This window comes from Puma concolor, chromosome C2 (genome assembly GCF_028749965.1).
Source record: "Puma concolor isolate L17-30 chromosome C2, mPumCon1.1.hap2, whole genome shotgun sequence".
Taxonomy (NCBI): domain Eukaryota; kingdom Metazoa; phylum Chordata; class Mammalia; order Carnivora; family Felidae; genus Puma; species Puma concolor.
In genome coordinates this window covers 57,375,828-57,520,006 of record NC_141675.1, presented here as the reverse complement: position 1 = coordinate 57,520,006, position 144,179 = coordinate 57,375,828, and positions in this window count along the sequence as shown.

Below are 144,179 nucleotides of genomic sequence, written 5' to 3'. Positions count from 1 at the left end.
TCTTAATTTACCATTTACTGTGTTCTAGAAACTTTTTAGACACTTTTTAATTTTCAATAAAATGATTATACATGTTTTTTTCTCAATGATGTGTTATTTTATGGTGAACAGCATTCTATCAATAGTAGTTAAGATTTATGATCCCCATATCAAAACTGCCATTATGCTTCTAAATACACAGAATTACTGACATGTTTGAAAAGAATTTTAAAGTTTTTCTTTAATGATTTCACCCTGAGCAAACAGTTTTGAGACTTAGTATTAACTATATAATCTTCATAGTGCCCATGCTAACTTCACAGCAAAGTCTATGTCCTTTAATAAATACAGCTAAACTTGGATCCTGCTTATCAGATGAAGCACAAATACTTCAATTCTGTTCTTTCCCTTTCATTCATTTCTTTTTAAACCCAAACTTTAAGTCTTCCCCCAGCTTTTTTTACCAAATAGAGATGGCCCCTCTATATCTAATAGAACAAAGATTTATTTCAGTTCAGGAAAAGTAGTTAATCTAACATGCTAGTCCCATAGAATATGTTGTCTATAAAAGCTGAGATTCTGTTAAATAGACTCACAAATTAATGCACCAGTTTTTTAGATCTCTTCAGTATGGTTCATGCAGTACAGTTCTTAATTGTTCTCTATTGTTCAGAGACACTGGGCATTGATGAGAAATAATATCCATTCTGCACAAAATTTCTTGCTCACCAAGATATAGCAGATATTTTTACACATAAGTCATATTTACAAAATTTCTATATCTTACTAAATTTATTTCGGTGGTTTAATAAGTGCATGGATATTTGTAGAATTTTAACATCTGTATAAGTTGCTTGCAAAATATGGTTCTGTAAACATTTTATATTAAAATATAAATAATAGATGATATATTTAATAAAAATTAAAATAATATCTTTAATAGTATTATGAATTTGATATTTTTGTGTTCAACTGGCTTTATTATGTCTTGAGATTACTTTCTATAAAAAATATATTGTATTTATTTAAGTTGCTTTTGATATCTCTGCCTTTGACAGCTCTGCTGTTGATGTTTCCTACATTTGGTCTCTAAAAAACACCCTTTTATTTTAATTCCCAATGCTTCTAATTTTAATATTACTACCATAATTTCATAACTAGAATAGTTTCCACATTTCCAATTTACTGTGTCCAATGGACTAGACTCATTTATGGGTACCTATGCCATTATCAGCTTCTTTTGAAAATTCTAAGAGGCTCTGAATAATTTTAAGATTAAAATTGAAGCTCCTTCCAGTAATATTTTTAAATAAATATCCTTCCCAATTTTGTCTATCCTTTTCCCCTATCAAACAAAAGAAGAAGAAGAAGAAGAAGAAGAAGAAGAAGAAGAAGAAGAGAAAGAGGAGGAGGAGGAAGAGGAGGAGGAGAAAAGAAGAAAGAGGAAAAGGAGAAAAAGGAAGAAGGCAGAAGGAAAGAAAGGAGAAAGAAAGGAAGGAAACAAGGAGAAAGAAACACGAAAGAAAGAAAGAAAGAAAGAAAGAAAGAAAGAAAGAAAGAAAGAAAGAAAGAAAGAAAGAAAGAAGAAAGAAATGGAGGAAAGGAAAGAAAAGGAAGGAAAAGAAAGTTATTTCACTTGAAGTATATACCAATAACCAAGCCCATTATTTCCTGACGTCAGCTTAGTGCCAGTTTTGTGTTTCTCTATATCACTCTTTCTTGGGATATGTATTCTCATACCTTTCGAAACCAATGACAACCCATTTTATACTTCAAGGTGAAGTTATACCATGTCCTCTATTAAATTCAATTTTCTTTCTTCTAAAAACCAGATTATTTTCTACTACTATTCCCCTCATCATTTATAACCTACTGAATAAAAGCCTCTATAATACTTATTGCCTAATAAAGTTTAAATTCCTTCAATTGCAGACAAAGTTTTCTCTATGTACCTATTAAGACTATATTATAAATATACTCATTCATAGATATTTAGCACAAATTGATTTGATTCAACTATAAATCACTGTGTAGCTATTACTTAAATATGTATTTACTGAGATCCTGAAATCTTGTTCTTTCAAATGACTGAGCTACACACTGACGGTATAACTTATAAGGACTCCTTAAAGTCTTAACCAGAGAGGCATCTTGACTCTATGGTTTTTAAATTAAATTTTATTTTTTCAATTTTTGTTAAGTTTATTTATTTTGAGAGAGAGAGACAGAGCGAAAGAGAGCACGCACACATAAGAGTGGCAGAGAGACAGGAAGTGGCAGAGATACAGGAAGAGAGAGAATCCCAAGCAGGTTCCATGCTGTCAGCTCAGAGTCCAACATGGGGCTTAATCTCAGTAACCATGAGATCATGACCTGAGCCAAAATCAAAAGTCGGATGCTTAGCTGACAAAGCCACTCAGGCACCTCCATTCCATTTTAAATGAAATCTGAGTCTGATACATTTCTATTTTGTGATAAAGCTTTTTTATTTTTAGTCTAAAGGGACTCCCAGAAACCACATTTTTGTTTCCTTGTCATCATTGAAAGTTAGGTTAATATTTTAGGAAGTTCCTTCTTACAATTACTGCTATAGAATCCCCATCCTGAACTATATTCTATAACTTTATTCCTGAATATAGTAAACCTTTATATACAACAATTTGTATTAAACATAATTTGCAAATCCTTACAAACTCATGAATCAGATACTGGAAGCAGAGGGAATAGGAGGTATGCTTAGCAGATATTCTTTTTCAAAAACAGCCCATTAATCTCCTACATTAACTTTATGAGGAGAAATACTATTCTCTGGAGGTTCTGTGTTTCTGTTTTGTTAAAACACCTATACACCTTTAAGTTTCTTCTCTGAAATCCCATGCTACCCAGAAAGGATGCTGACCTTTTAAGTGATTTTTATTTTTTGACTGACTTAATAGAGGGTTAGATATTTTATCTAATGTTGATACCCATGATTGCTAATAATGCCAGACCACCTTTCAGAATCTTTTTTCACAAAGCGGCGTTGCCACAGAGATTGGAGACCTTAGAATGTCTTCCACCCTACCTCGATTTTCCCTTTTTGCCACCAGTACTAACAAACAGCTGTTGAAGTGATTACGTCTACCTGTTATATACATATTCTTGCACATTAGTACTCCAATTATTTCATGTCATTTAATTATATCCATACCTATATGGCAATGGCCATCATGATAGCTCCTAACTATGCTCTTGGTCAATGTGACCTTGTCCCTCATCCATCAGAAGGGAGAGTTACATTAAATTAGACCATAAAATTAGAAAGGGAAAAAAAAAAAACACAGTTTGAACAACAAAAATACTAAATAAGCAAAATTTGTGCACGCAACAAAAAATGTGAAAAGTAGAGCAAGGTAAAGAAGTACAGAGTGCCAGGCTAGGACCTGATGCAACTTTTAAATAGTAAGTTAGGAAAGTCTTCACTGAGTGAATGGCATTCAAATAAATCTTGAAGGAACCAAGGGAGCAGGCATATGGATATTTGGAGAGGGAGCCATGTGTTCTGTGAAATTTTATTAATTTTGTTTTTTCATTAAATAAATGTCACTTTCTTTTCTTTAATTAATGTTTGGTTTTTCCCTTGCTTTTCTGGTACTTTTTAAAAGTTACTCTGTTTTTGATATGCATAATTTTTTATGGTAACATTTATACATTGTATATACAAAAATAAAGTATTATATATAAAATATATGTTCAATAAATATTTTATTTTTTCCATTAATCAATTCATTAGGAATACTGTAAATTTAGCTATTTTGTATAGATCTGAATTCCAGAAAGGAAACATTAGAATTATCAAAAACTATTAAATCAGCTATAAAATGTGCTTGCTCACTTGCTCTTTCCCATTTGATTCATGCCTTCAGATTTATTCTTTGAAATATTAGGGAATAAACTCTGATTTTATAAAAGTACTGAAGATAATCAGGCTTCTTTTTTCCTTTTTCAAATATCCTGGGCAAATCCCATATATTTACAACTTTTTTTTAATTTATTGGTTTTGCAAAAGAAGATACGGTCTTACTAAACATTTGTAATGAAAGGAAAATCATTGTTTAAAGAGCAGTTTGCAAAAAAAAAACTAAAAAACAAAAACATGTTTGGTTCTTTTATAATCTCATTAAAAGAACATCTGGCAAATTAACAAGGAAAAACTGCAGAGGGCCTGAGTGAAGCATGTTTCCAATGTTTAGGCAACTGCAGTGGGATCTGGGTCACTAGAGTAGAATCAGGAGAGATGAGAGCCAAAAGATGAGATCAGGAGGTAACAAAAGGGTTGTAATGCAGGTCCCTACAGTTCACTGTCAGGAATCTGCCTGTATAGTGAGAGCAGTTGAGAGCCGTGGAGGAGTATGAGCCTTAGAATGACATGATATGGCCCACCTTTTAAGAGGATCATTATGACTTTTGTCTCAAGAACAGAATACGTGCGGGGAGAGCTAAAGATTACTGCAATAATACAGGCAATACTGTGATAATACAGGCAAGAGAAGTGGTGTTTGCATCCAGAAGATTAGCACTTGAGTACTGAGATACAGATTCCAAATGGACACTAAAAATAGAGACAACAGACGTGAGACAAAAAGGAGGCAGAGAGGACTGCAAGGATTTTCTTGAAAAACTGGAATGACTGGGGCTGTCATCAAATAGTGAAATGAAATACAAACAGTGCAGGAAATAATGTTATATAACAACATACATTAATAATGAAATTACTGGGGCGCCTGGGTGGCGCAGTCGGTTAACCGTCCGACTTCAGCCAGGTCACGATCTCGCGGTCCGTGAGTTCGAGCCCCGCGTCAGGCTCTGGGCTGATGGCTTGGAGCCTGGAGCCTGTTTCTGATTCTGTGTCTCCCTCTCTCTCTGCCCCTCCCCCGTTCATGCTCTGTCTCTCTCTGTCCCAAAAATAAATAAATGTTGAAAAAAAAAAATTAAAAAAAAAATAATGAAATTACTGTCTGCTATAGTAATATCAAAGACACCATCATCTTCCTCTGCTAAATGGGTTCATAAAAGCTAATAAACCTTTGATACAAAAACTAATAGAAAAACCTTACAAATAAAAAGATGTCATTTGTATAGGTTAAGCTATTCTCCCTGCATAAATCTCCAGTTTCTATGTGGACTTTTTATCCATACTGTTAAATTAACTAATTAATCTATCCATTCATTTGTTAACTTAACCAGTAATAATGAACACGTATTATAGGCTAGTATCCTGTGATCTAGCAGTAAAAATGCCTACCTAAATTCTAGTGAAAATATTAAGCAGATAACTTTAAGCAGATATTAATATAGTAATTTTTTTATGCTTTAAAAGGGTTAAATTTTTAATGTTCATTCATTTTCTGAGAGGGAGAGACAGAATGCAAGTGGGGCAGGAGAAGAGAGAGAGTGAGACACAGAATCTGAAGCAGGCTCCAGGCTCTGAACTGTCAGCATAGAGCCCCCGATGCGGGGCTCGAACTCGCGAATCGTGAGATCACGACCTGAGCTGAGGTTAGAGGCACAACCGACTAAGTCACCCAGGCGCCCCTGCAATTTTTCATACTTTAATTCTTGGAGTGTTGTCTTTAATGATGTTAAATATAACATATAAATATGACAATGAGATTTTATATTGATTATTGATAGAACCTCAGCATTAACTGGATATCTAGGATGAAACAAGAGAGAGAGGATACTAATTTTAATAGCATTTGAAGAAATATCATGTTCCAGAAAATGATTTGATAATGAAAGCAGGGTGGGGGAGAGAATTGAACATGTATAAATAGGAAACATAAATGGGTAAAATTATATTTAGAAATCATTTCACCTAATAGTATAAAATACGGAGTGGTAGGAAGTGTAGCAAGATAAAAGAGCTCTGCTTAAAAGGCTACTGCAACAAAAAGAAAATAGATTGTTGAAGCAAAGCAGACAATATATTTTGGAGATCTGTACTGTCTTTTGGTGATTCAGTAGTTTTGGAGAGTACCAAAACAAAATGGAGGCTCACTGGACCTATATAATTAAAAAAGCACTTCTTAAGCAAAACATTGGGCATTTGGCATTGTGATGAATTCCTATTATTTGACATAACTGACATTCTCCAGATAAGACTTAAGGAAAGAGAAACAGAGTTTTGGAGAGATTGGAAGGTAGATAACCTTTTTCCTACCTCCTTTCCTTCTGTCCACATACTAAAATCTACCTGATAGTCACAAATCATATGGAGCTTGAAAAATATCTGTATAACTGGTCTAAAGTACAGGCTCTAGTACCTGCTTATTTGGGAGGAAGACTAAAACGAGAGAATGACCTTGAATTTGAATATTGACTCTTTCAAATGAAAAGATTTCACAGCAGCTCTTTTTCAACAGGTTCTAAATATATCTGCACATAAAGGAATCCACAGTCAGGGTTCTAATGCTGGCCCTTCCAGCATGCAGCTGATGAAAGTACTCACTGATTTTTAGAAAGCTTGAAAATAGGAGAGCTAAATTAAATTGTATGTGATATCAAAGCCCATGTTTGCTCCTGTGACCACTCAGATTATAGCTACAGTGTGTTTGGAGGAAAATGAAAAGAATCTTCAGACTATATTTACATATGTAGATGATACATGAATAATGGTTTCAACAAATACTTTTAAACCACTTTTAAATCCTTTGAATGAGAATGAAGAATTGATCTTAAGATGGTTGAATTTTTAATGATAAAACACTAAATCATATATATTTAAAATTTTGTTTCGGATTATATAATTCAGCTAAGGCTTTTAAAATATTGCTGCATGAAAATGAATGAAAAATACACATATGTACTGTCGCGTAATCCCTGATTTTCATCACAGGAATTTAGCTGTTGGTATTTTTTCTTTGTAGCATTAAATTGTTTTGTTTAAAAAGCTTTGCATAATTTGTGTTTTTAATTTTGTAAACACCATCTATGTTGTAATGAGAAGTACTTGGAAAAATCATTAAAAAGTTGTTTATTAACTTGCCTTGCCTTTTTGAAAATGCCTCAATATTCTGCACGTTAAGTGTGCTCAGAGCTAATGGCAAGCTGCAAGCATTCTGTTAGATATTAGAAGACCAGTCTTGACTATCTTAAAGGAAACCTAATTAATTTAATCTTGATTTTTATTTTCTGTTGAGAAGAGTTGTGCTTTACCAAAGCTTATAATTGTGCATATTTTTGCTTCCCAATTTTGGTATACGTTTGTAATTATACAGTACCTGATACACCTTGAAATAGGAACAAAAACACAATGATCACCGTTCATTAACTTAACTGTTTTGATTTGGGTAGTTTTCAGGTGAGCAACACCTGAAAACTCAGACATTAAAAAACTCACAAATAAATGCAAAATCTCCACCGGGGTAAATGCTCTAAAATATAAGCATACGGTATCTTGAAACCTCATTTTAGGAGATAGGACTTAAAGAATCTCTGAAAGGACTCCCTAAGGAAATAGAAACTGACCTTAGAAAAGTAAAAAGAGCAAAGAAGAGGGGGGGAAAAGATCTTCAAACAGAAGATGTAGCATTTGCAAAACTCGGGCAAAAGAGAGCACACACCTGTCCTGAAAGAAGGTCAGTATGTCTTGAGTTCATACAGTGGGGGGATTGAGGGGAAATGTGGCACAAGATGAAATAAGGAGAAGCAGGGGGCACTCAGAACATTAACATTTTTGAAGGTAATGATTTTTTTTAATCTTTGAGAAGATAATACTTGCCTTATTACCACAGAAAAATACAGCATAAGAAATTTTACAAGCTCTGAAATGTATGTAAGAAAAATGAATTAAAAAATGTTTCCTATTTCATCAGTTTCAGCCATTATAAAATGTAGCAGTGCTCTTAATATTTAAGTATATTTACCACCGTGAGCATATTAAGGTACCTTAAAATGATCCAATCATTATTTTGATAATAATCTTAAGTGTTGAAAAAAGAGAAACCAAAGAGATATAATGCTTCTAATTTAGGAAATTAGTGAAGAGATAAATTTATTATTTCATAGAAAGTCAGAGAGAGGTGTGCTTCTGTTTCAACAAGATAGAGGTTGACTTTGGGAAACTGGAATACCTAAATTTTCAACAAAAATGATGGCGTGATATAGAATGGATAACTGTCCGTTGTTTTAAATTAAGCTGGAGCATATGGGAACAGGGTGAGGAAAGCTATGATTTCTGCAGTGATGGGTCTGTGGTAGCCATGGCTGAATGGAAGAGTGAGATTTCATTCTTCGGTGTAAAGATGCCCATAGTCAGGATGGTGACACTGGAGAGACTCCTTCCAGAAAGTGAAGAAAGAAACTATCTGAAAACCATAAGAATGATCTTTGTATAGAGTAAATTTATCCAATGGGCCTAAAAAAGAGGAAGTACTATTGTGTCAGGGAAGCAATATCACAGAAGAAAAGCAGTGATATCACTAATAAGTATCTATTGCAATTTAGGGATCATTTGCTCATACGTTATTTTAGTTGGCTCTCAAAACACGCATATAAGAAGACTTATGTGGTTTCTATCAATTAACTTAATGTTACTTGGAACCTTTATAATATGCATTCTGGCAATAAATGAATTACCTTTGTCAAGATAACTCCTACCATATACAGTGCTGTGCTATTTGAGAATAGAACAACAAGGAAGAATATCAGATTGCTGTTTCTGGGGGAAAGACTTATTTTCCCTAGATAAGTTGTTAATGTAAGAATCACCCTGATGTCTGGAAATCCATTTCTTATTAAAAATAAAGCTAGTTTTCAAAAATTTTCCCAATAACTTATCGACTTTTTAAAGAATTTAAGATAGTTTTAAAAATATTTCCTTTCTTGGAGACACATAATAACTGTATATATGTATTGTTATCATTTTATATGTATTTTTAAAATAATTTATTTTTTAATTACTTGGATCATTAAGTGCATTTCATTTACAAATTTTGGAGTTATTATCAAATCTAAATTCTTTATCTTTTCACCATCAACCAGAATGACTTATTTTCCAATGCTACTACCACTTTTTCAGTGATGCTGTACCATCAATCATCTCTATTCTTCCAATCAGTATAAATTCTTTCTTTTTGATTTCTTCCCCTTAGCAAATGAGCAAAGTTAAAATCAATATATGTTAAAATATCTTCTCTGTCTTCTAATTTTGTGATTATCTTTTAAATCTTGTCAGGTTATGTTTCTTCTAACTTCCCTCATCTATGCCACATTGGCCAAATGGCTAGTCTCCATATGTATCCTAAAATCATTTTCTGCCCTTGGAATGTTTTTGTTCATTCCTTGGGGCACATGCTTCCTCTTCTTCCTCCCCATCTTGGCTCACTATAAATTCATTTATTCATAAAATCCCTATTAAAATCACACATCATCAATTTACTACACATTCTCAACTAGAGTATCTCAAATTCTCTAATTTCATCATTTTGTTTCTCTACCAGGTAACCTGATCCTCACTTTCTGTTTAGGGTTACTGCCATTTATGTTTGATACACTAAGGGGCATGGATTCTGTCTTGTTCATATTTATGTGGGCTTCCCTGCCAAGTAAGAACCTTCCTCAAAATTACTGCTGAGCAAGAACCTGCCCTATGGAATCATATCACTCTCATTCCACCTTTGACAGTTAACATTCAAGGATGATTCTTGGTGTGCTTTTGTATCCAGTAGCCAATTGTCCTTGGGTTCTGGTTTTGAGCCAAATTTTAAATGAAACAAAGAGTCTTGTTCTCAACCTGAGAAATAAAAACACTAAGGCCTTCCACTATTAAGTGTTTTGCTAAGTCAAATATTTTAATATCTGCACAAACCAGTTAATTCGGCAGTTAATCAATACTTACAATTTTCTATCTAGAGAGTCATTGCTACTTAGATACATGTTCTCAAATAAAATTACCTCGTGTGACACCTCAATTATGAATTTCAATGTTATTTTTATACTTGTGCTTCACATGGTTGATTTTTTAATGTCTCTGACCATTTACGTGGGATATCTAAAATAACTTTATATGAAATTCTTTGTAAATATCTAGGTCACATTTGTAAAAACTGTGATGAGGTATTTTTCTGGACTTAAAAAAACTTATGCATCATCTTTATGTTTCAAGAATATTTGAAGTCCCTACTTGTTCATTCTTTATATGGATTTGTTATGTTTTCTCCCACTATTTCTCTTAATTGTTTTTGAACACTTGATTTATGTGGTTTTAAGATAATTTACTTTGAATTTTAGTTTTATTCAAAATGTAAAATATGAGTAATTTATGATCTCATATTCATAAATTCAAGCAAACAACATGTGTCAAAATATCCTAATTTGAACAGAACACTTTGTTTTTAATTGTACAAGTTGTTTTTCTTAAGTAACGAATAGAGAAAATTTGACATGGCAGATGGTAGGTGGGTGGACACGCTGTAGGCAAAAACTATCTTGGAAAACTAGAAGCTATGGAGAGTGACTCTGGATAAATTGGCAATTAATTGGATGATCTATAGACAAAGAGACTGATGCGGCATCAGGAATTTGAATCCAATATTGATGGGAATCAAGTACTGTTTATTAGTACTGGGTTACTGTTTTAAGCATAAAGACCAAACCACATTCTTTCTTATATATTGATATCTTTTTATGATTTATAGCTTTAGAGAAAGATGTCTATTATCCACATTTCTTACATACTCTGTTAACAAGAGAAGCTTTGTAAAAGACAGTGATTGCACATATATTTATTTAATGCAGGAAAATGTTTCAGTATTTCAAATGTTTAAATATGTTAGAAAAATGCAGAGTTGTCAAAGTATATACAAAGGGAATATATATATTATGTGCAAGATATTATATATGCCTATATATGTATGTATGTATGTGTGTGTGTGTGTGTGTGTGTATACACACACACACACACACACACACACACACACACACACAAATACATGCAAGAGTTTAAGGTAAAGTAATCCATATACACTGTTAAAATTTTGGTCTTCAGTGAGATTCATCTGGTACCATTTTTTTCTTCTTGATATTTTCCAGTTTCTTACTGAAGAAAAATATTACTTATATAGCATAAGGCAAGTATGTATATTAAATGAGATAATATATGTAAAGTTCTTGGTTAGTGCTTTCATATAATCCATGCTAAGCAAGTATTATTAATTATTAATAACACTAAAAGACTAAATAAGTGTTATATTTAGGTTTCTCTAAACAGATGAATATGAATTTAAATGTTAATTCTGAATGTTTATATTTATATTAAATGTTACCATAGCATAATGTATGTAAGTACATTTCCAGGTATTAAAACTTCTTCACCCCTACTAGGAACAAAAATGTCTGATTGCTTTGAGTATTGGCTTTGAGCCATATGATCTTGTTTCAGATTCCTGATTTACTACTTAATAACCTTATAGAATTATACATATTACTTACTCTTTCCAAGTCTCAGTTTCCCATCTGTGACATGATGACATCAGTGTCTATTTCATAGAGTTGTGAGGATTACATATGCAAATATATGTAAAACATGGCCTGCCAAATAATCATGCAATACATGCTAGTTATAATATTTAAAAAAATTTTAATGTTTATTTATTTTTGATAAAGAGACCGAGTGCAAACGGGAGAGGGGCAGCGAGAGAGGGAGACACAGAATCTGAAGCAGGCTCCAGGCTCTGAGCTGTAAGCACAGAGTCCAATGTGGGGCTCGAACTCACAAACTGTGAAATCATGACCTGAGCCAAAGTCAGATGCTTAACCAACTGAGCCACCCAGGTGCCCCAGTGTTAGTTATAATTTTAATTGATATTTTGTTTTAAAACTTTGCCTAAATATACATGAAGATTCTATATCCCTTTTCCATGTTATATAAGATCTGAATATTCAATATTTAAGAATATGTTTGCAAATTGATGCACTAAAAATTAGATTATTTGGCATTTAGAAAACTTGCCCTGGGAAGTTTTTGACACCAATTTACTGAGAAAATTTTAAAATGACAGAAATCAAAAACCAAAATTCATGGAAATTATTCTATTAGTATTTGGGTAGAATAATTCCATTTCTAAGTCACTTAGTAAAGAGCAAAACAAAACAAAACAAAAAAACCACAGCAATTTCAAATATAAGATACCAAGTAAATATTATAAAGTATAAAAGATATGCATCCAGGGGTGTCTGGGTGGCTCAGTTGGTTGAACTTCCAACTTCGGCTCAGGTCATGATCTCACAGTCTGTGAGTTCAAGCCCTGCGTCAGGCTCTGTTCTGACAGCTCAGAGCCTGGAGCCTGCTTCAGATTCTGTGTCTACCTCTCTCTCTGCCCCTTCCCTGTTCATGCTCTATCTCTCTCTGTCTCAAAAATAAATAAATATTAAAAAAAATTTAAAGATATGCATCGAGAATATGATAGATTTCTAATATAAGAACACAAAGATTACATTTCTGGAAATAAAACAGGAGAGATTAATTTATTGAAGGTATTTAAAATTTCTTCAAGGCAATGCAAGGAAGCCAGGAGTTCTAAGACAATAAAACAATCACATGTTGAAATTTGTTGAATATCAGTTACATCTAATTTCTGTGTCTTGATAACCTAAGTACTAATTTTAAAAAGTAAAATAGTAAGTGGTATCATATATCATGACTCCAAATGAAAAAGAAATCACAAGGAAAAGAATTAGGGAGGAATGTGGCTAATTAAAGAGATAAATGCCTCAAACTGAAAAAGAAGTGAAAGAAAGAAAAAAAATGTTAGGCTACTTTATTTTGAGGAAATTTGTCCACTGCATTGTCTCTATAAACCTTTACAACAATCCATGAGATAGATATTAGAATTATCATTCACGTGTTATAAGACCTTACATATACAAAACTCAAATAACTTACCAAAAGTCACACAGATACTTCACATCAAGATGCAATTGCTCCCAAACGCTGTATGACTGCTATGTTACCAAAATAAGTAGAAAAAGATCATACTTGTGGAAATATTTAGCTATGAAGGTATAACCTAAGGAAGAAACTGATCAGTTCCTTGAGTGTCTACCAATAATTCTTAACTAGTAACAGAAATAGTATAGTATCTTAAAAGCCAATAGCATATCTATTTCTGTGTTACATTAATTATCTCCTTCCTCACTACAAAAGACAATATTATTTGGAATACAAGGCAGAGTATTTTTTTTTAATGTTTAAGTAAAGTATTATTAAGGAAACAACAAAAAAAGAGAAAGTACATATCCAATCATTATTGAACCCTAGCATATGTCCAGCACCTTGGATATATGAAGGAGAAGCCACGACAACCTGATTGGGTCAGTGTCTCCTTTCTACACTAATAAGCAGAAGTTTAGTGAGTCTGGAAATTCCATAAAAACATGCAAAAAAATGAAGGAGGCAGATTTAAATTTCAGAGATATTTAATTTTATAGTCTGTGGACTTTTCAATGATTCTTACCCATAAAATATTCAGTTTCTCCAAAGCAGTGCATTATAATACAATTGCTCTACAAACAAGAACCATACTAGTACAAGGCCTATACTTTCAATCTCAAGTACTGATTGGTGTCATTAGAATAAGAAATTATGGGGCACCTGGGTGGCTCTATTGGTTAAGCATATGACTCTTAATATCAGCTCAGGTCATGATCTCGCAGTCAAGCTCCTCATAGGGCCTGAGCTGAGTGTGGACCCTGCTTGGGATTCTCTTTCTCACTCTCTCTCTCCCCCTCTTCAACTTGCACGTGCTCTCTTTATCTCTCTCTCAAAATAAATAAATAAACAAAAAAGAAGAAATTATTATAGTATATGTTATTGTATCAGAGTGGAAATAGTTCTATAGGATTAGCTTAGCATAAATAAACCAGCAAAAAATGATTCTGTGGGTGAAAGATGAAGTAAGGAAACAAAGATTATGAGGACAGGTAATGAAAACAAAATTCATATATTCAGCAGATTTGAACTAGAGGACGTGGGACACAGGAGAAGTTGAATATGTATTTGTATTCAGTGTAGAAATCACTGCTTATCTGAAGCATGAAACTTCATGACTAGATCTTAGTTTCTAGAACTCCAAAGTTATTAATGATTAGGATATTACCCTTCCTTGAATTTCAGCCACAACATTTAACTCCATAACCCACAAATGTCAGTTAAGTGTAAAGAAATGCTTCCCTCTACATAATCCATCAAAGTAAAGGAATGCTCCTTTATTTTGCATTATTACCCATAGTGATTACCAATTAATTTTATTATAATAATATAAATTATTATAATATAATATATATATTTTAATATAATTATTATAATAAAATTATAATGACATAATGACTATTATAATAGTCATAATGTTTAATGCTTTCCTATAAGATCTTCCTCAGGCTTCACCCTCTTAATTTTGTGCTTTTTATTGCACTTAAATTCAGTTGACCTGTTCATATGACTATTTCAATTTTCTTTTAATAAAATATTGACTTGGTTTCAAAAACTAATGCTGGTTGATTTTTCCATCAACCTAAATTAGAGGTAGTATGTGTCTCTGTTTTAAGCTTTACTGAAGTTCCAGTTACTTAACATTTAGTGTTATATTAGCTTCAAGTGTACAATATAGTAACTGAACACTTCCATACAATACCTGGTGCTCATCACAACAAATGTCAACTCCTTAATCTCCATCACCTATTTCACCCATCCCTCCACCACCTGCCCTCTGATAACCATCAATTTTTTCTCTCTAGTTAAGAGACTGTTTCTTGGTTTGCCTCTGTCTCTCTCTCTCTCTTTTCCCTTCACTCATTTGTTTTGCTTCTTAAAGTCTACACATGAGTGAAATCATATGGTATTTGTCTTTTTTGACTGATCTATTTCACTTAGCATAATGCTCTTTACCTCTACCATGTCATTGCAAATGGCAAAATTTCATTACTTTTATGGCTGAGCAATATCTGTTGTACATAAATATACCACATCTTCTTTATCCATTCATCAGTTGATGGACACTTGTGCCATTTCTGTAATTTGGCTATTGTAGATAATGCTGCAGTAAACATGGGGGTGTATGTATCCTTTTGAATTAGTATTTTTGTGCTATTTTTTTTATTATGGGTAGATGCCTACTAGTGCAATTGCTGGATAATAGGGTAGTTCTACTTTTCACCTTTTGAGGAAGCTCTGTAATGTTGTCCAGCATGGCTGCACCAGCAGTGCAAGAGGAAGATAAGGCCATGGCCAGAGATATAAGTGAAACAGATAGAAGATACATATATGATGGAGAATATAAAACAATTACCATAAGGATATTCACTAGACTTGATGAAAGAACAGAAGATATCAGTGAGAACCTTACTACAGAGACAAAAAGAGTTGAAGAAGAATTAATCAGATATGAAGAATACAATGAACAAGGTTGGAAACAGACTTGATGGAATGAACAGCAGGGTGGCAGGAGCAGAGGAATGAGTTAGTGACCTAGAAGACAAAATAATGGAAAATAATGAAGCTGAATAAAAGAGAGAAAGAAGAATTATGCAACATGAGAATAGAATTAGGGAACTCAGTGACTCCATCAAATGCAATAACAATCACCCTTTCAGGACTCCCAGAAAAAGAGAGAGAAAAGGGGGCAGAAGGTTTGTTTGAGGAAATAATAGCTGAAAACTTCCTTAATCTGGGGAAGGAAGCAGACATCCAGATCCAGGAGGGACAGAGGACTTCTAACAAAATCAACAAAAGCAAACCAACACAAAGACATATTGTAAATAATTTTGCAAAATATAGTAATAAAGAAACAATCTTAAAAGTAACAAGACCCCCCTCCAAAAAAAAAAAAACAACCCCTTACCTTAGAAGGGAAAAAACATAATACTAGCTGTAGATTTCTACACAGAAACTTGGCAAGCCAGAATGGAGTGGAATGACATATTCAAAGCACTGAATGGGGAAAATCTGCAGCCAAGAATATTCTATCTAGCAAAGCTATCATTCAGAAAAGGAGAGATAAAGAGTTTCCCAGACAAACAAAAACTAAAGGAGTTTATGACCACTAAACCAGCCCTGCAAGAAATATTAAAGGAGACTCTTTGAGTGCAAAGGAGAGACCAAAAGGGACAAAGACAAGACAAGAAAGGATCAGAGAAAATCTCTAGAAACAACAAGTAATAAAATCACAACAAATTCACATCTGTCAATAATTACTTTGAATGTAAATGGACTGAACATTCCAATCAAAGGACAGAGCATACCAGAATGGATTAAAAACCAAAAAGCCAAGACTCATCTATATGCTTCCTAAAAGAGATGCATTTTAGACCTAAAGATACCTATAGATGGATAGTGAGGGGTAGAGAAACATTTATCATGCAAATGGTGCCAAAAGAAAGCTGTAGTAGCAAATTTATACTGGACACTAGACTTTAAAACTAATACATAAAAAAAGACAAGAAGGACATTATATAATCATAAGGGAACAATCCAACAAGAAGATATAACAACTGTAAATATATATGCATCTACCATGGGAATATCCAAATATATAAAACAAGTAAAACAAACATAAAGGAAATATTTGAGAGGTGCCTGGGTGGCTCAATAGGTTAAGCAGCGAACTTCAGCTCAGGTCATGGTCCCACAGTTTTTTAAGTTCAAGCCCCATGTCAGACTCTGTGCTGACAGCTCAGAGCCTGGAGCCTGCTTCAGATTCAGTGTCTCCCTTTCTCTCTGCCCCTCCCCCATTTGCACTCCCTCTCTCAAAATATGAATGTTAATTTTTTTTTATAAAATAAAAAAAGGAAATAACTGATAACACAGTAAGAGTTGGGTACTTTAACACTCCACTTATGCCAATGGATAGATCATTCAAACAGAAAATAAACAAACAAAAACATGATGCCTTCAAGTGACACACTGGACCATATGGACTTAAAATGTATATTCAGAACATTCCATTCTAAAACAGCAGGATACGCATTCTTTTCAAATGCACATGGAACACTCTCCAAAACAGATCATACATTATGTCACAAAACAGACCTCAACAACACAAAAAGATTAAAATCATACCATGCACCTTCTCTGACCACAATTTTATGAAACTAGAAGTCAATCACAAGAAAAAATATGCAAAGACCTCAAATACAGGGAGGATAAACAATATACTATGAAACAATGAATGGGTCAAATTGAAAAAATACATGAAAACAAATGAAAATGAAAATGAAAATACAATCGTCCAAAAGTTTTGGGATGCAGCAAAAGCAGTCCTAAGAGGAAAGTATATAATACAGGCTACCTCAAGAAGCAAGAAAAATTTCAAATACACAACCTAACATTAAACCTGACGAAGCTAGAGAAAGAATGAGAAATGAACCCTAAAGCTAGCATAAGGATGGAAGTAATAATGATTAGAGGAGAAATAAATGATATAGAAACTCAAAAACAATAGATCAATGAAAAACGAGCTGGTTCTTTGAAAAAATTAGTAAGATGGATAAACCTCTAGCCAGATTTATCAGAAAGAGAGAAAGAGAGAGGGAGAGAGAGAGAGAGAGAGAGAGAGAGAAAGGACCCAAGTAAAAATCACAAATGAAAAAGGAGAGAGCAAAACCAACACCACATAAACACAAACAATTACAAGAGAATATGATGAAAACCTAATGGCATCAAATTATACAATCTGGAAGAAATGGGTAAATTCCTATAAATATACAAACTACCAACATTGAAATAGGAAGAAATAGAAAACTTTAAAAGACTGATAACTAGCAAAGAAACCAAATCAGTAACCAAAAAACTCCCAATAAAGTCGAGAGCCAGATAGCTTCACAGGTGAATTCCACCAAAAATTTAAAGCAGAGTTGATACTTATTCTTTTCAAACTGTTCCCAAAAATAGAAAACGAAGAAAAATATCCAAATTCATGTATGAAGCCAACATTACCCTGATCCCCAAACCAGATAAAAACTCCCCTAAAAAAGAGAACTATAGGCCAATATCCCTGATGTACATGGATGCAAAAGTTCTCAATAAAATACTAGCAAACCAAATCCAACAATACATTAAAAAAAATCATTCACCACAATCAAGTAGGATATATTCCTGGGCCTCAAGCATGGTTCATTATTCACAAATCAAACATTATGATACATCACATTAATAAAAGAAGGGCAAGAACCATATGATCATTTCAATAGATGCATAGAAAACATTTGACAAAGTACAACATTCATTCATGATAAAAACCAACAAAGTAGGGTTAAGGGAACATATCTGAATGTAATAATAAAGATCATATATGAAAAATATCAGCCAATTATCATCCACAATAGGGAAAAAACAGAGCTTTTCCTCTACGGTCAGGTATAAGACAGGGATGTCTACTCTCACCACTAATATTTAACATAGTACTTAAAGTCCTAGCCACAGCAATCAGACAACAAAAAGAAATAAATGCATCCAAATTGGCAAGGAAGACGTCAAACTTTCACTATTTGCAGATCACATGATACTCTATACAGAAAACCAGAAATACTCCACCAAAAAACTGCTAGAACTGATAAATTCAGTAGAGTCACAGGATACAAATTCAATGTACAAAAATCTGTTACATTTCCTTTTTTGAGAGACAGAGACAGAGCAAGCATGAGTCGGGGAGGGGCAGAGAGAGAGAGAGAGAGAGAGAGAGAGAGAGAGAGCGAGCGTGAATATCTCAAGTAAGCTCCATGCTGTCAGTACAGAGCCTGATGCAGGGCTGGATCTCATGAACAGGGAGATCATCAGTTGAGCCAAAAACAAGAGTCAAACACTTAACCCACTGAGCCACACAGGTGCTCCACATTTCTATACATCAATAAAGAAGCAGGAGAATGAGAAATTAACAAATCAATCTCACAACTGCATCAAAAACAATAAGAACTAGGAATAAACCTATCCATAGTGATGAAAGAATTGTACTATGAAAACAATAAAACTCTGATGAAAGAAATTGAAGAGGACACCAAAAAATGGAAAAATAGTCTATACTTATGGATTGGAAGAACAAAGACATCAAAAGTCTATACTACCCAAAGCAAAATACACATTTAATGCAATCCTTATGAAAACATCACCATCATTTTTTGTAGAGCTAAAACATACAATCCTAAAATGTGTATGGAGCCACAAAAGACCCTGAATAGCCAAAGCAATTCTGAAAAAGAAAAGCAAAGCGGCAGGCATTGCAATTCTGAACTTCAAGTTATACAAGAAAGTTGTAGTAATCAAAACACTATGGTACTTGTATAGAAATAGACACACAGATCAATGAAACAGAATAAGACCCACAACTCTATGGTCAGTTAATCTTCAACAAAGCAGGAAAAGAATATCCAGTGCGAGAAAGACAATCTCTTCAACAAACTGTGTTGGAAAATCTGGAGGGCAACAGGCAAAAGAATGAAACCAGACCACTTTCTTACCACATACACAAGAACCAAATCAAAATGGATGAAAGACCTAAATGTGAGACAGGAAACCAACAAAATCCTAGATGTGAATACAGACAGCAACCTCTTTGACCTTGGCCGTAGCAACTTCTTACTCAACACGTCTCCGGCGGCAAGGGAAACAAAAGCAAAAATAAACTATTGGGACTTCATAAAAATAAAAAGCTTCTGCACTGCAAAGGAAACAATCAACAAAACTAAAAGGCAACCTTTGGAATGTGAGAAGGTATTTGCAAAAGACATACCTGATAAAGGTTAGTACCCAAAATCTATTAAAAACCTCAAACTTAGCATGAAAAAAAAATACTCCAATTAAGAAATGGGCAGGAGGGGCGCCTGGGTGGCGCAGTCGGTTAAGCGTCCGACTTTAGCCAGGTCACGATCTCGCGGTCCGTGAGTTCGAGCCCCGCGTCAGGCTCTGGGTTGATGGCTCGGAGCCTGGAGCCTGTTTCCGATGCTGTGTCTCCCTCTCTCTCTGCCCCTCCCCCGTTCATGCTGTTTCTCTCTGTCCCAAAAATAAATAAAAAACGTTGAAAAAAAAATTAAAAAAAAAAAAAAAAAGAAATGGGCAGGAGACATGAGTAAACATTTGTTTTTAATTTTTTTAATGTTTATTTATATTTGAGAGAGACACAGAGTGTGAGCAGGAGAGGGTCAGAGAGAGAGGGAGACACAGAATCTGAAACAGGCCCCAGGTTCTGAGCTATCAGAACAGAGCCTGACGTGGGGCTCAAACCCATGGACCATGAGATCATGGCCTGAGCCAAAGTCGGGCGCCCAACTGACTGAGTCACTCAGGCACCCCAACATTTTTTTTCCAAAGAAGAAATCCAGATGGCTAACAAACACATGAAAAGATGGTCAACATCACTCACCGTCAGGGAAATACAAATCAAAACTGCAATGAGATTCCACCTCATTCTTGTCAAAATGGCTAAAATTAAAAACTCAGAAAACAACACATGTTGGTGAAAATGTGGAGATGGGGAACCGTCTTACACTGTTGCTGAGAATGCAAACTGGTGCAGCCACTCTGGAAACGAGATAAAGTTTCCTCAAAAAGTTAAAACTGGAAGTACCCTAGGACCCAGCAATTGCACTACTAGGTATTTACCCAAAGGAGTCAAAAATACTGATTGGAAGGGCCACATATACCCCGATGTTTATAGCAGCATTATCAATAATAGCCAAATTATGGGAAGTGCCCAATGTCCACTGACTGATGGATGGATAAAGAAGATGTAGTAAATATATTTATAACAGAATGTTACTCAGCTATCAAAAAGAATGATATTCTGCCATTTGCAATGATGTGGATGGAGCTAAAGTGTATTATGCTATGCGAATTGAGTCAGTCAGAGAAAGACATATACCATATGATTTCACTCATATGTGGAATTTAAGAGACAAAATAGATGAGCATAAGGCAAAGGGGAAAAAAAAGAGAGGGGAGAATATCATAAGAGACTTTTTACCAAAGAGAACAAACTGAGGGTTGAATTAGGGGAGGTGGGCAGGGGGTGGGCTAAATGGGTTATGCATATTAAGGAGGGCACTTGTTGTATTGAGTACTGAGTGTTTTATATAAGTGATGAATCACTAAAATCTACCACTGAAACCAATATTACACTATATGTTAACTAACTAGAATTGAAATAAATATTTGAACAAACAAACAAATAGATGCATTTCCTGAGCCAAAGGAAACAAAGCAAAAATCAAGTTTTGGGACTTCATCAGAATAAAAATCTGCAGAGCAAAGGAAACAATCAACAAAACAAAAAGCAACCTAAGGTATGGGAGAAAATATTTGCAAATGACATATCTGATAAAGGTTTAGTATCCAAAATATATAAAAACTTATAAGACAACACCCAAAATATGAATAATCCAATTAAAAAATGGGCAGAATATATGAATAGACATTTTTCCAAAGAAGGGATACAGATGACCATCTCACAGGCCATCTCACACAAATGAAAAGATGCTCACTACAATGATAATCAGGGAAATACAAATCAAAACTACAATGAGATATCACCTCACATCTGTCAGAATGGCTTAAGTTCACAACACAAATAATAGATATTGGTGAGGACATGGATAAAGGGTAGTTATTTTTAATTTTATTTTTATTTAATTTTATTTTTATTTTTAATTTTGAGTTATTTTTAATGTATGGTAAAGCACAGAATTTGATCAAAATTACTATAACATGCTCCAATGAACCCTAATCAGATTAAATAAATTTAAAATGTTGATATATTTTATATATGAAAAATCTTATACTTGTATCTAAAGCCATATGAAATCTATTTCTTATTAAGTCCCAGATCCATGATTATAAATGACAAGGCTAGATCATGTTGGAACTTGTAAGCTTTTTAAAGGAAAGTTTAGTTTTAAACCAAAATAAGATGAGAAACAATTATGACAGTTTTGTGCTGAGCAGTGGTTTGATCTGATATGCCTCAGTGAAACCAATATGTCCTTATATTTAGAAAACAATAAAGTGAAAAAGAGAGGGAGAAGATTGACCAATTAGGTGGTTTATTGTAATATTCTAGGGAGACAATGTTGTTAAAACAGAATAGTTTTGGAAACAGGAGTAATCAAATTGAATACAGGGATTATCTTATTGATTGATCTGATTGGTGAAATCTGTGATGTTAAAGTAGAGATTTAAGGAGATGATACAATTACAATTTTAGATTTTTGTGTTTTTTTGTCATTTCATTTTTGCTTTGGTCTTCTGAATCTGGAAGGATGTTGTCTTCATTTACTGTTAAAATGTTTTACTGTTACTTAAAAATGTTTTAAGTTATTTTTCTTTGTCTTTTGGGATCTTTAGTTTCTATAAAATGTTGCTAAGTGAGCGTTATTCTTATGTTTCCTATCCTAAACTATGTATTAAGAGAAATCTGTAGGGTAGAGCCAATGCAAAACATAATCCCAGATTATGAATAAAGAGTGCTTGAACACAGCTGCATTCCTTGTAGAATGCGTATATTTATAAAGCTACACAAATCATATAAGTACTAAGATCTTTATATTTTCCTAATAGATTTCTTTAAGGAAAAAATCAATTTCTTTAGCTTTATAAAAAAAAATGTTAAATCATGTCTTATACTCAGATTATTTTGTTCTAAACAATTCAAACAGATTAAACAAATAAAGCCTCAGGAAGGAAAGAATATGCTCCATTCAAAAAAATATATCTGCATAATCCTAACTACGAATGAGTATGGAATTTTGTTGTTGTTTTGGTTTGGTTTGGTTTTGGTTTTAGTTTTTCCATTTCTCTTTTCTTGATCTTCTTACACACTTATTTTACCTACCATCCCACACAACTGAATTCCAGGCATCTTCTACCGTATGAAAGTATACATTATGACAGCTCGACATAAAGATCTCACTCTGTGAGTCTACATGAACTTTTTTTTTTAATTTTTTTAAATGTTTATTTATTTTTGAGACAGACAGAGAGTGCAAGCAGGGAGGGCAGAGAGAGAGGGAGACACAGAATCTGAAGCAGGCTCCAGGCTCTGAGCTGTCAGCACAGAGCTCCAAGTAGGGCTCGAACTCATGAACCATGAGATCATGACGTGAACCGAAGTCAGACGCTTAACCAACTAAACCAACCAGGTGCCCCTACATGAACTTTTGAGCTTGGATCTCTGCAGACAAAATTCACATTCTGGGGAATGAAACCTAATAAGCTCAGAGTGTCTGATAGAAGTCTCTAGTGGCAAAGGCAATAGGGTATTTGGGTACTTAAGGAGGGTGACAAGGGGCTCTAAGAAGGAGCTATATAAGTGAGGAGTATGTTATTTTGTATTTCTTCTGTAAATTATAAGCAAAAATGATTTTATAATAAAAATAAGCATAAAAATAACAATGATTAGCATGTAAATTTCTTATTTGTAATACTACTTTCAGAGGTAGTACTGGTTATTAATGATTAACCTTTTTCTTTATTTATGAATAAACTCTCAGATATATAACCCAGGATAGTGCTTACCAAAGACATAAAAATGCCATTCTGGAGACATGAATATTAGAATTGGTACTGCAAAAGGTTAATTTTTCAGGTTTTGCTAAAAAATGTGAGGTAAATTTCTTCTGCCATTTTTGAGTTAAATCAACTGTAAAATAATTATAAGTTTCTCCAAGTTTCTATAGGAGTTTTACTTTGAAACAACTTAAAGTACAAAAGGTCTAAAATTGCAGAAATCTCACACACTTAATCCTCTCTAAGCAATTGCGCAAATTTAGAGCAAAGGCTACAGCAATGTTGAGTCAAATGCTGATTTCACACATGTATTCATTGCAAAAGACTAGTTTAAAAATAGTATTTTAGTATTTGCAGAATACTGTCATGAAAATTATGATGTGTAATAATCTCTTATCTTACTGTTATAAGCATTCAATTAGTTGTTTTTTGTTAAATTAATACTTCAAAAGTTATAATAAAATGTGGGAATATAATAATATTAGCTTTCATTATTATTGCTTGAAATTTCATTAGGCCATTAACAAATAATAACAAATTATTAATTTATAATAATAACAAAGTTTAAAAGTTGCTTAAAATGGTAAAGATAATGTTGACATATAGCTTAATATTTATATTAATTTATTTTTATCATAGGTTTCAATTTATGTATATTGTATTTGCATAACATATATCACATAATTACTGTTACCGTTATAGTCAGTTTCATATATATTATACAGAGAACAGTTATTCTTGAACTTTTCTGCATCCTTATAGGCTCTTTTTGTATTGGATTTTTCTCTTTCTTCTTTCTACTATTTACTATTCTCAAAATAATACAACAAAATACAAAAATAAAATAATTTAATCTAGTTGACAATTCTATATATCAAACATTCTTATTCTTTAGTTGACAAATATCTTAAAAGTGGTTTCCTTAACTTCTCATAATCTGAGTTTCATACCATTCTAGATATATATTACTTAATTCAGATTCAGATTTAATTCATTTTTTCATTCAGGTTCAAGTAACATTATTGGGCACTTACTTTAAGCCTTCATATGTCTAATATTGTCTTTAATTCTTATAAGAGGGCTTAATTATCCATGTACCTATTAAATAGAAGAGTAAATATCTTCAGATATTTGAAAACATTTGGCCGTGAGGGAAGTTTTGTATTTGATTTAGGTTTTGATATACATCAGTCAGAATCAATCATAAGAGAGATCACACACTGTAATTTAAATAGGGAAAGTTTAATATAAAGAATGGTTACCCTAATAAAAGATTAAAGTGATAAGTAATTGTCTACTAAGAAGTAAAGAGAACTCTACAATTTTAGAAATAGCATATATAAAGAGCAAGCATTATCCCTACAGCTAAGATAGAGCACCCAAAACAGAGACTCCCTGGACTAAGAGGCAGACCTTGTTAGAGATGGAATTTGTGTCTCACTGAATAGCAGAAAAGTCACTGTGGTGCCACAAGAGTAGATCTTGCTGAAAAGCCTAACTTCTGGAGTTTGCTGGAAATCTGCTCTCTATGATACTCTGAAAAGATGTTCATGGAGTACTGCATGAAGACTGTCCAAGGGGAAAGAATGCTAATGACTACTGGACGCTGCTATAATCCATGCATTGCAGGAGGTGGGTTCTGGAGAAGCTGTCAGTGCTGCAGAAAGGAGCATGTGGCTAAATGAGCTGTGAGCCCTGTATTAGCTAGAGGCACTCTTTCACAAACATGGTAGATGTTACAGGGAAGCTGCTGGCCACCAGGCCCTATGAGTTAAACAGTAGAGAGGCTGAGAGCATTCAAAGAGGTGCATGCTGCAGGCACTTACAAGCGAGCATACCCCAAACAGCAAGTAAAATGCTTTCCTCCTGCAATGTCTCTTTAGCATCCTTCACTGGCAAAGCTTCAAGGCCAGTTAGTAAAGGAAAAATATTTAAGAGATCAAGATTAATTTTTACAAAGCAGGCTAAATGAGGAAAATTTAGAGCTGGGAAGCAATAAGTCAATGATTGGCATTATTGTACAAACCCACAATCTTTATTTTTAGGTTATATATAATTTTAACTTTTCATCTGCCATTTCAGATTTATGTATATGGAAAGTTCTTCCCACCATAACACTCGATTCTACCTTGTGATAATGTTGATCAAATATAGAAAAACCCACATTAGTCCCCAAGGATCCATAATTATTGAGGAAATTAACATGCTCAGGATCAATAATGGATGTATAGGTCACCTAGTTCTCTTTTTATTTTAAGATCAATACAAAAGTATCTATCAGGGAAATGACACTTGGGCTATGGAAGTTCAAATCGCATATTCAAAGAAGCACGAGCTTCTCCTCTCATGTGAAATCAGAGGCTGATATTTATCATAATAAGATATGGCAGAAGTGGCTCCAGACATATTCAGCCACCATAGCTTTTTTCTCCAAGAAGCCTCACTCCCTCTCTGGCATCACTAGGGGGTTGGAATCTAGCCTCAGTACTGAGCTGTTCATCATGACGGGACCTGTGGCCTGAGTGGGTGCCTTAGCAATTTACAAGTGATTGTTTTAAGCATTATCTGTAGCCATTAACCATGGAGATTTTCAGGAGACCAAACTGCAAGCAATAAACCCTGGACAGGTAAACCCTTACCTCTCACAGACTGGAGGAATTCTATTCACAGTGGCTGATACAACTTCAATGTCCTTAGTTACATATTTCAGCCAAGATTTGCAGTTTTCCTTGTGACCATCTTTTCTTCTCCATGCCAATTATCAAAACTTTTGTATAGTTTTCATCACATTAAAGTTCTACTATTTCTGTAGACTCTAAATAGGTATTTATTACCCATTGCACTGGATTTTTAGTTATTGGATTCAGTTGAAATAATGTTTATTTTTAGTAAAATTGAAAGCTTAGGAAATCCTGCTTATGGGACTTATTCTGTAACCTGCATATCATATTACTCCAAATAATTAATTTTCTGTTTCTAGATTTTAGTTTCCTCTTCTCAAAATGAGCATCAAAGTCAGTATCTAAGGTAGATCCAAATTTCTAAGTAGAGGGGTAGAAAATCAATAGATAATGTGGAATGTATTATTACTGTTCTTTAATATTTCTGGTTCTCTTTCCCATCTGAACACACCAGAGGACAGAAGTTTCTAGTCGTGTGAAAGTTAGACATAATCACATGACTTTTGACTAACAGATTGTTATATGAAATATGAATGCTATTTCTAGGTGACAGTAGTTAAGATAATTCTTGTCATGGCACCGTGATCTCACAAGTAAGCATTCATATGGTGATGCCTCAGATCAAAGCAGCCTGAAATAATAAACCAGTATCAGGAACAAGTGCTATAGAGTGCTGCCCTAACCACAATGGATATTACGTAAATAAGAAACTTCTGTTGTTTTAAGTTAAATGGCTCATTTGATACCACTGCATAACATAAAAAATGTTAAAACCATTAAGTAGCTAGTTAGGTAAGAAGCTAGATGTATCTTTATATAGGCAGAACAATAGAAGGTAATTTATTTAGAACTTACAATAATGCCAGGTACTACTCTAGGAATTTTACTTATTATCTCATACATATTTACCCCAACCACTTAAAAAGATAAATTTATGATTCCTATTTTATAAGAAACCACTGAGAACCAGAAAGTTTAAGTAATTTCCTCAAGTTCACAGATTCCAAAATGAAATGACAAGATGCTTTTGCTGAAAACATAGCTATTTTTGTCTTTCTTAGCCACTGAGGATAGCTAAATGGATAGGGACTTCTCTAAAAACAATTTCAAGTAACATATTTGAGTGGTACATCAAAAGAATGTGTTTTTTAAGAGGAAAAGTTCCTCACTTGTAACATGGCATGGGTTTGGTCAAAAACGTTATAGTGAGTGAATCATCAATATATTGTTACATATTATTCAATTTTCAACATCTCATACATTTCATGGCTAAACAACATAAAATATAATAATTTTCTAAGAGTAAAGTAATAATTGAGTAAGATAAATAATTTAATACATATTGAATAATGTCCTTGATTGAATGATGTTTTGATTTGTCCTCCAACAATTCTCCCTCAATACTCATTAAAATACTTTCAGTTGACTTAATGAACTTAACAAATCTACTAGCCTGAAATAACCAGACCAAGAGCAATTCAACTGAAATCCACAACTGGGTGATAACCATGATGTTTATAATTGTCTACTTAGAAAATTAGTCATCATTTTTAAATTAAAACAATGTCTGGTTTTGGCCTAGAAAATCTAAATCTTTCTAAGCATTTACAGTGACATACAATATTCTGTCACCTGAACTGAAATTGTGCTACTTGAATTCAGTTATAATATTATTCAACAATCAGAGATCATAGTGGAATATACTTCTACCAAATTAAACAGGCAAACACAAATCTATGCTTTTAGGTAAGTTATCTTATGTTTCTATATAAGATGGGTATGAAGCCCAATGAAACTTTAAAAAAAGAAAGGGAAGAAAAAAGATTGGCAAATTTCATTGCGAGTATTTAGAGCTATTTTGAAATTTTATGTATACAAAATAAATTTGAAAATATATCATTTTTTGGCTATATCCATAAGATCAAATGTAAAAACTGAAGTACACCAGGGGATTAAAGGTGGCAGCAGTGACAGGAGAAGTAGAATGATAAAAACTAACCAATAATTACCAAAGACATTGGTAAAGAAACTATTCTGATGACAGTCTTTGAGATAACAATTTCACAGTTCAGTTTTCTGATGGGTTGATAGTTTAGATCAGTTACACTCTAGATTAGAGTTGGATAGACTACAAAGATACCTCATGATTGAATGCACTCCTGCAACCTCCATTTCCCTGATTAATAGAACTTCTGCAAAACACACACACACACACACACACACACACACACACACACACACACACACACAAACACTACACTATGCTAAATAAACAGGCTTCTAAAATACATTGATAGAATACTGATTTTTTAAATCATCTAAATATACACACATGATCATCGTGCAAAACACTATTGGCTTCTGAGGTTACTTCTTTATATTTTTAAAAAATGAAGAATATTCCAAGAATTCAGTCTGATCTATGTCATAAAACATAATCTGTAAACAGGAGTATTAATACAGAAAAGGCTATATTATTTCTCTGTAGTATAAAATTAAAAGTACAGAGAAAAACAAATGTTAAATGAAAAATCCACAGTTTTCAAAGGAGTATCTCTGAATAACTGAGAATGATGAAGATATTTTCATCAGGGAAAATTATGGACATGGGTATTTGAGATTTCTCATCACTGCTTCTTATGTAAAACACTATGGAGCAGATGTAGAGACAAAATAGAAGAGAAAATAAATCAAAATAGAGACAGAAGCATGGACATGATTGGTAAATTCAATTACATTATTTAAAAGTAGTTTATTTAGCACATATTTTCTTCTCTCAAAATATATTTGGAAATAATAATTTTAAAAAAATCTTAGCATCACTGGGACATAGGATATGGTGGTGTCTTCAATGACCAGAATCTTGAGGAATTTCTGGAAGACATGAAGCAGATGGGCACAGATGGAGGACAAAACGAATCAGTGCAGAATAGCTTTTGATTCAAAGCAGGCAAAAGGAGAAAACCTGGAGGAATAAGGGAGCAGATTTTCTAAACTGAACCCTGAAAACAATCAAAGCTCAGAACAGAAGGGACTGGAAACAAGGCGAGCTGGGTAATAAGGCAAAAACTAAAGGGATTTAGATTCTGAGCTAGCTATTCCCATACAAAGTGGCTGGTACATTCTCAGTTGCCAGGGACTGTTTAAAAATGAACTGAGGGATATGGCACTGAAATCTGTCAGTGTGGGCAGCAGAGACAAAGAGAAGAAATTTACCACAGGAAACATTTGGGTGCCATTAATAAAAACTGGAAGAAAAAAGTGATTTATCATATTTGAAAAATATCCTGAATTATCTGGTATTCTCTTTCCTATTGGACACTTGGAACAAACACTCTAGCTGGACACAAACAACCCTAATATCTCACAGAGTTTGGAAGACTGGGTAGCATACGAAAGAGACAGGGAGACCAAATACAGGACATTTGGGATCTCCTCCAGTGACCAATACAATGAACAGCTAACTATAAGCTATACACTTAACCTTCACTTGGTGTGAAAAGCAACTTAAAAGATACTGTACAATTTAAAGAACTCCATAGCCAATGTCCTGATTGAAGAAGTTCACCATCTGCTGGAAGGCTTCCAAACAGACTCAAACTCTCATGTCAAGCATCCCAATTATCCAACACACACGTAAAAATGTCCATTGAACAAAGTCCTTGATGAGTCATTAGTTGGGGACTGGATAAACAGGATGCATAGGAAAGTAATATTTTTTATAACCTCTCATTTGGATGGATGATAAAATAGGCCAAACATCTAGTTTATTCATTTTGGTTTTCTGAAAAGTTGTTAATATCATTCAAAAGGGAATATTTAAAAGCTTTGCACATGGTATAACCCAATAATATTAATTTCTATTTTATGACATAGCATAAGGCAGCCAGATAATAATTTAGCTCTGCATAAATTAACAGATACTAAAACTTATTAAGCATATAAGAAAGCACTTCATCAGAAGAAAAATATTGGGACAATGACCATTAAGGATGGGATTGGCTTATTGAACATTCTGCTTATTTTAATGACATTCTTTACAGTTAGTGTGTCATTTTTGCTTTCTGGGAACAAACATATTTAAGAGACACAAAATAATGTCAGAATATGTGGTCCAGAATATTCAATTAACCTTCTAATTGTTGATGGCCTCAATTGTCCCAGAGAAAAATGCCAGAAAAATGAGAGCATCCTGCCTTAGGAATATGGGTGTGATTTCAGCACATTAGATGTTTACCACAATGGCTTTGCTCACTTTGTCACCAACAATTAATACAGACTTAATCATAGTTATTAACTGCCTTATGTTAAACATATGCTATTTATTTTCCTCTGAATGGATTTGGAGAGCTAGAAATAAGATTCCTTTCTCTTTTTTTCAGCTTACACAGGGGACAAATGAAATAAAAAATGTATTCCTACCCTGCAGAATGCTGAACAGTGACATGATTCTTGAAGGATACTAAACAAGTCATCAGTACACATCAATCTAGACTTTCTTTTCCAAAATGGGACATATCTAAAATAATAATAATTGGGCATATGAGGAGGAATGAGAGATTTTCAAAAAAGGTTTGTAATAAGTGATTTAATTAGAACAATTATCTATTAATAAAAAAGCTGAATGAAGAAAACAAGAAAGGACTTTTAATAAAAACACCTCTACCTAAGTACTTTTCTCAAGGAGCAACCAATAAATAAGCTTGGAAAAAAAGTATTTCCGGGAAAGGAGCCAAAATGGCAGAACAACATGGAAGTTTTTTGTGTCTTTCGTCCATGAAATATAGCCATACCAACACCAAACCATCCTACACACCTAGAAAACTGATTGGAGGATTAACACAACAATCTGCACAACCTGAACCACAGAACTCAGCAGGTACACAGCAGGAGAGTTGAACTTGGGGAGCGAGAAGCCACGGGAAGGGAGGTGTTTTTGCAGTGGAGAGGACAGAGACGGGGGGGGGGGGGGGGGGGGGAGGCGGGTATGGGAAAAGCACCCCTCCCCAAAAGCAGCTGGAGAGAAAGTGGAAGATTGGAAACAGCTGCAGGGACTAAACTAAAAAGGGAGAAAGGAGAAAGGAGAGGGTTTAAATTCCATTAAGACTGTAAACAAGGGGAGCACAGAGGCTGCAACTCTGCAGCTCGATACCTGGTGGTGCTCTGGTGGGAAGGGCGAATCCCCAGGAGCAGAGTGGGGTCCGGGAGGTTCTCGGGCCACACGGGGAAAAGCAGTTCCACTGCTGGAAGGACATTTGGTAGAGACTATTGAAGCAAACTGAGTCCAGCAGACCCCAGTAAACAGCCACATTCACTGGTGTTGAAACAAGGTCGTTAAGGGTGAAGCCTGGTGCCAGATGTGTGTTGTGATTTTCCATAATCCCTGAAACACTGCTGCCACACTATCTCGACAACTTTTTCTGGGGTGGGCTGGCACCTGGCCGCAATCCTGGGGCACTGGCAGCAGCAGGATACAGCAAGCGTTCCTGGGTGCAGTTGACATTTGGCTGTTGCTCATTTGTCCACTGCTCAGTGAGACCCTTCCGCAGAAGGGCAGAACAGGTCAAAGCTGCAGTCCTTTAGAATAAGGGGCCAGGGAAAACAGCGGCATCTAAGACAAAACTCAAGAGAGAGGTACTGCCTGGGGCCTGATCACAGACAGTGAAAAAGCAGGGAGTGGACGAAAGCTGAAGACAGAGGACGGGTGCGCTATTACTGATCAGGGTGAATAGAGTTCTGATATTAGAGACTGGGTAGCTGGGTGACGCCATTTTCACCACTCCCACACATGCGCAAATGCACCTATAAGTGCTGCAACAATCCACCCCAGTAGGCTAGCAGCGCCATCTAGTGGAGAACAGGGCCATTACACTGAGCCCTGCCTAACTGGGCCAACAAGAACACAATTCTCACTGCCTACTTAGTTTATGGACTATAAAGTGCTTCAAAGTCTGACTTCTACGGGAAAACAAAGTAATTTCAGTCCTATTTCAATCTGTTAGCAAGTCCATCTATGCAATTTTCTTTTTCTTTTTTTTGTTTCTTTTGTTTTTCTTGAATACAGAAAGAGAAAAAATTCATTTTTATTGTTAATTTTTATTAAAAATATTTTTTCAAGTTTTTTCTAGTATATTCTTTACTTTTGTGTAACTTTTTTTCAAATTCTATTTTATATCCATCATTTTATTTTAATCTATTTCAGTGTATTCACTTTTCCAAATTTTCAAATGATTTCCTTATTCTTTTCTGTTTCTTTTCTTTTTCTTGAATGCAGAAAGAGAAACACTTCATTTTTACTTTCACTATTAAAAATATTTTTATTTTTTTTTACTATATTTTTGCTTTTAGGTAATTTTTTTTTTCAAATTCTATCTTACTTCCATCATTTTATTTTAGTCTACTACAGTGTATTTCTTTTTCAAATTTTCAAATGACTTCCTTTTTTTTCTCTTTTTTGTTTTTCTTTTTCTTGAATACAGAAAGAGAAAAAATTCAATTTATTTTTTATTTTTATTAAATTTTTCTTTTTTATTACATTTTTAAATTTTTTCTACTATATTCTTTACTTTTGTGTAATTTTTTTCAAATTCTATTTTACTTCCATCAACTCATTTTAGACTACTTTAGTGTATTCATTTTTTCAAATTCTCAAATGATTTCCTTTTTTTTTTCTTCCCTCCCCTTTTTTATTAATCTCTAATCTTTCACACCACTTTTCAACACCCAGACCAAAGCACACCTAGGATATGGCATCATTTATTCAATTTTTTGTGTGTGTATGTATTTTTTTTTTAATTTTAATTTTAATTTTTTTTAATTTTAATTTTTCTGCCTCATTAATTCCTTTTCTCCCTTCAAAATGACAAAACGAAGGAATTCACCCAAAACAACATGAAGAAACAACAGCCAGGGATTTAACCAACACAGATACAAGCAAGATTTCTGAATCATAATTTAGAATCACAATAATAATAATACTAGCTAGAGTTGAAAGTAGATTAGTTCCCTTTCTGCGGAGATACAAGAAGTAAAACCTAGTCAGAATGAAATTAAAAATGCTGTAACTGAGCAGCAATCACGGATGGATGCAGCGGCGTCAAGGATGGACGAGGCAGAACAGAGAATCAGCGATATAGAGGACAAACTTATAGAGAATAATGAAGCAGAAACAAAGAGGGAGATGAAGGCAAAAGAGCATGATTTAAGAATTAGAGAAATCAAAACTCATTAAAAAGGAACAACATCAGAATCATAGGGGTCCCAGAAGAGGAAGAGAGAGAAATAGGGGTAGAAGGGTTTTGTGAGCAAATCATAGCAGAAAACTTTCCTAACCTGGGGAAAGACACAACATGAAAATCCAGGAAGCACAGAGGATCCCCATTAGATTGAACAAAAACCGACCATCAACAAGGCATATCATAGTCAAATTCACAAAAGACTCAGGCAAGGAGAGAATCATGAAAGCAGTAAGAGATAGAAAAAGTCCTTAACCTACAAGGGAAGTCACATCAGGTTTGCAGCAGACCTATCCACAGAAACTTGGCAGGCCAGAAAGCAGTGGCGGGATATACTCAGTGTGCTGAATCAGAAAAATATACAGCCAAGAATTCTTTATCCAGCAAGGCTGTCATTCAAAATAGAAGGAGAGATAAAAAGTTTCCCAGACAAACAAAAATTAAAGGAGTTTGTGACCACTAAACCAGCCCTGCAAGAAATTTTAAGGGGGACTATCTGAGGGGAGAAGGGATGAAAAAATATATATACAGATAGATATAGATACAGATATAGATATAGATATATAGATATATAGAAATAAATAAATAAATACCAAAAGCAACAAAGATTAGAAAGTACAAGAGAACACCACCAGAAACTCCAACTTTACAAGAATCATAATGGCAATAAATTCATATCTTTCAGGACTCACTCCAAACGTCAATGGACTCAATGCCCCAATCAAAAGACACAGGGTAACAGAATGGATAAGAAAACAATATCCATCTATATGCTGTTTACAAGAGACCCACTTTAGACCTAAAGACACATTCAGATTGAAAATAAGGGGATGGAGGACCATCTATCATGCTAATGGTCAACAAAATAAAGCCATACTTATATGAGTAGCCATACTTATAACAGACAATCTAGAGTTTAAAATAAAGACTGTAGGGGTGCCTGGGTGGCTCAGTCAGTTGAGCATCTGACTTCGGCTCAAGTCATGATCTCACAGTTTGTGGGTTCAAGCCCTGTGTCGGGCTCTGTGCTGACAGCATAGACCCTGAAGCCTGCTTCGAATTCTGTGTCTCCCTCTCTCCCTGCTCCTCCTCCGCTCATGCTCTGTCTCTCTCTCTCTCCTTCAAATATAAATTAAAAAAAATATATTAAAAAAATTAAAAAAAAAAATAAAGACTATCAAGAGATACAGAAGGGCATTATGTCATAATCAAGGGGTCTATCAACCAAGAAGATCTAACAATTGTAAACATTTATGTGCCAAATGTGAAAACACCCAAATATATAAATCAATTAATCACAAACATAAAGAAACTCATCAATAGTAACACCATAATAGTAGGAGACTTCAACACCCCACTCACAGCAATGGACAGATCATCTAATCAATAAATCAACAAGGAAACAACGGCATTGAATGACACACTGGACCAGATGGACTTAACAGATACATTCAGAACATTCATCCTAAAGCAGCAGAATATACATTCTTCTCCAGTGCACATGGAACGTTCTCCAGAAGAGACCATATACTGGGGCACAAATCAGCCCTAAATAAGTACAAAAAGATCGAGATCATACCATACATATTTTCAGACCACAACACTATGAAACTCAAAAGCAACCACAAAAAAAAAAAAATAATAATAATAATAAGTTGGAAAGGTAACAAACACTTGGAGACTGAAGAACATCCTACTAAATAATGAATGGGCTAACCAAGAACTTAAAGAGGAAATTAAAAAGTATATGGAGGTCAATAAAAATGATAACACCACAAACCAAAACCTCTGGGATGCAGCAAAGGCAGTCATAAGAGGAAAGTATACAGCAATCCAGGCCTTCCTCAAAAAGGAAAAAAGATCTCAGATACACAAACTAACCTTATGCCTTAAGGAACTGGAAAAAGAACAGCAAATAAAACCCCAAACCTGCAGAAGGCAGGAAATAATAAAGATTAGAGCAGAAATTAATGCTACTGAAACCAAAAACAAACAAACAAACAAAAAAACAAAACAGTCAAACAGATCAATGAAACCAGAAGCTTGTTCTTTGAAAGAATTAACAAAATTGATAAACCACTAGCCAGGCTGATCAAAAAGAAAAAGGAAAGGACCCAAATAAATAAAACCAAGAATGAGAGATCACAACCAACATAGCAGAAATAAAAACAAAAATAAGAGAATATTATGAGCAATTATATGCCAATAAAATGGGCAATCTGGAAGAAATGGACAAATACCTAGAAATATATACACTACCAAAACTGAAAAAGGAAGATATAGAAAACTTGAACAGATCTATAACCAGTAAGGAAATCAAATTAGTAATTAAAAATCTCCCAAAAAAACAAGAGTCCAGGGCCAGGTGGATTGCCAGGGGAATTCTACCAAACATTTAAGGAACATTAACACCCATTCTCTTGAAGCTGTTCCAAAAAATAGAAATGGAAGGAAAACTTCCAAACTCTTTCTACAAAGCCAACATTACCTTGATTCCAAAACCAGAGACCCCACTAAAAAGGAGAACTATGGACCAAGTTCCCTGATGAACATGGATGCAAAAATCCTCAACAAGATATTAGCCAGCTGGCTCCAACAATACATTAAAAAAATTATTCACCACGACCAAGTGGGATTTATACCTGGGATGCAGGGCTGGTTCAATATCCACAAAACAACTGACGTGATTCATCACATCAATAAAGGAAAGGACAAGAGCCATATGATCCTCTCAATAGATGTAGAGACAGCATTTGACAAAATACAGCATTCTTTCTTGGTAGAAACCCTCAAGAAAGTAGGGATAGAAGAAACATACCTCCAGATCATAAAAGCCATATATGAATGACCCAACGCCAATATCATCCTCAATGGGGAAAAACTGAGAGCTTTCCCCCTAAGGTCAGGAACAAGACAGGGATATCCACTCTCACCGCTGTTGTTTAACATAGTGTTGGAAGTTCTAGCATCAGCAATCAGACAACAAAAGGAAATCAAAGGCATCAAAATTGTCAAAGATAAGGCAAGCTTTCACTTTTTGCAAATGACATGGTATTACTCTATATGGAAAATCCTAAAGATTCCACCAAAAAGCTGCTAGAACTGATTCATGAATTCAGCAAAGTTGCAGGACATAAAATCAACGCACAGAAATTGGTTGCATTCCTATACAACAACAATGAAGTGACAGAAAGAGAAATCAAGGAATCGATCCCATTTACAGTTGCACCAAAAACCATAAAATACCTAGGAATAAATCTAACCAAAGAGGTGAAAAATGTATACACTGGAAACTATAGAAAGCTTATGAAAGAAATTTTAAAAAGACACAAAAAAAATGGAAAAAGATTCCATGCTCCTGGATAGGAAGAACAAATATTGTTAAAATGTCGATACTACCAAAAGCAATCTACATATTCAATGCAATCCCTATCAAAATAACACCAGCATTCTTCACAGAGCTAGAACAAATATCCTAAAATTTGTATGGAACCAGAAAAGACCCCGAATAGCCAAAGCAATCTTGAAAAAGAAAACCAAAGCAGGAGGCATCACAATTCCGGACTTCAAGCTATATTACAAAACTGTAATCATTAAGACAGTATGGTACTGGCACAAGAACAGACACTCAGATCAATGGAACAGAACAGAGAACCCAGAAATTGACCCACAAACATATGGCCAACTCATCTTTGACAAAGCAGGAAAGAATATCCAATGGAATAAAGATAGTCTCTTCAGCAAATGGTACTGGGAAAACTGAACAATGACATGCAGAAGAATGAATCTCAACCACTTTCTTACACCATACACAGAAATAAACTCAAAATGGATGAAAGACCTAAATGTAAGACAGGAAGCCATCAAAATCCTCGAGGAGAAAGCAGGCAAAAACCTCTTTGATCTTGGCCACAGCAACTTCTTACTCAACACATCTCTGGAGGCAAGGGAAACAAAAGCAAAAATGAACTACTGGGACCTCATCAAAATAAAAAGCTACTGCAGAGTGAAGGAAATAATCAGCAAAACTAAAAGGCAACCGACAGAATGGAAGAAGATATTTGCAAATGACATATCAGATAAAGGGTTAGTATCCAAAATCTATAAAGAACTTATCAATCTCAACACCCAAAAAACAAATAATCCAGTGAAGAAATGGGCAAAAGGCATGCCCAAAAGACACTTCTCCAGAGAAGACATCCAGATGGCCAACCGAAACATGAAAAAATGCTCCAAATCACTCATCATCAGGGAAATACAAATCAAAACCACAATGAGATACCACCTTACACCTGTCAGAATGGCTGACATTAACAATTTAGGCAACAACAGATGTTGGTGAGAATGTGGAGAAAGAGGATCTCTTTTGCATTGTTGGTGGGAATGCAACCTGGTGCAGCCACTCTGGAAAACAATATGGAGGTTCCTCAAAAAACTAAAAATAGAACTACCCTACAACCCAGCAATTGCACTATTAGGCATTTATCCACGGGATACAGGTGTGCTGTTTCCAAGGGACACATGCATCCCCATGTTTATAGCAGCACTATCAACAATAGCAAAAGTATGGAAAGAGCCCAAATGTACATCGATAGACAAACAGAAAAAGAAGATGTGGTATATATATATATATATATATATATATATATATATATATATATATACAGGTGTATATATATATATATATATATATACACACACACACACAATGCAGCATTACTCGGCAATCAAAAAGAATGAAGTCTTGCCATTTGCAACTATGTGGATGGAACTGGAGGCTATTATGCTAAGTGAAATTAGTCAGAGAAAGACAAAAATCATATGACTTCACCCATATGAAGACTTTAAGAGACAAAACAGATGAACATATGGAAAGGGAAACATAAAATAATATAAAAATAGGGAGGGAAACAAAACAGAAGAGACCCATAAATATAGAGAACAAACAGGGTTAATGGAGGGGTTGTGGGAGGGAGGATGGGCTAAAGGAGTAAGGGGCACTAAGGAATCTACTCCTGAAATCATTGTTGCACTATATGCTAACTAATTTGGATGTAAATTTAAAAAAAAATAAAAAATAAAATTTAAAAAAATGGTATTTTATCAACTTAAAAAATAAATTGTAAACTCTGAATGGAAGTTGAATTTAATCAAGTGTCTTTTCAGCATGGAAGACCATGATTTTTCTCTTCACATCATGACCAATGTGGTTCAATGTAATTAAACCTTTTAAGAGTACAAAAAAAAGTATTTTTGTAAGTAAAATGCATGGTGGTCAAAATAATGGGAAAAAACTCAATAAAGGAACTGAATGAGTAATACTGAATAGTGACTGTGACTCTGAAGATCAGCTTTAGACATTATACTAGAAGACAAAACACACAAAGAAGATATTATTAAGTGCAAAAAGCATGACACATGGGATCTAGAACATGCAAATCAATGTAATAATCCAGGGTTACAAAATGGAGAGGATAAGGAAGTATAAAATAATCAAATTAATGATGAAAATTTAAATAAAGAATTAACTTTTTAATACCAAAAAGACCACTGAATAATGAATATTAGGACTGAAAACAAAGCAATACATTACTCAGTGATAGTCAAACATTCTAAAAAATTAAAAGGAACCCTATAAGCTTCTTGACTGGGGGAGATGGTTCCAAAGGAAAGAGAATAAGCTTAGCATTAGAAATCTCCTCCAGAATATTAAACTCTGGAAGACTATGTAAAGGAAAAATTATACAGAAATTCATTGTGACTTTAAGATTCCATAATGGTGCAAATGGGACAGAATGTAGAAAAAAATCTTTTCATATATGCAAAGAGTAAAATACAAGTTATCTGTAAGTACATTTTTTGCCATGGTCTATCCTGTAACTTGCTATGTTCTGTCTTGTAACTTTCCTCTTCAAGGAGGAAAGCTACTCTATTCCACTTCAGCCATAGCTGTGTTGGGGAATATCATCTCATTACCTGTCCAAAAAGTTTCTCAGTTAACATTAAGCAGGTACAATTACATCACCCAATTTACCTGGGCAGATAAAATGTTGTAGTGATAAGCATGGACTCAAGCTGAGCTAATTTTATGTCCTGCAAGTAGTTTTCTCATTGGATTTGATAGAATTTTTTTTTTTAATTTTAAATTTTTTCCCACAATATAATATTGCCATGAATAGGGATTGTCAGTAATGATGGTTCTAAATTTGCAGTGAACCTTAGTTTAAAATAATATATTCCACAAATGAAGAGAAGTAGGAAACAAAGAAACACACATATTGTTGGTAGATGATAGATAATAGATACATAGACTAAATAATTTCTGTGAAAAGCTATCTGATATTTCAAATAACAAGGAGACTACTTAAATCCTTTTTTGGTTATCTCACTTTATGGTGAATTCTCCACCCCTTGCAACTGAAATATTCTTGACGTATCCAAAAATATACTTGAAAAATAAATTTGGGAAAACCAAAAATACAAATAATAATAAAATACAAATCAAGAAGTGGAAAAAACGGCATAAAGGAAAAAAATGGGAAAAACTAAACCAACAAAAATAATATGTAGGGCTCTAGTTGGTAATATAGTTATTTTACATTTAATGAAAAATTTCAAGTAAAATTATTTTTTTATTGAGATGTATTTGACACATCTTAAGTTAAAAGTTTATACTGATTAGTGAATATGAATAAAGATTCTATGTGATTTTTGCAATGCAATTATTATTTAATGATTATTAAATTATGATCAAATATAATTGATAAAATATTTCTGAGTAACTGATGTTAGAGAAAATATAATAAGATAAAATATTCAAAGCAATAGAAACAATGAACTAAAACATTTGATTAATAAACATTAAATAAAAGGGAAACTACAAAAAATGAAAAAGATTACAAGAATAAAGCTGAACTTATTTATAAATGAATTATTCACAAGTGAATAAAATCCACAAGTTAAATGAGAAACGCACAAATTGTATAAGCAAACCAAAATGCACAGAAATTAATCATGAGTTATGAGTTAATATTAAATACCACAGTTGAAAATAATGGAATACAAAACAAATAAATGCAAGCAAGCAAAAAGCAGAAAGAGAAATATTAACATTATGCAAACCTTATTTCAAGATAAAAATGGTTATACTGGGAAGATAAAAACACTGTATTGAAAAAATGCATGATAACCAAAAGATAAATATATATATATATATATATATATATATATATATATATATATATCTACCTATATATATATATATATATATATATCACTGCATGAAATTAATTTTAAGGCAGAAATATGAAGATTTTGACAAAACTAAAATCATCATGAAAAACTCACTCTTCCTTAACATATCAAGACATGAAGTTCATATTGTCTTTATCCATTCATCAGTGTATGGACACTTGGGCTGTTTCCATAATTTGGTTATTGTAGATAATATTGCTATAAATGTCGAGATGCACATAAGTACCCTTTTGAATTTGTATTTTTGTATTCTTTGAGTAAATACCTAGTCGTGTGATTGTTGGATTACAGAATAGTTCCATTTTTTACATTTATTTATTTTGAGAGAGAGAAAGTGGGGGAACGGTAGAGAAAAAGACAAAGAGAGAGGGATAGAGAAGATCTCAAGCAGGCTCCAGACTGTCAGCAGTGAGGCCATTGCAGTGCTCAATCTCACAAATGGCGAGGTTACGCCATTTGAGCCGATATCAAGAGTCGGACACTTAACCAACTGAGTCACCCAGGCATCCCATAGAGTAGCTCCATTTTCAACTTTTGAGAAACTTCCATAGTGTTTCCAGGTGATTGCACCAGTTTGCATTCCCACCAACAGTACAAGGTTTCCCTTTCTCCATATCCTCCACCAGCACCTGATTTTAGCCATTCTGATAGGTGTGAGGTGATATCTCGTTGTAGTCTTGATTTACATTTCCCTGATGATAAGTGTTGTTGAGCACTACTTGGTATTTACCCCAAAATATGAAAATAATAATTTAAAGGGATACATCCACCCTGATGCTTATAGCATGATCTACAATGGCCAAATTATGGAAATCGTATTAGTGCCCATCAATTGATGAATGGATAAAGAAGTGGTATAAATATAATGGAATATAACTTAGCCATAAAAAGGAATGAAACCTTGCCATTTGCAACAATATGGGTGGAGCGAGAGAGTTTTATGCTAAGTGAAATAAGTCAGAGAAAGATACAGTACAATTTTACTCATATGTGGAATTTAAGAAACAAAACAGATGAGCAAAGGAAAAAAAAAAAAAAAAAAAGAGGGAGAGGCCAACCAAGAAACAGACTCTTAACTATAGAGAGGAAATTGATGGTTACCAGAGGTAGGATGAAAGGATGGGTGAAATAGGTGATGTAGATTAAGGAGTGCATCTGTTGTGATGTGGACCAGGTGTTGTATGGAAGTGTTAAATCACAAATATTGTACACCTGAAACTAATATTACACTATATGTTAACTAACTGAAATTTAAATAAAAGCTTTACATCTTTTTAATTTTAAAAAATATATATGAATTTCATAGGACTTGTGAAAAGTAGTCTATAGCAAAATGAACAAATAAATGATAAACAGACCCAATAAATAAAAAAGACTCAAATCTAAATGACTTGATGAAAAGACAATTTAAGTATTGCTTATGCTATATTTACTACATGGTCCACTATGCTGCCTGTCAATTCTTCATTATTCAGGATTCAAAACTGAGAAAGATTCAGTCTTAACATGACTTTCCGCTATTGAGACAGAAAGGGGAAAATGGCTAATAATGTACCCAAAACCCACACTTAAGCAATGAACTTCACTTCTATTAACATTTTATTATATAAAATCAATTTCCACGGCCACAGCTAATTCCAGAGAGGGCAGGAAATTTTTTTTGTCCTGAAGGCAGAAAGCCAAAAATAATTCATGAACACTAATGACTAACATACTCCATCATTTTGGGCATCAAAAAGATGTCTCACTCTCCATTTTGAAGAGAAAATACACTCAACTCTTCCTGAGAAATACAACCCCAAAAGTCCATCCAAACATAGTATCAAGCTCAAAGCTCAGCTCCTCTTAGCAACAGCTTCTTCATTGGGAATGATACATTGTAGTCTACAAATCAGTTCCAAAGATGGTTTCTCTTGACCCAGAAACCTACAAACTAACAAGTATTCTACAACTTAGGTATTCCAAATAAGATGCAACAGAGATAGTCTAACTGCAGAAAAGTATCCCGAATGGTACAGGAGAAAAATAGGACACACATATGTCACTCTTATAATTATTCTCAAATCTCATTTGATTCTCAAAGCCTATTTGATAGGCTCCCTAAACAGGGGATGACCGACCAAGCTCCTTCTACAACTTTCGCATTTTTCTCCATGACCAGTGGCTTCACTTTCTGGGTGAACCTTACTTTCCAATTCTGGAGTTGCCCATACAAATTGGTATCTGGAAATATACCCTGGGAATGAGTAGTTTTGTCAGCCCACTTTCTCTGTGGGAGAACTAGAGTATTTTGTCATTTAGTACAAGATGGTGCTGCTAATGATGGTACAAATATCCTTAAACCAATCAGATTCTTATCTGTTTGAATTAAGTCAATTCCATGTGTTAATAGCCATAAGTATAAGACTATAACACACAGTCTTTTTCTCAACATGATTCTCGTATTTGCTGTATTTCTTTGTTGTTGTTGTTTTTTTGTTCCCAGACCCTGATCTCTTTGCTCCTCTCTCTTCATCTAATGTAGGTGAGAGAGCTATTCACCCTTGGCCTCTTTTCCATAAGCTATTTTTAATTTAATTGATAGAATTTAATGTTATAACTTTAATTCATTTTTTATAGTTTAATAATGAATTCCTTTGTTTTGATCTCTTAACTAATTCTGAGTTTTCATTGACCTTTGAAGTTTAAAGGCCTTTCCTCTGGGGTTTGAGAGAACTCCTGCAAGTCCTTGCATTGCTAGCTTTTCTGTTTTCCGTTTTTATTCTCCTTCAAATTTTCTATATATTTCATCCTACAGTCATCTTTTTTTATAATAGTATTTAATATGTTGAAACCATTGGTAATCTGTACAGCCTAACACCTTCTCCTATATAAAAGCTCAGGAGTATATTACTATATTCCTCAGGGACAGGTTTGTCAAATGTTCTGTCACTATATAATATTTATCATTCTCCTTCTAGACTCTAGCATTAATATCATCTAACACTTTAAACCAATTGAATCAAAGCATGTTTACGGTTTTCATGTGTTTTGTTTTTGCCACAGTAGCACCTACTTGAAGCATCCTTTTTTTTTTTTATATCAATTTTGCTACAGTAACAGATAAGTCTATATACCTCAAGGCATAATACAGCAAATATTTCATTCTTGGTCATACTTCCTGTCATGGGGGCTCTGCTCACGTAAGTTGTTTAGTTAGAAGGAGGGCTTCTCTTCTACTTTGGCACATGCACCCAAAATCTCCACAGAAAGAAAAGGCATTACGGTTCTCAAAGCTTTTAAGAGACAAACATCACATATGCTCTCATTCCATCGACTTGAAGAAGCCTTACGATTTGACCAGTATTATTGAAAGGTCATAGAGAAGTACAATTCTAGTATGTGACAGACGCTATGCCTGCATTAGAGTTAAGGCAGTAAAACAAACAGAAAAAGTTCTCAATATCTTTGAAATTTTATCTTTTATATCAATTAAGGCAAAGTGAGTTTGCTTTTAATTTTTTAATAAGATAATTTTATGTTATTTTTTAAAATTTCTTATGTTTTGATTCTTTTATTTAAAGCCTCTGGTTTTGTAACAAATTTCTTTTAGGCTCAATATGTCGTAATCAGCGAATGCAGTGGGTCATTACCTAATTTTAAATGTGTTATGAAGCTATTGGTTTTCTACTGCTACATAACAAATTACCACAAGTTTTGCAGCTGAAAACCACACACAATTATCTCACAATTTCTGTGGGTCAGGAGTCTGGGATCCTCAGGGTCTTAAAAGGCTGCCATCAGATATATGCTAAGTTGCAGTGTCATCAAATGATTGAAGGGGAAAAATGTCTGCTTCCAAACTTGAATAGTTTGGCAGAACTGATCTTCCTGCTGCTATAGAAATTAGAACTGTTCTCTTGCTAGCTATCACCAGCTGCTGCTCTCAGTTCCTACATGACCAGTGGTTTCAGGCCACATGGCCTTTACCATAGGCCCTTGGAGAAAATGGTGTTTCAGTTCTTCAAAGCCAACAACTCTCTTCTCCAAGAGGGTCCAGCTCCTCCTCTAACATTTTCAATTGATTAAGTCAGGTCCAACTATAATCATTTTGATTAACATAAAATCAACTGATGTGGGATCTTAATTTCATCTTTAAAACCCTGGCATCTTTCCCATATTCTCTTAGGGAGAAGAAAGTCACAGGTCCTGTTCACACTCAAAGGGAGGGGATTATACAGAGTGTGAACACCAAGAAGGGAGGATCATGGAGGTCGACTTAGACTGTGCTCACTACAGGAAAATGTTCTTTTGTTTCTAACCATGTTCTTTTATTTCTGACTAAAGAATCAAATTTGATCACATTGGTGAAACAATGTTATGTTAGGTAACCCTTATATTTTCCCAATCATTCCTTATTTCCCTTCTTTAAAATGTTAAGTTTCCTAATAAATGCATTTCTTAATTTGGGGAAAGTTCAGAAATAACAAAAATAATACCAATGAAATCAATGAATAAACAATTAGTAAAAGTTTATTGTGCACACACCAAAAAAGACACTTTGCAAACTGGGAGCCCTTAAACCAAAACTTGGAATGAAACTCAGGGGGATATTGTTATAAAGCAGCTTGTATAATGAGATGGCAATGGCTGTGTATTCTTCATGGTAATTTGTTATAATATTACAATTTTCTTAAATTATAGAGAATTCATATCATGTCAACCTTAGGAAACAGTTCAAGTTTTACTTAGGATTTCCAGAGGCATAAGCAAGAAATGGCTCAGGCCAAGTTAGTCTTGCAAAATAAGCTAAATTAAGCTTTATTTGTATGTTTAAACTGGTTTCGTCTGCTCAGGGAATTTTCAAAGCTGGTCTCCATTTGTTTCTGATTCTAATAATCTCTTATTTCTATTTATCTTTCATATACCACTTACTGTTTTGTATAATAAAATTATTTAATTGTACTATTATTTTTTTAAGTTCATTTATTTTGAGAGAGAGAGAATGTGAGCAGGGGAGGGACAGAAAGGGAGAGAGAGAATCCTAATGAGGCTCCCTACTGTCAGCTTGGGGCCTGACAGGCGCTCAATCTCCAAACCATGAAATTAGGACCTGAGCCGAACTCAAGTTGGATGCCTAACCAACTGAGCCACACTGGTGCCCCCTAATTTTATTATTTTAATTCTCAGTTCATGAGTTACAATTTTCCATTAGGCACTCTGTTAAGCACCTAACCTCATTAAGTAATTATACTATCTTCAATTTACATGTAACAATAAGAGTTTCCTAAAAACAAATAATTTGCAACTGATAGGTTGGCCAATTTTTGTCTATTTATTTATAAAGGAAATTATTGCATGTTACATATATTTGATCCATTAACAATGGCTTCAATCTCAGTTAAAATGTATTTATAAAAAGTGACCTTAATTTACTCACATAAAGGTTTTCTGAGATAACTGTACTTAAAAAAAATTTTTTTATTATGTTTATTTATTTTTGAGAGGCAGAGAAAGAGCGCAAGAGGGGCAGAGTGAGAAGGAGACACAGATTCCGAAGTAGGCTCCAGGCTCTGAGCTGTCAACACAGAGCCCAATGTGGGGCTCAAACTCACCAACCGCGAGATCATGACTTGAGCTGAAGTGGGACGTTCAACCAACAGAGCCACCCAGGCGCCCCATGAGATAACGGTACTTTAATAACTATCTTCTCTTTTGCATTTCCTATAGTAGCTTTATAAATTAACTTTTCCTTTAAATTTTATGTCCTATTTTGAAAATTTTATATAAATGTATTTTATAGCCTAACTTAATCTGAGTATATTTATTTCAAAAAGCAAGTTTATACTATTTAAACTATTATTATTTCTTTTTAATGTAGTTTAAGTGCTGAAATTGACTTTTTTTCCCATGCTACCATTCTGTTTCCCCAACATGCTTCCTTCTATTATGAGAATTATGCTTTCTGATTACTTTTACCTAGATGTGATAAATTCATGTAGTATATTTCCAATTTTGCTACTAGTTCTGCTTTTTTACTTCAGATTTATTTGGGAATATGTTTTTTAAAATTTTTTAATGTTTATTTATTTGAGAAAGAGAGAGAGACAGACCATGAGTGGGGGAGGGAGACATAGAAATCGAATCAGGCTCCAGGCTCTGAGCTGTCAGCACAGAGCCTGACATGGGGCTCGAACCCATGAACTGTGAGATCGTGACCTGAGCTGAAGTCGAATACTTAACCAGCTGAGCCACCCAGGCACCCCGGAAATATGTTTTTTAATAATGAGAGACAAGTTAAAGGTCATTTTTATATAATGCACTTTAAAGATTTTAAAAATCCTGATATACTGGTATTCACACCCATGTGTGATCCTCTCCTCTTGTGTGTTGGTTCTATCTAATGATGTGCTTATAAAAAACAGGATGAGTAAAAAAGTAATAGGATGAGACTAGGTTACAAAAGATGATGGCTTCCATTGATGACACTATTTCTGGTTTTCACTTGCAAATTCTGATGAAGCCAGCAGCCATGTGGTGAGCTGTCTCATGGAATGGCACAAGAGTCCCACATAACTAAGGCACTGGTCAAAACCCAGTGAGGAACTGAGGCTCTCTTTTCAAGAGTTCCTCCGTCCATGAACCCACGAAGCACTGAATTATTCCAACAAGCACATGAATACACTTAGAAGTGAATGGTCTCTCAGGTGAAACTCAGCAGGCACTTTGCCTGCAGCCTTGTGAGAGACCATAGATGGAGGATTCAGCTTAGTCACATGGAAATTTCTGACCCATAGAAACAGAATGAAAGTAAATATTTGTTGTACCAATCCTTTAAATTCTGGGGTATTTTATTACACAGTGATAGACAGCTAATACAATATTTTGCATGATCATTTTTCTACAAACATGTGCCAAACATAGATTTCCCTGTATTAGTTATCTCCAAGAGTCATATCTTGGTCTGTCTATGGAGCGATCTCAAAGATAGGTAGATGAGTAGACAAACTAATGTCTTAAATGCTTCACTGAACAAGCATCACACTTTTCAACAGTGAAAGCATGTAAATGAATCATTAAATTTAAATAATTATACACAATTTGGGGAACTGCTTTAATTTTAATATTTTAATAAATAAAATTATATATATGTTATCCATGAAATACTTTTTATTTATGAATCAAATTATAATAAAATTGATTTAGAAACATGAAATGCTTAAAATATAAAAAATAAAATTAACCTGAATTATGTAACTAAATTTGGTTTCTTAAAACTAAGAGTATTTAAAATAAGTTACATTGTTCTAATAAGCCAAGTAGACATATAGGGAATACTCAATATGTAATAACAAGAAAATATTCTTTAACCTGATGTGATTAAAACCAATGTTTACTTACAGAGTAGAAGTATGTACTCATTTTTACCCAAGACTCACTCACTGAAACTGGTTTACTATATCAGGAATTCCCTCAGCCCTGGGTAGGTTTATTTCAAGCTATTAAACACTTGTGCTGATTTCATCTGACATTTAGTAGTGTGCAAGCTCTAATAGCTCAGTAACTCACACGAAAAGTGCAATTGCAAACATCCAAGGAGTGGAATTCGCCATGATTCATAAGAGCAAATATCATATGCCACTAAAAATATAGGAACATAGCCAAAACAATACAGCCGATGACTACTCTTTATTTCCCATTTCCTATAAACTGCCTACTATAGGGATTACTGGCAACCCTCATATTTTTATTCTCCTGCTGAGTAACATTGTGTAAAATTCAAGAACTAGTAACCATAGAGAAATAAGAAAGATTCAACCTGGCATAAATACTTCAAGTACCTCCTGTGACATTAGAGGGAAGATTTTGTATATGATGACATCGATAAGGAAAAACTATAGGAAACTACACTGTACTTAACATTGATCCATGTTGAAAACACTATTTGCCATATTTACATAAATATTTCATATTTTTATTTGGCAATATATAAAATAAAGCTATATATAATACAAACATATATTTGTACCTTTTGAGGGTTTCTTAAAATCCATGTGTATGCATGTTGGGAGATTTTTGATTACTGATCCAATTTCTTTGCTCGTTATGGATCTGTTCAAATTTTCTGTTTCTTCCTGTCTAAGTATGAATAATGTTTTGTAAGTAAATAAAATATTTATTTAACATAGTCATAAGTATCTGATATACAACCTGATGATATAACCCGATGATAGTTATATGTTATCTTTATTTATTTAAATATTTATTATTTTTCATATGCTGTGTAACAATATATTATACATTCATAAAATCATACTGATACTCATTACTTCCTTTATTTCTTATACATTATTTTTGCTCAAGATGGTGATTTTAGAAAATAATATAGGAATAAATTCTACTATACTTTCTTCCAAAATGTTTACTATAATTTAAGTTAAAAATGTATCTTTGGGGGTGACTGGGTGGCTCAGTTGGTTAAGCGTCCAACTCTTGATTTTGGCTCAGGTTATGATTTCAAGGTTCATGAGATCAAGCCCTGCATCAGGCCTGCAGAGCCTGCTTGGGATTCTCTCTCCCGCTCTCTCTGCCCCTCCCTGACTTGTTCGTTCTCTCTCTCTCTCTCTCTCTCTCTCAAAATGAATAACGTTAAAAAATATGTATCTTGGCAAAATAGGGATTTGTAAATTCTCATGAGAAAATATATAATGCTTCATTTTCAGGTTATACAATACCAATGTTACAAATATATCTAAATGAGGCATAAGTATTGATCCTTTATTCTGTGACAGCATAATACATGATTACATAAGGATGAGTTGCAAGATGATTAGAGATGAGGGCAAAAGTATGTAATTATGTAAATGGACAAAAATTGAAAATCTAATAGAGAAACATATCATGTTCATGAAATATATACATCAAATTTTACATTATAAATTGAAGTTTGCATATCATTACATTTCTTTTTCTACCATTTCTTCTAAATCTGCATGTTCAGAAAAATGTTTTTGCCTCAGAGTCCTTGCAATAATTTTCATTCTTCCCCTACTTTATGTACATGCCTAAAATTAGAAGTTAAAGCATTTTTGAGGGTCAATATAGATCTGAGATTCTTCCAACAGGAGGAAAATGTTATTAAAACAGATCATAGTCATGAATCATTAAAACTGCAGGATTTTACTGAAATTTCCTCAATTAATCTCAGTGCACCAGAGCATTCATATTTGACCTAATATTTTTGAACTAATTACCTATTAAGATAGTATTTTTTATAGCTAGACTCTATGTAGGGTACATGAATTATAAATATTATTGATGCATAATCTCAAATTAATTTCTGAGCTCCAGATTGCACTGAGTACATGTCAGTCATTGTTTTGGGGGAATGGTAATGTATATAGGTCCTAATATTTTTCTTCCATAAAGTCATTTTTTTAAGCACTTGCTCATTTCCTGGGAATTGGCACATTTGTTGAAAAGAAGAAAAATAAAAAAGCCAGGGATTTGGCTTTTACTATTACAACATAAAGTCAGAACTTTTCTCTTTTCTTCCTAGAAATCATGCAAAAGCAATAAACAAAAAAAGAAGAAAAGAAAAAAAGGAGAACAAGAAACATAAACACAAATCTATTTAAGCAAAAGTAGGAAACAGTGAATGTTCAAACCTCAATGTAAGTGAAAAAAAGTCCTAAAGTATAGAGGGAGCCAAAGTATTCATAAAAAGAAGCCAAGAGAGGATCAACCAGGAGCCAAAGACCTAGAAGTCTGTATGGGGAAGAAAACTGTTCCTCATGTAAAAATACAAAGTGCTACATAACATGCAATTTTCCTTGTATAGCTTGACTAAAAGAAGCTTGGAACAATTACATGTGGCCATAAAAAGAAAAGCTCTAGGGCACCTGGGTGGCTCAGTCGGTTTAGCATCCGAGTCTTGATTTAGGTTCAGGTAATGATCTCATAGTTCATGTCCTCTCTCTCTGCCCTTTCCCCTGCTCATGCTCTTTCTCTCTCTCAAAATAGGTAAGCAAACATGAAAGAAAGAAAGAAAGAAAGAAAGAAAGAAAGAAAGAAAGAAAGAAAGAAAGAAAGAAAGAAAGAAAGAAAGAGAAGGAAGGAAGGAAGGAAGGAAGGAAGGAAGGAAGGAAGGAAGGAAGGAAAGAAAGAAAGAAAGAAAGAAAGAAAGAAAGAAAGAAAGAAAGAAAGAAAGAAAGAAAGAAAGAAAGAAGGGGAGGGGAGGGGAGGGGAGGGGAGGGGAGGGGAGGGGAGGGGAGGGGAGGGGAGAGGAGAAAAGTTCCAAGTTACATTACTGCTGATTCACACCAAATGTTCAGTGTGGATGGACTTCCATTAGAAGTAGGTACAAATATTTACACTGTGTTTAAAGCCTTGGCTTTGGGGCGCCTGGGTGGTGCAGTCGGTTAAGCGCCGGACTTCAGCCAGGTCACGATCTCGCGGTCCGTGAGTTCAAGCCCCGCGTCGGGCTCTGGGCTGATGGCTCAGAGCCTGGAGCCTGTTTCCGATTCTGTGTCTCCCTCTCTCTCTGCCCCTCCCCCGTTCGTGCTCTGTCTCTCTCTGTCCCAAAAATAAATAAACGTTGAAAAAAAAAAAAATTAAAAAAAAAAAAAAAAAAGCCTTGACTTTGCACTAGTTGTGAGAGTGTCTGTTTAAGGGAGATGGAAAAAGAAACGTTTAAAACAAAATTTTTTTAACATTTATTTATTTTTGAGAGACAGAGAGAGAGAGAGAGAGAGAGAGCGTGAGCAGGAGAGGGACAGAGTGAGAGGGAGACACAGAATCCAAAGCAGGCTCCAGGCTCTGAGCTGTCAGCACAGAGCCCAATACGGGGCTCAAACTCAATGACTGTGAGATCATGACCTGAGCTGACGTCAGATGCTTAACCGACTGAACCACCCAGGTGCCCCAAGAAACATGTTTTAAAGGAGAGATGGGAATGAAGCTACGACTCCTTCATAATTCTGATAAATATTAGGACATGGACCCCATTTATATGTTGCTTATAAAGGACATGTGTAAAACCTAAGAAACAAAAAGATTAAAATTAAAGAGATGCAAAAAATCAGCCCACCAAAATAGATATAAAGAAAATGTACTGATGTATTAGTTGTGGTGAAAGGTAAGCTGCCAAAACAAACACAAACATTACTTTAAATAAGTTAGTTTTTTTTTTTTTCTATCCTATAATATTCCAGGATATAAGGCAGTCTGTGCTTTATAAAGTAATTCAGGCTAGCTGACAGTCTGCCCATCCTCTGTCCTCCATATGATTTTATAAGAATGCCTTAAGTATTTTTATATCTTATCAGTTGAAAGAAAGAAGGAGAAAATATAGCAATCAGTGTTCTAGAAGATGACCTGAAATTTGCACATACCGCACCATTCACATCCCACTTGTGACCTTAAATGCATGACCAAACACACCAGAGAGACTGAAAATGTGTTCCATAGACCATTAGACAAAGCATTGTGATGGCAGAACACATACATTCTGACATGAATAGCTATATTAGCACTCAAAAAAATCAATTGTAAGACAAAAAAAATTACTATTAAGTGATCCAATACATCAGGAATATAAATGATTACAAATTACTCTGTACCTAACAAATGAAGCAACTATAAAGATGAAAAAAATAAATAAATAAAGCAGTGACTGACATTCTACAACCATAATGCAGACTGCAAATACCAACATGATTTATTGGTAAGTGAGTCAAACTTGAAAAAAAAATACTTTACACATAAATAGAGATCATTTGAACAGTCAAAGTAACAAGGTTGATATTTAAGGAATATATAGGATCCTGAATGAGAGTACAGAAGTATTACCTTCAAAAAAAGAAAAAGAAAGATTTTTTTTTAATTTTTTTTAACGTTTATTTATTTTTGAGACAGAGAGAGACAGAGCATGAACGGGGGAGGGGCAGAGAGAGAGGGAGACACAGAATTGGAAGCAGGCTCCAGGCTCTGAGCCATCAGCCCAGAGTCCGACGCGGGACTCGAACTCACGGACTGTGAGATTGTGACCTGAGCTGAAGTCAGACGCTTAACCGACTGAGCCACCCAGGCACCCCAGAAAAAGAAAGATTTAACCAAAGTTGGCCCTTAGTAGCTCATAAAAAAATTTTAAATGATTCAAGAATCCAAATCAAACATAACCATATCATGATTATGATTATAAAGCAATTAAAGCAAATAACAGAAATTCAAAGAACTATCATCTCTAAGTTATATAACTCCTATAAATTAATAAAATATATTAACCCAATAAAAAATGGAATATCATTTCACTCATCACACAAAAACATTTTTAAAATCTTGAAAAATGACAAGTTTTATCAAAGGTGTAGGTAATTCTTATGCACTGCTGTGGGAGGAATTTAATAAAATAGTCTGGTAGTATCTCGTCAGGCCAAGCATTTGTATATTCTTCAACATAATATGGAATTGTTCAAGAGAATCTTTTGTACATGAATACCAAGAGACTTTTATAAGAGTATTCATAGCAGCATTATTAGTAACAGAAAATAATACTGACTTCTATTAAAATAATAGATATAAAAACCTTGGTTTATGTTTATTACATAATAAGAAATAACTCTAGAAACAAAATTTTTGTTTTCTGTGAACAAGATCTGTTGAAGAGACTACTTTGTCACGTTGTACGTTCTTGACACCCTTGTCAAAGATCAGTTGACGTCATGTGCATGAGCTTATTTCTAGGTTTTCTTTTCTGTTCCACTGGTCTAATTGTCTGTCTTTATGCAAGTACCATACAGTTTTAATTACTGCAGCTTTGCAATATATATTGAAATCAAAATGTATCATGCCTCTAGCTTTGATCTTCATTGGCTATTCTGGGTCTTTGTAGATCTATATGATTTTAAAATTACTTTTTCTATTTCTATTAAAAATGCCATTGGTGTTTTGAGGGTGATAACACTGAATCTGTTGATTATTTTGGATAGTGTGGACGTTTTAACAATATTCAATACTAATCCTTCCAACGCATTAATATGGGATGCCCTTCTACTTATTTGTATTTTTGTCAATTTCCTTCCTCACTGACTTATCATTATCAGTATACAGATCTTTCACCTCTTTGGTTAAATTTATTCCTGAGAATTTTATTGCTTTTGATGGTATTATAAATGGGATTGTTTATTTAATATCTTTTTCAGGTGGTTCATTGTGTATTCTGCAACTTTAGTGAATGCATATATTCTAAAAATAGTTTTGTGTAGTCCTTGGAGTTTTCTACATACAAGATTATGTCATTTGCAAACAGAAATAACTGTACTTATTCCTTTCCAATCTGGATCCATTTTTAATTTTTTTTTCTTGCTCAATTACTCTGACTAGGATTTCTCAACTTATACCTTACACAGACATCAACTCAAAATGGATTAAAAACTTAAGCATAAAACCCTAAAGCCATTTAACTAGAACAAAAAAAAAAAAAAAAAAAAAAAAAAGACAGGGTAAATCTTCTTGCCATTGGTCCTGGCAGTGATTCTTGGATATGGCACTAAAAGCACAGACATGAAAAACAAAAACAAACAAACAACAACAAAAACAACAACAACAACAACAACAAAAAGGGACTACATCAAACTAAAAAGCTTTTGTGCAGCAAAGAAAATTAACAGAATGAAAAGGCAACCTACAGAATAGGAGAAAATATTTGCAAACTGTATATCTGATAAGGGGTTAATTTCTACAATAATCAAGAGCTCCCACAAATTAATAGCAAAAACAAAGATCCAATTTAAAAATGGGCAAACAGTTATGAAATGAATAAGTCATGAGAATAAAAGCTACAACATAGGGAATATGGTCAATGGTACTGAAACAGCATTGTATAGTGACAGATAGTATCTTCACTTGTGGTGAGCATGGCATGATGTATAAACTTGAATCACTATGTTGTACACATGAAACTAATGTAACATTGTGTGCCAACTATATTTAAATTAAATAAAAATGGACAAAAATCTTGAATAGATATTTCTCCAAATAAGACATACAAATACAAATGAACAACAGGTATACGAAAAGATACTCAATATTGCTAATTTTCAGGGAAATGCTAGTCGAAAATAAAAGGAGATATCATCTTACACTTGTTAGGGTTATTATTATAAACAACCAAATGATAGTAAGAGTTGGCACAGTTGTGAAAAAACTGGAATCCTGTACCGTTGGTGGAATTAAAATGGTGCATAGGCTGTGGGAAAACAGTATGGAAATTGCTCAAACAATGAAAAACAGAATTATATGATCCAGAAGTCCTATATCTGGTATTTATCCAAAGGAAATGAAATCAGTATCTTGAAGATATATCTCTATTCTCATGTTTATTGCAGCACTATGCCCAAAAGTCAAGATATGGGAACAACCCAAGTGTCCACTGCCACATGAAGAGATAAAGAAAATGTGGTATGTACACACAATGGAATATTATTCAGCCTTGAAAAGGAAGAAAATGCTGTACTCTGCAAAAGGATGAACCTGGAAACAGTCAGATAAGGACACATTTTATGTCATTCTGCTTATACAAAATATACAAAATAGTGAATTCACAGAAACCAAGAATACAATGAAGGTTGTCAGAGGCTGTGGGAGAAAATAGGGAGTTGTAATTCAATGGGTATAAAGTTTCAGATGAATGCATTCTAAAAATCTGCAGTACAATATAATGTCTATAATTAACTGTTATCAAAAACCAAACAAACCCTCAAAGAAACACAAGGAAATTCTGAGAAATGTTGGATATCTATTACATTGACCATGGTGTTTGCATAAATCCAAACTCAATAAATTATACAAATTAAACATACACAGTTCTAGGTATATCAGTTATACTTCAACAAAGCCGTTAAAATCCAGAAATATAACATCAATTGAAAATGCAAATCAAGGGCCACCTGGGTGGCTCAGTCAGTTAAGCATCTCTTTTGATTTTGGCTCAGGTCATAATCTCACAGTTTGTGAGTTCAAGCCCCATGTCAGGTTCTGCAAGAGCAATGCAGAGGCCGCTTTAGATTCTGTCTCCCTTTCTCTCTGACCCTTCCCTGTTTTCTCCAGCTCTCTTTCTCTCATAATAAATATTTTTTAAAAATGCAAATTGAAGAAAATGTACAGTATAATACCTTTAGCATAATGTTCTAAAGTAATATGAAGGGTGCCTGGGTGGCTCAGTTGGTTAATTGGTGGGCTCCTGATCTCAGCTTAGGTCATGATCTCAAGGTTCATGAGATCAAGCTCAAAAATGGACTCTGCGACCACAGCACAGAGCCTGCTTGGGATTCTCTCTCACCCTCCAATCTCTGCCCTTACCCCACTCATGCACATGCTGTCTCTTGAAATAAAATTACAAAAAATAAAGTAATATTAAACAATACAATGCTAATAATACATATCTACGTGGTTGTAGCAACATCAACAAAGTTATTAAAAAAAATATGAGGGGAATCAGGATAATGGTTCCCCCTCAAAGGGATGAAAGAGAAGCAACAGTTTTGTTAACATGGGTTTCTGGATGAACATATTGTGGTAGATTCTTCATTATATATATACCTATATGTTGCTCGAGTTTTTACTAAGTATTAATACATTTCTATTATGTCTAAAGTAGGATAAAAATCCACAGTTGCCTGTGGGAAAAGAATGGTTCAGTTATTCATACTAGTGGAGTGTGAAAATAATTGCAGTTAGGCTTCAAGCCCTGGTCCCAAACGCTTCTTTAGATGACAAAACACACCTTAACCAAAGAGGCTGCCATTTACACAGGCTACAATATGAGTGGTAACCCCTGGAGGTGATCAATAGAGTGATTTACTAGTTGCTACTCCACATGAGCACTATTTCAGGAATAAATAACTATATCAAAAAAATAAACCAAAAATAATGAAATAACACAAATTAGAAATGATATAATTCCAGAGATTAAATTAAAAAAAAAAAAAAACACACTAATATTGAATTATTAAAATGACACAAGGGCACCTGGGTGGCTCAGTCGGTTAAGTGTCTGACTTCAGCTCAGGTCATGATCTAACAGTTCATGGGTTCGAGCCCCGCATGGAACTCTGTGCTGACAGCTCAGAGCCTGGAGACTGCTTCGGATTCTGTGTCTCCCCCTCTCTCTGCTCCTCCCCTGCTCATGCTCTGTCTCTGTCTCTCTCAAAAATAAAATGACACAAAATGACCCAGGAAAAAATGTACCATATTGCCTAATGGCTTAAAATAAACAAAGGCATCTTTAAAACACTAAGAAAACTTGAGAGAAAGGAGAATTTTTTGTGCCAGAAAAAGAGTTCTCAGAGTTGTTCACAGCAATAATCAACAAAAGTCTTAAGGAAAACCATGTGTGTGAAGATTTTTAAAGAAGCCCAGATTCTTAGCTTCTCCTTCTGTTACACAGTACTTTATCTCTTTAAATACAAATACTGCATTCTTCATAAAAAACAAGAGTTTAGGCAAGACAATATGTAAATACTCATTGATATGCTCCGGTTCATCTTGTAGGGGACTGTAATGATCAACACAGATTATTTAATATTTTTTCACTTTTTGGTCCTTGACTATACAAATTGTTGATGGAATGAATGGAGTGATCTTAACATGAATAACAAAAATACTATCCCCATGAAGAGTTTAGAGATTAATAATTTTGAAGGTTGGAGCTTGTAAGAGGAGTTGTCTGACAGATTAGTCAGATATCCCTTTAAAAACAACTTGTTTATCTTACATTTTAAATCACTAATGTGCCATTTTTTCCTTAGTGGGATTCATTTTCTTCCACTATCAATAGAAAATCATGTGTTCTAGCTGATGCAAATGATTATAGATGGGCACTATGCCTTAATAGGTGATCCTGCTATTGATTATCACAGAAATGATGTGTTATGATCAACTTGTCTGAAACCATTATAAATGGTTGACTTTAAACATTTTGGGATTATGATTAATCCAAATTTATGAATTACTGGTGCTCAACTATATGTAATTGCCCTTCCTATGAAATAATTATCAACTAGAATTCACAGAATAGAGTAGTCTTTTTTTTAATATGAAATTTATTGTCAAATTGGTTTCCATACAACACCCATTGCTCATCCCAACAGGTGCCCTCCTCAATGCCCATCACCCACCCTTCCCTCCCTCCCACTCCCCCATCAACCCTCAGTTTGTTCTCCAGAGTAGCCTTTTTAATCTGCCATCTCCAACCTCCAGATAACCAAGATGTGTGTGTGTGTTGTGTGTGTGTGCACGCTTTCGTGTATGTGCACCTGGACATACTCTTTGGAAAATTTACTTGAGATGGTTTTCCAGCTTCTTCACTGGAAATGGAATGTTTGCTTCAAACATTTCAAGCATAAAATTAATATGGACACATTTAATGGCAACAATCTGTGTAACTATGATTCTCAAATTTCCCACATATCAAAGTGGATTAGGAACTAACTACTTTATGAGGAAGATGACGGTGCATGTGATATGTATGATTTCAGCTCACTTTTCATTAAAGGTGGGGTTGAAATCTACTCAGGATCACATTTTTGTAAGACTGTTTCACATTCTCACTAAGGAATTGAACTCAATTTTCTGGTTGGGTTCTGATTAAAGCCAGAAAGTTTTCCTAAACTTAGAATAATTGGTAATAGCACTGTAACATTTCACTAGTAAATAAACACTGAATAAAACTATTTAAAGAAATAGTTAAATAGGACTATTAGCATATACACATATATATGTCCAATATGGGGTAAATAATAAAATAGAGTAAAAGTAAAATAATTTCCATGGAAAATGGAAACATTTCTGACAATTATATGATGATTTAACATTTACTCTGCTGTTTTTGAAAGAGGACAGAGAGAAAAATAAAATAAAATGGTGAATATAAAAAAAGAAAGGATGTGAGAAAGCAGGTTATTTTTATTTGGTGCTGAAACATATCATTTTTGTTTCTAACAGAAAAGTTTTGGATACCATCCTTGTTTATTTAATGCTCTTTCTGACTCTGCCCACTATTATAATGACTTAGGAATCCTTACATAACTACTATCTTCTCACAGTTTGATGATAAGGACTGAAATAGATATTATTTATATCATGAAGGTAAAAATTGATATGGAGAAAAATAATATTCTAGGAAGATGTGAGACCAGATAAAAGAGATCAAACATTGTATTTCATAATGTAATGTACTTGTGAATATAGTTGTTAGCATTTCAATCATATTCTGTGCATATATGAGGTACATAGTTATAATTTTTACAAATTTGCATAATATCAAATACACAAGTATTATAAAAGATAAGTAAAAATTCAGATTTAATCTCTTTAAACACCTCTAACACCAATAATGTTTTTTAATTTTTAATGGACTGTAGGTAAAGGTAACTAGAAAAAATATTTCAAGTTAAACTTTTTATTAAGGTTAAAGAATGATTACTTAAACTATATTTAAAGTCATATGAAAATAATAAGTATCAATTTAATCAACTATTAAAACAATTACATTGTTAATCATGTTTTTCTGTTGGTAATAATGGCATGTATATTTAACTTAAAAATATTTCAACAAAAACTCAGTGAATAAAAAATTGAGTGATTTCCTACAAAGAAAGAACCTATAAATTCTAAAACAAATTTACATTTACTTACAAGTCATTTCATATGCTATTACTATTTCCAGATGGTTGATATGCTATAAAATTTTTAACTTTGCTCCAAGCAGAATACTGGCCTATAAAAATATAGATTCTAATTCTGGAGGCAGAATTAAAAAAATACCTCAAAACTGAAACTATTTAAAATATTTTATTATTAGTATGTGAAAACAGAATCAATGCATATAATCCTATTGCTTCTTAAAAATAAAAATGATAGGGGCAACTGGGTGGCTCAGTTGGTTAAGTATCTGACTTTGGCTCAGGTCACGATCTCACAGTTCGTGAGTTCAAGCTCCACCTAGGGCTGTGTGCTGACAACCCAGAGCCTGGAGCCTTCTTTGGATTCTGCATCTCCCTCTCTCTTTCTGCCCCTACGCTGCTCATACTCTCAAAAATAAAATAAAACATTAAAAAAAAAAAAACGTTTAAAAGGAAAGAAGGAAAGAATGATAAACACTGAAGAAGCATAAATACCTACCTCTTTCATGTGGAGTTTCCACCCTCAACCCCGTAAAAACATCTCGGCAAATTATGTAATGGAAAAATAATTTCTTGGGAGTAACCGTAATATAGGGAAAAACTCAAATCACATATGAATGATTTTATTAGGGCTACAGAAACAAGGCATTACTGAATGCCTACTATAGATTGGTTTGGTACTAAGCAAAATAGATTTGTTTTCCTCACAACTACATATTATTTTAACCCATTTTACAGGCCAGACAGCTGAAACCTAGGCAAAAATATCTGTAGTGTCACTCCTAATTACTATTGGTGCTGACATTCAAATGCAGATAAGTGAATATAAACCTATATTTTTAGTAATGAAACAATAATGCAATGTGTTATACCACAGTTATTGATTTTAATATTCATTATTATTATCCCCAAAATAATGTCAGTTATTTCCTGTTATATTGCATACCTTCTTAAATAAAAGATATATAATGAATCAAACATTAGTTTTTGCTGTATTGTTTTATAAATAATGCTCCATATAATTATTTTATACTATATGACACACCTGAAAACACGAAGCTCAGAGCAAGTATGCTCTTAACCTTGGAATAGTATTAATTATGGCATTATGCAATATAATAATTACAAAATCTATACAGAAATAATATGAAAACATTTAGTACTTTTCGGTTCACATTTTTGTAGTTGTAAAGATTAATTAACAAATCTGTGATGAAAATATTATACATGAAAATATTAACTTATTATAGATAGAAAAATAAATTATAGATTCAATGCAATCTCAATCCAAGTTTTTTTTGTAAACATTGATAAACTGATTCTAAGGTTCATATGAAAAGGTAAAAGAGCCAGAATAGCCAACACCAAAATAGAAGTAGAACTGACACTTCCTGACTTTCAGACTTATTATAAAGCTGCAGTAATCATGACACTGTGGTATTAGCAAAAGAATGGGCAAGTGAATCAATGGAACAGAATAGAGAAGAGAGAAATAGACCCCCATAAATACTGTCAAGTGATCTTTGACAAAGGTGCAAAGGCAATACAATGGAGAAAAGACAGTTTTGTCAATAGATGGTGCTGGAACAACTAGATACCTGTATAAGACAAAAACAAAAACAAAAACAAAAAAAGAATCTAGACACAGACCTTATAGTCTTCACAAAAAGTAACTCAAAATGGATCACAGACCTAAATGTAAAATGCACAACTAAAAAACTAGAATATAACATAGGGAGAAAATATAAATGACCTCTGGTTTGGCAATAAATTTTATTTTGGCAATAAATAAATAACACAATGATACAAAGAACTGGTAAGCTGGACTTGATTAAAATTAAAAACTTCTGCTCTGCAAAAGACAGTATCAAGATAATTTAAAAAAAGCCACAGACTAGGAGAAAATATTTGCAAAAAAACACATCTGTTAAAGGACTCATTCAAAATTTATAATGAGGTCTTAAAACTCAACATGAAGAAAGTGATCAATTAAAAAATGGCCCAAAGACCTTAAAAAACATTTTATCAAAGGAGGTACACAGATAGCATATAAGCATATGAAAAGATGCTCCACATCATATATCATCAGGGAAATGTAAATGAAAACAATAATAAGATATCACTTACATACCTATTAGATGGCCCAAATACAGAAAAATGACAACACCATGTGCTGTTGAGGATGTGGAGCAACAGGAACTCTCATTCACTGCTGCTGGGAATACAAAATGCTAATGCCACTTTGAAAGATGGTTTGGCAGTTCCTAAAAAAACTAAACATACTCTTACTATTTGATTCAGCGATCATAATTCTTGATATTTACTCAAAAAAGCTGAGTGTATGCCTACACAAAATCCTGCACAGAGATGTTTAGAGTGGCTTTATCCATTATTGCCAAAATTTGGAAGAAACCAATATGTCCTTCAGTAGATCAAGACATTAAAAAAACAAACAAACAAAAAGTATGGTACAATCATACAATGGATTATTCTTCAAGCCTAAAAAGAAATGAGCTATCAAATCATGTAGAAGTAAGAAAGAAATGTAAATGCATATGACTCACTGAAAAAGAAGTCAATTTAGAAAGATTCCATCCCGTTTGATTCCAACTTTATGACTTCCTGGCAAGGACAAAACTATGGAGACACTTAAAATATCAGTGATTGTCACAGGTTTGGAGGGAGTAAGGGATGAGTATGTGGAACACAGAGGATTTTTAGGGTAGCAAAGCTAGTCTGTATGATATTATAATGGTAAATATGTGTCATAAATTTGTCCAAAAACACAGGATGTATAACACCAAGAGTGAGCCCTAACATAACCTATGAATTGGAGTGAAAACGATATTTATGTTCATTAATTGTAATAAATGTACCACTTTGGTGGGGTGAGCTGTTAAAGGGAGTGGCTATGCATATATGGAGACACAGGGATATATGGGGAATCTCTGAACCTTCTACTCAATTTTTCTGTGAACATAAAATCTCCAAAAGAAAAAAAAAGTAGTTTTTATTTTTTATTTTTTTTCAACGTTTATTTATTTTTGGGACAGAGAGAGACAGAGCATGAACGGGGGAGGGGCAGAGAGAGAGGGAGACACAGAATCGGAAACAGGCTCCAGGCTCTGAGCCATCAGCCCAGAGCCTGACGCGGGGCTCGAACTCACGGACCGCGAGATCGTGACCTGGCTGAAGTCAGACGCTTAACCGACTGTGCCACCCAGGCACCCCAAGTAGTTTTTAAATAAAAATAAATTAGCTCCATTCACTATCTATCCCTAACTGATATGTATATGTATGTATGTATATATATACATATATATAACATATATGTATATATATATACACACATATATATACACACATACACACACACACACACACACACACATATATATATATGGACAAAATTCTTTAAAACTCAACTTATATATCAATTTAGAAAACATTTAAACTGCCACGAAGGCATCAAAAAGAACTACTATTTTTAAAAATTTAGGGTGCCTATGATTTGTCTTAAAAAGGTGTCACTTCTTATAGTGACATATAAAGAAAACTGAAAACTCTGCTGACCGACCACTAGAAATCATAAAGAGGCTTGGGGTCAAGTGTGGGACTTCAAAGATTTTGTGGAAAAAATTAGCTATGGAAAAAACTTTATTAATTTTTTATGTTTATTTACTTTTAAGAGAGAGAGAGAGAGAGAGAGAGAGAGCGCATGAGAGAGCATGGGGCAGGGAGAGGTGAGGAGAGGGAGACACGGAATCCGAAGCAGGCTCCAGGCTCCTAGCTGTCAGCACAGAGCCCAACACAGGGCTCGAACTATGAACTGTGAGATCATGACCTGATATGAAGTGGGACACTCAACCAACTGAGCTACCCAGGTGCCCCTAAAGTGAAAATTTTGAATAAGATATTTCCTTTCGGTAATGTAATAAAAATAAATAACCTGATATATTTTTCATTGTCCTTTACATTTAACAAGTGGTCCTCTCTGCCATGTTAATGTATGCAAAATAATCTATAATAGTGCTTGACCAGAGTAGCACTCAAAAATGGTTCTTTATTCCCCTGTCATTTCTACTGGTTGTCATTGGTCCCATGATTTTGATCCCTCCTGTTAGCCCTTATTTTGCTAAAATATACATGTCTCAGTATTAGCAAGTAATAGCTAATCAGCTTTACTGCGATATTACTTACAGGTAATAAAATTCATCACATTGTAGTATACAATTTGGTGACTTGAAAATGTATACAGTTATGTAAGCATCACCACAGTTAACTTTAAAACACTTTAGGCACCTTTTGGGATGAGCACTGGGTGTTGTATGGAAACCAATTTGACAATAATCTTCATATGTTGAACAATAAATAAATAAATAAATAAATACATACATACATACATACATACATACATACATACATACATACCAAAATAGATAAATAAAACACTTTAGCTGCTGGGGCGCCTGGGTGGTTCAGTCGGTTGAGCGACCGACTTTGGCTCAGGTCATGATCTCGCGGTCTGTGAGTTCGAGCCCTGAGTCGGGCTCTGTGCTGACAGCCCAGAACCTGGAGTCTGCTTGGATTCTGTGTCTCCCTCTCTCTCTGCCCCTCCCCCACTCATGCTCTGTCTCTCTCTCTCTCTCTGTCAAAAATTAACATTAAAAAATATAATAAAAATACAACACTTTAGCTGCCTCAGAAATTTCCTTCATTCCCCCCTGACCCTGACTCTTCTTGGACCTCTAGGGTTTTCTCTGAGTGGAGCCCTCCCCTCTGGTACTCTGTCTTGTGAATATTAGTACCTTCGCCTCCCAGAACTCCAACTTCATTATATTATCTCAGGGAGTCTGCATGGATCAGCTTGGTCTCTCTGTTCCCTACACCACAACATGGAAACCCTCTCGGGAAGATAAGTGTGGCAGTATAGGATCCACCCCTCTACTTCCCATCTCTCAAGGATCACTTTTCACTATTGCCTGATGACCAGTATTTTAAAAACAACTGCGTTATTTATTTATTTTGTCTGTTTTTGACGGTTTCAGGCAAGAGGGCAAATCTGACCCCTATTATTCCTTCTAGGCTAGAGATGGAAGCAGCTTATTATATAAGCCAGACTAGGTTCTCCTTCTCAGGAAGGCTTAAATGTCTTATCTAATATCACACTTCATGCGACAAGTTTAAAATCCTTCATAATAATTCAAATATGTAGACAACTTACACCAGAAGTTACACCCATTTCCATGATGGTGTATCTAAAGAAAAGTAAAATTAAAAAATGTCTCCTACCCCGCCCACTATATATGAACTGACTGAGAGCAGAGATTTTTCTGGCACAACAAACATGGTTGCTTCTAAAGAAGGTACTTAGAAAATACTTTTCTTAAATTGTCTTCTTTTCTTCATTTTCCATGCCAGGAAATATTTGTTCGTTCTGTATCATTTCTATTATACTTTTGTTCTTTAGTGATGTCTCTGAATTTGAAAGTGTGCAAATTAACTGTATCTCTACTCTTTGCTTTCCTCTCTGTTTTTGCATTTGATCCCTGTATTATTTTTCTATTACTCAATTTGCCCATGACTAAACTTTGACACCTACCCATTTGCAACTGATCACTAGTATATACTTCTGTGTATATGTCAATATCTGTAATTCTTTAAATATATAGGTTTTATGGAATTTATTTATTTATTTTAGAGAGAGACAGAGAGTAAGCAAGTAGGGGAGAGGAGCAGAAGGAGAGACAGAGAGAATCTCAAGCTGGCTCCACGCTCAGTGGGGAGCCTGACAAGGTGCTCAATCCCACAACCAAGGGATCATGACCTTGGCCAAAATCAAGAGTTGACACTCAAATGACTGAGCCACCCTGAAATATATAGGAGGTTTTAAGGGAACCAATAATGTTGCTTATATTTTCCAAAAGTTAACATGCTGTACTATAGTGATATGTAATATGTATTTCGTATTTCAGGAGTTACAAATAGAGCTGTTTTAGTTACACTATTAATACTGAAAATGAACATTCTACAACCTCTGAAATGCCCACTTGCATTCTATAAAATTATACTACAAGAAATTAAAGATTTTTATGAGAGAAATAGAATTATTGTAAATTATAGAAAATATGCATCATTAAACACATACATAACTAAAGAGTTCAGTTTTAAAGATCATTTCATTGAGTTAACATATATTTTTTTTTAATTATCACTCCTTTTATATGCCATTCATAGTGTATTATTTCCTTGGAGTACAGTGCTAAAAGCTGCAATAAAGTATGGGTTAAGGAAATTGAATAAATGTCATACTTGGGTCTTGTAAAGCAGTAGACAGCTATAAATCGAAAACATTGACAAAGCTTTTCGCTTTGGAACAAACTTTTTTTATTTTTATTCTTTGCAAATTAAAAAAGATTTCCAGGAGGAACAACAACAACAAAATCTAAAAGACTGTATCCTTAAGAGATTCAAATATTTTGAGCCACACATTTACATTCATGCTGTATGTTAAAAAATCCAGTTTTATCATGATTGGTACTTTATAAAATGGTTTGTAAAACAGTATAAAATAAATTTTAAAAGTCAAATAAAATCGTTACCCCTTTAGTTTTTCCTTGCATCCTTAATACATATTGACTTTACTTTTGATTTATAAAATGATTTAGTACTATTGATTTTCTCAGTTTCTGAATTAATCTTTCTACTTTTCTAATTCTTTAATACTTGTCTCTTGTTCAGTCTCTTTGGGTTGTGGCATCTTGTTCTCTTGGTATTACTTTTTTTTTAACTTTTCTATTTTTGTGTCTATTTCTACATATATCTCACATGTTTGTCTATCATATTAAGCACATTGAGTAGACTTACCCACTCAATATGTAGTTTCTTAGTCTTCATGTTAATTAATCCTTGTATCACATTTATATTCCATGTTGGCTGACCATCCAGATTCCTATGTCATATCCTTCATATGCTTTTATCAGTTGACTAAAAAAAAATTCATTTTGATTCAATGGCCTATTTTCTAGAAAGATTAGATTATCCCTCTGCTAATAAACTAAATATAAAAATGAGATATGTATAAAGCTAATTACAAGAAAGTGTGTGTGTGTGTGTGTGTGTGTGTGTGTGTGTGAAGATGGTAACTAGTTTCTATATGGTAAATTGATTAGAGGTCAGGTTTTCATCATTCCAGTGATTTTCTGGGGAAAAGAGAAATAGATCTCCACAGGGATGTTGGAGTGCAGATTTGAGAATGGCGGAGGAGGCAGATAACATAGGAAAACTTGTTACCTTTTTTTTTTTTAATAGAAAACACTACCATGTGTAGTTTAAAGCTGAATTAGAAGACTAAGTAAATTATATTAATTCAATATGCAACCCATATAAAAAGAGTTAAAATTAGTCATTCATACAGTGAAATTTATTAGCCTCACCATCTCACTAAATTAGCATTTTCTCAAAAGTAATGAACACATTCAAACTGAAACACTTAATTCATTGTGGCATAAACCATTGGAAGAATGTATGTAATTTTAAATGCTTCTTTGTCAATGATGTAGATACAAAAGATGTTATTCAAATGAATAGACAAATTGCTTATAAAGAACATAAACTATGACTAAAATATCAGAACTGAAAATACCGTTTATAGTATTGAAAACTTCTGAGAAGAACTATCATAGCATTTTCATACATATGAAAAATTCCAAGAATTAATCACTGAATAACTTCAAATGTGAATATTTTACTTTTATGAAGGCAGCCATCAGAAAAAATAATATAAACTATTATTCTGATGCACTATTTATCATCGCTGCTCTTTCACTAAATTGTTCTGTACCTTACTGTGAATAGTGCATTTAAGTCTTCACCTGTAGGATGCAACATTTTGTGCCTTCTAAGAGTGCCTCAGTGACCTTCTCTCTCTTAGTTGGTATGTGACCTATGTAGAATGGCCTGGTTTTTAATTACTTATAGAGGTGAGTGAAAATCTGCCATGTCCTTTGTGTGTGTTCATGTTTTCATTTAGTTCTACCAATTTTTGACTTCAGATTGTTACTAAGTGAAATTAAAATTAAAATTTTTATAACTTTTTATGGGAATGAACCTTAATATTACAATAAATACTTCTTTTCTGTAGGATGGTCCCTTTCTTAAAGCTTAATTAGTCTGATACTAGTATACTTAGCAATTTTTCTTTTTATTATCACATATATTGTTCTACCACTTTTTTTCAATCTCTTGAGTTTTATTTCTGTCATAATTCAATATAACAATATTACTTTCATAACTTGAATGTTCAGTTCATTTATATTAAGTGTAATTATACAAATGTACTTGTATAATATTTGACACCATTATTTATGTTCCTTTGTCCATATTTCTTGGCTTTTGGGGATTAAGCAAATATTTTAATAATTTTTTTTCTCTATTAAATTTCTAGTTATATATTGTATTGGTTATTTTAGATTTACTATGTTTCCTTAAGTTCTTACAGTTTAAAAGCAATCAGTATTTTTACCATGTAGCTGATATTGCTAGAACCACAGAATACTTCACAAGGCATATTGTTTCTGATTTTAAATTATTTATGGATTTTTATTTTCCACACATTTCAGATTTTATAAGACTGCATTGATTTTTATATTGTCAATACTCACATTTTCCCACATATTTAACCTCTCCAGTATGTTTCTTTCCATTTTCCATTTCCATATTTCTACCAGGAATCTTTTTTTTTCTTTTTCTTTTTTTTTTTTTTTTTTTGCCAGAAGATGTCCCCTCACTATTTATTTTAGGCCAGGCTGACTCACTATGCATTGTCATCAGTTACATGTGTGTCTGAAAACATAATTTTTGTATCTTACTTTTTTGATTACAGAATAATTTTTTGGGAGTAAATTTTCCTATACTATAATGATGTCATCCTTTTTCCTTCATCTTCCTTCCTTCCTTCCCTCTTTCCTTCCTTCCTGTCAATTTTCTTTCTTTCTTCCCTGCTATTTTTGTATACAAGTTGGATGAATGTCTATATAGTTGCTTTTTTGAAGATAATGTGTATTTTATTCTAGAAATTTTAAGATTTTCTTTTTAACTTTAACTTCATAGTGTTTTTGTGTTTGTTTGTTTGTTTGTTTGTTTGTTTTACAATAGGCCTAGTTGTGGCTTCCGTTTTTTGTTGTGTTGTGTTTTGTTTTGTTTTGTTTTTTGCCATTGTGCTTCATGGAACATCTTGGATGAAAGTTGATGATTTGCATCAATTTTGCAAACTTACTGTAATTAATTTTTTTCAGTATTGCCTAACCCATTCTCTCTGCTATCTCCTGCTGGGACTAATTAAATACCTACTAAAATAGTTGAGTCTGTCTCATGTGTGTCATAAACTCTTTTCCCCAATTTTTCTCCCTTGCTTCAGTTTGGATATTTTCCATTGACCCATGTTTTAGTTCAAAAGTTTTGTCCTCTGCTATGTATAATTTGCTCTACAATCCTTTCCAGTACTTATTAATTCCATTTTTTTAATTCTAGAAGAGTCAATTTCATAAATTGTTTTACACTCCAAAACTCTGTGGAAATTCTCCTCTCCTTCATCTATCTTGTCTACTTTTTCCATCTTTCTTTCATATCTCTTTTCATCACTCTCAATTTTTTCCTCTTTTCTCTTAAAGGGATTTTTCATTTCAAATTTATTTTAATAACAAAAGAAAATAAGAAATACTGAATGAGGCCACACAAGAAAAAGTTACTGAATTGTTCAGCTATTACTAACATGAGAAGAACTCTTTGGATATTTTTCTGACCAAAGGGAAAAAAATTCTAGCAACCAGAAAGTTAGTCAACTATATAAACAAGTTGCTTTCAATTTGAGCAACACACTTCACATTAGTCAGTATAAAATCAAAGTCTAGGCTTATCTTATATATTTGATTCTCTCTTTAATCCAGCCAATAGGTCTTTCAATTGAGCATCGCTAAGTTTCCAGCTATGACACTTTATAATCAAAGTAAATTCACCTAATTCAAAAATAAATAGATCAGAAAATAATATATATCTATTGGGGATATATGTTCATTTTACTAAGTTTTCAATCACCTTCAGCCACTGCAAAAGATGTCCACTGACATTCCATCTAGCAATAGGTAGTAAAAAAACCTTAATGCTGACAAAGTACTTTGGAGTTTAAAACTTCTCACCCAACCCGATACACAAAATGCCTCATATAGAGCTAGTTACCGTGACCATATAACTAATGAGGATTCAGATAAATATATCATGTATACCACATGGACAAAGAGCAGAGATTACTATATCAGAAACTGAAGCTGCTTGGACTAATTGCAATTCTCAATCTCAGATAATGTATCTATTATTAGTACTCAAAATATTTCACTCTCAAAATATGGTCTCACACTGCACTGTCACATTTTTTTTTTTGTTTTTTTTTTTAAAGTTTATTCATTTTTGAGAGAAAGAGAGACAGAGTGTGAGCAGGGGAGGGGCAGAGAGAGGAAGACACAGAATCCAAAGCAGGCTCCAGGCTCTAAGCCATCACCACAGAGTTCGATGTGGGGCTCGAAGCCACAAACCACGAGATCATGAACACAGCCAAAGTCAGACACTTAACCAACTGAGCCACCCAGGTGCCCCCCCCCCTTTTAAATCTTTTTTAATGCACTGTCACATGCATTATTATTATCCAGAACATTATTGTTCTGGAATTTATTATAGGGTATTTTCAATTTGCCTTATTCTTTCACATCTATTAACTTCTCTTTTCTAAGTCCATTTTCTTACCTTTGTATAATCTCCTCAATACTATTTTTCAATTAATATATTTACTGGGAGGATAGGCTCTTCAAAGAGTTCACATTTACCCCAATTTTACTCAATTTCCACTTTTTACTCAATTTCCACCATTACTATCTTACATGCACAGTACATTTAGTGTGGTACATTTGTCACAATGAATAAACCAATACTGATAAATTATTACTAATTAAATTTCCATTATATTTCCTTTGTTTTTCCTACTATGTCTTTTTTGTTCAAGGATATATTCCAGGATATCACATTATATTTAGCACAAAATATCCTGAGGATCCTCTTGGCTATGATAGTTTATAAAATATTTGCTATTTTTTATGGCCTTCACATGTTTGAGGATATCTGTCAGGTATTTTGAAGAAGGTCTTCAATTGGAAGTCATCTGATGTTTTTCTCATGATTAGACTGGGGTGTTGCGTTTTTGGTAAGAATGGTAAGAACTGTTCTCAACACATAAAATCAATGTTGCATATTATTAGTAAGGTTTATCACTGTTGATGTTAACCTGATCATCTCCATTATCAGGAGTCTCCACTTTAATGTACTTCTTTCTATCCTTTTTGGAAGGAAGTTACTATATGAAGCCACACTTAAAAAAAGTGTTTATCTGATGTTTGCTTCATAATTGCACTAGGGTTATGGATTTGATTGACCAGGGTATTCCAAATAAATAAATCAATAGGAGAGTTATATATTTATATTTATTTTGTATTTTTATATTAGATTTTTAGATTTATATTTAGAAAAATATATACAGATTTACTATTAGGATAGAAAAGAATTCTTATTATAATTGGCTGATGTGATTATGGATGCTGAGAAGCTCAAAACCTACACAGCAGATGTCCTGATGCAAGTTTGTAGGCTGCAAGCTATTGTAGAACTAGGAAGAGCCAATGTTCCAACTCAAAACAGGCAGGGGATATCTTTCTTACTTGGAGAAAGGTCAGCCTTTTATTGAATTCAGGCCTTCAATGGATTAGATGAGGCCCATATGCACTATGAAAGACAATCTGCTTTACTCAGTCTATTGATTTAAATGTTAATCTCTTATACAAACATTTTCAGAATAATGTTTGATCAAATACCTGAGCTCCCTATGGCCCAGTCAATTTGACACGTAAAATTAACCATCACAAGGTTTTTGGAAGAAAGAACATAGAGGTGATGTTCCATTACTGTTACATCATATCAAGGGTAAACACTATCAACATGTTTCTCTTGATGTTAACATTGATCACCTCAACATTGTTGAGGTAGAGTTGTTAGGTTTTTCCACTGGAATGATGCTCTTTCTGCATATTTCCATATGGTATTTATCTGAGAAAAGACATGATGTGGAACTCTCACTTAAAATTGGAGACTTATGCTCTACCTCTTTAAGAGTGAACTCTGTACATAAGAAAATTGGGATTCTGAATGGAAGATCTATCTGTTGGCCACCATTTATTTGCTTGCTTATGTGTTAAATAATTTATTTAAGTCAGTATAGATTTTTCTATACACTGGGATATCATTCAATATTACTTTCTTGTTCAAAATTTTCTATTTTGGTCACTTAGAATTCTTTCAGTTGCTCCTGTGCCCCTTTGAAGCACTGTATCCTTTCATCTTTTTTTTTTTTTTTCTATAACTTTCTTATTTTCTGGCACTTTAAGGTACTCTAGGCTTATCTTGCATATTTCTTATTCCAATCCTAGAATCGGGCAATTCCCTAAAAGCTCTAGTTCATTTTATTGGAGAATGGTATCAGAAACCAAGATCTACATGCCAGGTGGGTTTGTTACTGCTGGGGTGTTATTACTCTAAGCTCTCTTGGCTTACAAAGGAAAGAGATGTATGTGTTTATACTAACCCATGTATGTACACATATTTGAAAATCTTTCTATATATACTACACTCATCAGCATCGATATTTAGCTTAGTATGAATTCTCACTAATGTATCTTGCTCCCATACATGAAAACATGAATCATTCCAGACTTCTCCCCCTTACTTGTTTGTAACTCTGTACCAATAATGAGAAACATTTCTTCAAACATCCACCACATTAACTTAATTCTTTAATTCCAATATACATGTAGAGTGATTCCAATACTTTTAATCTGTATTCCCATAAAACAGAACTTTATCAGTTAAAGCATTGTGCTTATTAAACACATTTTATTTTGCATTTAGTCCTCCACATTACATTCATTTCTAAAGTACTTGGGTCAGCAAATTTCCCCCATTAGAAAGAAGTTTCAGCGAAATTATTCCACATATTTAAAACAGAGCTAGAATGTATTTTTACATTCTTCATTCCAACCAGGGTCTCCAAATCTCCTGATTAAGTAAAAATGTATACATTAATGTTGACCCCTTGTGCTATAAAGTTCTATGGGCTTTGGTATGTGAATAGTGTCATCTACATATCATTACAGTATCATAAGAAATAGTTTCACTGCTCTAAAATAACTGCTGGGTTTCAACCTTTCAACTCTTCACTACCCTTTACCTATGGGAAACAATAATCTATTAATCCTTTCTATTGTTTTCCCTTTTCCAGAACCTGAGTCTCTGCCTTTAAAGAGATGGCAGGACAAACGGCCTGTGGAGATACAGCACAGAAAGAGCAGTTTGAAAAATGCCTGAGGCACAGAAGAGGGAGAAATATTTATGCACCTTCAAGCAAGTCCAACACAGGCAGGGTTCACCTGAGGACTTCCCCAGATAAAAAAGAGCTGGCAGGTATTATCTCCCTCCCCCACAGCATAAACACAGGGTCACATGTGGCAACCAGCCCAGTGTCAACATTCACTATATAACTTCCTTATGCCAAGCCTCAAACCCTTTATCTTTGGTGGATCTGCCCTTTTCAGGATCTGTCATGTTTGCCTTCTCAGTAATGTTTGCCTCAGTCTGGGTGCTGCAGGACCCTTCTCCAATAAGACCAAGGCATCTCGCCAACACCATGTCTCCTGACCCACATTTTGCAGGGCTTCAGTCTGTGTGACAGTGGCATTGGTGGTGGCTGCAGACCCCGCAGAAGCCAGATGCAAAAACTGTTAAAACTGTGTGTCCCCTCATGCAGTCCTGGTCCCAGCAGCAGTTCTCATTTTGCAAGCAGATCAACACATACATTATTAAAACTGCATGCCATGCCCCAGCTGGAGACCAAACACTGCCCACAACAAGCAAAGAGAAACTCTGCAGATGACTAGACTGAAGGAAGAAGCATCCAGGACATAACAACAGGGTACACAGAGCACACATAATTGACACCCCTGAGGAACCATAATTGGTAAACAGGGGATGCTGCACTACAGAATTTCTTCTTCATAAGACCATTATTTTCAAGAGCAAAAGACACAGCTGACTTTCCTAACACACAGAAACAGACACAGAGAATTAGACAAAATGAGGAGACAGAGGGATATGTCCCAAATAAAAGAACAGGACAAAACCATAGCAAAACACCTAAGTGAAACAGACATAAGTAATATGCCTAATAGAGAATTTAAAGTAATGATTATAAAGACACTCACTGGACTTGAGACAAGAGTGGAGGATATCAGTAAGCCCTTTAACAAACAGATAGAAAACATAAGAACCAATCAGAGATGAAACATAATAAATGAAATTAAATATACACTATATGAAATAAATAGCAGACTAGAGGAAGTATAGGAACAAATTAATAACCTGAAAGACAGAATAATGAAAAGTAACAAGCCGAGTAGTTGAGAGGGAAAAAAAATTATACAAAATGAGAATAGACTTAAAGAGCTCAACGATTCCATCAAGCATAACACTCACATTATAGAGATCCCAGAAGAAAGGAGAGAAAAGGGGACAGAAAATTTAATTGAAGAAATAATAACTGAAACCTTCCTGAATCTGGGAAAGGAAACAGATATCCAGATACCGGAGGTAAGGATATCCCCAACAAAATCAACTGATGGAGGTCCACAGGCATATAGTAATCAAAATGGCAAAAAGTAATGATAGAGAGAAAAATTTAAAAGCATCAAGAGAAGACAGTTACATACAAGGGAAACCTCACAAGATTATCAGCAGATTTTTCAGGAGAAACTTTGCAGCCAGAAGGGAATAGTATATGTTCAAATGCTGTAAAGAAAAATCTGCAGCCAGGAATACTCTTTACAACACAGCTACCATTCAAACTAGCAGAGATAAAGAGTTTCCCAGACAAACAAAAGATAAAGAAGTTCATGACCACTAAACCATCCCTATAAAAACTGTTAGAGGGGACTCTAAGTGGAAAGAAAGACCGTCGGTCAGAGTGGACTCTTTGAGTGGAAAGGAAAGGCCATCAATCAGAGCAAAAAAAGTAGGAAGCACAAAACAATAAAACCAATCAAGGGGCACACAAATGAAGAAGATGTAAAGTATGAGACCATACACCAAAAACATGAGGGAGAAAGGAGTAGAGAATGGGCTCTAACTTAAGCAACCATCAATTTAATATAGATGGCTTTATCCAGAAGATGTTATATACAAACCTAATGGTAACCAAAAATCAAAATAATAATATCTTTAATTTAAATTCAAGTTAATTAGCGTACAATGTAATATTAATTTCAGATGTGTAATATAGTGATTCAACACTTTCAAACAATAGCTGGTGTTCATCACAATAACAAGAAAAATAAACTAGTGATAGATATGAAAAGACTAAAGAGAAAGGTTTACAAGTATATCACTAAAGAAAGCCAGCAAACCTCAAAGAGAGCGAGACAAAAAAGGATCACAAAACAAAAAAAACAACAATCAGAAAACAAGTAACAAAATGGTAATAAATACAAACTTATCAATAATTATTTTGAATGTATATGGAATACATTCTTCAATCAAAAGACATAGGATGACAGAATGGATAAGAAAACAAGACCCATCTATATGCTGCCTACAAGAGACATTTCAGACCTAAAGATACATGCAGACTGATTGTGAGGGGATAGAGAAACACTTATCATGCAAATAGATGTGAAAAGAAATACGGAGTAGTAATACTTACATTGGACTAAATAAACTTTAAGACAAAGACTATAACAAGAGACAAAGAAGGACACTCTATAATAATAAGGGGGGGACAATCCAACAAGAAGATATAACAATTGTAAAATATTTATTTACCAATCATGGAAACACCCAATACATAAGACAGTTAATAACATATATAGAATTAAAAATGATACAATAATAATGGGGATTTTGACACTCCAATTACATTGATAGATCATCTAAACAGAAATCAACACAGAAACAGTGACTTTGAATGACACACCAGTCAGGATGTGTTTAACAAATATGTTCAGAAGATTCCATCCTAAAGCAGCAGAATACATTCTTTTCCAATACACAGGCATCATTCTCCAGAACAGATAACACAGAAGACCACAAAAGAAATTGCAACAAATTAAAAAATATCAAAGTCATACCATGCATCTCTTCTGCCACAATGTTATGAAACTAGAAATCAACCACAAGTGAAAAATCACAAATACATGGAGGTTAAACAACATCCTACTAAGCAACAAGCAGGTGAATCAAGAAGTCAAAGAAGAAGCAAAAAATTACATGAATAAAAATGAAAATGAACCTATGACACTACAAAATCCCTGGGATGCAGCAAAAGTAGTTCTAAAAGGGAATTTTACAGCAATACAGGCCCACCTCAAAAGCAAGAAAAATCTGAAATAAACAGCCTAACTTTAAGCCTAAAGAAGCTAGAAAAAGAACAACAAACAAAACTCAAAATCAGCAGAAATAAGGTAATTATAAATATAAGAGCAGAAACAAATGATACGGAAACTAAGAAAATAATAGAACAGGGGTGCCTGGATAGCTTAGTCGGTTGGGCATCTGATAGGCTCAGGTAAAGATTCAGTTCGTGAGTTTGAGCCCTGCATAGGGCTCTGGGCTGACAGCTCAGAACCTGGAGCCTGCTTCAGAATCTGGGTCTTCCTCTCTCTCTGCCCCTCCCATGCTAGTGTTCTGCCTTCCTCTCTCTCTCTTAAAAATAAATAAACATTAAAAATTAAAAAAAAAAGAAAACAAAGAACAGATCGATAAAAGCAGGAGCTGGTTCTTTGGAAAGTTCAAAAAAATTGATAAACTCCTATCCAGACTCATCAAGGAGAGACAGAGAGACAGGAGAGCAGCGGGATTCAAATAAACAAAATCACAAATGAAATAGGAGAAATAACAACCAACACCACAAAAATACAAAGGATTATAAGAGAATATTATGAAAAATTATATGCCAAAAAATTGGACAACCTGGAAGAAATGGATAAATTCCTAGACACTTATAACCTACCAAACTAAATCAAGAAGAAATAGAAAATTTGAACAAATTACCAGCAATGAAATTGAATCAATAATCAAAAAACTCCAACAAAATCCTGACCAGATGGCTTCACAGATGAATTCTACAAACATTTAAAGAAGAGTTAATATGCATTTTCTCAAACTTTCCCAAAAAATAGAAGAGAATTCCAAATTCATTCTATGAGGCCAGTGTTATCCTGATACCAAAACCAGATAAAGACGGAAGGAAGGAAGGAAGGAAGGAAGGAAGACAAGAAGAAAGAAAGAAAGAAAGAAAGAAAGAAAGAAAGAAAGAAAGAAAGAAAGGGAGAAAGGAAGGAAGGAAGGAAGGAAGGAAGGAAGGAAGGAAGGAAGGAAGAAAGAAAATGAAAGAAGAAATTATAGGCCAATATCTCAGATGAACACAGATGCAAAATTCTGGCGACTTAAATACAACAACACACTAAAAAAATCATTCACCACAATCAAGTGAGATTTATTCCTGGAATGCAAGGGTGGTGTGATATTTGCATCAATCAAGGTGATAATTCACATCAATAAGAATAAAAACCCTATTATCATTTCAATAGATGCCTAAAAAGCATTTGACAAAGTACAACATCCATTCATGATAAAATCCCTCAACAAACTAGGTTTAGAGGGAACATACCTCAACTAAATCAAGGCCACATATAAAAAACCCCACAGCTAACATCATTCTTAATGGGGGGGGGGTGGGAAACAGAGCTTTTCTCTTGTCAGGAACAGGACAAGGATGTCTACTCTCACCACTTCATTCAACAGAGTACTAAATCCTAGCCACAGCAATCAGAAAACAAAAGGCATCCAAATCAGAAAGAAAGAAATAAAACTTTCACTATTTGCAGATGACATGACACTATATTCAGGAAAAAAACCTTAAATACTTCACCAAAACACTATTAAAACTGATAAATGAATTCATTAAAGTCGCAGGATACAAAATCAATGTACAAAAATCTGTTGCGTTTCTATACACTAATAATGAAGCAGCAGAAAGAGAAATTAAGAAAACAATCTTATTTATAATTGCATGCAAAATAATAAAATACCTCGGAATAAACTTAACCAAAAAGTTCAAAGATCGTTTCTCTGAAAACTATAAAACATTGATAAAAGAAATGGAAGACAACATAAAGAAACGGATACTCATGGATTGGAAGAAAACATATTGTTAAAATGTCTATACATCCAAAGAAATCTACAGATTTAAAGCAATCTCTATGAAAATACCAACAGAATTTTTCACAGAACTAGAACAAACAATCCCAAAATTGATATGGAACCACAAAACCCCTGAATAGCCAAACCAATTTTGAAAAAGAACAAAACTGGATATGACAATTCCAGATTTCAAGTTATATTACAAAGTTGTACGGTACAAAACAGTATGGTACTGACACAAAGACAGACACATAGATCAATGGAACAAAGAAATAAACCCACAATTATATGGTCAATTAATCTTCTATTTAGTAGGCAAGAATGTGCAATAGAAAAGACAGTCTCCTCAACAAATGGTGTTGGAAAAACTGGAAAGCAACACGCAAAAGAAGAAAACTGCACCACTTTCTTAAGCCATACACAAAAAGAAACTCAAAATAGATTAAGGACCTAAATATGATTCCTGAAATCATAAAAATCCTGGAAGAGAGCACAGGCAAAACTGTCTCTAATATTAGCGGGAGTAGCATCTTTCTAGATATATCTCCTGAGGCAAGAGAAACAAAAGCAAAAATAAACTCTCAGGACTACATCAAAATAAAAAGCTTCTCCACAGCAAAAGAAACAACCAAGAAAACTAAATATCCTCTATTGAATGGGAGAAGATATTTTCAAATGACATATCCAATAAACTGGTAGCATCCAAAATATATGAAGAACTTACACAAGTCAACACCCAAGAAAACAAATAATCCAATTAAAAAAGGCAGAAGATATAAACAGACTTTTCTCCAAAAGACATACAGACACATGAAAAGATGCTCAACATCACTCATCATGAGGAAAATGCAAATCAAAACCACAATGAGACATCACCTCACATCTGTCAGAATGCCTATCTCAAGAAAAAGTGTTGGCGAGGATGTGCAGAAAAAGGGACACTCATGTACTGTTGGTGGGAATGCAAACTGGTGTAGCCACTGTGGAAGACAGTGTGAAGTCTCTTAAAAAAATTAAAAATAGAACTACCCTATGATCCAGTAATTGTACTACTAGGTATTTACTTGAATGCAAAAACATTAATTCAAAGGGACATATACACCCCTATGTTTATTGAAACATTATTTACAATAGCCAATCTATAGAAGCAGCCCAAGTGTCCATCAATAGATGAATGGGTAAAGAGGATGGGATATATATGTGTGTATATATACAGGAAGACAGATACCATATGACTTCACTCATACGTGGAATTTAAGAAACAAAACAGTGAATAAAGAAAAAAAAAAAAACAGAGACAAACCAAAAACCAGACTCTTAACTAGAGAGAAAAAATAGATGGTTACCAGAGGGGAGGTGGGTGAAAAAGGTGAAGGCGATTAAGGTACACTTATCTTGATATTCACTGAGTAATATATGGAATTATTGAATCACTATATTATACACCGGAATCTAACACTATATGTTAACTACACTGGAATAAAGATCACAATAAATAAATAAATAAATTAATTAATTAATTAATTAAAAAAGAGATTAATCCACGGGGCGCCTGGGTGATTCAGTCAATTAAGCCTCCAACTCGTGATTTCAGCTCAGGTCATAATCCCATGGTGTGTTCAAGTCCCGTGAAAGGCTCTGTGGTAACAGTGCAAAGCCTGCTTGGAATTCTCCTTCTCCCTCTTTCTCTGCCTCTCCCTCGCTCGCATGGCGCTTGCCCGCGCGCGTGCTCTCTCTCTCTCTCTCAAAAATAAATAAACATTAGAAGAAGAAATTAATCCATGTCTGGGATTAACAGCTCATTTCTTTCGTTTTTTCTTTTCTTTTTTTTTTTTAAGTATATTTTTATTTATTTAGAGAGAGAGATAGAAAGCAGGAGAAGAGCAAAAACAGAGGGAGGAGAGAATCCCAAGCTCGATCTGATGAACGCTGAGATCATGACCTGAGACAAAACCAAGAGTCAGATGCCTGATTGAGCCACCCAGGTATCCCACCATAACCCCTTTTAATATCAAAAATAGCTGCAATAATTGTTTTTACATATTTTACTATAATTTATCCATTATGTGTATTTTTTACATAGATGTCATGATTTAGTCTATACCCTATGAATAGCAAACCAGATAATTAAATACTAAAAGCAGCTTTGCAGAACTGTCATTTCATGTTTGTTTTTAATTTACAATACTTTATCGATACTTACAGCTGTTAGTTCAAAGATTAAAATTATTTTTGTGCTAATATCAGGGGCAAAATTATTTAAAGTATAGTAATAGATTCTTACTTGCTGACATTATACTATATAAATATTATAGTAAAAAATGCTTTTTAAAGTATTTTTATCGTGTATTTGTTTTGCATCTCTTCATTCAGTATGTACTCTAATTGTTCTCATTTAACTGTGGAGTAATTATTTGTTTCTTATTATTTCTAAAGATTACCAAAATATTAAAGATATAGACCTTTTTCTGGTATATATTACCACAGTTTTTCCAAGATTATTTTATGCTTCTGAACTTGGTACATGTTATTTTGTGAATTTTTTTGTTAGTAGAATTTTTAATTATTAGTTTATAATTAAATATACTATTCATCCCATTTTGCTTTATTTTGCTTTACTATTATTCCTCAATATTTTTAGTGGTTACATTTAAAAATGATTTTTATTTATTTTTTAAGTGGTTGCATTTTTAATACATATAATTGTATGATAGTTTTATCTAAAAAAATTTTTTTAATGTTTATTTACTTTTGAGAGACAGAGCATGAGCCGGGAGGGGCAGAGAGAGAGGGAGACAGAATTCTAAGCAGGCTCCAGGCACTGAGTTGTCAGCCAGGGCCTGATCGGGGACTCAAACTCAGGAGCCATGAGATCATGACCTGAGCCAAAGTGGGGCACTTAACTGACTGAGCCACTGAGGCACCCCATATAATTTTAATATATTATATATCATTTGCATATGATAAATCACTAAAAATATTACTTTGTCCACATGATTTCTTAGTTCTAGAAAAAAGGTTTCTAAGATAAACACTGGTATAAACCTTGACTTTTGGTTGTATGTGCCAATGATCACTTCTGGTGTGATTTTCATATTTTTATTGGACATTTATTTGTCATTTATTACATCTATATTAGTTATGAAAATATATGTGATAATTTATATGACTTAGTTATGACAAAATTTTGCTTTTTGCATTGAGTTTGGCTGCTAAATATTATAGCACCCCAAACTATTCAATATAGGATTTACATTTAATTTTTGAGAATTTAATATTCATATATTTTTAACTTTAATAAACACTGAGACACTTCTCTGTAGTTGAGCTAAACTGATAGTAAGTAATGAAAGAAATACAGTATTACAAATGATACTTAATAGGCATATTCCTGTGGTTTATTGACCATTTGAATTGTTTGAATATGATTTATCTCTTTTCTAGTACATATGTTATTTTTATGCAATAATTTCTTTTACTCTTTAGTCACTCTATTGTACCATAATCTGAGAATTCCCCATTTGCTTTTCTGCCCAGTTAAAAATGTATTATATATGAAGATTATCAAATGAGCATTTCATTCATAAATTTTCAAACAACATTAAGATTTCTTACTCTTTTGTTTGCAATTGTGGGAATCATTGCTATTCAAAATTCATAAAGTTACAGACACAAAATTGAATTTATATTTACAAAATACCCTAAAATATACTGTTAGAATAACTGTATCTCAACACCCTTGATTGCATTTTCATTTGGCTAATAGGAACTGGATTTCCAGTAACTGAAGATTCACGTTACATTCACTGCATATCCTTAGGTCAGTTGCTATTTAAGAAAATCTAGGAATTAAAAAGTCTACTTTTTCCTCTTTGCACTATTTTCTGGTCTCTGAGGCAATGCAATGTAAGAATCTAGGCTTTGCCTACTTATTAGCTAGTTAAGTAACACTAGTCCTTAGTCACACAAGTTAATTGACCTGTTAGTTGAGCCACACTTGAGAATAACAGTGGTAAAATATCTTTTTGGGTTTTTGAAGGCCAATTTCAATGGTTTCTCTCTTTCTCTATCTCTCTGTCTCTCTGTCTTCTCTCTCTCTTCCCTAACCTCTTGAAAAAAACACGTAGTACTGGTTTTACATGGGAAAGTGACATGTTTGAAAAAGAGTACAAAAAGTCGTAAGGGTTATGTGACTGATGGAAGCGACAAGTGAAATTAGGATGAAAGTTAGGGACACAGACGCTTTTTTTAGGTGTACGAATACATAATAGACCCAAATAAAAAAAACTTGTGAAATATCAGACCTCATTTTAAGCATGATGAAATTTTTTGAAAATGTATTCACCAACACAGGTAATAGAAAAACAGTAAAGATAATGGGTTAGAAATGAGAGTAAAGACTGGAAGAATAGAATGAAGAATTTACCAGCATGTTTCTAGAATGTAACAGACATCTTGGCTTAAACAAGATGGTTCAATCACTACAACAGAATGCACACAGCAACAAAAGATTATGCAATGTTGGCATGAGGACTGTGTACCAGGGCAGCTCAGTGCTAAGGAAGTGACCCAGACACAGTGTGGATCTATACGTGGAACATGGAAGATTGGGCGAAGTGTTTAAGGGATACAGCTTCCTTATTGTCAACTTTTGATATAACTGAGCTTTTTTTTCCCCCAGAAGCACAGGGATGAAAAATCAGAAGGCAAGTAATACTTAGGAGTAAGAGTCCAAGCTGTCATTACTGGCGTATCTTTCCACATGAGATCAAACTCCAGTAACAGCGTGGCTTGGCTAAAGCTAGCAAAAGGGAGGTTGCCTTTAGAAACTGGCAAAATATACTTGATTGACCAGGTAAACATGAACTCTGGACAAATGTTCTCTGAATATCCTAGATTCCATAGAAACTGAACTTAGGCTTTAAAGGATATTTTTATCCTTTAAAGTAAAGTGTAAAGGAAAACACTGCCTCCACGTGACATATATGCATTCATTCACTTAGTCAGTAGGCATTTTTGAAACAGTCCTCTTTGTCTCCGGTGCTTGAAATACAGGGCTAAATTAGACCCCTCCTGCTCTTGCAGAATCACAGACTTATTAGAAAACCTTATGAATAAAGAGAAAAATAGCAATGAACTATAGTCATTTCTTTTCATATGAATAATTATGTCTTGCAAAGATTAGACTATAGTAAAAGTAGGTTAATCTCCTTTCTGTCTCTTTTAATAGCTTTCAATTTATTTAAAAAATAATAAGGTAGAGCTGCATACTATATGTACAAAACTGTATTTCCTTGTACTTCTTTGTAGAATATTATTATTTTCACAAGAAATACATTTTTAATTATATTTTTAAAATTAGGTAGTGGTCACAAGAATCATAATACAAACAGAGAGATATGGTCTTGTGTTGCTTAGAATAACATGTAAAATTAAAGACACATCTAAGGTAAAAGTATATTTACATGACATAATTCTAGTAGAAAAGACTACTATATAGTATTATGTAGGATTGGCTCATTCAGAAAAAAATATTTTTAATGATGAATAATAAATATTCAAAGGTGTTTCTAACAAAAGTTATAGATTTACATCCATAGACAATATGAAATCCCAATAGTCTAGGTAGGGTTTACTACAAATGAAAAGTATGTGCTCTTTAACAACTCTAAGTTCTTTCATAATGCCACAAAATTAAATAAAATGTAACATTTTGCACCAGTGTGCAAGTTAAGATAATGCTATACATGAAGAATGATTAAAAGATCACATTAATAGTGATAACCCTAATATAATTATGCAGAAGAGCTTTCAGCTTGTCTTGGTAAGAATAGACATGTTACATCAGTCTACCATGGACTATGGATATACAGTGAAGTATGTAAGTGAAATATACTTACACTGAATGCATCTAACTTTCCCATTAATTACCTTATTATATTTTAGGTAACTTGTACTTGTAAACAATTTTTTTTTGCTTTTATGCAAAATTTTTTAAATCACATAACTAAATGAAAAAAATAAAACTAAACACAAGTTCTATTTATACATCAGCAATAAGGTTTATGGAAGCAATATCAACAACAGTCAAACTATGGAGAGAGCCCAAATATCCATTGACTGATGAGTAAAGAAGATGTGGTATATAGATACAATGGAACATTATCCAGCCATCAAAAAGAAAAAAATCTTGCCATTTGCAATGATGTGAATGGAACTAGAATGTATTATGCTAAGTGATATAAGTCAATCAGAGAAAGACAAATACCATATGATTTCACTCATATATGGAATTTAAGAAACAAAACATATGAACATGGGAAAGGGGGAAGAGAAGAGAGGAAAACACACCACAACAGACTTAAATAGAGAATACACTGAGGGTTTATGGAGGGAGGTGAATGGGAGATGGGCTACATGGGTAATAGGTATTAAGGGGGGCAGGTGTTTTGATGAGCCCTGGGTGTTGCATGTAAGTGAAGAATCACTAGGATCCACTCCTGAAACCAATACTGCATGTACGTTAACTAAAATAGAAAGGTAGAGGGGCGCCTGGGTGGCGCAGTCGGTTAAGCGTCCGACTTCAGCCAGGTCACGATCTCGCGGTCCGTGAGTTCGAGCCCCGCGTCGGGCTCTGGGCTGATGGCTCAGAGCCTGGAGCTTGTTTCCGATTCTGTGTCTCCCTCTCTCTCTGCCCCTCCCCCGTTCATGCTCTGTCTCTCTCTATCCCAAAAATAAATAAAAACGTTGAAAAAAAAATTAAAAAAAAAAATAATAATAAAAAATAAATAAATAAATAAATAAATAAAAGAAAGGTAGAAAGAAAGAAAGATGGAAAGAAAGAAAGAAAGAAAAAGAAAGAAGAAAGAAAAAGGCCTATGACCATGGACAACATTCAATTTTTTTGTTGCTGTTGTTTGTTTTTGAGAGAGAGAGAGAGAGAGAGAGAGGGAGAGAGAGAAAGCACAATCTGGGCAGGGGGTGGGGGCAGAGAGAGAGGAGGAGACACAGAATTGGAAGCCGGCTCCAGGCTCTGAACTGCCAGCACAGAGACCAACATGGGGCTCAAACCCACAAACCATGAGATCATGACCCGAGCCAAAGTCGGACGCTTAACTGACTGAGCCAATCAGGCACCCCAAGCATGGGCAACATTTAAAGGGCACTTATATGTTATACACAGTGACTTGCCTTCATGCTTGGTTTTCTTTCATTATTCTCACAGCCATTTTATGGCATACAAGTTATTATTAATCTCCTTTTTTTCATATAAGCAAAAAGGCTAAAGAGGTTAAATCATTTGCTTAAGGTTAAATAAGCTGAGAAATTCAGGACTATTCCAAAGTGAGGCATCTTAATCACTTAATCAAATCACTAGTTTGCACCAGCTTTAGAAAGCAGAAAAAAAAAAAAAAAAAAAAAAAAAAAAACACTCTGAGATGAAGATCGTATTAGCTTGGCCATCACTGTTCTGTTTTTATGTTAAAAATGTTAAACTAGTTGAGCTATAAGAAATGATATGACCATTTATTCATCACTGAATGCTAATACTAAAGAAGTTTAAACATATCCAACATAGTATCTCCAACAGTTTTTGTTTCCACAAGACCTTGCAGAGATTCAGTCCTCCACATTTATTAAAAAAATATTAAGCAGAAATTTTAATCATATATGGATACCCAGCTATTTTAGACAACTGGATCCTATTTTATCGTACGCTTGTTAAACTATGTACATAGTCTAATTCCTTAGGTATTTGGGGGACTAGTCTATATGTCACTTGTCTATTTTGAAAACTAATAAGAAGGTGAGAGATGTTATCATAGTTTCACATTTATTTGAGACCCAGAAAAACATGAATCAAAAGTGAAAATAGGGGCGCCTTAGGGTGCTCGCTCAGTTGTGCATCCAACTTCTGCTCAGGTCATGATCTCACCATTCGTGGCTTTGAGCCCCACATTAGGCCCTGTGCTGAGAGCTCAGAGCCTGAAGCCTGCTTCGGATTTTGTGTCTCCCTCTTTCTCTGCCCCTCCCCTGCTCGCATTCTGTCTCTGTCTCTCTCAAAAGCAAATAAATATTAAAAAAAAATTAAGTGGAATTGAAATACACCTTGGAGAATCTCAAAGGCATTTTTTGATTCTCCCAGGACCAAAGATATTCAGGAAAAGCTGGGGAAGGAAAAGAATAATTAATTCATGGATCTAAGATACTTTTTCAATCCTAAAAAAATAATTAGTTTTGTTTCATCTGCTGTTCTGTGATATGTATCTCTTGATTTTTAACCTACTACACAAAGATTTATAAGATAATTTATACATTTAAATTTGATTTATACATTTGTAACTTGAATCTTTTTAATTTTTTTTAATGGTTTCATTCCTTTTTGAGAGACACAGCGCAAGCAAGGGAGGGGCAGAGAGAGACGGAGACACTGACTCCGAAGCAGGCTCCAGGCTCTGAGTTGTTACCACAGAGCCTGACGCGGGGCTCGAACCCATGAATCATGAGATCATGACCTGAGCTGAAGTTGGACACTTAACCAGCTGAGCCACCCATGTGCCCCATGTATCTTGAATCTTTAAAGCTGGGGAAAACGGTTGTTGCACATAAACAAACTATACAACTGAAATGATATGCCTGGAGGTATTCCATGTGACTTTACAACAAATGATTATTTTTTACATCCTAACAATTAGTTTTAACTTTATATATTTCAAGTTATGTATTAATTAGTTAGACTGTATCATAACTGTCCTAAAATTTGTTAGGTCATCGCACATAGCTAATATTAAATTTTGTCCAACCCTGGAAATTTATCTTAAACATTACTAGTTCGTGATTTAAAACACATTGAGAAATTTTTTTAATGTTTATTTATTTATTTTGATAAAGATACAGCACGAGTAGGGGAGGGACAGATAGAGGGAGAGAGAGAATCCCAAGCAGGCTCTGCACTGCCAACACAGAGCCCGACCTGGGGCTTGAACCCACAAACTGTGAGATCATGACCTGAGCCAAAACCAAGAGTCGGACGCTTAATCAACTGAGCCACCCAGGTGCCCTACATTGAGAAATTTCTTACGTCAAAAATTACACTTAATCCCACCCCCCACCCTTCCCTGATTTTTTGGCAGTATATAGAACTGTCAGTTATTTATTTTGAGAAATTTTAATGAAAACAAATATACGCAACTAATATATATTTATTGTGTTTTAATAAGTGTGATCTTTAAAAATTACTTCTCTGTGCATTTTAAAAATGTCGACTCGGTCCAATTTATTTCTATTAGCAAGAAGAATGTGTATAGGATCACTGGAAGTTCTAACCGAAGTCTCCCTGTCTGTAGGACTTACATTTATCCTTTATGTCCTGTTTCTTCCTTCTTCACAGAACTTTCAGAACATTAGCTAATCAATACCCACAACTCACCTCTAGATAAGGTCTTTATTGCTCAAGATGAGAAAGCTTAAGAAGAGTTAAGTAACTTGTGCAAGGTCAGTGTGAATTGGTATCTGGGCTAGGTTTAGCATACAAATTGACTTTCCCCCATAGCTATTTCCACATTCTCTGGACACAGTAGCTTCAGACAGGCCTGTGGCAGAGAATTTCTTTTAACTGTGGATCTTCATCACAATGTTTAAACATAGCTGTTGACATATTTTCAATTGCACATTTTTACATATTGTTCACCAACATTATTCTCAGGGCAGATTTGCTAGGGATGGGGAAAAACATATATATATATAATTAATACCAATTTTCCAGATTCATATTTTATGTAAAATATATTGTTGTTTTTGCTCAGTGTTTCTTTCTTACTCACTCTATTCCAAAGTCAATTCATTACCATGTTTTGCCACTACGCTATTTGAAATGAAATGAAAACAGCATTAGAACTCATCTGATTTTTCCAACATAAAAATATTCTTAGTTGTAGGTCTTGATTCAATTGATTGTTTCTTTAAATGACTCTACGTTACTAATTTCTCTGAATAGGTTCATAAGGATATTAAATATCCTTATATAATGTTTTTAATATTTTAGAAAAGCTACAGTTGCTTGTTTTTAATAAACTGGATATATACTGACAAATTTATCATTTTATACCAGCTGCTCTACTTTCATTTCAGGAGATCCTTTCCATTTCAATACATCTACTCTTCCTCTTAAAAAAAAAAAAAAAAAAAAAAAAAAAAAAAAAAAAAAACAAGAGATACTATTTTCAGCATTTATCTCAGTGGCATTGTGTATTTCTATGCCTAGCACATCCCGACTTCACTTCAGTCTTGTGTACTTTTCCCCTCCACCTTTTTATACTGACTGTGATTTATAGCTCCAGTCAAATCCACAAGTATCTGAGCTACTTGGATGCCACATCCATTATTATTTTGCCCTGGGTTCTTATGACCACTTTGACCAAGTTTCTGAAGCAGTCAACATTCATACACAGTCTGCAAGTATTTAGCAGTACTGCTGTCAGAGACGCTTTGTAATGTTATGCTAGTCTCCTGACTGATCTGTCCTTAATCTTTATTTCTTTCAGCTTGAATCTCTCATCCTGTTTCCTGGATTAATATTTAAGTCATGCCTCCATTTTATGTGTTTATTTTTTAGCTTAGTTCTATACCCCTTCCATATATTCTTTTTGTTATCAGTATTCCCTTTTCCTACCTTGTGCTAAATAGGGGGAATATATGACCTTAACCATGCCATTGGTGGGCATTGTCATTTTTTTTCTACTTATCGACCAGGTTCCATGTACTCAACTAACCTTAGCCTCTGTGAGGTGTTTCATGTCATTCTCTTTATATTATCTATGTATCCACTCAAACTATGTGTTCCAAATATGAGGAGAACATTTTCCAATTTTGCATCAGTTGTATTTGTTTCATTTACTTCACTTAATACATATGTCAGATTCTAGTTAATTTTTTCCACTAATGTTGAAAGGTATCTATTGTATGAAAACAAATTCATACAGGTCCGTCAGTCTTTCAAATCTTGAAAAAACATTCGACCAAGGGATTCTGTGGCAATCACCTTCCCATACATTAGTCTTTACTTTAGGAAAGGTAGTTGTCACAAGAGGATTATTTTCATATGTAGCCTAGTATCAAATATAATGAAAGTAATATGTATCATATGCACAGCAGCTGGTACTGGATAAAAATTCACAAAATGTTATTATATTATTTTCTGTTTTCCTCAACCAGCATTCTAGCTGCATGTATTCCTGCTCTGTGCTGATAGTTAGCACAGTTTTAAATGAGAGTCATGGGGGCGCCTGGGTGGCTCAGTTGGTTAAGCGGCCGACTTCGGCTCAGGTCATGATCTTGTAGTCTGTGAGTTCGAGCCCCGTGTCGGGCTCTGTGCTGACAGCTCAGAGCCTGGAGACTGCTTCATATTCTGCGTCCCCCTCTCTCTGACCCTCCCCTGTTCACGCTCTGTCTCTCCCTGTCTCAAAAATAAACGTTAAAAAAAATGAGAGTCATGGTCAGAGATCTGTTAACAACCATCCATGAGGTCTGATAAAAAAGTTTTCCCAGGAGTAAACAGTTTAATTTAGTGTTTCATACCTTGGGGGTTCACATAATACGTGGCTTTAGTTTCACCCAATTTTTGCCTTCCCTGACATTATTGATTCTTTCTCAACTTACCCTTGAAAAACTTTCATTAGATTCCAGAACTTCTGGGGTTCAAATATAAGAATTTTTACATTCTTAATGCATGCTCAGTGTCAGTTATTGAGAACAAAAAAAAGTTCTGCCCAGTTTTAACCTAATGTAAAACTTTTACACTGGATGCATGTCCCACCCCAGATTAAACCTTAATTTGGCACCAGGCAGCTGCAGGAAAATAATAAGGGACAGACTATACTCACATAAATGTTCATTTATTCCTCTTTTCTGGTTCCCCCAAGGCTGAGACATAGCTGAAGTGATGGTTTAAAGGGAGAATTTATGTAGCAAGTCATATTTGAAAATATCATCTGGGTGCTAGAGTCCTCTGACAACTATCCAAATATAACTGTAGACACAGATTATTTGGAAGGTCCAATGGCAAATGATGCAGTTCCTAGTTCTGTGGCATGGCCTTATTCTCTCAGGATGTACCTCCAGCCCTGGTGGTATATTCCTTGCCCTCTTATCGGTGATGATCCCACATTCTCTTCAATAGGATGTCTTCAGAACACTTCATGTCTGACACCTGCCCCTCTCCATTTGACACAGAGGAGATGTGCACATCCTCGGATACACAAATGACAGAAGTGCTTTCTATCTTTGCTTCAACATTTTTTACTTGTTGTGACATTACAGGCTATACAAGCCAACATGATGCCCTCTGAAATTTCCAGGGGAAAGAAAGTATCATTTATCCCCCAAACTCCAGGGGAAATTTGTTAAGTTCTGCCAAAATTCCTTTATCATGCATCACTTTTTATTTATCGCTTTTTAACAGATGAGCAAACATCTATTCAGGGAGGAAGATAGCAGCCTTCCTTTTCTTCAGGAATGTTCATTCACTCTGAGTGGTTTTCATGGAAAGCCACCTCATCTGGACATTATGCATCTATATTTGCTATACAATCTGACTTCCAAAAATGCTCTATATCATCAGTACACTTTTAAAAAAATCTAGTCTCCTTCACAGATAGGGCAGTTGTTTTGTGGTAAGGTTTAAAGGATAAGTATTATATTTTCATAAAGAACTAGAAGAGCTATCAGGAACCTCAGTGTTACTCTCATTAGAATTTATGACCTGTTTTCAACTTTAGAAATTTAGGGGAAAAATACAAAGATCACAGATAAAATGATGTTTAAAACCCTGTTACCCATATTTTATATTAGTTGTCCAATTTTTTGGAATCAGTATATGACAGTTTAATATAAAAATAATACTTAAACTCTGAAACAACCCAAACTTGTAATTTTAACTTAATTTCTTGTATCTAATAACACTATTACCATAATTATTTCAAAATCTTAAAAAACAAGATTACTAACTGCTATAGTTTAGTCAAAAAGCAGTTGAAACATATTTATTGTATATTTAGTCACACATGAGAATCAAGCATAGGCAAAAATACTGCTGTCTGAATAAATAATACTTTATTAGTAGGTTCTGCAAAAATAAATTAAAAGGATATGCAAATACTGCTTGACATTATGCCTAATAAATCTTGAGCTAAAAAGTTTCCTAAATTCAAGAAACTGTACAATATTGGAATAGGCTTAATGTAATAACAGAAAGAACAATTTAAAATTTAACATTCAAAAGTCCAAGCCCACTGAGAAAACAACTTATTAGTAAACATGTAACACTTCCTACAGAGAAACAATTTATTTCCCACAGAGAAAACAACATATGAACATAAACCTCACTAAAAATACAATCTGGTTCTAAGGTGCAGATGCTGATCAATAATTCAATATCTAAAATCAAATGATAAGGGAGAAATGGTAAACATTTATTTACAGAATAATTTATATCATTATCATTCATATTTAGAAACACAGAAAAATTCTACCACATAAACTATGTTTCTCCATTTTCACACAAGGGATATGTTTTTAAAATTAGAGAGTAATTGTCAATACCAAAATACATTTAGAGATCTATTGTTCACTGTGGGAGATAGTGTCACTAAGAAACTCAATCATTACTTCTAAATTCCAAGCACTCTTCGTGGAGAAATTATTTACCTAGTAAACTCCACATGGTAATAAATAGGTAAAATCAAGGAATTGAAGAGATAAGCAGAATACTTTAATTTTATCTTAAATGTTATCCTTCCAGAAATAAAGCTTTTAATATAAGCCACGGATAACGATAAATGATATAGTTTCCACCGTGTCTCTTCAATTATTCTTGTCTCAACTTATATCCTACAATTAGATAAAATGATTCAAAATCATGACCTCAACTTCCTCCAATACAATAATGATTTAAAATGAAAGATCATAGCCTTGACTCTATAATAGAGCTTAAGATATTTTCAATTGCCTATTGGAAAATTCTATCTACATATCACACCAATATCTCATCTCAACATGGCTTTTAATGACTTCTTCATCTTTAACCTCAAACTTCCCCTGCTGTTATGTTCTCCATGTAAGTGAATCATACAACTATATATCAATCTATTTAAAGTATCTTAATTTTGTATTGTGGGGTCTCCAGCACAGAACTGGTGCCTGATATTACTAGTATTCACCAAAACCTAGACTTCTTTATCCCTTCCCAGGTAATTAAGCATGAAATTAAGTGTGACCATTTTCTTTGACCAACAGAAGACAAATGGAAACAATAAGTATCACTTCAGGGCTCAAAATTTTTATTTCTCTTGTGTAATCCTCCATGCACTATTTCTCTGTCATGACAAATATGGATGCTAATTTTGAGATAGAGATTTTGGAATATTAACTTACCATATGGAAACTGCATCATGTAGACTTCGTATTGAGAAATTAATGTTAATTCTGTTAAGCTAATATTTGGATGTGTAGTCATTAAGTAGTCATAACCTAGGCTATCCTTATATATACTATACCTATAGTAAGAGATAATCATTAAATAGTTTAAGTTAAAATTAATTTTGAAATCCTAATCTTTGTCCTCCCCCATCAAATAGGCTTTTACTAGTTGTTGATCTGATTTTTCAATTATCTTTGAAATATTTTTCTTTACATTTCACTAGATTTTTTTTTTTCCACTATCGGCATCTTCAAATTTTAACTTCATATCTTGCATTTTTCTATTTTATCCACCTTAATGTCACAGAAGTAACCTTTTGAAAGGAACCTGGAATCATTCCATATCTTATCTCCTTCCCCCTAAAAAGGATTGAGTAAATTGGCTTTTTTTTTAATGTTTATTTATTTTGAGAGAGAGAGAGAGAGAGAGAGAGAGAGAGAGAGAGAGAGAGGAGAGCACACATGTGCACAGGCACAGGAGGAGCAGAGAGAGGGAGAGAGAAAATCCCAAGCAGGCTCCATGAAGGGCTTGATCTCAGAAACTGAACCATAAGAACATGACCTGAGCCAAAACTGAGTCAGATACTTAACTGACTCAGCCACCCAGGAGCCCCAGGATTGAGTAGATTATCAACAGTTAGCCAGATGAATGAATCACAGGCCCAACAGGATGAATGAGTACCTATATGCTAGAAACAAAAGAACCTATCAAAGCCCAAAATATTGTGGATTTGAATGGTATAGTGAACTGAAGTTGATAAGTAAGGGGTCAGATTTGAAATATATTGTCAATCTAGGACGGTGAACAGGTAGCAGGTAATGAAGTACCAACAATCCAAGGAGATGAGAGCATGGGGCAATGAGTTCACTAGCCAAGAGAAACTGGAGTCTAGGTAAAATCTAGATATCAATAAGCAAGATAAACATTGTTGCCCAAGCTTTTGCAATCTTCATTTATAAAACAATGAACTAATCTGTAAAGTTTTCACTTCAAACAAACAAACAAAAAGGCTTCATCTATCTGTCAGGTTTCCACTTTATTTGTGGGACAGTGTTTTTGGTTGCCTAGATTATTTCATAAATATTTATTGAGCCTAGATTATTTCATAAATATTTATTGAGAACTTATGTGCCAGGCAGTGCTCAAGACCATTCGTGTACATCAGTGATCACACTGGACAAATCACACTAGCCCAAATGAAGCTAACAGTATAAGATGGGAAAACAGGAAATAAATAAGAAAACTTTGTACTAAGTCACAAGTTGATAATTGCAATGGAAAAGAAGGAGAACAGAAATCTTTGTTGTGCAGCAGTGGACTGTTTGTTGCAGTTTCATAAGGTAATATATGGATGATCAAAATGACGAGGTTTGAAAATAGCTGAAATAGTCATTCCAGGTATAGAAGAATATTCTGTAAGTGTGCTGGGGAGTTAGAAGAACAGCTTGGGGCCCCTGTGGCTGAAATAGAGACTACAAGTACCAGGAAATAATGTTACTGAGGTAAACAGAGATGAGATTGTGTAGGGGGGCCACAGTTTATTTTAATGATTTTGGGTTATTTCTGAATGCAATAGGAAATTTTTGCAGTGTTTTGAGAAAAGACATGCCATGATTCCACTTGTTTAAAAATAATTTGCTCCTCTGTGGAGAACAGATTTTACACAATTGTTAAAGTAGAGAAACTTTTAAAAGGATATTTCAGGTAACCACGTGAGTGGTAATGGTGGCTTCCATCAGATTTGAAAGAGTGGAGAATGTGAGATGATGTCAATACTCTGAATATATTTTTAAGTCAGAACTAATAAAATTTGCTTTGGATTAGAAGTGGGGTGTGAGGGAAAGAAGAAAGTCAACACTGACCCCAAATTTCATTGCCTGAGCAACTGGATGGATAAAGATGCTATTAGCTATGTTAGGGAAAAAACTGGGATTCAAATTTGGACATTTTAAATCTGATATCCAAGTGGAGGGACTGAATAGGTACACAGATACCTGAGTCAGGAATTCAGAAAGCATTCTGGAGCATTTCTTCAAGAAAAGGGATTCCTTTTGGTTGTCCTTCCATATATTCATTATTTAAACTAGGTACTGTGCTGTCAGCATCTTAAGCAATATTAGGTTCCTGATATGTTATTCTAGAAAAATAATACAAATTACCTTTATTATATAAAACCATTCTTCTCATTCACAGATATGTTGATTCAGAACAAATTTATACAAAAGTTGGATGTCTCACTATTAAGAATGTCCGTCCTGGACAAGATTTTTATCACTTTCTTCTTTCATAATTTTCCACCAAACAGTAACATAATATCTCAATAACTGTATAATTTCTGATTAAGCATAGATCTAATTATTGATTTTTACCACTACATGCAACTTTATTTCCTTCAACAATTCCATGTAGTGTGGTTCCTTTGTGATTTAGCCATCGTTCCTCAAGTGAATTCACAAATACTTGCATGTTTGTGCTCAGTGATCATAGATGTTTAGAGGGACATTTATCACTTACTTCTGTCATGTCCAGCATCATTGATTGTTTCTTCAAGCAGAACAGTTTCAAGAAAAGTCTGCACACTTTTCAAAATAAATAAATCAAACCAAACTTTTCAACATATATGAGCCTCACATAAAGTCACACAAGTTGAGCTCAGGGATCATAGCCTTATACAAGCCTTATAAAATTAGTACATCCTTACTTAACATCTATTTTTTAATTATCCTTTATTGTTCATTGTATTTTAACAGTAAATTTCTAGTAATTCCATTAACACGATCATAAAGCCCATTGAATAAATGCACTGGGGATTTCTATGAATGAAATGTATACATTTCTGTATTAATCTCTAAATAAAGCTATTATCTTAAGTAAGAACTCAGCATGTGTATGTTCCTACCTTATTTACTGGCTGAAAAGCATATATGCAAAAGTGTATGCAAATACCTCACGCTTAAATTTTGCATCAGAGATTATAATCTGTGAATGCATAAACTGCATTTAACTCAAAATCAACTTTCATTACGAATCCTAAAATGGCATATCTCAATATGATAAAATGGCAGGATATCCTCAGCCCTCAGAAATACTTTACACATAATAGCTACTCAATGGAAGTAATTATATTTAGTAACTGAATACATGAAAAGAAAGAAAGAAAGAAAGAAAGAAAGAAAGAAAGAAAGAAAGAAAGAGAAAAAAAGGAAGGAAGAGAGAGAGAGAGAAAGAAAGAAAGAAAGAAAGAAAGAAAGAAAGAAAGAAAAAGAAAGAAAGAAAGAAGAAAGAAAGAAAGAAAGAAAGAAAGAAAGAAAGAAAGAAAGAAAGAAAGAAAGAAAGAAAAAAGAAAGAAAGAAAGAAAAAATGCAACATTGTGGCTAATTAGAAATTATAGTAACTCCTTTTATCTATACTTGACTTTATATATTTTCTTACATTTGCTATTAACAAAAATACCACTTTTTAAAAAAATGAGACAGCCTAGGGGCACCTGGGTGGCTTGGTCAGTTAATTGCCCAACTTTGGCTCAGGTAATGGGTTCAGGCCGTGTGTCAGGCTCTGTGCTGACAGCTCAAAGCCTGGAGCCTGCTTTGGAATCTGTGTCTCCCTCTCTCTCTGCTCCTCCCCTGCTCACACTCTGTCTCTCTCAAAATTAAATAAACATTAAAAAAAATTTAATGATTTGTATTTCCCTGATGAGAAGCGACGTTGAGCATCTTTTCATGTACCTGTTGGCCATCTGGATGTCTTCTTTGGAGGAATGTCTATTCATGTTTTCTGCCCATTTGTTCACTGGATTGTTTGTTTTTCGGGTGTGGAGTTTGGTGACCCAGATACCACCTCATGCCAGTCAGAGTGGCCAAAATGAACAAATCAGGAGACTATAGATGCTGGGGAGGATGTGGAGAAACGGGAACCCTCTTGCACTGTTGGTGGGAATGCAAACTCGTGCAGCTGCTCTGGAAAACAGTGTGGAGGTTCCTCAAAAAATTAAAAATAGAACTAGCCTATGACCCAGCAATAGCACTGCTAGGAGTTGACCCAAGGGATACAGGAGTACTGATGCATAGGGGCACTTGTACCCCAATGTTTACAGCAGCACTTTCAACAATAGCCAAATTATGGAAAGAGCCTAAATGTCCATCAACTCATGAATGGATAAAGAAATTGTGGTTTATATACACAATGAAATACTACGTGGCAATGAGAAAGAATGAAATATGGCCTTTTGTAGCAATGTGGTTGGAACTGGAGACTGTTATGCTAAGTGAAATAAGCCATACAGAGAAAGACAGATACCATACTCTTAGGTGGATCCTGAGAAACTTAACAGAAGACCAGGGGGCAGGGAAAGGGGAAAAAAAGTTAGAGAGGGAGGGAGCCAAAGCATAAGAGACTCTTAAAAACTGAGAATAAACTGAGGGTTGATGGGGGGTGGGAGGGTGGGGAGGGTGGGTGATGGGTATTGAGGAGGGCACCTGTTGGGATGAGCACTGGGTGTTGTGTGGAAACCAATTTGACAATAAATTTCATACTAAAAAAATTTAATGAGGCAATCTAATATATTAAAGCCTCTTTGACAATTTTCTTGCTTAACCATATTACTGCAGACTAGCTTCCAAGTAATAAAATTTCACCCAGTTAAACGCTTTACTGGTTATTCAGCAGCAGAAGAACATATATTTTACTAGTAGTGGAATAAGGATAAGCTAAATGAAATACATCCAAAATCTAGTTAAATTTGAAATGGGTCAGACAATGTCACACATAGTTTCTTTTCATCCTAAGTAGATACATAAAAATGGTACATTTAGCCAGTCTGGGAATATGTAACAATACAATTTAGTTTGATTCCCTAAACAACAACTATTTCATAAATAAGATGTGTAATTTTAGGGGCACCTGAATGGCTCAGTTGGTTAAGGGTCCAACTCTTGATTTCAGTTCAGCTTATGATCTCATGGTTCATGAGTTTGAGCCCTGGATCGATCAGGCTCTGCACTGACCGCACAGAGCCTGCTTGGGATTCTCTCCCTCCCCCTCTCTCTGCCCCTCCTCTGCTTTCTCTCATCCTCACTGTCTCTCAAAATAAATAAACTTTAAAAGTAAAAAGATTTATGTAATTATATACATAAATATTGTTAATGAAAAAAACCTATTTTTATCTTTCTGTAATCATCATCCTTATCATAACAGTTTCTTAACAAATTAAGTTTCTGTTTAAAAATAATTTTTCAAACTATATAAAAATGTCAGTTCATGCCATTGGGACAATTAACAAAAACTAAAACAATGAATCTTAGACTGTACTTAGTACTTAATAATCCTTAAATAAACTTAGTGCTTGTAAATTCTGTAGCCCCCAGCTATTTTTGTTTTTTTATTTCAATATCCTATTATTCTCATTGCTTTGATTATAAGTACTTACAGGACAGCTGTGAGGATAATGGAATATTTTTGCCCTTATAGTTTAACATCATCTATCTCTCTCCAAAGTCAAACAGGAACTATCATTTTGGTGACTCCTGCTGTTAGCAGCATTGTGTTTAGTTCCGTTTTCATGTAACATAAAGCTTCTGGGTAAAGCTGTCTGCTCATTTTGTACAAAAAAATATTTAAAAAACCCTCTTTTGAGGTCTTCTATCATAGTGAGATATGCATGTCAATGAGCCCAGAAAATATAATACTTAATCTTTACTATATATTTTGTAGGAGCATTACTATTTGCCAGTTTATAAGTCTCAGATGGAACATAGCTGATATATTCAAAAGAGCAGTTATTTTTTTTTATCAATGCTCTTTAATCTCTCTCAAAAAGTTAACCGTAACACTATTGTAAGACATTACTTTGCCTGTGATGGTGTTGTTGTCCACAGTGGAAACTGCATAATGAAAACTGCTTTTCATTATAGTCACATCTTATATCAAGATAATAAATTGTGTGGATTCTTCTGTGGAAGCAGATGAAAGGCAAATATGTTTTTTTCGTTTTTCAAAAAGGAAACTCGGTATTTTAGCTGAGGCTGTTCAGTCTGGCAATTCCTTCAGGTAAGTGTGTGGGCTTATTTAAAACTTTTAGCAGAAGAAAACAAAAGAAAAACATTTAGGCTTAACAGGAAAATAGCTTCTTTTAGCCGTGCTCCAAGTGTTATTAGACTGTGTAGTACTTAAGTGGGTGCAGGATTAAACCTGAGAGTCCCTAATTCCTTGTTCTTCTAAGTGTTATTTCTTTTTTATTATTTATTTTTGAGAGAGAGAATGTGTAAGTGGGGGAGAGAGAGAAAGAGAGGGGGACAAAAGATCTCAAGCAGGCTTTGTGCTGACAGCTGAGTGCCCAATGTGGGGCTCAAATTCATGAACCCTGAGATCATGACCTGAGCCAAAATCAGACGCTTAACTTGACCAAGTCACCCAGGGACCCCTTCTAAGTGTTACTTCTATCTCAGAAAATAAATTTGAGGAGTGCCTGGGTGGCTCAGTTGGTTAAGTGTCCGACTTCAGCTCAGGTTATGATCTCATGGTTCACAAGTTCCAGCCCTGCATCAGGCTCTGTGCTGACAGCTCAGAGCCTGGAGCCTGCTTCAGATTCTGTGTCTCCCTCTCTCTTTGCCCCTCTCCTGATCATACTGTGTCTGTCTCTCTCTCCCAAAAATATATAATAAAAACATTAAAAATAAATAAAGTGAATCCCCCTACTCACTGAGTTGAAATTCTAATAAATATAAATATCTATTTATCTCAATGCAAGTGAGTGATTTGCAAATACTTCTAAATATATCCTTTTTTTTTTTTTTTCAACGTTTATTTATTTTTGGGACAGAGAGAGACAGAGCATGAACGGGGAAGGAGCAGAGAGAGAAGGAGACACAGAATCGGAAACAGGCTCCAGGCTCTGAGCCATCAGCCCAGAGCCCGACGCGGGGCTCGAACTCCCGGACCGCGAGATCGTGACCTGGCTGAAGTCGGACGCTTAACCGACTGCGCCACCCAGGCGCCCCACTTCTAAATACATCCTTAAGGTTATTTCCGGCCTTTTGTTATCTGGGTAGTTGTGTTCATCTGTTAAATTCAACCTCACTTGACATAAGTGTACTTCATACAAATGCAAAATACCATACTTACACCACCAGATCTTGCATTGTTTCTTTTTTGCTTCTCAAGCTGTGCTTTATGAATGATAATTTACATAGTTATATAAAGATGCAATGAGTCCTTTTAATTTCTTAAACAGCCTTTTCATCAATTAGAAGTTAAAGTATTCTCATAACATGCAAGCTGGGGCTGTTTTGACAAAACTTGGCCAAATGCACTACTGAGGGCAGTCTAGAACCTCTCTATATGTATATTAAAATAATTTCAGCCACTCCCAGAAAATCTTAAATCAAACGGTATCACCAACAATAATATTGCACCAGCAAAGAGAGACCTCACGTTCACTTCCATCAGAAGATGGCTTCATGACTTAACAAATTAACATTATTTACAAGAAGATTTTAGGATAATGTAAATATAAATAAGAAAATACTTTCCCCACCATCATCCTCATCATAAATATTCATATCATAGTTATCGGAAAATATTCACAATATTTGCTAAGATTCCCATATCTCACATCACTGCTCAAAAACATAAGCTAGGACTGGTACAGCTGAGTAGTTGTAACAAGACCTGGAAACAGCCAGGAAGACTGGCTCTCCTAAGAGTACAACATTCAATACCTGAAACGTTTACTCTTTTCACTTTATTCCAGTTTTACAGTTGGTGGTGGCAGGTAGGCACCTCCAACTTATCAGTTACTGTGTTAAATTCTCAGAACTGGATGTCCTTGATGTAACTATAACTGTAACCCATTTACTTTCTTTCCTGTTTCTGCCTATTCCCATATTCCTCTTAGGTAATTTACTTTTTACTTTACTATAGTAAAGGCATCTATTATAATTTTTGCCTATTAACGTATTTATCACCAATCCCAGCTGAGTGCTAATTAGGTAGTTTTAGAACTCTAGGATGCAATTCGTATTTCTTCAAAACTTGAAGTATATCGGCATCCAAGGTTGAAGACATAAACTCATATATTTGTACACTTATCTTCTCCAGATAGGGTGTATGCATGTGTATTTTTCTAACTGAGTGTCTCATTTCATTCACTCAACTCTACCTGGGTTTTTTTTGGATTTATCTCTGTCCTGGTGGCCTTAATTCCTGTTTGTTGTTTCTATGTGGGCATAGGTATTTTTCATTCTAAATGCTATGCCTTCTTTGGAAGCCCCTTTCAACGTAAAGATCACTGTGTTTATTTCCTCTAGGAGAAAATTTGACTCATCATTTCTTTGACATATTTTTTCTCCAATCTTCTTTTGAGACTCACAATGGATGAACAGTTTCTAAAAATAACCTAACTTTTAATTTTTCTAAATATTGTTAAAACTCTTAATTTTCATTTTTTTTTTTTTTTGCAATTCAATTCAGAATTACATGGCTTTGTTTTTGAGGTCATTAATACAAAAATTTTTGATGTTTAAACTATTTTATTTTCCATCATACAATTCAACTTCAAATTCAAAAATAAAATTTGTATTTCCACTATCTTTAGAACTCCTTAACGGAAACTCATAGTCGAGCTTATCAGAATTCCCTATATGTTTATCACTCTAGAGAAACTCTTCCTAGCCCCCTCTGACCTCTACTGTTCCTTTGGGTTTTATTCGTGTGTGTGTGTGTGTGTGTGTGCGCGCGAATATTTATATTTGCCTTTCGGCTTTCTGTCATTCCAGTACACAACACTTCTGCTTAGTATACAGCTTGTTTATTTTCTCATACTGTTGTATGATTAGTTGTAATCTTCATTTTTCCTGTTATTTTAAATAATCTATCTGCTTTATCTATGTTCTTAGGTATTATTTTAATAATTTAATAATTATTCTACTTTTTACATATTTATTAATTTAATTAATTGCTATGGTTTTGTTCCAGAATTTTGTATCTTCTGTATTCAATATTGGATATTTATACCTTTCCTAGAAATGTATAGCCATAAATATTTTAACTTGTTGGCACATTCCCTCAGCAAGAAGAATCTGTTACACTTTCTCTAGCTCTCTTGGTGATAATTTTTTTTTTTTCTAATGAGGTTTGTCGGACCTTCATTTTTGGAAGACTGGTTTTACTTAGTATTTTAGTTTGAAAGTATTTTCCTTTGAAGTTTGAAGACATCATTCCATTGCTGTCCATTCCATTATTTCATTTGAGAATTGTTATTCCTGCTCTTTTAAAAGTTATGTCTTACCCTCCTCTTTAATATACTTTTTGTTCCCCCCAACCATCCAGCAACATTCTTTTTATTCCTAGGGGTGTGTGTGTGTGTGTGTGTGTGTGTGTGTGTGTGTGTGTGTGTGTTTGCATGTTCACACACATATATTTTGCAATGTATATTAAAATACTTTCTGGGGCCTTGGGGCACCAAGGTGGCTATGTCAGTTAAGCATCTGACTTTGGCTCAGGTCATGATCTTATGGTTCATGAGTTCAAGCCCTGCATCGGGCTCTCTGCTGTCAGCACAGAGTCCTCTTCAGATCCTGTGTCCCTCTTTCTCTGCCTCTCCCACTTCTCTTTCTCTCTCTCTCTCCCTTCCTCCCTCCCTCTCTGTCAAAAATAAAAAGAACATTAAAAAATATTTTAGGGGTCCTATTCTCTGCATCTTTCATTCTTATGAGGTTTGGTCTATTTTCACTTCATCCTTACTACTGGGCTTTAGGATTTGAGATTCCTACCCAAAGCCTTGAATGTTCACCAAGTCACTTTCATTTTCTGTCCTGAACTCTGATTTTTTGCTCCACCAGCCCAGTGAATGTGTGGTACAGTTCACTCAGTATTTGGAGTGAGAAAAGTCCCAACAAAAAAATAAATGCTGCAAATTTGGTTTCTTTTCTCTAAGCTTTTCTCCTTTCTCAGATTTTAGACTAGAAATTCCGTAATGCCTTAGCACTTTTCAATTTATTATTTCAGCACAAATTTTTCAACATCTAATATTCTAAAATAATAGACCATATTATAAACTTTTCATCATATAGCACACATTATAATTGTCCTGTTAAGAATAAAATGTAATTCTCACATAAGTAAATTAATTTTTTTTTTAAACGTTTATTTATTTTTGGGACAGAGAGAGACAGAGCATGAACGGGGGAGGGGCAGAGAGAGAGGGAGACACAGAATCGGAAACAGGCTCCAGGCTCTGAGCCATCAGCCCAGAGCCCAATGCGGGGCTCAAACTCTCGGACCGGGAGATCGTGACCTGGCTGAAGTCGGACGCTTAACCGACTGCGCCACCCAGGCGCCCGTCACATAAGTAAATTAGAGACATGTAGTGAAAGAGACCTGAAATGAAGGCAGACATTCTTTAAACTTGATGTATCAAAAGGCAAGAATCACAGTGCTACACACACACACACACACACACACACACACACACACACTCTCACACACAGTGGGATAAGAGAGAGAAAGAAAGATAAGAAACAAATATGCCAACAGGTTAATGGTTGTCCATGGTTAAATATGGGTCACTGGTACATGAATGTCTCTTATTCTATTTTGTACTTTTGTATGTTTGATCTATTTCAATACTTATTTTGAAATTAGAGAAAACAGGAGCACCTGGATGGCTCAGTCAGTTAAGCATCCAACTGTTGATTTCAGCTCAGATCACTAACTCACAGTTGTGAGATCAAGCCCTGCACCAGGCTCCATGCTGGGCATGGATTAAGCTTAAGATTCTCTCTCTCGTAAGATTCTCTCTCTCTCCCCCTCCCTTGCCTTCTTTCTATAAAATAAAATAAATAAAATAAATAAAATAAAATAATAAAATAAAATAAAATAAAATAAAATAAAATAAAATAAAATAAAATAAATTGGAGATAATAAAATAGCCCTAGCAAGAGATCTAACTTCTATCTCATGTCTCAAGAAGTTTCTACTTTATTTTTTTTAATTTTTTTTAACATTTATTTATTTTTGAGACAGAGAGAGACAGAGAATGAACGGGGGAGGGTCAGAGAGAGAGGGAGACACAGAATCGGAAACAGGCTCCAGGCTCTGAGCAGTCAGCACAGAGCCCAACGCGGGGCTTGAACTCACGGACCACGAGATCGTGACCTGAGCCGAAGTCGGACGCTTAACCAACTGAGCCACCCAGGTGCCCCAAGAAGTTCCTACTTTAAAATAAAATTATTTTCTTCACCTTATTCAGTCTTCTAAAATTTACTTATATTCCTCTTGTTCTACTTAACAGATTTCATCTTGTGTTAATATTGCTAGGGTACATATCTCAATTCCTTAGAGGTGTAGAAAAAAAAAAAAAAAAAAAGCCAAGTCAGGTACAATGGCAAAACCATCTTTTTATTCCTCCACAAGTATTTTAAGCATAGTAACCATTGAGGCACCTGGGTGGCTTGGTCAGTTGAGTGTCCCAGTCTTGATTTCAGCTTGGGTCATAATCTCATGGTTTGTGTGTTCAGGCCTTATGTCAGGCTCCACACTGGCAGTGCTAAGTCTGCTTGGGATTCCCTCTCCCACCCCCCACCCCCTCTCTGCTCTTTCTTGTCTCTCTCTTTCTCCCTCTCTCTCTCAAAATAAATAAATAAAATAAACAAAAAATAAACACAGTAAGCATTAAAGACATATTTATTTACTTAAATATAATTGATATCTCCAAAGTGGAGTATGGGAGACACAGAAATGTGCCAGTGAGGCCAAATTTCAAGAAGGAAAATGACACCCAGATCCAGGAAGTGTGGATAGCATAGAACCACCAGCTGTTGGTAAGCTCCTTAAGAGTCAGTCTGAACTGCACAGATAGGCCTATCATAAAGCCACATCCTTTCCACGGTTTCCTATGCCTTGAGTCTGAAACAGGTAAAGATGGGCATTATTGGCTGCAGAGCTTCTTACTGAATTGGCTGAGGGTTTGCTGGACCTACAGCAATGTTCCTCTTTTTACTTTGTTCAAACCTGCTGCCCCCCCCCTTTTTTTACAAAGGTGTTGATGCTTAATAAATATCTTGTACCCTGTAATGAGCTTAATTGTGTCCCTGCAAAATTCGTATTTTGAATTAACCTGCACACTTCAAACGTGTATTTGGAGATAGAGTCTTTATAAAAGGTAATTAAGAACAAATGAAGTCAATACAACGGGTCCTAATCAAATATGACTGTTGTCCCTATAAAAAGACATTAGGACAGAGACATGCAGAGGGAAGACCATGTGAAGACACAGGGAGAGGAGATAAATTTCAGGCCAAGAAGAAAGGCCTTCCATGAAAGCAATCCTGTCAACAACTTGATCTTGGAAGTAGCCTCCAGAAGTATGAGGAAATATTGTTTAAGCTACGCACTCTGTGGTACCTTCTTATGGTAGGCCTAGCAAATTAATACACACCCAAACTCTTTCAGAATCTACTTTTTTTTTAAGTTTAACCTTTGACAGTTGGAATCAAAAGTGATCTAATGAAGTAGTCAATAAAATACAATTTTGGAGCTGGATCACTCTCTCAGCTGGCAATAAAGACTAACACTGGTGGTAGATACTGCAAGGTTCTGACACAATGTAGCCGTTCAATTGTTGACACTTTCACCATTGAATAAGTTAGAATTGTATATAGATGGAAGGGACTGCAGAAGTGAGTGTAAAGTCATTTGAGATGTATCAAACAAATAGTAACTGTAAGGCTGATGTTATCAGATGGCTACCACTAAGTGCTATTGAGAAACCACAGAAAATATGAAGAATGGAGGGCTAATAACAGTCAACTGAAACCAAAATGTGAAAGTCAGGTGGATAAAAGAAGACATCTTCTGAAAAGGGAGAAGAAAGTGACCCAGGGAAAATCCCAGTACTTAATAGTTGCATTGGCTGAACTTCAGACAATTACATACTCAACCAAGGCAGGTACTGACACCAAGGTTTGGGGCCTGATTTTGAAAACTGGGATTACGACACATGGAATGGAGGTATATGGGTGAGTACTCCTAAATATTTTTAATCTCTGAGCCAGTGACTTCTCTACTAGAGTTAGCACTTTCCCAGCTCTAGAAGACAATACAGAGACCTCTACTCCCTCTCAGGCAGCAATGCAATAGAAGCCCCTCCCACTGCCTCAGAATTTTCTACTACCTCCCTTTATGGTCACTAGGACTATAACTAGGGATAAAGTATATCTAGGCTGAGGACAAACTGGAGTTTATGACAGATTAAGGGGACTATATACCTCAAGTTGCAAGATCTAATGAGCACCTACTGATAGGAGCTAAGGAAGTATTCACATGACAAGGTATTAAGATACTTGATCAGAGGGGCTGAAATTTAAAAATTAAAAATAGGGGGTGCCTGGGTGGCTCAGTCAGTTAAGTGTCTGACTTTGGCTCAAGTCATGATCTCTCAGACTGAGTTCCAGCCCTTTGTAGGGCTCTGTACTGACAGCTCAGAGCCTGGAGTCTGCTTTGGATTCTGCGTCTCCCTTTCTCTCTCTGCCTCTCCCCTGCTCGCACTCTGTCTCACTCTTTCAAAAATAAATAAACATTCAGGTGCCTGGGTGGCTCAGTTGGTTAAGCATCTGACTTAAACTGATCAGCATCTGATCAGGTCACGATCTCACCATTTGTGGGTGCAAGCACCATGTTGGGCTCTGTGCTGACAATTCAGAGCCTGGAGCCTGCTTTGGATTCTGTGTTTCCCTCTCTCTCTCTCTGCCCCTACCCCACTCATGCCCTGTCTCTGTCTCAAAGAAGCTAAATAAATATTTTAAAAAATAAAATAAATAAATAAAATAAACATTATTTTTTAATTAAAATTAAAAATACGGGAAAATTTCAGGCACATGGTTAGCAACTGTCATATCAAAATTACTGTGGTAGATGGTGATGGGAAATAAAAAGGCTCAGGAAAGTGGGCATACTGGAATGGACATATTCTCTATAACCAGAAATCCCAGAAGCTAAATATGTTCAATGGTAAAGTCAAAACTAGGTCATTTAACAAGGGTTTAAGGAAAATTATCCTAAGAAAGACATCACTAACACTGGATCAAGAGTGGTTTCACTGTATAGACCAGAGCTGACAGTAGGAAAGCTGATATAAAACTTAGTTCACTGAGGATAATGGGAACCTATAACTATTGAAAGCAGATAGTAAGATTTAGTCCAGGTACAAGAAGTCACAACTATCATATTAGGTATTAAAGTTAAAATGACAGCTATGGGGTCAGAGATGGTAACTGTGCATGGACCCAACCATATCTTCCATTTATCAAGGCAATCTAGCTTCTGCCACTGTTGAATGTCTAACCTGCCAATAACAGAGACCAATATGAGCCCCACAACATGGCACCATTTCTCAAGGATATAAACTGTCCACTTCATGACAAATTTACTGCATTAGTATTATTTCAGCCTGATAGAGCCAACAGTTCATTCTCAAAGGAATACAAACTTACTGTGGCTATAAATTTGTGTCTTCTGCCCATAGAGATTAAGTAAGCATCCGACAGCTCTAGATCTCATGAAAAATTATGGCGAACCAGGCAATCCCTGAACAGCAAAGGAGTTGCAATAATGTACCAATTACTACATGATCCAGTGGTCCTATCATATAGGACATTATCCAGAAGCTTCTTGGACATTGAAGACACATGTGAAGCAGAAGGGGAAATAAGGTTTTTATTTCAAACTGAAGTGGGAATAGAATAAAAGGTACTGCTTGCAAAGAAATTGTCAGAACTACATCACAGTCAATGGTCTTTCTCTGCCTAATCATGCCCTCCACTTCCTCTCACAAATGTTGATCAGTAATAAGTGTCTTCTAGCCGAAATTGTGACTCAGTGTCTGCTTTCAGAAAGCAATATAGTACACTCATGCAGGGAGTGCCCAAGATGATCAAGTACAGTACAGAAATGTTAGAACTTTCACATATTCTTTAATTTATTATCTCCTTCTCACTCTTTCCCTCTGTACCCCTTATCTCTCTCTGTTTCCCTCTCTCCCCATCTCTGTCTCTCTGTCTCTCTGTTTCTGTCTCTATTTCTCTCTCTCTTATCTATATAGATAGAGATACATATATAATTAGTATATGTATTAAGTGTGTATAATATTCATACAATTAATAAATAGTCCATATCATCGTGTGTGTGTCAGTGTGAGTGTGTGTTCCTGCACCTTATATATGCAAGTCAGTAAGGCACAGAGGTTAAGAAACAGGCCTCTGATTCTTAAGGTATGTCTAGAATTCTAGATGTATGAACTTAATCTCCGAGTTTCTATGATTTTAGGTAAGACAATTTTTCTATGCCTTGGTTTCCTCCTCTGAAAAATGGAGGTTATCTAGAGAATAAAATTTTAATTCCACATTAGATAAATTAAGAGCACACAGGATAATATTTATCCTATCACAAATAATTATTACATAAATAATAATTATTATTATATATTTCCTTTTAAATCATGGGTTCCAAGTCCAAAAAGCTTAGAGGAATACTAAAATATAGTAAAAGGATTTGTTAAATCCTAAATTTTGGTGGAAATAAATGATAGGAAGAAGATTACAAAGAAATCTACTTCCAGATATGACATCTAATGAGGTTAAAACAACTTTCCATCTGAGACTGTGGAAAATGATACCTAATATTTAATATGATATTTTAAAGTCTCTTTTAGATAGCAAATTGCAGAACAACATTGACTGTTTTTATCATCATAGTGCTTGACATATAGGTGTCTAAAAGTATCAGCCAATGACTGAATTAACTGAATTAATTATCTGTCAATCAATGAATAAGTCAAGCTTAAACCCTATATTGCCATGAACACATCAATAGCTATACTTTTCAACTCAGTTAAGGTTTTTTTTTTTTTTTTTAATGTTTATTTTAGAGAGAGCATGAGCCGGGGGGCGGGGGGGGGGGGGCGACTCAGGGGGCAGAGAGAGAGGGAGACACAGAATTCAAAGCTGGCTCCAGGCTCTGAGCAGTCAACACTGACCTGATGTGGGGCTCAAACTCATGAACCATGAGATCATGACCTGAGCCAAAGTCAGTTGCTTAACTGACAGAGCCACCCAGGTACCCCTCAGTTAAGGTTTCTAAATCATCAGTCAAATATAACACAAGTATCAGGCATAATACAGAGGCTGAGGAAACACATGCAGAGTTCCAAGTGACAAATTTTCAGAACCTACTCAATCTTTTTTTTTCTTCCTAGTTTTTATTTAAATTCCAGTTAATATACAGTATAATATTAGTTTCATGTGAAAAATTCAGCGATTAATCACTTAACAAATGGTACCCAGTGCTCATATCAGTAAGTGCCCTCCTTAATACTCATCACCCATTTAACCCATTCCTCCACCCACCACCCCTTCAGCAACCCTCAGTTTGTTCTTTATAGATGAGAGTTTGTTTTATGGTTGCCAATCTCTTTTTCCCCCCATGTTCATCCGTTTTGTTTCTTAAATTCCACACAAGTGAAATCATATAGTTGTCTCTGCCTGACTTATTTTGCACAGCATAATTCTCTAGCTGCATCCACATCATTGCAAATGGCAAGATTTCATTATTTTTGATGGCTGAGTAATATTCGTGCGTGTGTGTGTGTGTGTGTGTGTGTGTGTGTGTGTGTGTGTGTATGTGTATGTGCGTGTGTACACCACATCCTCTTTATCCATTTATCACTCCTTGGACATTTGGGCCTTTCCCGAAGTTTAGCTGTTGTTGACAATGCTGCTATAAACATTGGGGTGCATGTACTCCTTTGAACCTGTATTTTTGTATCCTTTGGGTAAATACTTAGTAGTGCAATTGCTGGGTCATAGGACAGTTGTATTTTTAACTTTTTTACGAACCTTAATACTGTTTTCCACAGTAATTTTACCAGTTTGCATTCCAACCAACAGTGTAAGAGGGTTCTCCTTTCTCCACATCCTCACCAACACCTGTTGTTTCATGTGTTGTTAATTTTAGCCATTCTGACAGGTGTGAGGTGATAGCTCACTGTAGTTTTGATTTATATTTCTCTGATGATCATCAATGGTAAACATCTTATCATGTGTATGTCGGTCTTCTCCAGGTCTTCTTTGGAAAAATATCTGTTCAGTCTTCTGCTCATTTATACACTGGATTATTTGTTTTGGGGGCATTGAATTTGATGAGTTCTTTATGCATTTTGATACTAACGAGCTATTAGATATGACATGATACTGTATGTTGAAAACTACCAAAAAATAGGTAGAACTGATATGAGTTCAGTAACATCACAGGACACAAAATCATGTACAGAGATCCAATGAATTTCTATACATCAATAATAAAACAGCAGAAAGAGAAATCAAGGAATCAATCCCATTTATAATTGCACCAAAAACCACAAGATACCTAGGAATACACCTAACCAAAGAGGTAAAAGATCTGTACTTATAGATCACTTGTGAAAGATATTGAACAGGATACAAAAAAATAGAAAAACATTCCATGCTCATGGACTGGAAGAACAAATACTGATAAAATGTCTATTACTACAGAAAGCAATATACACATTTAATGTAATACCTATCACAATACCACCAGCATTCTTCACACAGCCAGAAAAAACAAATATTAAAATTTGTATGGAATCACAAAATATCCCAGATGGCCAAAGAAATCTTGAAAAAGAAAAGAAAACCTGGAAGAATTACAATTCCAGACTTAAAGTTATATTACAAAGCTGTAGTCATCAAGACAGTATGGTACTGGCACAAAAACAGACACAAAGATCAATGGAACAGAGTAGAAAACCCAGAAATGGACCCACAACTATATGGTTAACTAATCATCAACTAAGCAGGAAAGAATAACCAATGGAAAAAGACAGTCTCTTTAACAAATGATGATGCAAAAACTGAACAGCAGCATGCAAAAGAATGAAACTGGACCACTTTCTTCCACCATACACAAAAATAAATTCAAAATGGATGAAGAAACTAAATGTGAGACAGTAAACCATCAAAATTCGAGATGGGAATATAAACAGCAGCCTCTTTGACATCTGCCATAGTAACTTCTTATGTCTCCAGAGGCAAAGGAAACAAAAGCAAAAATGAACTATTGGGATTTCATCAAAATAAAAAGCTTCTGCACAGTGAACAAAACAATCAAAAAAACTAAAAGGCAACCTTCGCATGGGAGATGATATTTGCAAATGACATCTCTGATAAAGGATTAATATTCAAATTCTATAAAGAATTTATCAAAATCGACACCCAAAAAACAAATAATCCAGTTAAGAAATGACCAGAAGACATTAACAGATACTTTTCTAAAGAGGACATGTAGATGAATAATGGACACATGAAAATATATTCAACGTCACTCATCATCAGGGCAATACAAATCAACACCACAATGAGATAATCACCTCACACCTGTCAGAATGGCTAAAATTAACAACACAAGAAATAACAGGTATTGATGAGGATGCAGAGAAAGGGGAACCTTCTTACCTTATTGGCTGGAAAGCAAACTGGTGCAGCTACTCTGGAAAATAGTATGGAGGTTCCTCAAAAAGTTAAAAAAAAAAAAACTTTCCTATGACCCAGCAATTGCATTACCATGTATTTACCCAAAGGATACAAAAATACAGATTCAAAGGGGTACATGTGCCCCAATGTTCATAGCAATATTTTATCAACAAAAACTTTGGGGAGAGCTCAAATGTCTATGGAATGATGAATCAATAAAGATGTGGTGTACACACACACACACACACACACACACACACACACACACATATACACAGGAATATTACTCAGCTATCAAAAAGAATGAAGTCTTGCCATTTGCTATGATATTGATGGAGTGAAACTGTATTATGCTTTGGGCAATCAGTCAATCAGAGAAAAACAAATACTACATGATTTCATTCATATGTCTAATTTAAGAAACAAAACACATGAACTTAGGAGGGGGGGTGAGAAAGAGAAAAAAGAGAAAGAAAAGCAAACTATAAAAGACTCTTAAAGGTAGAGAACAAACTGAGACTTGATGGAGGGAGAAGACAGGGGGATGTGCTAAATGGGTAATAGGTATTAAGGAGGGGACTTGTTATGATGAGCACTGGGTGTTGTATGCAAGTGATGAACCACTGAATTCTACTCCTGAAACCAATATTTCACTATTTGTTGACTAACTAGAATTTAAATAACAATTTTAAAAGACAGGGAGCCTGGGTGGCTCAGTCAGTGACACATCCAATTTCAGCTCAGGTCATGATCTCACCGTCTGTGAGTTTAAGCCCCACATCAGGCTTTGTGCTGACAGTTCATTTAATTAACAATTGCTTTTTTAATTTGAAAAGACAAATCAATCAATCAATCAATATTTTAAAAAAGAAAAATTAAAGTAAAAAAAATCTTCTGCACAGTGAAGGAAACAATGAACAAAACTAAAAGACAACCTTTGGAATGGGAAGATATTTGCAAAGAACCTATTCAATCTTTTTTTTAAACATTTTTTTTTAACGTTTTATTTATTTTTGAGACAGGGAGAGACAGAGGATGAATGGGGGAGGGTCAGAGAGAAGCAGACACAGAATCTGAAACAGGCTCCAGGCTCTGAGCTGTCAGCACAGAGCCCAATGCGGGGCTCGAACCCACAAGCCGTGAGATCATGACCTGAGCCGAAGTCAGACGCTTAACTGACTGAGCCACCCAGGCACCCCCTAGAACCTATTCAATCTTAAAACTTGAGATTGCTTCCAAGACTTTGGCAGTTTATGTACACACATACACAAATACACATACATACTCACACACCTGAAAATATACTCAGTATCATTTTTAATATACTTGATATCAGGTAAGCTGAAAATAAGTTCACAAGCCTCATTTACTAAATAAAATATCCTATTTATTATAGGGTATGTGTAAAATAATACAGATGTTTCTTGTGCTCAAAATTTTTGAGATTCTAGATTACTTGTAAAAGAAATAGGTCAAAATTGACATTTCAACCTCAAGCAATTTTTAAAAACATTATATTTCGGGGACTCCTGTGTGGCTCAGTCAATTGAGCCTCTGACTTCAGATTTCAGCCCAGGTCATGATCTCATGGTCTGTGAGTTCAAGCCCCACATTAGTGGCCCCACACCAGCACAGAGCCTGCTTGGGATCTCCCTCTCCGTCCCTCTCTGCCCCTTCCCTGATTGAACTCCCTTCTCTTTCTCTCTCTCTCTGTCTCAAAAAATAAACATAAATTAAAAAAAATAAAATATCACATTTTTTATACTTGTTATTTTGTTTGCTGATTACACTTTAATTCTTAAGTCAAATTTTAACACTTGCCTATTCATATGACTGCAAAAAGTACTATTGAGAATCATAGAAGATAAATTGTCCAATGCCATATCATATGATCACCTACATAGCTTATTCAGGAAAACAAAGTAAACATTTGAGTTTTACCTCAAATGGGCTTGAATGAACACCTTGGCCTTTAACATCTCATTCACAGTAATAAAAATGAAACAGCAGTTACAATCTAGGGTGAAATGTTTTAGTAAAAAACACATACATAAATATATAGTTCAAAATAAATGTGAAATAAATGACTTCTGCACTCCTGGAGGCAAACAGGTGTTTCTGTTTGCCTTTCATTGCTAATATCACTGAACTTTAATTCAATTTACTAGAAATTGATTTTTAGAGGATAGCTTATAGTCATATGAAAATCATGGACAGATCAGTAATGTCTATCTAAAATGGCTACTGAGAAATACAGCAACTATTTATGTTCTCAGATTTCCAAATTTTAGCCAGTGTACAAGAATTGATTTCCCAATCCATTTTTATATCAATGAATTAGTTCACTAAATTGCTTCAATTTTCAATGATTAATGTATTTCAAAACTAGTATGTCCCAACTTAATGCATTATTTTCCTCCAAAATAACACATCCTATTCTTCATTTTGTTTTGTTTTAATTTCTGACAATCTCAAATAAATTCTGATGAAGTAGCAAATATTATAGCCAAACTAATCTAATCTTAAAGGGGCATTTGTGAAAATGTACTTTTTATGGCACCCGTTTATAGAGTGGAAACAGCATGTATGTGTATGTGTGTGTGTGTGTATTTCATATATGGTATATGCATGTAGGTGTATATTTGTATGTGTGTATACACAAATACTATTTACTATTTTACTGTTTACATTTTTAAATATATATATATATATATTATATATATATAATATATAATATATATATATATAATATATATATAATATATATATATATATATAATATATATATATATATTTTGCTTTCTTCTTTCTACAACATTCTTAAAGTCCTTTCATCAGGTTCAATAAATCAAAGAGTTTCTTACTAAAAATAATTAGGACTGTTTTTTATTGAGCATGTATAACATGCCAAGTTGATTAACCCTTGGCATAGCATTAAGATCATTACACCTATTTTGGTTTTTGAGTTTCTTTTGGAAGTTCTTTTTTGAGTATTCATATTTCATGACATTTACTCTTTCTTAGACTCTTTATGAAGAAAAAAAATTACCTATTTTTAAAGGATTATAGTTCATTCTGTCTTGCAATTATCTTTGGGTCAATCGACTTTGGTAATAAGATGAATTGTGGGGACATAATGATTTTCTCTGTATCTTATTTTGTTTTATTATTTTATTTTTTATTTTACTTTTTTATTATGAAATTTATTGTCAAATTGGTTTCCATACAACACCCAGTGCTCATCCCAACAGGTGCTCTCCTCAATGCCCATCACCCAGTTTCCCTTCCCTCCCACCCCCCATCAACCCTCAGTTTATTCTCAGTTTTTAAGAGTCTCTTATGCTTTGGCTCCCTCCCTCTCTAACTTTTTTCCTTCCTTCCCCTCCCCCATGGTCTTCTGTTAAGTTTCTCAGGATCCACATAAGAGTGAAAACATATGGTATCTGTCTTTCTCTGTCTGACTTATTTAGCTTAGCATAACACTCTCCAGTTCCATCCACATTGTTACAAAAGGCCATATTTCATTCTTTCTCATTGCCACATAGTATTCCATTGTGTATATAAACCACAATTTCTTTATCCATTTATTTTTCTATTTCATCATACTAAGATTAGCTTCACCATTATTCATGATTACTCACTGATAATTCCCAAGTATGCTGAAACAGAATAAGTAATAAGACAACAAAAGAAAGATGAATTTGCTTCTGAGGATGATGCAATAATGGAATAAATGGTCATTCTTCCGTTTTCTAATTATATTGCTCAAATTATAACACTTTTTCAAGAAGGCATTCAAAAAGGCTGTGGACAGCACCTTTTAGTCTGCTTTCAAATTCAAATAAACAAGATGAGATTAGAAGTTTTTATTTTCCAGCAATAATGACAAAGAGAAGAAATCTGACATTCCCCAGTCACAAGATGAATCCAACCAGGAGAGGAATGTAAAAAAAATAAATAAATATAAAAGAGAGCAGCACTCTTAGTCTCTAATTGAATGGGGAGATTTTTCATATTAATGAAATCTCAGAGTAGGAATCTTTAGATGATATTTTTTTTTCAAATTTTTATTTAAATTCTAGTTAGTTAACACACAGTGTAATGTTGGTTTCAGGAGTAGAATTCAGTGATTCATCACTTATATGTAATAACCAGTGCCCATCACAAGGGGCCTCCTTAATGTCCGTCACTCATTTAGTCTATCCCCCCTCCTTTCTCCCCTCCAGAAACCCTCAGTGTGTTCTCTGTAGTTAAGAATCTCTCATGGTTTGTTTCCTCTCTATTTGTGTCTCTTTTTTCCCCTTCCCATAAGTTCATCTATTTTGTTTTTTAAAATCCACATATGAGTGAATTCATATGGAATTTGTCTTTCCAGATGATGATATCTTAAATTTACCCAAATGTAAGAAATTATCACTAAACAACATATTCCAAGAACAAAATGGGAATACAGTATTCTCCTCCCGATTGGTTTTTAAAGGAAAGGATGTCAAGCAATAGTCTTAATAGGAATCTGGATGATCCCATGTTGTTAAAACCATTTTTGAGAGTATTCTTTCATCTCCACTGATGGCTGTGCACAAAAATTCACTAATTTAAAGTTTTACTATGTTTAAAATTTATTAATGTTTAATAAAATTACCATAAGTATGTCTTTATTCTTATAACTGTAAATTACTTGTAAAGTAACTTAACATAAGAACATAAACTTCAGATAAAATTAAAAGGTTCTATGATGCCTAGAAGTTATACACTGAGGATGGTTTTTCCTGTAGCCTGAAAATTAAATATCCCATCTCATTAATTATTCACAAAAATCCTAATGATAAGCCATAATCCCTGTACTTCCATTTTTAAAATGAGTTAACTTGCCCAAGACTATACAGAATAAGAGAATATTAAGGGCAAAATTCAAACCCATATTTATTAATTCTGAATTACACATTCTTTCTTTTATACCATGTAAACTCACTTCAAAGGAGGAAAAAAAAAAGCACCTTAGTCTCTGATACCTCCCACAACCTTTTACTAAAGAAATGGGACAGAGAAGATTTTTAATATTCAATGGAATGAAAAATGGGATCTGTGTTTATTACATTCACATTTTAGGCATTTATGAATATTTCCATGTACTTATGATAATAATGTGTAGTATCCATATAAGCAAAAAGAGAAGCCCATGTTTTGTTTGTCCTCAAAATTTGTAAGATATGTGGTTACCAATTGTTTTAAATTATGTTGTAAATGTAGTAAACCAAGGGAATAAATTAGTATTTTTTTCATTTGAACTGTATATGGGTAGTACATGGCTTTAGTATTACAGGTTTTGTGCAAATATTTGCTGAATAAACTAATCACTCATTTGGAAAGAGATTATTGGTCAGCATGATGGTTTTTATGTGACATAAAACCATTATGTGACTGGACTATGGGATTCCCCGGCAGACTGTAAAACATTATTTCTAGATGTGTCTGTGAAGGTGCTTCTGGAAAAGATTAGAATGAGTAGGAGAAGTAAAGATCATCCTCGCCAATATGGGTAGGTATTATCTCACACATTGAGGGCAAAAAGGTGGAGGAAAGATGCATTTGCTTTCTGTTGAGCTGGTATATCCATATTTTCCTACTCTTGAACTTGGTATTCCTGGTCCTCAGCCCTTTAGGCTCAAATTGAGACTTAAATCATTGTCTCTACTGGTTTGCAGGTCTTCAGATGTAGACTAGAACCATACCACTGGCTTCCTGGGCCTCCAGTTTTTAGGTGGGAGGTCACAGAACTTCTTAGCCTGCATAATCACATGAGCCAACCTCTTATAATAAATAATCTTATCTCTATATCTAAATCTATATCTATATCCTACTTGTTCTGTTTCTCTGGAGAAACCAGACAAATAAAGTTAGCATTCACTTTTTCTCATGGCAGACTAGAGATTATTCATTTAATACCAATATATAATGTACACATTGTACACATTCACTCTAAATATCTATTTTTAAGTACATTTCATTTGTTATTCTAAGAGAAACAGATTTTATAAAATGCTTATTCTTATTTTTAGAATACTTGCCTGCAGGAAAGTACTAAATTTGTTAGTGGTTTCATTAGTAAGTACTAATTATTATTTTAGTGTACTTGATTTATTTGAAATTACAAAGAAAAGGGGAAGGTGTTTAGGTGGTAGTTTATCATTGATAGATTGATACATCTTACTTAGTTTTGAAAAATGCAGATTGATAAAACCCTCACTGTACTACTGTTTGTTTCATAACATGAAAATTCTGTGTAAATTTTTAAAGACTATAGTGCAAAATTTTTTATTGTTCAGGAAAATATTATGCAACACTCTTCTTTACTTTATAAAATATATATTTTACTAGTTACATATATAGATACATATCAGAGTTAGGACTGTCTTGATTCTGACATGGTGTTCCTAGATCTTACTATTCAAAGTCAAGAAATGACTAGCATTCATCTCCAAATTCACCTGTAGGTATTTTGAGCACTAACAGCATGCTAACAATTAGGTAAATATATCAATTAATCTGAAAATGTATCTGAAAATCTTTCAAATTTATTGTTTTACCAACATAATATCTATTGATAATGATGCTACTCATGATGATACCTAGCATTTGTTGTTTATTATATGCTCAGCACTTTATTAGGTACATAGTTAATACAATATAAGATTTATAACAACAAAGAAATATTGATGAGGGACAGATTCCGTATTGTTTTTTAGACAGGGAGAGAGCATGAGCAGGGGAGAGGGGAAGAGGGAGAGGGAGAGGGAGAGGGAGACAGGGAGACAGGGAGACAGGGAGACAGGGAGACAGGGAAAGAGACTGTTAAGCAGGCTCCATGCTCAGCACAGAGCCTGATGCAGGACTTTATCCCAGAACCCTGAGATCATGACATGAGCCAAAATGGAGTTGGATGCTCAACCGACTGAGCCACCCAGGCACCCCATTTTTTTTAGATTTACTATTAAATAGGGTGGTCAGGATAGGACTCATAGAAGAGGCAAAATCTGGGCAAAGAATATAAGATAAGGGAGTAATTCTAGCAAATTCTCAAGATAAGAATATTCCAGGAAGAGAGAACAGGGTGGGAATACAGGCCATGAGATAGATATGGGATTGTCTGCATGGTGTTTCAGGAAGAAAAAGAAAGCCCATGTAAATGAGAACAAAATTAATACAGAGGAGGAGAGTGATGACAGAAGAGATCAGAAAGATAATAGGGACAAATTGCAAGACATCTTAATAGTAGGGAGATGAAATGTTCCAGTTGGCCAGGCCAATTTATTTGTATATCTATTGTTCTGTCATGGGTACTATGACTCCTTCTTTCTTTCTCTAATGTAGCTTAAATCATAGATTGTATGGTCACCCTACTTATAGGCCCCATAGATATCTTGGCTTTTATACTGAACATAAAGAGCAGCCATGCAGAGTTATAAGCAGAAGAGTGATGTAATCTGAGTTATGTTCTAAAAGATTCATATTGGCACCTGTGTTTTCAGGGTCCAAGGCAATTGGGTATTAGTAGGAAAAACTTATAGAAAGCTATTATATAAAAATCCAAGGGTGAGGTGATATGGCTCAGGATAGTGTGGCAGAATTGGAAGTAGAAAAGAATTTAATACATTTTAAAGTAGAGCTAGCATGGTTTTATGATGGTCTGAATGTAGTGTTTTTTTTTTGTTTTTTGTTTTTTTTTTTTTTTGATAAATAAATGATTCTAGGGTAAAATAAAGATCTTAAGTTTTTTGGCCTGAGAAACTAGAAGGAAGAATTTCCCATCAAATGAAATAGTGAAGACTACAGGAAGATAAGATTTTTGTGTGATGATCCTGAGTTTATATTTGGACATGTTAAATTTAAGATATATAAGAGACAACCAGATGGTGATGAATGTATGTGTTAAGTATGACAATTTAAGTATGAGAATTTACAAAAGAATTATGGGCTAGAGACATAAATTTGAGAGTTGTCAGTACATAGGTGGTATTTAAGTCATGAGGATGGATGAGATCATTAAGGACTAGGCCCAGGATCCCTTTAATTTTAAAAGTCAGAGACAAGAAAAGGATGCAGCAACAGAGACCAAGGAGTAACTCTAGTGATATGGGAGAAAATGCAAGAGACTATTTAGTCCTGAAAGTCAAGTGCAGAAAGCATATCAATGAAAAAAGAGCTATGTCAAATGCTTCTGATAAATCCAGTAAGACCAGGATGTAAACAGACTGCTAAATTTAGGAAATTGTACATCATTAGTGACAATGATGAAATCAGATTCTATAGAGCGATGTGAGAAGTCAAGAACCTGATTAGAATGGAATTAAGAGAGAATGAGAGGAGAGAAATTGGAGACTTCAAATTCATCATGAGAAAAACAAAGCAAACTGATAACAAAAGAAAAAAAATTAATAGTAATTCATCAAGGGCCAGGTTGCAGTGAAGATGGTTCAATAATTTATTTATTTGTTTGATACTTTTCCCATTTCCACCATTTCTTAGGTATGTAACATTAAGAAGGAGAGTTATTTCTCTCAACCTAAATTTACAATAAATGAATATGTTATTATTACCCAGCTAAGTATGTTGACAGAGTTGGTAGTGTTCAATCAAGTTTATTAAAGTGAGCTCCACTATTGAAAATATCTAGAACATGGTACCTTTTAGAAGCAGTAAATTCTGTTTTTATTACTCCCCCTCCTCCTCTTCCTCCTCTCTACAATTGCTCTTCAGTTTTTACTTAACACAGGGGTGAATGTCCTGACCTTTCTTTCTCCTTACATTTTGTACTTCTCTCATTCTTTTTTCTGTCACCAGCCTGCCAATATCTCTTTTCTGGAGACCAAAAGCAAACTAATAAATAAAAATACAAAGCAAGCAAGAATTTCTTTCTTAATCTTTGGGAAGAACTATATATTGTTACATCCTTCAAAGTACATTCATAAGATAAGGAATTCTCTTTAATGATAATATCTCTCATATCTTATATTACAACTCCCTCCCAGGGTGAGTCTGAAGCAGAAAGATAAATGTGAAGGAGGTAGATTTTTCTTTTAACTCTGTCTCTAATATTCCATATGTTCATGGCTCAAATTTCTGCTTAAAATGTCTATCTCTTTCTTTTCCTAACTAGTTCTTACTTGTTTTACTCTAGGGTTCCATACTACAATGCCTTCCAAACTACAATGCCAATTGCCTGTAGCCCACATAAACATTTCAGGTATACTGAATATCTATAAAACCCGTATTATTTCTAAAGATGTTAGTAAAAAGTGTGGGCAAGGAAAACATTAAAATATTTTGTACCAGGTATCCATCCTCCCAGTTCCTCTTTTCTAGACGTATCACAATGCATTCTGCCATTCCCACCTTTGGAATGGATAAGAACGATGGTAAATACGGTTCGTCTTCACAGATTACAATTTTCACTGTTTAATCTCATTTACATAAACTATTAACTACAATTACTCATCATCATCATCCAGTACTTCTACTGGATAGAATTCCTAGATTTTTTTAAAAATGTTTGTTTATTTTGAGAAAGAGAGAGAGTGAGGGAGGGGCAGAGAGAGAAGGAAGGAGAGAGACTCTCAAGCAGGCTCTGTGCTGTCAGTGCAGAGCCCAACATGCCATCAGTGCAAAGCCCAACGTAGGGCTTGATTCCACAAACCATGAGATCATGACCTGAGCCAAAATCAAGGGTTGTATGGTTACCCAACTGAGCTACCCAAGCTCCCCTAGAATTCCTAGACTGTAAGATGTTTTCTTTATTTTAATGTTGAGTAATAACACATTGTTTGAAATATACTTAGTATTCATATTGTTTAACTAAAGTGAACCAAATTCTGTTTCATCAAAACCTTGATATAAATGTTTCCTATATTTATATATAATGACAGATAATATATCCATATTTACTTTTTTAAGTGTATTTATTTATTTTGAGAGAGAGAGAGAGAGAGAACGAACAAGCAGGGAAGGGGCAGAGAGAGGGAGAGAGAGAACTCAAGCAGGCTTGAGGCCATTAGAGCAGAGCCCTGTATGGGGCTCAGACACACAAACAGTAAGATAAAGACCTGAGCTGAGATCAAGAATGAGATACTTAACTGACTCAGCCACCCAGGTGCCCCATATCTACTTTTTAAGCCTCTTACTGTGACTTCTGTTCTCACTTTATAAGATGACAGCATAAAATTTCTCATTGATCCCTTATCCTCATGTAGGATGATTAATTAATTTGTCCTTTAGATGTAGCCTCAAAAGAAGTCTCAGATTCTCTATCTACTGACATTTAATGAAGAAAGAATGACAAGATTGCTCAATTTTCACTATATTGACTTCTTTGGTCACAAGTTCTGGTACTTGTTTTGCATTGCATAACAAAGAGCTACATGATGATATGTACAAGATAGCAGTTTATACAGTAACATGATGTTGAGTTTCAGTATATGTAATATAAGCTATTTAAAGCTCTCAACATGCTAAAATGAGCCACCAAAAATTAGGGCAGTAGGCGAAGTAGGAGTTATTTATTTAAGGTTCCTAGAACTATCACAATAACCACAGACTATCCTTTAACTTAAAACTCAATCCCTAAAAAGAGGACAGAGGAGAGGTACAGTGTTTCAAGTGCACAGGATGACAAGATCTTTTTTCCCCCATAAAGTGGAAAAGGAGAGCAGTCAACCCAACAACAAATTAATCACCATGCAATAAAGCTATCTTCTTGTTTTATGAGATACTAAATCTGAAGATTTACTTTAGAGCTTCCAAGAAAAGGTAATTTGGTAGAATTATTTTTGTTAATGTTTATTCATTTTGAGAGAGAGAACATGAGTGGGGAGGGAAGAGAGAGGTGGGGGGGGGGGATAAAGGATCAGAAAAGGGCTCTGCACTGATAGCAGAGAGCCTGAGGGAGGGTTGGGCCTCAAAACTATGAGGTGACTTTAGACACATCCAGCAGAGCCACCCAGGCAGCCTTGGTAGAACTGTTCTTAAAACACTATTTGTAGTATGTCTCAATGTTAGGAATATCCATGAATATGGAGACTGGTGCTTAATTCTAGTATAAAGATTATGGAGGTGAGAAACGTTGACTAGAGTCATACAAACAAGAAGAAGAGCACAGGATTCGCCCCCATGGAATTTAGTAAAAGACTGTAAAAAGAGGATTTCATAACTGTCCATGGCTCCTCTACAGGGGTCACATCTCCCAAATCAGAGTATAGACTACTAGCAGAAAATAGAACCAGATGGACATTTGACCTGAGCTAGGACTGGGATATCTCTCTACCATGGTCAGTGGCAGTTTCCATTAAGATGTCCATGTTCCTTGGACTCCTTATCGCCAACATTAAAAGAGATTGGCCTTAAAAGGGGATAGGATTAGAGGATGTCACAAAGTCAGGTTTTGCATTTTATCTCCCTAAAAGCTATCACTATTAAACCAGGGGTATGGCTTAAGTCTGCATTTGAGGATGGTAAAGACACAAAATTTAAATTGAACTTGAGATTAAAGTTTTAAATCAGATTTAAATGTTCATAAACAAAAGTGACCAGAATGTGCCCAGGGTACTATTTAAGGAATAGTAAATGAGGATATTATGTACAACAGGTAGACAGGAAATACAAATAGCATTCTAAGATTATACCACTTTTGAAATTCCTTTATAAACAAGATTACACCTAAATACAAGAATATGTGACTCATAGAGAGAGAGAGAGAGAGAGAGAGAGGGGCTAAGAGACAGTGTTAATATTTGTTTCCAACATTATTGGGCTATAACCATCTAATAAAAATTGTATATATTTAAAGTGTAGAGTGCAACCATTCAGTATATGTATACTCTGTGAAATGACTGTGGCAACAAAACTAATTAACATATCCATCACCTTAACACAGTTACCACTTTGTGTGTAAGAACACTTAGGATCTGTTCTCTTATCAAATTTCAAGTATATAATACATATTGGTAACAATAGTCACCATACTGTATGTAAATTATATCTCCAGATACTACATATTATATCTCCAGTACTTATTCATCTTATAACTGAAAGTTTTTATTCTTTAACCAATATCTCACCACTTGTCCCACCCCTCAGTGGGATAGAATAGAGAGGTCTCCACTGAGAAGGAATTCAAATAATTTCTATAGATATTTCCTCCTCCAGGAAGTAGGATATAAGTCCCCATTCCTTAATGTGTAATCTGACCATAATGACTCTCCCCCAGGACTTCAGAATAGAAAGGGGGAAAAGCTAACATTATGGTATAGAAACCTAACCAAACACTACACCTCAGTCAGGTGATCAAGGTTAAGATCAACAGTCATAAGACATACCTTTGATATGATGTGATGAGAATGGCAATTTATCATTGCGGTCTGCCTCTCCCAAACCCATAACCCCAATCAAACCATGAGACAACTTTTCTGTAAATCTGAATCTATTGTAAAATTTTTAAAAATATATATTAAGGAGAACCAAAAGAATAGGATATGTTAAAGGGACACATTAGCCAACTTGGAAGAGTCTCTGGTAAATAAAGCTGAATCAATTTGAGCCATGAATAAATAAAGTAGTTCTGGATTATAACCCGAAATAAAAAATACATATTTATGAATCCATACTAATATTAAAAAATGAGCAAATACATTGTAGAGCAGAGACAAATCTTCCTCATAAAAGAACTACCTAATATATGTGTGTGTGTATATCTGAATCTGTATCTATAACTATATCTATATCCCTCTTTCAAGAGGTAGAACTTAGCCACTTTTCTAGGCCCTGCTTGAGGGTGGGCTACACATAGTGACTTACTTCCAAAGATATATTAGAGAAAGGTAAATTAGTAATTTTTACAGTGGATGAATCCAGCAAATATTATCTTAATCAAATGATAAAGGTTAACATTCCTAGTAATGTTATATTCATATATTACCTGATCTGATGTGATGGGAAAGATACTGTTCAGTATTTCCCAAAACCCATTATTATAATATAAACATGAAAACAAAATCAATCAGATAATGTACCTCATTGAGTATATTCTAAATAACTGGCCAGCGTTTTATTTTTTTTTTTTAAAATGTAAGTTTACTTATTATTGAGATAGAGAGAAAAAGAACAAACTGGAGAGAGACAGAGAGAGAGGGAGACGCAGAATCTGAAGCAGGCTCCAGTCTCTGAGCTATCCCGACACAGGGCTCCAGCCCACAGACCATGAGATCATGACCTGAGATTAAGTCAAACACTCAACCAACTGAGCCACCCAGGTGCGCCTTGGCCAGTGCTTTTAAAGACTGTCAAAGTCATAGAAGACTAGGGAAGACAGAAAATGTCACAAATCAGAGGGGACTGGGGTGATATGACAACTAACTGTAATACAGTACCTTAGATTTGAATCTGGAATAGAAAGAGACATTAATGGAAAAACTGGAGAAATACAAATAAGGTCTAGAATTAGTTAATAGTAAGGTACAAATGCCAGTTCGATTTTTTATAATTGTTTCATGGCACTGTGATATGTTAAAAATGGAAGAAACCGGATGTGGGTAATAAGGGTACTCTGTACTATCTTTGCAACTTTTTCTATAATTTTAGAAGTATTTCAAAATTTAACAAATACTTATATAGAAAGATATGTGACATTATTTTATAAATAGTATAAATGGTACTACTAACTGTGGTTGAGTAATAATGGCTTAGCATTCTTTTTCATTTCCCCACCAAAAATTAAGTTTATTTCATAAATTTATTCTAAGTGTACTAAGTTTGTGACTGCTTTGTAAAAGAGAAACATGATGTGAATGCTATTGTGCCAGTTCAGGGTCTAGCCTTTAAGAATACGGGAAGCTTCTGCTTCCTCCATCTTTGAACTCAGTTACTATGTTGTAAAGAAACGCAAACAGTAATATGAAAAAGAATTGAGGTCCCTAGCCTAGTGTGCTGAGCTGCATTATGATAATCAGCACCACCAACTTGCCCCCATGTGGACATGGGTCTTCTGGCCTCCGTCAAATCAACTCAGCTAGTACCACATGAAGCACAGATAAGATATTGCCATCAAGCCTTGATTACCATAATCATGAGAAAATAGGTGATTACTGTTGTTTTAAGCCATTAAGTTTTGGAGTGGTTTGTTATTCAACAATGTGAGCCAAAACAAAATTTCATTCTAGAAATAGTGTACTACTGAAACAGAAACCTAAGTCTTGTGGAATTAGCTTTGAAAATGAATGATAGGAAAAGCTCTCAGGGTACTAACGCTGGAAGGATAGTGATAATGTTACTGAATATAGAGGAAAATGAAATAACATTTGCCAGTACTGTTACTTAAGATGGTCTGGGGTACAGAAATGGTATCTAGTTAATTCATAGATACAGCTAGGAAGTTTCCGGGAAGAATGCTGTGGGTACTAACTGGTTTGTTACGATAAAGGGCAATGCTGTAAGAAGGGCTAACATTAATTCTTCAGTCTTCAGGTACAAAAAGGAAAAATAAGGGAGCAGGATTATGTTTGAAAATAAAACTTTATCACTCCAAGCCTTTAAACAACAACTATAAGTTATCACAGTAATAAATGGCTTCAGATAAAAGATTAAATTCAGTGTTGACTTTAAATTCAGTAAAATGGCCTCTGAGTCAAAAATATCAACGGTGGATCTTGCAAGACTCTTTGCTAAGACTTCAGAAAGATTTAAGGACATGTCCTATAGAATCGTGCAACTAGACAGAAGAGCTTGTAAACATCTTTAGAGTGTTGTCCAACAGCAGCCTCAAATGTGACCTAAGGTAAAGAAAGGTCTTCTTTGTCTCACGTTTTGTCTCACTGAGTTAAATATAAATAGCATAAAAGAATTCAGAAAGTTTTCAAAAGATCAATCCACTTGCACTGGAAGAGACAGAGATAGTTTAAAATAAAGAGTGGCCTCTACACTCATCCATGAGCATGAGCCTATCCATGAGCATGACCCAGGTTGAGAAATCTATATAGTTGTAAATCTGAAACATTTCTAATGTGAAAGGGCAGAGCCAAGAGCTTACAGAGTGAAACAAAGAGCCACAGAAAACCATTCCCTGGGATCAAAACTGAGCACCAATCAAATAACTGGCACTATGTAACCAGAGATTTCAGAATCGCTATCAGTTAATGACTTTTTCTATGTGCCTCCCATTTTCCTTTTTTGTGTATGGAGGGCACAACATTTTTAATTTTACTTCATGTTTTTTTTAGATTGATAGAAACCACACCTGAAGAACAACTTCCATACCTGTATCTTCTGATATATTCTGGCTTTGAGCATGATGACTAATGAGATAAATCTTCACATCTTACAGAGAAGAAGGGTATTTTACATGTGGGAGGTATGTACACAATTATGGCTAGCGGGCAGAATGTTGCAGATTAAAGAGAACTATAAATTCTTTGTCACTACCCTCACAGAAATGTGTGGTCTATTTCTCAATCCACTTGAATCTGAACTAACTGGGTCTGTTCAATAGAATACAGTGAAAAGTGAATCTGTGTCAGTTACCTTAACCTTTTAAGACGACTGTCAAGTTCTGTATCTTGTCTCTCGAAGTCTAGGCTGCCATGCTGTAGCCAAAGCTTTAGTAACCCTGCAGAAGAAAATTTAGGCCCAGTTTACAGTCCCAGCTAAATTTTCGGTCAACGACCAGCCACATTGCGATTGTGGCCTCAGTCAACACACTGTACATAGAAGAGAGATATGCTGTTCCCATTGAGCATTTCCCAAATAAGGAATAAAAAATCATCAGCATGCATATTGTTGCTTTAAAACTTAGTATTAGAGGTAGTTTTTATACAGAACTAAATAACCAAAATATGAACTCTCATCTCTTTCCCTTTATGACACTGACAGCAAACAAAATGTAGGTTGGAATACTTTAGAATAAAAAGAAATCTTTCGATTAGCAATATTTTTTTCAACGTTTATTTATTTTTGGGACAGAGAGAGACAGAGCATGAATGGGGGAGGGGCAGAGAGAGAGGGAGACACAGAATCGGAAACAGGCTCCAGGCTCTGAGCCATCAGCCCAGAGCCCGACGCGGGGCTCGAACTCACGGACCGCGAGATCGTGACCTGGCTGAAGTCGGACGCTTAACCGACTGCACCACCCAGGCGCCCCTCGATTAGCAATTTTTAAATAAATCACACATGTGAATGAATGAAATAATCTGAGTATTCACTAAATGCTACAATTTTATTTTCTCTTTCTTAAATTAGGATTTTTGTTGTTCTTGTTAAACCAAATTACATTAATTCATTTGATAATTATTTCAATGTGGTGATCTTCTAAATTAACTCTACACTAAAATTTAATGAGATTTGTAAACTATATCCATATTAGTGATTAAAACATTTTTTTATTATTTCAAAAATCATCAAATCATTAAATTGTCATGACAAAAATAACCTTGAAATAAGTCTTATTAATGAAATTTTAGTTTCCTTCATAGTTATTGTTACTTGAACTTGATAGTATTCTCTGGCGATTTACACATTTGTGTAAATTTAATGTCCTCAATTTCATAACTTCATTTTTACATATAGTATGCCATCTAGTGACAAAAAATTAAATATAACAAGCATAATCTTTTATGTGATCTTGGAAAAAAACTATGTATTGATATGCGCTTGACATTGATCTATAATAGAAAATAAATTACATTTATATTTTTCCTTAAAATTATTTTGAAATTGAAAAATAATTCAAAATAGCATCGGTCATGGGGTGCCTGGGTGGCTGTCAGCTAAGCATCTGACTCGATCTCAGCTCAGGTCATGATCTCTTGGTTCGTGAGATCAAGCCCAACAAGGGGCTCTGCACTGACAGCTCAGAGACTGCTTGGGATTCTCTCTCTCCCTCTCTCTCTGCCCCTTCCCTCTTAGCCTCTCTCTCTCTCAAAATAGATCTAAAAAAACTTAATTTTTTTTTAAATAAAATAGCATTCCCTTTAAGATATTCCATTATATATACATGCAATATGCCCCATGTTTGTTAAACTCTAATTTCAAGGCGAATGAGTTGATGCCTAATATAATCTATCAAATAATAATATATATTTTTACTGTAATTGGAATATAAATACTATTACTTAAATATTTGATATTCTGCTTATTTTACAAAATAGAGTTCATTAGCTTGTTTATTTAGCAACTAACAAAAATAACTAATACCTTTTATCTCTAGAGTGCTCTAACCACACTCACAAAACAGCAGTTTTCTTTTCAGGTGAGTATATTCTTAATATTAATACAATCCATAACATATTCTACAAATAAAACATCATTTCCATATATCTCATATACTGTCTATCTAGGTCATCTTATACACACAGGTATAGAGACTTTGAAAGATCATGTGCCTTGTCTCTGACAATAAGTGGCAGACTTATATGCAAAAACTAAATTAAAACTATAATGTGCTAATAAAATTTCAAATATAAAATGTAATGTTTGATATAGAATTTGTGGTTAAGATATTTTTCTTTATAATTCTAAGTCTCTCATTCATTTTTATACACAAATTCTTGACCATCTTTCAGATAAGGAATACAATATATGGATAGTCCATAGGTATTTCCCCAAACTTACTCTTTGTCAAGGAACTTATGAGAATATGAAATTAGAGCAGAATTTGTAAAACTGATTTTTTTCAGTTACTTTGAGTGCCTAATAAAATCTGCAGACATTTTCTCCTAAAAAAAAAAAAAAAGCGCACTTCTAAAGCCCACCAGAGGAATCTTTAGGGTAATGTGTGAGGGAAACTTGAACTTGAGGATTACTCCCATCCACCTTCTACTAGCAAGCTCTTAGAACTTTAGTGTTTCCTTTTTTAACATTTTTGACAAGATTTCCTTTAAATGTGATCATGTTTCCTACAAAAATGTGTGCCAACTGATAATTATGCTCTATTTATTTATGTACTAGAGGAAATATCTTAAAATACATATATATGTGTATATATGTATATACAGACTAATATCGAATTCATATTTTCTATTTTTCAATATTCTAAAGAATTCATTAATTATAGGCAGAGTGGAATTTTTATGTGAGATGGCAAACAATAGAAAATTTTTGAATATAATGTTTTATGAAAATATTTTATATTATTTGCAGTTATAAGAGCTAAGCCTTACAGATCTCATCATAAAGATTAACCCAAGGGAACCCCCAACCAAGAAACACCACCTGTCTTGATCTCACGGGTTTGTATGGAAAAACCCAGAGATACATAAAAGCAAGAATCTAGGCAGATGTCTTAATCTGACTTGAACAGATTTCAAACCTAACAGTAAAGGCTTTTACACATCTTTAGACACACCATATCTGAGATTTAGGAAGGAGACACCCCATACAATGTTACTCTTCTACATCAGTGAAGAAGAGAGGGAAGATCAGCATGGTTATTTGGCAAGAGCGATTAGTTGGCACTCTTGAATATCCTTCATTTAGCATGGTGAGACCCAGAAATCTGCACATGCTTTTTACAGTCCATAAAAGTAACCCAACTGAGAGCCAAGAAGACTTCTATAAATGTGCTATCGCTCAAAGGTAAAAGTCACTGTGAAATGGAAGCTGAAGACAACTAAGGCAAGAATCCAAATGTAGAATGTGGCAGACATTCAAAGATAAGAGCCAAAGGATGATGAAGCAGCAGAAAATATTACTAGTGAAGAAGGACTATCAACCCAAATTAGCGTAAAAGAGAGATGAGATCCAAGATAAACGAGCCACAAACATCAGACACTACCTGAATGCCTAGGAAAGGGACTGAACCAAATCCATCTCAGAACACACCAGCCCAAAAGAATTTAGAGACATTTTACGGATGACCTAAAAATTAAGTGTTTTTCTCCACTGCTACACTCCTTTTCTATCACACCAGTCTCTTTCAACTATTCTACTCCATGAACACAGGACCAGGTTAAAGGAAAAGACGTTTAAAACATGGAAATTCACTAGTGTTTTCTAAGCTGATATTGTATATAAAACATTAACATAAATGTGGTGGTTGGGGTGCCTGGGTGGCTCAGTCAGTTGAGCATCTGACTTTGACTCGTGAGTTTAAGCCCTATATCAGGCTCTGTGCTAACAGCTCAGAGCCCGGAGCCTGCTTCAGATTCTGTGTCTCCCTCGCTCTCTGCCCTCCCCAAGTCACACTCTCTCTCTCTCTCTCAAAATATAAATAAACATTAATATTTTTTAATTAAAAAAATCTCCTTTAAAAATAAAATAAAATAAGATAAAAAATAAAATAAGATAAAATAAAATAAAATAAAATAAAATAAAATAAAATAAAATAAAATAAAATAAAATAAAATAAAATAAAATAAAATAAAATAAAATGTGGTGGACTTTTGTCTTTCTCTTCCAATGTCCCCAAAGAACTGTCCTACCATGCCTGCTTCTGAAAACCACTTAAGGATAGAGAATTCATAGGGAATAACAGGAAAGCTATAAATAAATGAAGACACTAAACTTTCAGTTAATATCTGCTATAGACTTTATGTTTATGTCCCCCCTAAATCCATTGCTGAAACCTAATTCCCAATGAGAGGGTATGTGGAGCTAAGGCTTTTGGGAAGTGATTAGAAATGAGATTAGGGGTGCCTGGGTGGCTCAGTCAGTAAGCATCCAACTATTGACTATTGATTTTGGCTCAGGTCATGATCTCAAGGTTAGTGAGTTCGAGCCCTGTATTGGGCTCTGCACTGACAGTGCTTGGGATTCTGTCTCTCTTTCCCTTTCTTTGCCCCTCCCTAGCTCTCTGTCTCTGTCTCTGTCTCTCTCTCTCTCCCTCTCTCTCAAAACAAATAAATAAATTTTAAAAAATGAGATTAATGCCCTTATAAAAGAGAGTTCCAAAGAGTTCCTGCACCAGCTTCTACTACATGAGGCTACATCAAAAAGACAGGTATCTAAGAATCTCACCAGACATCAAATTGGCAACTCCTTCATCCAGGATCTCCCAGTGACCAAAACTGTGATCTTAATCTGTGAGTATGCAAATATATATTGTGGCTACCCAAATTATTGCAAGGAACTTACTATTATTACAATGAGATTAGACATAAGCTGAATAATTAAATCCTATGATTTACAGAAATTATTATAAAACAATGACATTTACTTTTTTGGATAATCTCCATCCTAATAAGGGTAGGGTGGTCACTATGGTTTTGATTTGCATTTCCCTGAAGATTAGTGATACTGAACACCTTTTCAGATCCTCGTCCATTAGTATGCCTTCTTTGTATAAGTGTCTATTCCAGTCCTTTACCCACTTTAATTAAGATTATTTAGGGGAGTGGTGCCTGGGTGGCTCAGTGTGTTAAAGCTTCTGACTCTTGATTTCGGCTCCATTCCTGATCTCACAGTTCATGGATTCAAGTCCTGCATCAGGTTCCATCTTGGCAGTGCTGAGCCTACTTGAGATTCTCTCTCCCTCTCTTCCTCTCCCTCTCTCTCTTGCGCTCATAATAAAATAAACTTACAAAAAAAAAGACTATCTGGTGTTTTTTTTGATACTGAGTTTTGAAAGCTCCCTATATATTTCAGATATGAACACCTTATCACATATATGGCTTGCAAATATTTTCTCATTCTCTAGGTTGCTTTCTGTTGATCATTAGCTTTGCTATGCGGAAGCTTTATATTCTGATGTACCCCTAATGCCTATTTTTTGCTTTTTGTTTTTTGGCCATGATTTTGGTGTCATATCAAAGAAGTCATTACTAAACCCAATGTCAAGATGCTCTTCCACCTATGTTTTCTTCCAGTTTGACAGGTTATAGGTTTAAATATTTAATCTATTTTGAATTGAACTTTGTATATGATGAAAGGTAAGGATTCAAGTTTATTCTTTTGCATTCAGAGTTACGGTTTTCCCAAGACCATTTATTGAAAAGATTATCCTTTCCCCATTGCATATTCCTAGCACCTTTATGGGCTCTCTTTTCTATTCCATTTGTCTATATGTCTGTCTTTATGCCAATATCATACTCTTAGTAAGTGTTGACAAGGATGTGAAGAAACTATAACCCTTGCATACTGTCAGTGGGAACAGAAAATGGTACAACTGCTATGGAAAACAGTATGGTGGTTCCTCACAAAATTTAAAAACAGAAATTTAAAAATTTCAGTTCAAAAGAACTGAAATCTGAATCTCAAAGAGACAGCTGTACTCTCATGTTCATTGTAGGATTATTCATAATAGCCAAGATATGAGAACATCCTGAATGTCCATCAATGGATGAATGAATTTAGAAAATGTGGCATATACATACAATGAAATATTATTCAGTCTTAAAAAATACAAATCCTGCCATATGTGACAAAATAGATGAACCTGCAGGACTTCATGCTAAGTGAAATAAGTCAGTCACAGAAGGACAAATACTGCATGACTCCATTCACATGATTCCAAAAGTCAAACTCATAGAAACAGAAAATATAATGGCAGTTGTTAGAGACAGATGGAGGGGGGAAATTGGAACTATTGTTCAACAAGTATAAACTTTTAGTTATTCAAGATAAGGATGTTTCAGAGATCTGTTCTACAATGTAGTACCTGCAGTTAATAATATTGTATTGTACACACAAAAATTTATTAAGTGGGTAAATCTCATGTTAAGTTTCTTGCTATAATAAAAGTTACACAATTGAGTAGTAGCTAAACTGTAAAACTGTCTAAGTTAATGTCCACAGCTCCAACAATTTTTTTCTTCTAATAAGATATGTAAGAAGCATTCATATAAATTAAGTCTTAAGGGTACTCTTCAACAAGTTCTAAATATGAACATATATGAATTAATGATAGCTCATTTTTAGATTTTCCAATATATCATTTTTGAGACATGTTGCTTATCATAAGGATTTTCTATATGCAAATTATTGCTTAACTGTTTTATATACATTAAATAAAAAACTATATAAAGTATATACTATTATAATGCCAGTGAGAAATGAGGTGACTGATACACAGAGAGATTAAGAAGCTTGCCCAAGGTTACATAGCAAATACATGAATATCCACAGTGTATCTTCAAACTCCATATTATTTAGAACAACAGTATATTGCCTCCACAATTATATATTAGAATATAACTCTTATTGTTACTTCTTTAACAGTTAGTCAAATGGTGCCTGGGTGGCTCAGTAGGTTAAGCCTTCAACTCTTGATTTTGGCTCAGGTCACGATCTCACAGTTCACAAGTTCAAGCCCCATGTCAGGCTCTGCACTGACAGTGTGGAGCCTACTTGAGATTCTGTCTCCCTCTCTCTCTGCCCCTCCCTCATGCATGTGCATGCTCGCCCACCCTCTCTCTCTCTCAAAAATAAATATTAAAAAACAGTTGTACCCTTCTCTTCATAACCATTTGAATTATTTGTGTAGTCTGGTTATAATTTTCCAGAAATTTAAAGCAACATGCAGGGCAGAGGTGGGGAGTGGATGGAAGCCTGAGACAAAGGAGAGGTGCTTGACTGCAGGCTGGTAACAGCACAAAGTTCCTGTGTCAGAGACTAAGGAGCTGGATAAAGTCATTTCCACCTCTCCCACACATGCACATGCATATGCACATGCACACATGCCACACTGATCCACCCCAGTGACCTAAGTAGCACCACCTATTGGATAACAGAGCCTTTACACCAAGCCTCACCCAACTGTGCCCTCTAAGCTTCTTCCCTAGAAGACAGTACAAGTATCCCTGCCTGCTTGGTGTACGGACTATAGAGTGCTTTAGAGTTTGAGTTCTAGGGGAACACTGGATGTAATGTCATTTGGGTTTCATTCTGTTTACTGGTTCACTTACTTACTTACTTACTTACTTACTTATTTATTTATTTATTTTACTTCTTCATTTAAATTGTTTTCTTTTTTTTTTTTCTTTTTCTGGGATACAGAAAAATAAATTTATTTTTATTTATTTTTTAATTTTTTTTGAATTATTTGTATCTTTTAAAAAATTTTATTCTATTTCATTTTCTTTATTTCATTTTAGTGCATTTTATTATTAATTTTTTTAATTTTTATTTTCTTATTATTCTTTTATTTCCCCTTTTGCTCTATTCTATCAAGCTTCTTTCAAAAACAAGACCAAAACACACCTACATTCTAGCTTCATTTTCTGTTTTTAATTTAATTTTAATTTTTTATTTTATTAATTTTTTCTTCCTCCAAAATGACAAAATGAAGGAATTCACCCCAAAAGAAAGGACAGGAAGAAATAATAGCCCAAAGCTTAATCAACACAGATATAAGCAAGACGTCTGAACTAGAATTTAGAACCACGATAATAAGAATTTTAGCTGGTGTTGAAAAAAGCACAGAATCCCTGTCTGCAGAGGTAAAAGAAGTAAAATCCAGTCAGGACAAAATTAAAAATGCTACAACCAAGATGCAATCTCGAATGGATGACATGACAGCAAAGATGCACAAAGCAGAGCCGCAAATCAGTAATACAGAAGACAAAATTACAGAGAATAATGAATTCGAAAACAAGAGGGAAACAAAGGCAAAAGCGCATGATACAAGACATAGAGAACCCAGTGAGTTATTAAGAGAAAGAGAGAAAAAAACACAGAAGGCTTATGTGAGCAAATTATAGTAGAAAACTTTCCTAATCTGGGGAAGGCCACAGACACCAAATCCAGGGAACACAGAGGACTCTCATCAGATTCAACATAAAACGACCATCAACAAGGCATATCGTAATCAAATTCACAAAAAACACAGACAAGGAAAGAATTATGAAAGCAGCAAGGGAAAAAAGGTCTTTAACCTATAAGGGGAGACAGATCACGTTCACAGCAGACCTATCCACAGAAACTTGAAAGGCCAGAAAGGAATGACATGATATATTTAATGTGCTGAAATGGAAAAATATACAGCCAAGAATTCTTTATCCAGCAAGACTGTCATTCAAAATAGTAGAGATAAGAGTTTCTCAGAGAAACAAAAATTAAAGGAGACTGTGACCACTAAGACAGCCATGCAAGAAATTTTAAGGGGGACTCTTTGAGTGGAGAAAAGATTAAATAAAACAACAAAAAGGCCAAAAGCAACAAATACTAAAAAGGACCAGAGAATGTTACCAGAAACTCCAAATCTACAGGCAACACAATGGCACTAAATTCATCTTTCGGTACTCACTATAAATGTTAATGGGCTAAACGCACCAATCAAAAGACATAAGGTATCAGAATGGATAAGAAAAGAAGACCCATCTATATGCTGCTTACAAGAGACCCATTTTAGACCTAAAGACACCTTCAGATCGAAAGTAAAGGGATGGAGAACCATCTATTGTGTTAGTGGTAATCAAAAGAAACCTGGAGTAGCTGTACTTCTATCAGACAAACTAGATTTTAAAATAAAGAATGTAACAAGAGATGAAGAAGGGCATTATGTCATAATTAAGAAGTCTATCCCACCAAGAAGATCTAACAGTTATAAATATTTATGCCCCCAATTTGTGAGAACCGAAATACATAAAATAATTCATCACAAACATAAAGAAACTCATTGTTACCAATACCATAATAATAAGTGATTTCAGTACCCCACTTACAACAATGTATAGATCATCTAAGGAGAAAATCAACAAGGAAACAATGGCTTTGAATGACACACTAGACCGGATGAACTTAACAGTTATATTCAGAACATTTCATCCTAAAGTAGAATACACATTCTTCTCAAGTGCACACAGAACACTCTCTGGAATAGATCACATACTGGGACACAAATAAGCCCTCAAGAAATACAAAAAGATTGAGATTATACCTTGCATATTTCAGACTACAACACTATGAAACTCGAAATCCATCACAAGAAATTATTTCGAAAGACCATGAATACTTGGAGATTAAAGAACATCCTACCGGGGTGCCTGGGTGGCTCAGTCGTTAAGCATCCGACTTCAGTTCCGGTCATGATCTCGCAATTCATGAGTTCGAGCCCCACATCGGGCTCTGGGCTGACAGCCCAGAACCTGGAGGCTGCTTCAGATTCTGTGTCTCCCTCTCTCTCCACTCCTCCCCCACTCACACTCTGTCTCTCTCTCAAAAATAAATAAACATTAAAAAATTAAAAAAAAAAAGAACATCCTACTAAATAATGAATGGGTTGACCAAGAAATTAAAGAGGAAATTAAAAAGTACATGGAAATCAATGAATGAAAACATGACAGCCCAAAACCTCTGGGATACAGCAAAAGCGGGCATAAGAGGGAAATATATAGCAATCCAGGCCTACCTAAAGAGGGAAGAAAGGTCTCGGATACACAACCTAACTTTACACCTTCAAGACCCAGAAAAAGAACAGTGAATAAAACCCAAAACCAGCAGAAAAAGGGAAATGATAAAGATTAGAGCAGAATCAATGATATTGGAAAAAATATATATAGAACAGATCAATGAAACCAGGAGCTGGTTCTTTGAAAGAATTAACAGAATTGATAAACCCCTAGGCAGACTGATCAAAAAGAAAAAGGAAAGGACCCAAATTATTTTCCAACTAAATAAAATCATGAATGAAAGAGGAAAGATCACAACCAACACCACCAATAATAATAAGAGAATATAATGAGTAATTATATGCCAACAAATTGGGCAATCTGGAAGAAATGGACAAATTCCTAGAAACATAAAAACTCCCAAACTAAAACAAGAAGAAATAGAAAATTTGAACAAACCCACAACCAGTAAAGAAATTGAATTAGTAATCAAAAATTTCCCAACAAACAAGAGTCCAGGGACAGCTTTCCAGGGGAATTCTACCAAATACTTAAAAATGAGTTAACACCTATTATTTTGAAGCTGTTCCAAAAAATAGAAATGGAAGGGAAACGTCCAAACTCATTATACGAGGCCAGCATTACCTTGATTCCAAAATAAGACAAAGTCCCCCCTGAAAAGGAGAACTACAGACCAATTTCCATGATAAACATGAATGCAAAAATTCTCAAAAGATACTAGCAAAATGGATCCAACAATACATTAAAAGAATTATTCACCATGATCAAATGGGATTTATTCCTGGGATACAGGGCTGGTTCAACATCCACAAATCAATGTGATACATCATATTAAATGAAAGAATAAGAACCACAGGATACTCTCAATAGATGCAGAAAAGCATTTGACAAAATACAGCATCCTTTCTTGACAAAAACTCTCAGGAAAGTAGGGATAGAAGGATAGTACCTCACAATCATAAAAACCATATACAAAAGGTCCACTGCTGATATAACCATAACAGGGAAAAACTGAGAGATTTCCCCTCAGGTCAGGAACATGACAAGAATGCCCACTCTTGCCACTGTTATTCAATATAGGATTAGAAGTCCTAGCCTCAGTAATCTAACAACACAAAGAAAAAAAGGCATCTGAACTAACAAGGAGGAAGTCAAACTTTCACTCTTCACACATGACATATACTCTATGTGGAAAACCCAAAGCCTTCACCAAACAGCTGTTTAAACTGATACATGAATTCGGCAAAGTTGTAGGATATAAAACCACTGCACAGAAATCGGTTTCATTTTGGGGTGCCTGGGTGGCTCAGTCGGTTGAGCGTCCGACTTCAGCTCAGGTCACGATCTCACAGTCTGTGAGTTCGAGCCCCGCATCAGGCTCTGTGCGGACAGCTCAGAGCCTGGAGCCTGCTTCAGATTCTGTGTCTCCCTCTCTCTCCGCCCCTCCCCTGCTTATGCTCTGTCTCTGTCTGTCTCAAAAATAAATAAAAATTAAAAAAAAAAAAAAAGAAATTGGTTTCATTTCTATACACCAATAATGAAGCAGCAGAAAGAGAAATCAAGGATTGATCCCATTTACAATTGTACCAAAACCCGTAAAATACTAGAAATAAACCTTACCAAAGAGGTTAAAAATCTATACACTGAAAAGTATAGAAAGGTTATGAAAGAAGTTGAAGACACACAAAAAAATGGAAAAACATTCCATGATCATGCATTGGAAGAAGAAATATTGTTAAAATATTGATACTACCCAAAGCAATCCACATATTCTTTTTTTTTTATTTTTTTTTAAATTTTTTTTTTCAACGTTTATTTATTTTTGGGACAGAGAGAGACAGAGCATGAATGGGGGAGGGCCAGAGAGAGAGGGAGACACAGAATCGGAAACAAGCTCCAGGCTCTGAGCCATCAGCCCAGAGCCCGACGCGGGGCTCGAACCCACGGACCGCGAGATCGTGACCTGGCTGAAGTCGGACGCTCAACCGACTGCGCCACCCAGGCGCCCCAGCAATCCACATATTCAATGCAATCCCTATGAAAATAACACCAGCATTCTTTACGGGGCTAGAACAAACTATCATAAAATTTGTATGGAACCAGAAAAAAACTTGAATAGCCAAAGCAATCCCGAAAAATAAAACCAAAGAAGGAAATCATTGAGAAGTATGAATGAGGTATCCAAGTGACTGAAATCACAAGATTTTATAAAAAGTCTACATCTGTATCTCGTCTTCAGAGGAGGAAGAGAAAAAGGCAGAGGAATCCCTCACTTAAAATGAAATCAGGGAGATGTGTAAAATGTGGGTAACAGTGCAAAATTTTGTAGAAAAGTGCTACCAGAATAAGGTGTAGCAGTGCAAGCGATGAATCTGTTTAATGACAATGCAATGTCACAGTTCCATGCAATCCTCAAAAGGAGGGAAAAACAAGTGTCACTGGATAGGTTCCTTGTTAAAGTTGCATGTACAGAAAAAAAATTTCCCTAAGCCAACAGATAGCAATGATTCTGTTAGTGATACTGAAAATCATCCTACATACACAATAACCCTCTTCTCTCTTGTCTCCCTCATACCAGTCACAAAGGTTTTCAGAGGTAAGTGCACGTTAATTTATTTTTCTTTATTTTTTATATTCTTTATTGTTTTGTAATATATTTCAGTATTATAATCATTTTATATGAATATTTTGGGGTTGGTGAATCATCTGAGTTTCCATTATTTCTTAAGGGGAAAGTCACTTTGAAATATAAGTGCCTTGGATTACAAGCATGTTTCCAGAAGGAATTATGCTCGCAAACTAAGGTATTAACTGTACTTTGCTCCATCACTGCGTATGAATGGTGTGGAATGTTGGTTGCTGGCATTGTTTTTTACCTGCGAGCACCTCTTGAATGCACCTTTCTTTGTTTATGCTAGGTCCATTTTTCAACTTCTGTCTTATCAGCACATTATCTCACTGATGGAGTGATGTTACCATGGTCATGTTGGAATGGGCCCTTGTTAAGACAATGACCTATTTGGGTTTGGTTAGAATCAGAAAACTAAGGATCAGTTCTCCACAGAAAAGGTAATAAAAGCTCTTATAAGTGTAAAATGTGTTCAAGTGAAAGAATTTTACAGGTAACAGAGAGGAATACTTAGTACTAAGTAGCCTGAGTAAAGAAACTGTTGAATATTTATCTTATTCAAATAATCAGCTTTGTTTTAAAATATTTTGAAAGCAGTCAGCATAGAAAAGTACTAGTAAATAAGTGTAGCAAATTATCTTTAAATGTAACCTTATTATTCTCCTATATTTACATGTCTTCTATCAGCCCACTTAATTCATTATCTTTTCCCAATAGGAATTCCCCATAAGGTTTTTATCATGAACACCATTCTAAAAAATGTTTATATTTATTTTTTTTTTCAACGTTTTTTTATTTTTTTTATTTTTGGGACAGAGAGAAACAGAGCATGAACGGGGGAGGGGCAGAGAGAGAGGGAGATACAGCATCGGAAACAGGCTCCAAGCTCCGAGCCATCAGCCCAGAGCCTGACGCGGGGCTCGAACTCCCGGACCGCGAGATCGTGACCTGGCTGAAGTCGGACGCTTAACCGACTGCGCCACCCAGGCGCCCCAAAAATGTTTATATTTAAACACTGACAACATCCTCTATTTTTTATCCAAAATTTTTTTTAGTCCCTCAGTTTTCTTAAAGTTAAAAATCAGATTTTATTTTGAACTTGTTATCTCTCAACACTGACTTATTCCTAGGTCATTACAATAGTGAGTATGTTTTCCTCATCAGCCTCTCCTTTGTGACAGTGAACATATAGTCACCAAATGCTTACATATCTGGTTACTCTTTCAATTGTGAAAAAATAACCTCTTTCTATATACTTTCATTAAATAGACACTGAAGAGCATTTTAATGGATTTGTAGTAGTTTTTTTTTTCTACTGTAAGAGTATACCTGATCACTATTAAGGTCTATTAAATAATCACAAAACCTGAGCTACACAAGCACTGAGCTATTGCCAATGAAAAGAAAATACTAAGATCCAATTCAGTTTTGAGCAATAGTACAAATGAGCATTTCACGTGGGTAAATAATAGAATGTATTCACATACTAGATTTTTTCAAATATAGCTTCAAAGGAAGTTCACTAATATCCAATATGTAACCAAAAGTATCATGTGTATATGTGTATATGTATCCACACTCACACACACACACACACACACATACACACACACACACACACACACACACATACAAACACACCCAAGATACACAAATACATACATGCATATATGAATGCAAATATATACATATATTTGTATTTATTAATATATCATCAATTAGGACAGATATTTATAATGAGAAAAATGTTCGAAGCAACCACTATTGGATATCTGCTGAAAAATATATGAAAATTTCAGCAAGGATAGCCACTGAAATGATGAAAATAATGGCCTTTACAGTTTGCTTTAAAAGAAAAAAAACAAGCTGGTTAGAAAAAAAGAAAACATAAAAAGGGCATATTGTTTTGTAAGATATCCTTTAGTGACATCTGTTTTGTTTTGGTTTGCTTTTGTTTTTTCAGAAGAAAAATGCTAAATATACTGTAATACATAAAGGCAATCCTGTGTCACCAGAATTAATATTTGCTAGGAATGTGTATGTATATGTATACACACACACACACACACACACACACACACACACACACATCCCTTGCTACTCTTCATTTGAAGATTCTGAATATTCCAGAAACAGAAAGACTTTTATGATGATAAATGACAAAAATAAATCAGACATATATGTATGTATGTGTGTGTGTATGTGTATATGTATGCATATATATATATATATATATATATATATATATATATATATATCAAATAGGTAAAAAAAGGACAAATAAAACATAAATGTATTTAAAGAGTGAATACTACTTCAAAGACAGTGCCACAAAGGAAGCATGGCTGTGTATCATTGTGAATTAAAAAAAAATAATGAGGATGAAGTAATTATCTCTATAAAATCAAATGAAACACAGAGAAAAAGTCTAGAGAAGCAATATCAAAATAACAAAATGAAATAGAATAATTCAAGAAGAAAAATTGAAGAATAAAATAAAGTAAGTGCTTGAACAGACAAGAAAATGATACAAAATTAAGTTGAAATAAAGTTGTAAACACTAGCGAGAAAATGATAAATTGACAAAGGGATATCAGTATGTACATAGTTGTTATCCTTGAAGGAGAGAACTGTACTAATTAAACCAAAAATGTAATCATATATTAAAAATCTAGAAACTGGAATAAAAAGGTTGAAAACACATAATGTGTTCCAAGAAAATGAGAGGGACAAATATTATGAAAATTAAATATCCATACATTTCATTTCAGCAATTATTTTCTTGAGAACTATACCCTGCAAATAAAATAGCAGTATATAAGAATAAATCACAGTATATTTTGAAATATTTTCACAGTGACCACAAACCAGAATCAAAGTGACTACCAATCAATGAAGAAGAGCAATAATTTCTGTGTTTTATATACTTAAAAATAATAAATTTGCCCTTCACCAGATATTGTTTCATGATTTCTACCTGGTATTGCTTAAAGAGAAAAGTTTAATGTAGAATCATTGTATGTAACATCTTATTTTCATAGAATTAACCAATACCTAAGTGAACATTTTTATATATGCAGGGTTTTCCCTCTTTTCTTTTCCTTGTATTTTGTATTTTTCTAGAATAAGCATCTACTTTTGATAAAGGTAAAAAGTTATTTTGATTTGTAAGCTCTATAGCCACGTGTTCCTTATCCCCACCTGATATGGTTAAATTGTATTTCCTGGGTTTCTTTTCTTTATAAGTCTTTTTATAGAGTTTATCCGTTTCATTAATTTTTTTAAACAATAAACTTTCAGCTTTGTTGGATTAAAAAAGTTTTATAAAACATAATAACTTCCAAATCAATGTGAATGTATACTTATTCATAGACACACACAGACTACCATATCTTCTACATATTATTCCTTATACTTATTTTTGGCAAGAGATTTTTTTTTCTTCCAAATTCTTCTTATAAAGTAAAAATTTAATATTAAACATTAAACAGTTTCAATAAACTAGCAAAGTGAAATAAAATTACTTCTAAGAAAATTAATTCTAATGCTCTTGTCAAAATACAAGTAAAATAAGGGGCGCCTGGGTGGCGCAGTCGGTTAAGCATCTGACTTCAGCCAGGTCACGATCTCGCGGTCCGTGAGTTCGAGCCCCGCGTCGGGCTCTGGGCTGATGGCTCAGAGCCTGGAGCCTGTTTCGGATTCTGTGTCTCCCTCTCTCTCTGCCCCTCCCCCGTTCATGCTCTGTCTCTCTCTGTCCCAAAAATAAATAAATGTTGAAAAAAAAAATTAAAAAAAAAAATACAAGTAAAATATAATCAAAAGAGAAGAAAATTTTGAAAAAAAGAATATTAGTTATTATCAGATTAATACCCCTCCCTGTCTGATATTAGAAAACAACTAGAAGAAGAAGAAGAAGAAGAAGAAGAAGAAGAAGAAGAAGAAGAAAAGGAGGAAGAAGGTGGAGGAGGAGGGGGAGGAGGAGGAGGGGGGGGGAGGAGGAGGAGGGGGGGAAGGAGGAGGAGGAGGGGAGGAGGAGGAGAAGGAGGGGAGGAGGGGAAGGAGGGGAGGAGGAGGAAGGGAGGAGGAGGAGAAAGAGAAAGAAGAAAGAAGAAGGGGGAGGAGGAGGAGGGAGAAAAAGAAGGAAGAGGAGGAGGGAGAAAAAGGAGGAGGAGGAGGAGAAGAAGGAGGAGGGGGAGGAGGCGGATGAGGGGAAGAGGAGGAGGGGAGGAGGAGGAGGAAGAGAAAGAAGAAAGAAGAAGGGGGAGGAGGAGGAGGGAGAAAAAGAAGGAGGAGGAGGGAGAAAAAGGAGGAGGAGAAGGAGGAGGAGGAGGAGGCGGAGGCGGCAGCATCGAGGAGGAGGAGGCCAAAGAGGAGGAGGCCAAAGAGGAGGAGGAAGATGCAGACAACTCAACAGCTAAATACAAGCTGCATCTCTGCAGAAAGATTCACAGTTAATGAGATTCTGAGGTAAACCTGCCCGGATAAAAAAGGTCCTTTCTTAAAGTCCAAATTGCCACTGACTTTGGTTCACCTTTTTATTCTTTTCTCTCTCTAGTTACATTTTAACAAATCTAATGAACTAACCTATAAACAAAGAGCATTTGTAAAGCATGGGTAATTACATGGGTCATGGGCTGATGCCAGAAATAAACATAATTTACATTTTTGCTTCTCAGAAAAGGAACAGAGGATCTTGAATTTGAAAGTCTAACTTTATATATTCTTCATCAAGCTGGTGGCTGTGGTGGTGCAGCTACATTTTGCTAAAGAAAAACAATGGCTCCTTTTACCTAAACACTCTTTTTATTCATGCCGTTGACAGGTCAATTTTTATGAGAAAAAAAGAAATATGGGAAGAATCAAGCATTTCCTTTTCATTGAAATTTGACTACAGTCTAAAAATAGCACAGACTACCTTCATAACTGTAGGTGTAACTAGCTCACACTACAGTGTTTTATACATTATTAATATAGGGCTACTGAAAAAATGAAAACCAGGTTGATCATTATTATTTTTTACAGTTTGAGATATAATTGATGTACATGACTGTGTAAGTTTAAGGTGTACAACGTGGTGTTTGAGTTATACATACTGTGAAAATATTATCGCAGTAAGTTTAGTTAGTTAGCATCCAGGTTCATATGAATACAATAGAAAGAGAAAGCAAAAAAAGAAGGAAAGAATTTTTTTCTCTTTGTGATGAAAACCCTTAGGATTTATTATCTTAACAACTTTCCTATATATTATATAGTAGTGGTAGCTATAGTCATCATGCTGTACATTATATCCCTAGCATTTATTTATATTGTAATTGGCAATGAGTATATTTTGACCATCTTCCTCCATTAATATTCTTATGTTACAAAGATGGTTATTACTAAAAGTGAGTTGTTCAAGATCATAAAATACACACGTACCTATAGAGCAACTTAAACCCATGATTTCTAAATTCCAAGTTATTTTTATATTTTCCACATCAAAAGCTGCCATTTATTGATCTCTTCCACTTCCTTTCAAATGGATCATTTT